Source organism: Pinus tabuliformis, chromosome 6, assembly GCF_031772625.1.
Source record: "Pinus tabuliformis cultivar Carrire ecotype Pingquan chromosome 6, CPIR1, whole genome shotgun sequence".
Lineage (NCBI taxonomy): Eukaryota > Viridiplantae > Streptophyta > Pinopsida > Pinales > Pinaceae > Pinus > Pinus tabuliformis.
In genome coordinates, this window is record NC_142292.1 from 1,961,049,216 (window position 1) to 1,961,193,394 (window position 144,179).

General features: G+C 36.4%; 1 pseudogene; it reads right to left on the reverse strand.

Moving 5' to 3' along the window:
- Window positions 1-6,755: 6,755 nt before the first annotated feature.
- On the reverse strand, window positions 6,756-60,034 carry LOC149267017 (thylakoidal processing peptidase 1, chloroplastic-like; annotated as a pseudogene).
- Window positions 60,035-144,179: the final 84,145 nt, after the last annotated feature.

Below are 144,179 nucleotides of genomic sequence, written 5' to 3' on the forward strand. Positions count from 1 at the left end.
TGCAGTGGTGTAAATGTTTGTCCCAACATTTACATGTCAGTTCAATTAAAAAGTATTAAAAGGTTAAAAGAAATATAGAGCCTTAGTATGATGGATATGTTGTGGTGTTGGGAAATGAGATTAACTATCAATTACACCACTTGTTGCAAAGGAAACACCATAAGGTAGAAGTATGGGAAAGAATAACATATAAGAAAGAAGTAAAAAGAATAAACAATTTTTTTTCTTTACTGGCATTTGTCTAAGAAAAAAATAGAAATTTCATATAAGATTTTGCATCATAAGAGAATTCTAATCATTTGAAATTCATGCTTTGATGTAGGCTTACATAGGTGTCTCATGTTATTATATCATTCACATTTCTTTGTAGATTTTTCACAACATTACAAGTTGTAGCTTTAATGTTTAATAGTAAACTTTTATTCATCAAGTTAAGAATATCAAAAGTAGCATAACATTTAAGATTGATGTTAGAAATGGAACTAAAGTAGATGATGCACTTTAAAGTGAATATAATAATTTTACAAAAGTTTCCATGAATATAAATGCCAGATTGGACTCAAGGTACACTTTCTTTGGATTGGTTGTAATTTAAAGTGAATATAATGCATTTACAAAACTTTCCATGAATATAGATATGAATATAACAGTTTTCCAATTTTCAAACCTGGTTGTAATTGTTAATAGTAAATAAAATACAACTTGTAAAATGATTATTTACCAAATAAGTAGCAATAAGGCCCATGTATTAGTGGGAAGTTACTAGGCTCAACAAAAAGTATTTCTAATTGGAACTCGTGATCGAGTTCCCTCCCTTTGTTTTCAAGTTCCATCCCTTTGTTGAGGATATTCCAGGGATTTTGCTATCAATAGATACATATATCAAAGTAGTATAAAAGAGATAAATGGAATGGGTTGTAAGCCTAATTTTCATTTTGATAAATAAAAATACTTTACCTTAAACATTGCTAGAGTTCAAACATGTAAAATTTGTATTGTGTGAATTTTTTCATTTTTCTGGTCATTTGTTATTAAAATTTTATTTTCTTTGTTGATATCAAAGTGAAGAAAGAGCATTGTTTGTATATACAACCTATAAAACATTAACCTGAATAACATTAGGTTATTTTTTAAGGATTTAATATTTTTCCTATATATAGTATTGTTGGCGATTAAAAAATATAGTAAACCATATCAACACATTCTTATTTATAGGGTTACACACATCTTTATAATTTTCATCTTAAGATAAAAGGCAACATACAATACTACTTAGCATTCACAATGATCAAGTTTCTTTATCAAAACACCCACGTACAAGGAAAACCCTTCCAAAAAGTAGACCCAATTAACTAATAGGGTTTTGTTGACAAATAATTGATCCAAAATCTCTTGTAGAGTTCCCCAATGTTATAGCCCCTAGACATGAATGAGTACCTAGAGAGACTTTATGCATATGAAGAATGCACTTCTAAATAATGATGATTTAAATAACAAGGATGTCGTTACAAGTGGCATTGCTTAGTATTCTACTAGTTTTTGTATATTTCAATAAACTTTTCATGCTAGAACCCAGATTTAACCCATAAAATTTGATAAATTTAAGCTAGAAAAATGTTAATGGAGATATAAAGAAAATAATAAGTTTAAGCTAGAGAAATTTTACTGCACTCGCAAAATTAGATCAAATTCAACCCTTTTGATCAAATTTGGATTTTTAATATTCCACATTATCGAATTCAATTTTTTTTATTAAACACAAATTCATAAAGTACACTCATACACATCAACACATCACTTGAATTGTATACACCTAAATCATGCAAAGTCACATCCAAATATCGACACCTATATCTACATGCATCAATGGAATCAACGTTGCTAATTTGGCATTCCTATCAAATTAACAATTAATCAACGACACATTCCTAACAAATTAACAATGAATAAATGACAAGTTTGATTAAGGGATAGTGTCCACTAATACATCATCAAACCATAGGAATGGAAACAAAGATATGAAAAATACAGTGATCCAATATCATTAAAAAGGGTTTTCACAAGAATATCACACCCCCGATGCCCTTTTTCCATTGAATACCAATGGGAAACTGAGCAACAAGTAGTTTCATGAAAGCTTTTGTGACATTCATACATTATAGAAAACTGCATCAAGGTGAAAAAATATTCACAAGCAGTATCAACCCATTTGTATCTACAAAACACTTTTGAAAATGAGCATCTTAGAGTTTACCACTACAGGTTCTTGTGTTTTGACTCTTCCGCATTTTGGCTTTTTTCCAGGCATATTTTCTAGTCATTTTTTCCTGAAATTTGGCAAAGATTTATTAGAATCACAAATTTGAGATGTGTTGTCTGCATTATCCAATTACCCCAGGGTTTTAGAGGGAGTTGAATCCATCTACATATTCAAAAACACATTTTAAATAATAAAAGAACAAAATCTTGCCAAATTTGTATCACCAAATTCCAGCTGAAAAAAACCAAAAAATAAAAGTTAGACAACATCCTATAAGTAAATGAAAAATATAATCCAAAATCTTCATGCTATAAAATGTTACAATCATTTGAGCCCACTAGAGCATAACAAGTTCTCATTCCATTTGATCACATAATTTCTGATTGACCCTGATTGACCAGGTTATCTTGGACTCAAATCTTACCAAGGTTCATAAATCTAACAAAAAAGATATCAACTCATTCCTATTTACAGGGCACTTCAGCAAACAAGCATCTTAATAATTAAGTCCTCATGCTATACAATGTAGCAACCATTAAGTCCTAAAGATTGGTAAGATCTCATTCCATTTGATCACATGCAATTTTAGATTGACCATGCTTGACATGGCTCATTTCATTCTTCTCATAAATCAAGGTCACAATCTCAACATAGTTTCCCATGACGATACATTGTAGTGCAGTGGACTAAAATGATTTTTCCTCACCGAAAAAATAAAAAATGTAGGTAATAGAATTTTCAATTGGTAATAGAATTTGATCATGAGTAAACAAGTAGAAGGAATCAAAGACCAAGATTTTTTAATTCCAAAAATATAGAACTAATTAGGAGTAGGCATTAAATATCCTCGAATTATTAACAACTACAGAATAATATTTGTTTCCAAATATTACATCTCTTATCAAATTGAAATTCAACACAAAAAAAGAGGGACTTTAACAATCTCAATGAAATATTCATGGCCAGAAAAGTTACAGATTCAATCCCTACACAAAATCAGAAAACTGAGTCTTTCTTTGATAGTACTGAAAATAAAGGCTCTATTAGGACAAATTTCTACATGAATTCTCTGACCTCAAAGAAAGGTATAGGTTACTATCTTTGAAAAGCTAACAAAAATAATGCAGATGGCTGAAAAGATGGAATAAATTATATCATCTCCATGGAAGGCTCATTTTAAGCCTGATTTCCATTTTGATAAATAAAATACTTTACCTTAAACATTGTTAGAGTTCAAACATGTAAATTTGTAATGTGTGAATTTTTCATTTTTATGGTCATTTGTTATTAAAATTTTATTTTCCTTGTTGATATCAGAGTGAAGAAAGAGCATTGGTTGTATATACAACCTATAAATCACTAACATGATTAACATCAAGGTATTTTTTAAGGATTTAATATTTTTCCTATATATAGTCTTGTAGGCGATTAAAAAATATAGTAAAATATATCAACACATTCTTATTTATAGGGTTACAAGAATCTTTATAATTTTCAACTTAGCATAAAATGTGGCATAAAAAACATACTTAGCATTCACAATGATCAAGTTTCTTTATCAAAATGCCCATGTATAAGGAAAACCCTTCCAAAAAATAGACACAGTTAACTAATAAGGTTTTGTTGACAAAGAATTGATCCAAAAGCTCTTGTAGAGTTCCCCAATTTTATAGGCGCCAAACATGAACCAGTGCTTAGAGAGACTTTATGCATATGAAGAATGCATTTCTAAATAATGATCATTTCAATAACAATGATGCCATTAGGAGTGGCATTGATTAGTAGTCTACTAGTTTTTGTATATTTCAATAAATTTTTCACACTAGAACCCAGATTTAACCCACATAATTTGATAATTTTAAGCTATAAAAATGTTAATGTAGCTGTAAAGAAAATGATAAATTAAAGCTTGAGAAATTTTAATGTCCTTGCAAAATTAGATCCAATTCAACCCTTATTTATCAAATTCAACTTTATAATATTCCACATTATCGAATTCAACATTTTTGTGTTAAACACAAACTCATAAAGCACACTCATACAAATAAACACATAACTCGAATTTTATACACCTAAATCATGAAAATTCGCATCCAAATACCGATACCTGTACCTACATCCATCAATGGAATCAACCCTGTGAATTTGGCATTCATAACAAATTAAAAATCGATCAATGATAAATTCCTAAAAACTTAAAAAGTAATCAATGACAAGGCTGATCAACGGATATTGTTCAATAATATGAAACCATAGGAATGGAAACAAAGATATGAAAAATGCAGTGATATAATAACGATAAAAAGGGTTTTCACGACAATATCGCATCCCCAGTGCCTTTGTTCCATTGATACCAATGGGAAACTGAGCAACAAGGAGTTTCATGAAATCTTTGGTGACATTCATACATTATAGAAATCTGCATCAAGTTGCAAAAATATTCGTAAGAAATATCAACCCATTGGTATCTATAGAGCACTTTTGCAAATGAGTATCTTAGTGTTTTCCATTGTAAATGCTTGTGGTTTAACAATTCCACATTTTGGCATTTTTCTAGGCAAATTTTCCAATCAATTTTTCCTATAATTTGGTAAAAATTTATTAGAATCACAAGTTTGAGATGTGTAGTCAGTATTATCTGAGAACCCCAGGGTTTTAGAGGGTGTTGAATCCATCTACGTATTCTTAAACACATTTTAAATAATAAAAGAACACAATCTTTCCAAATTTGTATCACCAAATTCCAGCCGAGAAAACCAAAAAATATAAGTGTTAGACAACATCCTATAAATAAATGCAAAATACAATTCAAAATCTTCATGCTATAAAATGTTACAATCATTTGAGCCCACTAGAACTTAGCAACTTCTCATTCCATTTGATCACATAATTTCTAATTGACCCTGATTGACCAGGTTTATCATGGACTCAAATCTTACCAAGGTTCACAAATCTAACAAAAAAAAATATCAAATCATTCCATCTTAATAATTTTCCACTATAGGCAGATGCATAAAATACTATCTAGAATCCTCATGCTATACAATTTAGCAACCATTAAGTCCTAAATATTGTTAGCTTATTATGTTTGATCACATGTAATTTTTGATTGGCCATGCTTAACATGGGCTCATTTCATTCTTCTCATAAATCAAGGTCGAAATCTCAGGACAGTTTCCCATGATGATACATTAGAGTGTAGTGGACCAAAATGATTTTTCCTTATTGGAAAAATGAAAAATATAGGTAATAGAATTTGATCATGAGTAAACAAGTATAAGGAATCAAAGACCAATATTTTTTAATTCCAAAAATATAGAACTAAGTAGGAGTAGGAATTAAATATCCTTGAATTATTAACAACTACAGAATAATATTTGTTTCCAAATATTACATATATTATCAAATTGAAATTCAACTCAAAAAAGGGACTTTACCAATCTTAGTGAAATATTCATGGCCAACAAAGTTACAGATTCGATCCCTACAAAAAATCAGAAAACTGAGTCTTTCTTTGACAATGCTGAAAACAAATGCTCTGTTCAGACAAATTGCAACATGAATTCTCTAACCTCAAAGAAAGGTAGATGGCTGAAAATATGGGGTTAAATTATAGGATCTCCATGGAAGACTCATTGAAAATTGTTAACAACTTAAAATGAGCAATGCCATGCTTTGGTTTGATGCCTTCATCTATGCTTTAGTGGGAAAATTGTAAAATTGTCTTTAACACTCCACACATCATTACTTTGCCCTTCCAGAGGGAAATAGATGACGGGGCTCAATATTTTTCCCAAATAAATACAATAATGAATTAACAATAGAACTTTTGAGCTCTGAAATAATAAAATAATTACATAATTACAGGATACCTGATCATAGACATTAATATAAAATTTGGGGAACCATTTCTAGAGAGCGATGAAAGCGGTTTGGGCTTGGGAAAAATCTCAGTATACATTTTTCACTTATAAAAATTATAAACAAATCACAAACACATAGTAATATGGTTTTACAACTGTCTTTGAATAGTAAAACTCACAAAATTTGTGATTTTCATTTCCAACAAGAATGTTGTCAATACGCAGGCCGTATTTTGATCTTCATTATAAGGCAAAGAGAAAAATAAACAAAATTCTCTTTAGCACTCCACGCATCATGACTAACCTACGCTCTGTAGGTTTTTTATTCAATCTAGTAGTATGATTATTATAAATGGGGCAATGATAAGAACCATATGAAGAATTTATTTTCAATTCAATCATACTGCAGAGGAGACAAAGATCATCCATTTTCAACATCATAATCGTCACATCTTCTCACTGAATGAAGTATACCAGAAATGAGAATCTATCCCTTAAATGGCATCACAATAACTCAGTTGTCAATCTCTGGGCTCGCAAAAACTTATGGCATTAACATCATTTAATTATTTCCCTTTGAATTAAGAATGTTGAAGAGAGACTTGAGAAAAATAAATTCTCCAAATAATTTCTTACTTGGTAGCATTAACTACTACTCTGTAGTATGGTAATATGGTTGTTCTTGTTTGATGAATAATACTTCCAAGTCTAGTTTCATGAACAATACTTCCAAGTCTAGTTAGAGGCCAATAACGGAGTACATATCTCCCTAAAATGTTCTTGACAGGAAGTGGTCCCCCAAAATGGGAGTCAAAACTATTGTTGGGATTATCACCCATCACAGAGACATAGTCTTTTGGATCTCGTTCCACAAAATCACCTGATTTTGCTACTACTCTTTTAATGAAGACATATCCTGCACTATATCCTTTTTCCGGTAAAGTTTGTGGAGCTTTAAATATTAGTATATTAGTCACATTTGGCTTTCTAAAATAATAGGAGAGATTTTCCACAGCGATGCGGTCTCTGACATTGAAGGTTGGATACATGGAGAGGGAAGGAATGTATCTGGGTTCTGCCGCAAACAACTTGAAAATCAGGGATATGAGAACAGACACTGTAAAGGGTCTTTTCATCATCTGAGCTTATATGCACCCACCCAAGAATCCAATTCAATATTTCACTGCCACTCTTATGCTCAACAATCCTCGGCCGTTTATATGTTTCCTTTTACAGCAGGGAATTGCCTTCCCCTCCTCAATCCCCTTGATCATTGTTTCTCAAACTACAAGAATTTATGAAGTTCTCCCTTATTTCAGACTTGGAAATGACCAAACCATGAAAGAATTCATTACAAGGAAGCCATTTCAAGACCTGGAGAAAATGTATCATGGTGGGTGAATTAAGCCTGAACATGGAAGCTCCCCCATCAAAGAAAACCCCATAGACCCAGCCAAGGTAGGCAACGTTGTTGGGGTTTTGATGAATGAATTCAGAGATAGTACTGGAGGAGGACTCTAAGACCACAACAATTCTGGAAAAATTATTTTCCCCAATGATGCACGCTCATCTCTGGTATTATGCATGCCCTTCTCTAGTATTATACTTCTTCCATGATGAACAATACTCAAGCTTGCACTTCCTCAATGTGGCCATGAGCTTCTTCACCCATAAACCATGAAAATGATTGTTCTTCTCATATGAGGGTGGCATGGTCTTAACCTTATTAACCCAAAAAAATTGACAGGGTTTGTTCTTCTCATATGAGGACGATGATGACAATATCTTTCCAGTGCCCTATGAGAGTTTGCAAGCTCCAGAATTAGAAGCAGTGAACAAGACCGGGAAAAAGGGGTATGACCTATGCTCAGTAGGTTATCAATAATTTTTCCTTCTAACTACCTTCACCTGTGATGATCAAATGGCTTAACTTCCTTTAATTGTTTAACATATAACCCAAAGGTACAAAGTGATGACAAGTGGGCAGCATGAAATTTCTTCTCAAAGGGGAATGCCTTACGACGTAAATATTTAAATGTTTAATCCATCAATAATAACAAGTTAAAAGTAATAAAAAATAATATAACTCAATTTGTTATACTATATTTTTGGTTTTGTTAATAAAATTAAGAACAACGTTTTTAGATAAAAGAAAATCATAATATACAAATCACATTAAAATATATAACATGTAAATAATAGTTATATTAAGATTGATTCTATCATATAAATTAAAATAATTATTCGATAACCATATTTAAATTGAATTAAAAGTACATAAAAACATAATACTTACAATAAAATTACAATATAACAAGAATCGTAGCCATGGATATTGACCCCTACTTTAGTATTATTAACTTGTAAATAGGATTTGTTACAATACCATGGGCCAATGCCATAGCTGATCAATACCACATGCCCAAAAAATATAACTCATTTCAAAATCAAAATATTTTGTACTATTTTATTTTAATTTAATTTCATAATATTTTTGTAATTAGGTCTAAAAGCAAAAGGTTATAATTACTTTTGAGATATATCTAAACCCTCCATCCTTACCATTACTAAAAAAAATTCATGGATATTCCATAGAGATTAAATCAAGGTTTTAAAAAAGATAAAATGAGAATAATTATATATATAAAGACGTGAAATTTATATAATATAAATAATATTATTAAAAACCAACATAGATCCATTTTAACTAAGTATATACCAAGTGAAGAGAGGAATAAAATCTATCAAGGTGCAAATATTCCCTGAAGTTTTGCACTTAAAAAGAAAATTGAATCTTGAGTTATTTGATCTCTCTTGGAGCTTGGCATATCCAAAGTTAATATGGATCTATGCTGGTATTCAAACATATAAAAGAACATGAGATTACGTAAATATCACTTATCAATAATAAGAAAGTATCACAACTTGAATAAATATATAAAAACTAAGGTATAAAAGAAAAACATTGGTTCCAGCTTGCTATGGGTGGGTCCTCCCCAAGCTTCTTAGGAAACCTAAAAGAAAATCAAATCAAAAAATTTCAAGGTGTGTTATTTCATTAATAGAAAAATGTCATTATAGGGAATGGAGATATAAAAACTAGAAAATTTTCAAAGAAACAATATCCTTTCCTCTACACATCTAACCTATCATCCTTATGTTGTAGATGTGTTTTCATGCTGTGTACAATTCTATTGTCATTACTTGTCTATTTTGACACATTGGGATCATTTGGAACAAATCTTTCTGATGTCTATTCACAGAATGAACAAGTTCATTTCTCAGATATAATGTAATATTGATAGTTATATTCCTTATATAATACTATTATGCTTTTCTTCCCTGAAAAAAAATATTTTAAAATATAATATATAAGAAAAGTTCAAACAATTAATTGATTTGGCTTTTTAAATTTGTACTAAATTGTCACATTTCAAAATATTTATAAAATCTATAATCTAATTAACTCCCACTACAACAAACAAACAAAATATTAACAAAATTTATAATCAAATTAAGTCCAACTACAACAAACAAACAACATATATGAAATAAAACCATGTTGATTGCAAATAACATTAACATGTAGGTAATAAAGTTATTTCAATGCTTGAAATATAACTATTAATTTATTTTGAGTTGCTCTCTAATTCTTGGATTCTCAAATCTGCAATAGACCTAAGTTCAGTGAGACAACTTTAAAACAAAGAAAACATCTGAAATGGTAAATAAATAAGTTGTTATGTGGTAAGCTCCAAACACATGGTCACTAGCCTAGAATGGAAATGAAGCACAAGGACGAAGGGTACATCTGAGTATGATGGGCATCCACAAGCTAGGCATTGTAGAGCCAGGTAGCATGGTTCTAATTATTTTAGGGGTGGTTAAATCTGGACATAACCAGAGCAGAACTGCGAGACGATTAGCGAGGTAGCGAAGCATATCATGCGGAGCCATGACGGGAAGAGGGAAGATAAGTCATAAGGGAAGGGAAGATAAGAAATAAAAGAAAGAGGTTTTTGGTCGCTGCATATTTTCCTTAATTTTAAAAAAGTTCTTTGATAAAAGATTGTGTTCTTAACGTTGTATGTATATTCAATTTCCTTCCTCACATACGATTAAAATTGTTTTTTTAATATGTGGATTATTCTCACATGCTGCACCTCACTTCTTCATATGCTTATAAAGAATCAATATGAATTTAGTATAATGGCTTTCAGATTATGGTGTAGGATTTGTTTTTTGGGGTTATGTTTGAGAAAATTGGTTGAACCCATAATCTAAGAGGTTGATTATTTTTTAATATAATTTTTGATTAATTATATTTTTTTTTAAGTTTAGGTAATATTTTATTCATTTATGCTTTTCCATATAAAATTTATGAAGTTATTAGTCGAATGAATTAATTATTTTATTTTTTAGATAGATTTGTTTTCCATATTATTTCTTTTTAGGTTTTGGAATGGGTTATTTTTGTTTTTATTGGTGTGGGCTTACTTATAGCTTTTTCCTTGACTATATTTAGCTTTTAATTTTGGGTCTATATTCATTCATCTTCTAGTTATCAATCTAGCATATTAGATTTTCTTAGCCTTTTTTCTCCATAATGTAATATGGGTATCTTTTTCCCTCAAATGAAGTGTAGGGAGTTTCAAAAAAATAGGAGGGCTTTAATGTGACATGAGGAGGATGTTAAGGGAAACCATAACTTGATTTTGGTTGTATCATAGAAAATCAAGGAACTAGAAAACAATGTGTCTATTCACATTATTGCTATAAAAAATTAGGAGGGCTTTAATGTAACATGCGGAGGATGTTGAGGGAAACCATAGCTTGATTTAGGTTGTATCATAGAAAATCAAGCAACTAGAAAACAATGTGTCTATTCACATTATTGGTAGAATATGCACATTAATGTAGTAAAAACGCTATCTCAACAAGGTGGAGGTAGATCAATGGGAGATTCATGTTATTGTAATTAACATATCCAAAAGTAAGGACTTCTGTAATTCAAACCAAGCATAGTCTATTAATGCTAATTTTGGAAATCCCATGGAACCTTGCATAATACACTAGCTTTTGGAGCTTGTAGAAAAAGTGAAACAAGTGTTTGATCTAGTTAAAGAAGTAGAGAATGAAACCACCATTCAATATACTTTATACTAAATAGATATGTATTACAAAATATTTTGTATTTTAGGCTCTTTTTGCATAAACTACACTACTACGTTATTTTCAAACTAAGCTATATTTGTAATGGTTTATGGGCTATGTCTATAAGTTAGCATTTTTTTTTTTTGGTTTATGAACATTCTATTGGGAAATTTTTTTAGATGTACTCATGGTACAAGATTTGTTGCAACCTTTACTTAGTAAAATTCTCTAATTATTGTTAAAAAAAATGTTTTATTATTTGTGTTTTTTTCTCAACTATTTCTTTGTAACCTAAAACATGGTATTGTAACCAAACATTTTATCGAAATTTTTTCTTATTTTATATTTATTTTTATGTTTATTTATTTGATAACTTTTATTCAATATAAAGAGTATGGTTGGTAATGGTTATTCACCCTTAATAAGAAACTTTAGAATAAATTTGCATGTTGTATAATAAAAAATGTGAAAAATTTAAGAAACTCAAACCAATAATAATTTCCCAACTAGAATATGGATGGGTGCCGCATACAAAATGGTAAGGGCTCTAATTCAGACATCTTTCCCACTTGAACTTTCCCTATAAACTATCTTATCATATGATTTCAAATTTATAGGTGCGAAAGAACCTATGAATTTACCTTTCCCACTAGAAATATGCTTCGCTTTCATTTGTATAATCTATCCACCATTCAATTATTTCTGCACATGGAAAAGTTGGTGATATTGTAACAATATAATGGATGAATGATTTCTTTCCAGTCGTGGGCTTTGATAGGTTTCTATGGTTACTATTCATTTGGTACATTTGGTTTTGAAGTGGCAGAAAACGATTCCCATCGTTAATTAATAAAATTAGTTTACCACATGTATGTTCATCTTTAATTCATATTTTGATAGGAATTGATTTTACATGATTGATGGTTGTTCTGAACATGGTTTCTCTCGTATTTAATTTTCTTCCACATGTTTCTTTATTACTAGATTCCTTTCGGTAGTTTCTTTGTTGTTGTTCTTTTGTTTTTCCTTCTTATTTCTACCTTCACCTTTTTGGAGCCGCGTATATATTTTCATGCCACTCATTTAAACAACATAGCACATGAAATATATTACTTGAAGATCAAAATGATTTCTCGCCACACCTTTTTTCAACGATTCAAAGTCAAATTATTCTTTCAAAGTGGGATAAGCTTGCTCTAGTTTGAGTTGTATTTTTCCTAATTCTTCTTAATGTTAATTACTCTTTTTACAAAAGGATTATCATTAAAAATTATGAAAGTTTTGAAGGGAGGATAGGACAATTGTCATAAGTGTTGAAGATAATGGAGAATATGTAAATATGGAGAGGTTTGGTTCAGTAGAGCTTTAGATTAAGAATTAGTTCTTACTTCTTAGGTAACTGTTCTAACTTCCCTAGATGTGTGAATACTATATATAATTTCGATTGTAAGATGATTTTATGTAGAGCGTTCTGCTAGAGGCAGTCTCCAGGGGAGCTCCTCACCTGTGCATTGTTCAACTAATTAATAAAGTTGATTCTTAAGTTTGTTTAACATGGTATGAGAGCTACAAGTTTAAGAGGGCCTGTGAATCTGTGAGTGGGGAGCTAATGTGAAGAAAAATAACGTGGTGAGAAGCCGGAGAAGGAACACATTTTTTAAAATTTAATTCAACGTAATCATCGCTCTGTCTGAAGGGAAGAGGGCGATTACCATCGCAGATTCGAAGGGGAAAACGTGATGATTGCTTCTCTCCTTACAACGATTCGGTCCATCGTTCCCTTATATCGCGGATCTGCAAGCAAAAGTCGTGATGGTATGTGAAATGCGTTTTTCTTTATAACTGTTGTTTGAGATGAGGCCGAGGCAGCTGGCGGACTGCTAGGACTATTGGTAGTGGTGACGCATATCTAGATCTGCAGCGTCGTTTCCGTTGTCAAGAAAAGAGGAGGAGATTTGTTTTGCTATCAGCGTTGGAGGAGACTGCATCCGATCACAAATCGGGCGAAAGAGAGCGCCGTGATTGCTGTCGATCGGTGGAGGTCGAGGAGTCTAGATCAGAGCTACATCCTCGTGTGGAGGCTGAGAGAAAGAGTGGTATGGCCATGCTCGCAAAACCCTCGTGAAGGCCGCTGTTGGAGGCTGCTATCACGAATCGGGTGAAAGAGAGCCCAGATCAGTGTTGCGTGCTCCAGGTACGTGTTGTGTGCACTTGCATCGGAGAGGAGTCATGTTGCAGCGTAGGGGAAGCATGGTTTGAGGTGCCGAAAACGGAAGCTGGAGTCGGATGCCGAAAACGGAAGCTGGAGTCAGAGAGTCGTGCTGCCTGCGTGCTCTTGCAAGTGCGTGTTGTGTAGTGTTGGGTGGAGAAACCTGCATGACCAACAGTGGTGCTACTCCACCTGTCTTTTGTGTGCTGCTCTGAGTGGAGCATACAAATCCACAATCGCCTGCGCTACTCACAAAAGAGGAGGCTGTAATAGTGGTGTTGAAGGCTGAAAATGGTGGTATTCGATAATTGGAGGCCGAAAACTATGTATGGTCCTCACCATTTTTTTTTCATTGGGGTTCAATGCTGTTTTTTTAAATTTTATGGGTGCGGTGAGCCATATATGAGGGCGTATTGCCCAATTGAAGAAAGAGCAACAGTGTAACATTAAAAAAAAAAATTTAATGTTTTGGGATTAAAATTGTTGCATACATTTAATGTTTTGGGAAGACATTTTTTTTTAAAGAAAAGTAAAAAAAAATAAACAAAGGGGGTTTCGATTTTAATCGAAATGGGGTATATTTTTTTTTGAATCTAAAGCTTGTGTTTTGAGATTTCTCTTCTGATGTGGGATAGATCTAGTTTGTTGGAGGTCGTTTTTATGTCAAGATGAACACTCAAATGGCAAAGGCCTATTTGAACGAGAGCAATAAGCTCCACGGTTCCAATTACTCCAATTGGAAATTTAAGTTGCAGACCCTGTTGGAAGGGCAAAACGCATGGACAATTGCAAATGGTGATGAGTTGAAGTCAACTCTAGCTACAGGTGGAACAACAACAACAATCCAAGACTCGGAAAAGAGGGAGAACAAGGCAAAGGTGTTGCTCAAATTGTTTGTGAAAGATTGCATTATTCCTCACATTTGAGATTGTAAAGCTGCAACAGACATCTGGACAACTCTCAAAGACTTGTACGAGATCAAGAACACAAATCGCCTACTGTTTCTAAAGAGAAAGATTCTCTCCATTAAAATGGAGGAAAATGAATCAGTAGCAAGATTCGTCTCTCATATCAAGGAACTGAAGACTAAGTTAGGCGACATTGGTGAAACAATATCAGATACTGATTTGGTCTTGATTACCATGAATGGTATGACTAACGACTATCAAATGTTCATCACTGGGTTGAACGCGGGAGAAAAAGTGCCCAAGTTTGAAGAATTGGCAGGGATCCTAATGCAGTAGGAGGAAAGGGGGATGACCCTAAAACCCTAGAGCTTAGATCTTGCCCTAATGGAAAGAAGAAGCCCTTAAGAGGAAAGAGAAATGCAGCACACAAAAGTGGAGGAGCCCCACAAAGAAAGCCACCTCCATCTGAAGGTATGTCTTCAAACAAAAGTGATTCAAGACCGAAATGCTTTTATTGTGGTAAATTTGTTCATATGGCTAAACATTGTCGGAAGAAGAAGTTTGATGAAGATCAACAAAGACACAAGAAACATGCAGGCCATCTTGCTGATGCAGATCAGAATTTGAATATCATATTTGTTCATATCTGATTCTGCGTTGTCAATTAAGGAGGATGAATCATAAATTTGGTTCGTGGACTCAGGAGCTTCCTCCCATATGATAGGTAAGAGGCAATGGTTTAAAATTTTTAGAGAATCCAACATTGGTACTAAGGTCTACCTTGGAGACAATACAGGGTATGAAATCAAGGGATATGGTGATGTCCATGTCGTACTACCTGATGGAAACATTAGGCATATTCATGATGTTATGTACATACTTGGGATTAAAAATAACCTGATTTATGTATCTAGAATAAAAGATGAGGATCTTAAGGTAGATTTCATTAAATCTCATTGTGTAATTAAAGACATGCTGGATCGGATGAAGTCCATTGCAACATGTGTACGTGTAGGAGGATTTTATAAACTAGATGTCAGAAGTGCGTCACATCAAGAATTAGCATCATTAGCCATGTCTGCAGAGAATCTTTGGCATCAGAAATTTGGGCATATAAACTTCAGTGACCTACTACTTCTTCAGAAAAAGGGTATGATGAATGGCCTTCCAGTTTTAAAGAGTATGCATGTTGACTGTGAAGCATGTGTCCTTGGTAAATTACATAGTGATTAATTTCTTACTATTGTTGATAGGAAGCAAAGGGATATACTTGAACTTGTACACACTAATCTATGTGGGCCAATGCAGACAAGGTTGTTAGGAGGGGCCTACTATTTTCTTATTTTTGTTGATGAATGTACAAGGTTCACCTAGGTGTACTTCCTCAAGCAGAAAATTCATGCTTTTGAATACTTCAAGCAATTTAGAAGTATGATTGAGAAGCAATCAGGAAATTTCATCAAAATTCTTCGCTCAGACGAAGGTGGAGAATTCAAGAAGGGTGATTTCATCAAATACTGTAAAGAACATGAAATATAGCAGCAATTCAAAACACCTTACACTCCTCAGCAAAACGGGGTTGCGGAAAGGAAAAATAGAACCCTCGTGGAGTGTGCCACCAGTATGTTCAAAGGTAAGAATCTGACCAATGGTTTTTGGGCAGAAGCTGTAAACAATGCAATGTATCTTAAGAATAAGAGTCCTACTAAGTGTCTGGATTATAAAACTCCTTTCGAAGCATTGTTTGGCTTCAAGCTTACAATAAGTCAACTTAGAGTATTTGGGTGTAAGGCTTTTGCTCATGTCCCAAAAGAAGATAGGAAGAAGTTAGATTCAAAAGCTATTAAGTTTACTTTTGTTGGATACTGCAGTGAGTTTAAGGCCTATAAGTTAGTTAATCCTTCGACTCACAAGGTGTTTGAAAGCAAAGATGTGGCATTTCATAAAAATGTAGATGATGGGAACCCTGTTCGTAGTGATGAAGAGTGGCATGTGCCTTTATTGTCAGAAGATGGTGATGAAACAGGGGTCAGTGAGTAGCAACAACAATAGTAGCAGGAGAAAGAAGAAGTGGTTGATCAAATTAGGTTTGAAACCAGTCCGCAGAGGGGAGATCAGAACAAGTTTGAAGCCACTCCACCACTCAGAATATCAAGTAGGCACATACAATTTCCATCCAGTTACAGGGATCATGCACTCATTACCGGTACTTTGAACATTGTTGAACCTTCTAATTTTAATGAAGATAGTCAAAGTAATGAATGTAGGGAAGCAATGTAGGAGGAATATGAATCTATCATTAAAAATAATACTTGGGATGTAGTTCAACTTCTTGAAGGAAAACAACCCATAGGGTTGAGATGGTTATGCAAATTAAAGTTTAAAGCCAATGGATCTATAGATAAATATAAAGTTAGGCTGGTCGCAAAGGGGTATTCCCAAAAATAAGGTATAGATTACGAGGAAACCTTCACCCTTGTAGCTAAATTAGACACAATTAGAATGGTTATTGCATTAGCTACTAAACACCACTGGAAAATACACCAGCTAGATGTAAAGTTTTCTTTCTTAAATGGAGATATGAAAGAGGAAGTATATCTAATTCAACCAGATGGATTTGTGATCTGGGTCCGGGTGTGACAAAGGACCCTTCCAAGACCTTTTACTTCTGTGATGTGTTAAATTACATTTTTAAAAGAACATAATTGAATACATTTTCATGTTTTAAAGAAGAGGAACATGACAATAATTAGCACATGAAAGCAAGCCATTTATAATGGAGTTCATTCAGGAGGGACTACGTCTCCGGGCCTCGTTGTCAAGATGGTTTAGGCCGCTGCATTAAGTGTTTGTAAAGAGGATGAATATGTACATGTATGTTATCACGGTCATAAAGGAAATGCCCTCACACAGGAGTGGCTGGTAACCCCTAATACATGTTCCATAACAGGAACTGCCCTCACGTAGGAGTGGCTGGAAACCAATACATGTTCCTATCTAATGACTCAGAGAATCTCTTGTACAAGCTACATAAAGATCTCATAATAACATAACAAAACCATAAATGTACATCTCTCGTCAACATCAACAAACAATATCCCGCATAAAAACATAAAGCACAAGGATCAAATCAACACAATGAAAACTTATAATGATGATTTCGCATCACATCGAGCGAGAATCGTAACACATCCCGTAAGCCATAAAAAGAAGTATAGTGCAACAACAATGTATATACCTCAGCACCATGGATGCGTGAATGATGGGCTACTCTGTTGTTGGCCTGTTGTACCATCAAATTTTGTAGCATCGATCACCATAAAAATGTCTGCTTACACATTGAGTATTAACACCTACAATAGAATATAAGAAGTGGACGAAAATTCAAGGCCTCTGTTGCATAATCTAACACCAACATCAGGTTTGTGTCACCAAGAGGTATAAAATCGACATAAAGTTTGTCTAATTTGGACACTGGGAAAATTTGGCCCCTCTCAAAGTTGCGCTCAAGTATGGTTCCACCTGCCTCTGTTCCCGCTCATGGTTCCACCTGCAAATGAAAACTCGGTCTCGAAAATCGTGCATGTACCTTTGCTGGCCACACTATGAAAATGAGGGGGTTAAATACAATTTGGCGGGCGGATAGTCCAAAGGAGGACCATTGGGCGCGTTGGTAACTTTAGCAAATAGTTGAGGAGAGGTCGGGGGATCAAATCTCGCCCCTCCCGTATTAACTCACATGATATATATTTTTTTATGTTTAAGGTTGGGGGGCAATTTTGGGTGGTCATGCCCCAATTATCGCCGGAGGTTACGTATACAAGGAGGGTGGAGAGGGCGGCGGGGTTGATAGCTTGCGCCCCCACCGTGGTTTGAGTAGGCTCCGGGCTGGTGGGGTCATGGTCGCCCACCCATAATTAAGGTTTAGTTACAATGGTTGAGGGAGGGCTAGCAGTGGTCATGGCCTGTCATCCCATAATTAATATTTTTTTATTATTGGATATGGGGGGGTGGTGGGGTTGGTGGCTTTCCACCCCAAAATTATATATATATATATATATATTTGTTTTATTAAACAACAATTAACCATTTTTGAAAATTCAAAAAATGACCGAAGGAGACAAATTAAACAGGCCACAAATTCGTCTGGAATCTGGCTCAGGTTGGCTAGAATCTAGTGGCCGAATTTTGTCCAAATTGCTGCCTCCTTAACGCTGCCGAGCCACCCAAGTCAACCCTAAACTTTGACTACTCCTAACTTTCGCATACGGACTCAGTTTGATGAACCGTTCACACAGCCACGATCAGGACGATGAGATCTATGAGTTGAACCTGAGTTGATCACAATCTAAGCACTTTCATTTTTGAGCCTTTTCCCAGTCACCAGTGTTCGATGAGCCACCTGGATCAATTTGTTAAGAAAGGGGAAGAGCATTTATTCTAAAAATTAAAGAAGGATTTATATGGACTAAAATAGGCTTCCAGATCCTGGTATGACAAAATAGATTCATTCTTTCTTAAGCATGGGTATATTAGGAGAAAAAATGATCCTAACTTGTATACTGTGTATGATGATGAGGGGCAGATTGTATTGATTTCTTTGTATGTAGATGATCTGATTATGATAGGAAATGCAAACAAACTCATTGAAGAAATCAAGCAGCAGTTATCATAGATGTTCGAAATGAAAGACCTTGGAGAACTTCATTACTATTTGGGCTTAGAAGTCTTGAGAGATTTAGGCTAGACTTTCTTGTCCCAAGGTAAGTATGATAGGAAACTACTTGTGAAACCTCAATAAAAGTTGTGTGTACAATATTGAGCCTATGTAATTGTAAACTAGAGGTAAATTGAAAGTTTTACAAGATAGTTTATTGATTGAAATGAAAATTCTTAATATAAAACAAATGAAAATAGGTAATAAAAAAAACAAATAGAAATGGGTGAAAAAGCCAATTTTTTTTTATAGTAGAAAACAATATAAAAAAAATTTCCTTGAAAAAAATTATAATTTTTTTTTTCTCCTAAGTATATTATTTTATTATTTAATTTAAATAATTTACATGTTTTAAAAGAACAATTCATTAAACTTAAAAAATAATGCATATATGTGAAGACTTTTCAATTTAACACAGTATAAACATTAAGAGGTAAGCACTTTGAATTGAATACTTAAATATACCGAACTTGAAAATGAAGAAAATAGGTGGTAGCTTAACACAAGTCCTTAAACTCATTTAAAATTATGAAGAAAGTAGGTGGTAGCGTAACACAAGTACTTAGACTCATTTGACATTATGAATAGCAAATAGGTGAGCTCAATTGAATACACATCAATTTTAACCTTGATAATTAAGAGTTGTCTGGGATAATTAGGAGTTGTCTAAAAGAGCTTTCAAGCTATGTGGAGGTAACCATTGAATTAAAAACGCAACCTTCATTTATAATAAATATTTTGAATTAAATTGCATTACTTGCATGGATATTGTTTGAAAGAATATTAACACACATGTCCAAAATTAAACCGATTTGAAAATATACTTTTCAAACAAACACATAACTGTTGTGATTATTCGAACTTAGATATCCCCTATAGTGAACTATTCCTTAAGAAATGTTTTGTTTCAGTTAGCTATTTAGAAACTGCTAAGTTTGTGGAAATATGAAAAACAAACCTTTTATTATATTTTTGGTAAGTAGTATGCATATTACCATGGTTAAAAATATTAAAATAGGTATTTTAGATTATGGTTTTAATATTTGATTTTAATGTTTGAAATTAAATATAATGAAAGAAAAATAAAAAAAAAGAAATTCTAAAAATAGACATCGATTATAAATTTTTTGGGTATATTTCGATGGCTCTGCACAAAATGGACATGCTTTGGAGGGGTAGTTTTGTACTTCAATATTATTTCAAATTACAATCTAGTCTCGGCTCAGGCTCAAATAATATTTTCGAATTAGATAACTTAAAATTAATTATGTTATTTGCATTTGAAAAAGGTTGCTGACAATTACAATTCTTTCGTGATTCTCGTGAGTCTAGTCTCTGACACAAATCATTATTCCGAATTAGACAACTTAACATTCTACTTTCCCCGTGCACACACTCAAGTCATTACTAGAGAATTCTCTCGTGATTAAAGCACAATTTAATGTCATTATTTGTCAACACATTTATAGGGAAAGAAACTTTCTTTCTGATCAGCTTTCGAAGGATTCACAGGGCACACCGCATTCAGAGGGCACGCTGCAGGCTCATGGGACATGGTTGATTACTGAGCATAATGGCCATTACCAAAGAATTCTGTCGTGATTAAAGCACAATTTAATGTTATTATTTGTCAACAAATTTACAGGGAAAGAAACTTTCTTTCTGACCAGCTTTCGAAGGATTCACAGGGCACACCGCATTCAGAGGGCACGCCGTAGGCTCATGGGACATGGTTGATTACTGAGCATAATGGCCATGATCACTATCAAGATTATCATTGCCCCCTCATTGATCTATTGCTGTCAGATCTAGGATCAAAATGATACTTTATCCCAGTCTTCTGATATGTCTATGCTGCAGTGATCATATAAACCTTCAATTATTGTTTTTAGACAATGGCTACATAGTATTTTTTTGTTTTTGATATGGACAACAACTTTCTAGCAGTATTTTGTATATATGTAGATATAAAAAAAATCACATAGCAATTTTTTTAAACACTTTTATGGATGTTATCACTCAAGTATTTGTTGAGTATTTGTTGAGTGATTAAGAACTAATATCATGATATGTTATACACATCTACTGCATGTAATTTTCACTATTCTACATAATGGAAATTACAATTTTGCTAGAGGTAAGAAAATAAATTTCTAAAATAATTTATTTAATTTTAAATTTAATATAATGATAAATAAATATATTTTCATAAAGACAAAAATATACTGGATATAAATAAATTATTCACTCATAAATATTAAATCTCAACACTTCCTTCTATTACTTGCATTATTAAAAAATAAAATTAAACACATATTGTAATATACCCAACCAACCTACATTGGATAACTAATTATTAACATAATGTAAAATATTTAACCCTAGATTTGTTAATAACATAAGGTAGTTAGGGTTCAGTATGGTGAAACAACCATGGAATAACCCTTTTCACTTAGAGGGTTGTTGTGAAGAAGGAAGGAGAAACCATATTTGAGGGAGCTACTCGTTTGGTTGAGGTTACAAGATTTTGTCGCAGTAAGCACCATTGTTTTTGAGGGGGGTTAGTATTACTTCTCTGCCAAAAAAATAAAGTTGATATCCATCGCGCAAATTTAGTGATGTCGTTAAGATCGTTTTAGAGATGGGAGAGCGAATTGCTTGGCTCCAATTTGAAGGAAAACTTCACACTGGCCATGGATGTCACGCAAACAGAGCGAATGATGTACACCAAGAAAAGATAAGTATATATATTTTAATTTCATTAAAAGAAAATTGAAATATCCTTGTAAGTCCATGTTTTCTTGAAGAAATCCAGAGAATGCTAATGCTTAAAGAGTAGTTAGTATTCTTTTGAAAAGATTCATAAATTTTTGTGTTCAGAAATTTAGGTTGAATGTTTGTTTACTGCACACAAATGACAATAATTGGGATAGATTTTCTTGGTAAAGAAAATATATTACCGCATGTGTATAAAGATAAATTTTTATATATTTTTCTTGGTAGAGAAAATATATTACTACATGTAGATAAATACTTTTATCATATATTTTTCTTGGTAGAGAGTATAATTACTGCATGTAGATAAATATTGCTATTATATATTTTTCTTGGTAGAGAAAATATATTACTACATGTAGATAAAGATTTTTATTACAATATAGAAAAATATCGTTATTATAAATATATTTACAACATTAAAAGATGAGTAATCTTTCTTGTCTTTATATAACAATGCAAATGCCTTTTATGTAAGAAAAGATAGGATGCATGCTCTTTTCTTATCCAAGTTATTTTCTTGGAAGTGAATATAGATTAAAGAGGGTAACTTGTGAAATAATTTCATGGGTGGTGAAAAATAAAAGAGAAAAGTTAATTAAATTATTTTCTTGGAAAGTGAGATTTCCTTTTGAAACATGTAGTTTTAATAACTACCTTATGTGTTTATAAGACATAATTATTTGTTGAAGAAAAGATAAGTTAATTGCATTAATTCCTTTGCAAGGGTTTGGAAAAGTTACATCTTTTGATGGGTAAAAAGATAAATGACTTGTGTGTTGTAAATTGGATAGTTTGATTTAATTGCATGGTTTATTGCATAAAAAGTTAACATTATTATTATCTTAGTTCTTATGCCCAAATCAAAGGTTGATTATGATACTTTCATGAAAACAAATGCATGAGAACTTGTACATACAAAAGATAAATATGGGTTCTTGAAAATGACTATGTGAAAAGAAAACATATGAAAAAGCATGGAAACAATATTTGATTACATGTATGGAGATATAATTGTTGTGTTAGATATTTTAAAGATAAACATGGATTTGTAGAACTATTGCGTTAGATCTTTTAAAGAGAAATATGGATTTCTGTGCCGACAAGAATGAGCATTATGGAAGTAAAACAAGTAGTTACTTGAAATAAATGTACTAGATTTCCTTTGTAAAATACATATATTTGCATGCAATAAATAATGATTAACACATTAGTTCTTGTTTATAGAAATGCATGTATTTGTGCATACAATAGATTTTGTAAATAACTTTATCTTGGAAAATATGTTTTTCGAAAAGGAATTTGCATTTTCTTACACGACGATGATGTCTATCATGTTAGCCTTGCCTTAGAATGGGGCATGTATTTTTATAATATCTATTATATTGGAAAGATTACATAGTTACATGCACAAAGAAAAGCTAAGGGGCTAGCTCTCTTTGAATAAGTTTTTATCTAGTTATATCCATGAAAAGCAAAGATAAGTTTCTAGTATACTTTAAATGAAATGAATGGTTGCAGTGGTTTCCTTGGATATGAACATGTGGTGGTGTGAGAATGATCATAGTAATGTGGTAATTATTTTGACATGCTTGATAATTATCTTTTTAAACATGTACAATGTTGTTAGAAGAAACGTGTTGTGATATTTTATTTACATCTCATGTATGCACATGAATAGATGTTAAAGGATCGATTCTAAAGGATAATTGTTGATTGATTACTACTCTATCTAATCATGTTACCAAAGCTTGTTGACGACAATAATGACAGGGAACAATGGCTTTTTGTGATAAAGAAAAATTATGTTTAACATTGTGGTAGATAAAGAACTAACGATCCATGCTCATGAGTACGAGTTGCAGGATGGTACATTGATGGAGCAATCATGCCACAAGGATGTAGAGAGTGGTGATATGTAGGTAAATGGTTTCATGACAATTGTAATAGCTTTTAGCTAGGTATGTGGTATTTTAATGATATTTCATTGTAATATTTTATAACAATGGATAAGGGATGGAATCTCTTATAAGCCATTGAGTGAGGGGTGAACACCCTCACGAGCATTTAATAATAAAATTAAACGTTTGCTAGTTTTCACCCTACGGGGTTTCCAAGGTATATCGATGTTCAATGATGTGATTGATTATTGTGTCAGTTTGATGATGTTGATTCCTTATCTGATGTGATAATCATAATGTCAAGTATGTGATTAATTAATCTAGTTAAGGGAATCATGAAATGGATGCAAGGTTCATTAGACAATTTATGTTAATATAACACAACAGTACTACAACAATGATTGTTAATGGTTATGCAACTTATTGTCTTCTATTTAAAGTTACTTTATGTACTAATGAACATTCTATCTAATGGTTAATGAGGAATGTGGAATAGTGATTTGGATAATTACTTGTGGGTAATTTGTGTAAAAAAATTCTAACTCCCTGCATTTTCATGTGAGGTTATCAGGGTATGTTACAAGTGGTATCAGAGCTAAAGGTTGCAGCACTGGCGCCTTTGGGAATTTTTAAGCAGAAAGGAAATCAAGGCATTCTACTAGTGAGAATCAACTCAGGTATGAGTCTAACAACCTACATATTGATATATGCAGTGGACTACTTTTGACATGATATGTGTGATTCATGTTTATAACTGTAAGGAGTAGTGTGTAATAACGTTTTCTACAAAACTATGATCACAACATTTGATCCTGATGAGGATAAAAGACAATAAAACCTTTGTCACACTTATGAACAATCTTGAACACTCACTAAGGAAAGTGACAATTAACTACCAACTTTTGCAAATATGGAAATATTAATGATACATTTAATGAACATGAATAAAGTTATAGTGCACTAATTTTAATGAGTGAATGCATGAGTGTAAATATGGGGAACATCCTTGAATAGGATGACAGATTGCTTTAAAATGAAATTGGAAGAACCCCTTTAGATATTGAAAATAAATAATGAGTCAAGTAGTAAGACTTGATTGTAATAACTAATTGTTGATTAATTTTTGCTATGGTTGCATTAAGATGGTTGGTAGCTGTGATTGGTTAGTGTTGCATGACTAACTAATAAAACTTATATGCATGAATTGAATTTGACTTAAGCTTATTACAGTTCGTAAACAAGTGATTATGGTAGTTACTTCATATATTGGTTTGTTGATGAAAATACACTGTGGAAATTGGAAATGATTTCAAAAGTGAATACTTATTAAATGATGCATATTTATGACTAATGTTGATGATGGGATTAAGTAGTGGTAGCTTAATGGCAAAAATAAAACCTGTCAAGGTAAATGAGAAAGTATAATGTTATATGATATACATGATTGTGTTACTTGGAAAATCAGAACGAATACAACATGTATGTTAGTTATGTTTCATGTCAATCTAGATATTGTGGACTCATGTTGAGGGTTAAGCGTAGATGCATGGTGTACATGCATGTTTATTTTGTTAATGATAATGTGCATATGGTTCTTTATGTAGATTGTTGTGGAAAAGAGTGCTAAAAGAGAAATTTAACATGCCATACAGTTGTGGATAGTTGTTAAATTCCAGAAGGCCTTGGGTTGATGGCAGTTGCTTGCCCGGAGGGGTTGATGGAACTTGCTTGCCCGAAGGGGTTGATGGAACTTGCTTGCCTGGATTTCCCCTCCCTAGAGATAAATGATCTCAGTAAGGGAAAAGAGTTGGCCAAGATGGTGAAGAGGGTAAAAATCCTAAGGAAACTCTTTTGATTTGGAGCCTGTTGGAGGAGGCCCAACATTCCTCATAGACGGGATGTTGTCAGAGGAATAGGTAGGACGTTGCCATAGGAATCCTATATTTGACCCTATATAGTCATTGGAATTCTTGAGCTAGTTGGCTAATGGAATTCCATGTTAGACCTGGTAAGGTCTCTATCAAAGAAACTGTCTAGATGCGAAAATGACTCCATCTGGTTGAGGAAACTAGTTCCCATGGGTTGGGAAGAACATTCCTTTGCCATTATGGTTCTTGTAAGAGAACACATTAATTAATTAGTTATATGTTGTGTTAAAAATGAATTTTATATATAGTTGTGTAAAATATGTTATGCACATTTAACACGAAAGGAACTTAGTGCTCAGTAAGGATTTATTGCAATTTTAGTTCCTTTATTGCATTACCAATATTGTAAGCATCTTAGTAGGGGTTAATACAATTTGCACTTGGTGCAGTTATTGACTATTTTGATGATTAGAGAGATAGGTTCTCTTTGGGTACTTTTAGGAGTACTGTGTCGATGTTACTAAAAGGAGCTAAGACAACGTGCACATAGTGCAGTGATTTATCAGTTTGATGATTAGAGTGTTGGTGCTCTCCAAGTACTGGTAGAAGCATTGTTATTGAAATATCACCTAACATTGCATAATTGATTAATAGTTAAAAGTATTTCATTTGATTGAAAATGTTGTAACTAATGTGATCGAATTTGTTAGTCATATATTACAGGGTACTTTCCATGAAGTGTGGATGGGCTGTCAAACCATTCTTAGAGAATTCTCATGAAAGAGATCATGACTTCCAAGAGTAATTGGTAAGTAATGGTAAGTTGGTATAGATATTTTGTTTTGCGTCTATAAATTGAGTAATGGCCAAGTGATGGAAAGTAGAAATTGAATATTGTTGTAGTTGTAAATGCTTATGATTATTGATAAAATGTTATTAAATGATCATTTTTGGTGTTTCTAGATAGGTGTCATATGTAAAAGTTAATGATGAACACCGAGGACGGTGTTCTCTTTAAGGGGGGGAGTATGTAATATACCCAACCAACCTACATTGGATAACTAATTATTAACATAATGTAAAATATTTAACCCTAGATTTGTTAATAACATAAGGTAGTTAGGGTTCGGTATGGTGAAACGACCATGGAATAACCCTTTTCACTCGGAGGGTTGTTGTGAAAAAGGAGGGAGAAACCATTTTTGAGGGAGCTACTCATTTGGTTGAGGTTGCAAGATTTTTCCGTAGTAAGCACCATTGTTTTTTAGGGGTGTTAGTATTACTTCTCTGCAAAAAAAAAGACGCTCATATCCATCGCACAAATTTAGTGATGTCGTTAAGATCGCTTCAGAGATGGGAGAGTGAACTACTTGGCTACAATTTGAAGGAAAACTTCACACTGGCCATGGATGTCATGCAAACAGAGCGAATGATGTATGCCAAGAAAAGATAAGTATATCTCTTTTAATTTCATTAAAAGAAAATTGAAATATCCTTGTAAGTCCATGTTTTCTTGAAGAAATCCAAAGAATGCTAATGCTTAAAGAGTAGTTAGTATTTTTTTGAAAAGATTCATAAATTTTTGTGTTCAGAAATTTAGGTTGAATATGTGTTTAATGCACACAAATGACAGTAATTGGGATAGATTTTCTTGGTAAAGAAAATATATTACTGCATGTAGATAAAAATTGACTTTTATATATTTTTCTTGGTAGAGAAAATATATTACTGCATGTAGATAAATATTGTTATTATATATTTTTCTTAGTAGAGAATATATATTACTGCATGTAGATAAATATTTTTATTATATATTTTTCTTGGTAGAGAAAATTTATTACTACATCTAGATAAATATTGTTATTACTATATAAAAAAAGATTGTTATTATAAATATATTTGCATCATTAAAAGATGAGAAATCTTTCTTGCCTTTATATAACAATGCAAATGCTTTTTATGTAAGAAAATATAGGATGCATGCTCTTTTCTTATCCAAGTTATTTTCTTGGAAGTGAATATGGATTAAAGAGGATAACTTGTGAAATAATTTCATGGGTGGTGAAAAATAAAAGAGAAAAGTTAATTAAATTATTTTCTTGGAAAGTGACATTTCCCTTTGAAAAGTGTAATTTTTGACACAAGAAAACTGCCTAAAGGCAATTTCCCTGGTTTACATAATAACCTTACATGAACCTGTTGTGCCCTACAACAACCCCCCATTTCATATCATTTATATTTACAAAATTATCATATGAAATGGGTCCCTTTAGAAGTTAATTGGTATCAATATTGCATTATTTGAAAAAGGTCCGCAAACCAAATGAAGACATTATATAAAACCTTTTGAAAAACCCATTTTTGATCAAATAAAACAATCTTTTATCATTGCGATAAAGCGATCGCAAGATCGCATATCGCAATGACATAGAAAACACAAATAAGTGACATATGGGTTCCCGCCGATGCGATATCGCTATCGGCTATCGGCGATACTCTATACGCAGTCTTAAAGCACCCCAAGCCTTTCACCCCGATGCGATGGGATATCGCAATCGGCAATCGGCAATATCCTATGCACAATAATAAGGCGCCCAGGTCATACCCCGATGCGATGCGATAGCGCAATCGGCAATCGGCGATACACTATCTATGCACATTGTTATGCCCATTCACCCCGATGCGATGCGATTTCACTATCGGCGATCGGTGGTATGCTATCCATATGTTTATATAATACCAATTCTCCCGATGCGATGCGATATCGCTATCGGTGATCGAGGTTTCAAAATTGTCAACATAAGGATTTAAGTGTTCCCGACGCCTGATTATGATATAGCGCGGATTTCAAAAAAGCCGTTAAATGGAGGGATATTATGATCAAATCATATTTGAAGCTTAATTTGCTAAGCAATGATGCACCTGCGCCCAACCGCCAAAACATCCATAGCACGCTTAAACGGGTCATTCGGCCGAATAATGGTATAATAGGCATTTAAGGGGTGGCAGGTTTTAAACGGCCATTTAATGTAATTGTAAGATCTTCCCATGGATTGTATCCGCAACCATTTTTAAGAGTTAATCTCTCAGCACGCTTTGATCAATATATCTTTCCCATATTGGATTTTCATTGGCATATCTCTGTGTTACGTTTATTTTCGCCTCTGTGCAGAATTCATCCAAAGGAGAAAGCTCAAGAAAAATGGGGAAGAAATCCAAGAAGACCACAGGCACTTCTGCTGCGCCAGTTGCAGGACAAGCCGTCTCTGACAAAAAGAAGGGATTGATATCTGATACTACATGTTCGGGTCTCGTCAGAGTTACTTGGCAAGGTACCTACAACCTGATTAAAGCCGAAGAACCAATAGTGACAACAGTAGAAGCTACTGTGGATTTAACTTGGAAATCTGAGGATACTCTCAAGGACTTAGCCGACTCTTTCCTTCACAGGATAGCAGCTAGAGAACAAATTCTCCCATACACAGACGTAGTGCGGTGGGCAATTGAAGAAATCCCAATCCTGGATAGAACCTTCAGCACCAGAGACGGGAGAATTTTCGGGTCGTTCAAACCTGATGATTTGAGGCAAATGTATCATTTTCCTGAGCCAAAGAAGATATACAATAAGGCATTCCTGGAAAAATTCTCAAAAGAGGACGAAGTTGAATCCGAACCCATCCGGGATTGGAGACAAAATCCGGCCAAGCACAAACATGAATCTTCCGGTAAGTACTCGGTTGATTCTCTGGCTTCTCCTTATTGCTATGCTGGAATAATGATGTGTAGATTATGGGGATTGCATGACTCTGCTAATTTTACCATAGAAATGGTTCCCCTAATGGAAGCAGCATGCAACAGTGTAATTATGGATTGGGCCACTATCCTCTCAGACAAATTAGCAACAGTTGTGCTTGAGTTTATAAGCAAGACCCGTATTTCTGAAAGGGTAATTCCCCCATTCTACTACAGTGCCTATATTCTAGATACCCTGTGTTTTAACTCTGAATTCCCCGTACTCGGCTGGAGGTGGACTGCACAAGACCCCACGCCTATTCATATATATCATCAGAAACTGTGGAAATCTTCTTATAAACATCATCTATACCAAGTCTGTAATGGCTTTATGTTGCCTATTCATTATTCCATTTTCGATAAACCTGCTCCCAAGATTTCTTATCAAGCCGGAATTGATTTAACCGCAATAGGTAGATGGTTTAGAGAGGAGAGATTTACCTACATAAGAGTTTTCGGTAGCCAAGCCAGACCTCATGTCCTCCCTTTATACATACCGGATAAACTACTGGCAAGGGAAATTTCTTACCAAATCATTGCTGAGAGTGTTACACAAACGCTCAAGAAAAATAAGAAGCAAGGCTGGCCCTCTTTTCCTTTGAGATGCGGTGTATATACCTTGCATGATCTCAAACATGCAGAAAAGGAAGCTACAAAGATTCAATCCTTAACTCTGGTGACTCTCCCAAATAGGCAGTTTGATCCAAACAAAGTTGCCTATACTGCACTAGAACAGGCCAAATTGACAAGATTTGACCATAAAGAAGATATGTTTGACGACCTGTTCTCTTCAGCTGAGACAATAAATCAGGTTAAAGCATTCGCTAAAGTGAAATATAATGATGAAGGGTTGACTGAATTTAATAAACTTAGAGAACAGAGGTTGCAAACTCTGCCTCTAGATTTACTAGCGACAACCCCAGCGACATCATCAAGCGAGCCTGATCGGCAACAGTCAAAGGAACCTCCGGTTATAACAAAGCATCATAAGAAGGAACAGGAGGAAAAGCAGAGGAGAGAACAAGAAGAAAGGCAGAGAAAAGAGAAAGAAGAAAAGCAGAAGAGAGCGCAGGAGGAAAAACAAAGAAGAGAGAAAGAGGAAAAGCAAAAGAAAGAGCATGAGGAAAGGCAAAAGAAAGAACAAGAGGAACAGCAGAAGAGAGAACAGGAAAAAGTGTGGAAGGAGTCCCAAGCCGAAAAGCAAAAACAAACCACCATTGATGTCAATATAGATACTCGTATTGACCCTAAATTGCTCCAGGGATGGAAGCAATTTGATTCCATCATCAGTGGGTTGGAATGTTCAAAAGATACAGACACTTCCAAGACAACGGACACATCGGAAATCACTTCATCACAGGTTCTGAGTGGAACCAGCGGCCCACCCATTTCTAAAGACGTTGAGATAATACCAAAGGACCCCTCCGACCAAATCATTCTCCAGGTAGAAGATATTCCTCCCCTGGATGTTTTCTACAGCCCGAGGCATAAAGCAGTGGTGAAACGACAAAGGAAAAGAAGAAGGACTGATCAACCTTCCCTTTTCCCAGAGCAAACTGTTACGGGCAATGTGGTTTGGAAGGAGGAATTTGACCCCTCCGACGACCTGACAAAACTGTCGCAGTATGCGGGAGCCTATTCGGCAGCGACAATTGATAAGGCATCGGAGGTAAGTCTTCTACTGAAAACCAAGGATCAAGAGATTTTCTCATTACAGGCAGAGTTAGCTGAGACAAAGCAGAAGGCAGAGCAGGCAAAGCAGCAATTGTTGACACAACAGCAAGTGAACAGTCAACTAACTCAACAATTGCATGCAGAAAAGCAAAGGATCGACCAAAGCGCGATCCAGAAACAGAAAGAATTATCAGAGGCATTGTCACAATTAAAGGCAGCGAATGAGAAAATGATGAAAACAAAAGATGAGCAAATTGCTCAATTGTCATCACAGCTCGAAAAAATAAAGGGCGTTCCACAAGTGGCTGAATTTAGAGCAGAAGCATTACAAATAAACACTGCATTAATATCCCAAATTAAGCTTCTGTGTCAACAAATCACCCAGGAAGAGCCACTGTGTGAATTAACGACATCCATAAATAAGCAGGTAGAGAAAGCCAGAACTGAATTGGATCAAGCCGAAGAAACCATAGCTGCATTTCTTGACTGGCAAGAGTCTGATCAAGGACAAGCGGCGAATTTGCCCATGATCCTAGAAACACATAAAGATATACTCTTTACGGAATGGCAGTCCCAATTAATGAGAGCAGAAAGGGTAGCTTCAAGATGTAAATCAACTTCCAGCAATCTAGTTGAACTAGTTAATAACACTCTCTATTTATCAAACATGATCTCCCAATGCACACCAGGAAAGTTGACAACAACGAACACATTGGAGCAATCATGTTATCCTGATTTAGAGGAAAAAGGGAGATTAATCGCTGGGATTAACAGTTTAACCTGGGACACATATTGGTTCTTCCTGGTAAAGCCGCATACACAGAGAGTCGCCCTTAAGTGCCTAACAGATGCGATCGGGTATATGATTCTCGATATTCAGGATGCCACCTATGCCGCCCAGCTCACCTCGCGCCTCAACAAACCTCCTGAAGTAGAGCCAATGCTTGCGATAAGTCAGCTCAGATATAAAGGCAAGCAACCTACCTGATGAATCATGCCGCCGACTGCCAGATCGCTCAAGAAAATCATATCAAGATTGATTGATACCGATTTAGTAGGATCTCAGTTTATTAGATATTTAGATTAATTTAGTATTTATAGACCCTTTCATTGTTTTGGAAAGGGTCGTAAAGTTTTGTACCAGACTTAAAGACTGAAGTTTGCACTAATGTGCTTCAGTCAATATTCTTTTATGAAACTGGACCAGTTGTTCTTAATTCAACAAGGAAGTTTTTTATGCAATTGTGCACTATTGTCTTTGTTGAGAATGTTTTTGCGTTGAAGGAAGAATTACAAGTAGCGATTGATATTGGGAGCGTCAAGCAGCTCATATGGTATTTATATCTATGTCTGAATTCATTCCTTTCATATGAATTGTTATGTGATTATTCTTGCTATTATTGATTATATGCATGCGCTGTAACAGCAGATCTATATTCATTCCACTATTGGATGTTTTATCATGTGCCTTTCTTTTTAATCATGTATATGTCAATGATATAAATGATAAGTGTGGTAATATCGCTTCAATCGCTTTGCTTAACTATTTAAGCATAGTAATCATGAATGAAATAATGTCCATGTCTGTTAAATGGAGTCATCTATATGCTTGTTTATAGACACTGATCATCCAGCGCTGCACTTTAAAGCTCAATAAGTTCCTGGGATAGATCATAGTTTATGTATTCTTGTTAATAGTTTTAGTTATTCGCTCACCGCTAGTTTAGTTTATAAATCATCCATTCATCCCGTTTATCCACTTTTGGGAAACTGGTCCCATTATCCCCAGTCGGAGCCACTATTCCAAACGGAAAAGGAGCTGTACTAAGGTCCGGACCGGGTGGTTATCCCCAATGTTGTTGCAGCGATTTTCGAGGCATCAACATTTTTGGCGCTAGAAGGAGGGCCTGACTGTGAATGGCAAACAAACCCAAATCTGCAAGCCATTCTAAGAGTAATTCTCCCTCCGAATCCCCTCGAACTTCTCATTCGCATGCTGGTTCTCCAGTATCCAAACAAGAAGAAGAGGAATCAACTACCACTGCTCAAACCCATCATACTCCAGAACAATTAAGTCTTGAATCACCTGAAGTCCAGTCTCTTATCCACAAACTTCAGAGCTTCTCGATTTCACCACAGAAATCTGAGGTATCACAAAGCAGTGCGACTTCGCAGTTCAATTTATCTCATCCTCTCACCAGACTTCAGAGCGAAAAGCTCGGTATTGAACCCACTGAGTTCCCTTTACCCAAAAGGAAAAAGGCGAAGAAATATACTGAAGAATTTGACAGTGGAGAGCTTTCATCCACATCCTCCATTTCAACTTCTCATCTGCAAAGTCAACCATCCACTCCCCCATTACATATTGTTGTTCACCAGGGATTAGAAGCTTCAACATCCCAACCTGCTCATTCCTCAACATTATTTCCTTCCCAGACATCTGGAGTTCCAGCGGTAGTATCAACCACTACTGTTATTATAATGGCAGATCCATGGACCAGACCTGGTGCAGTCAATATGCCTGCACCATTGCATCCATTACCAGATGCTCCTGAAAAATGGCTACCCAAGTTTAATCCAGATGATGGGACCCAGGCTGAGGAACACATTAATAATTTCATGTTAGCAGTCAACTTGAAAGGAGTAACAGAACAAGATGTTGTTGTTAGACTTTTCCCTTACACCTTGCAAGGATCAGCAGGATCCTGGTATTTCTCTTTACCCTCTGGTTCCATTACCAGTTGGAACACTTGCCAAGAGCAGTTTCTTACCAAATATGGAGATGATAGGTCTTTGGCTACCCTAATAAACGATCTCTCCAATCTGAGAATAGAGCATAGGGAACCAATTAAGGAATTTAATGCCCGCTTCAATAAACTCCTGAATAAAATCCCTACAGCCTCCAAACCAAGTGAACAAATTCGAATCGAATGGTATATCACAACCCTACCTGCCAATATAGCCATTTTTGTAGACAGGGCTGGGAAACCTACCTTAGCTGAAAACATGAGAGAAGCACTTGCTGTGGAAAAACGCATCAATGCTCTAGAGAAGAAAGCTGCTCTGGAAGACAGAAAAGCCAAAAAAGTCTCTTTTAAAGATGACTCAAGAAAGAAGACCCCAAAAGACCCATATGACATGGAAGGTTTGCAAAAAGTCCTAAAAACTTTATCAAATGAAATGGTTGAGATAAAGAAACAGGTAGCCGAAACCTCAACCAAAAGACCCTTTAGGACTTATAAGAGAAATGAATCAAAGCCACCAAATGTCATATCTAATGCAGATTCAGAGCAAGAAGAAGAAGAGGAAGAGGAAACAATCTTACCAACTGATGATGAAGAAGAAGTAGTGGAATGTCATGGAATGTGGGATTTTATACTCCCCAACTCTGATACCGATAATGAAGAGGAAGCGTTCCCGGTCACTACTAGGAGTAAAAGTACTTCCGAACCTGTTCAGGTAACATCAAAGAAAAGGAGTGCTGGTGCCGCTACAACCAAAGAAAAAACACCTGCAAAGAAATCACCTGCAGCAGTTCCCCAAAACCAGCCTTCAACTTCTAAAACTCCTTCAACACCTAAAACATTAGTGGTATCCGATTCAATGGAGTATAACATTGTTGATGACATGAAGAAAACTAAAGCAAACATTACTATGTTTGAACTTAGTAAATTAAAGCATCAGCAGAAATTACTTCTTAAAGAATTGAATGTTGTTCCTTCTACACCTCTTCCCAGTGCAAAAGCTACTAATGATTCAGGCCAACCTCCTCCAGGTATGGTTGAAGCTACCGATTCAGTTCTGATTGGAGATAGATCAAATTCTCATACTCCACCCTTCCTTCTAACCTATGAGATCTATAACAGAAACCTGCACAACTGTTTAATTGACTCAGGGGCATCGTCTAACATAATGCCAGCTTCAGTTTGTTCTAAACTGAACATTGAACCCCAGAAGTCTGCTATTCATATTGTACAGTTGGACAGGACCAAAGTACAGGTTGTGGGAGAGATTAATTCTGTAACTATCAGGTTGTCTGCAGATCCCAGAGTAGTGCAAAGGATTGACATCCTAATAGCCGATATACCCAAATTTTACGGTTAATTTTGAGTAGGGATTGGTCCGAAAAATTGCATGGGTATATTTCCACTGATTGGTCACATATGTGGCTTCCCTATAAGGGTAAGCCAAATCAAATAAGGATCGATCTAGAGAAACATATGACCCATACAGTTACTGAATTTGAGCAAGAAAACCAACCCGTAGCATTTAACAACAACATTTTGGGGAATTATTCATCAGAGTCATTCTTTGGCAACTTTGTTGCCCAACCATCCCCTTTCTCAGTCAATCATTTTACATCTCAGATTGAGAATTTTTCACAAACAGATAGGTCTAGATGTTTCAACGATACTGAGAAAACTGTAAATACAATTTTTAATACTTCTTTATTTTGGTCATTATATTTCGATGGGTCCAAGTCTAGCGAGGGCTCAGGAGCAGGATGTATTTTGGTTAGCCCACAAGGAGAAAAGACAATGCTGTCTTGTAGGCTAGAATTTGAATGCACTAACAATACAACCGAATATGAAGCCTTAGTCCAGGGATTATATAAAGCATTCGACCTTAAAGTGCAATATCTAAAAGTATTTGGCGATTCTGAAATTATTGTTAAACAGGTGAGGAATGCAATTCATTGTCTTTCAAATCACCTCAAGCATTATCAATCGCTAGTACAAGAACTTACCTCGCACTTTTCCACATTCAACATTTCCTCCATTCCCAGGTCTCAAAACTCGGCAGCCGATCTCCTAGCTAATGTAGCTTCCAAGCTCCTACCTTCTGAAGACTATAGCCCAGATAGATTTTCCGTAGAATTGCTTTTTAGGCCTTCAATTCCTGACAATGTCACTAATTGGAGAGTATTCAACCATGATGAGGATATTTTACAATTCTTAACTTCTGAAAAGTCCTATGATAATCAAATTATTGAGGAAAATGACCATGATCTACAAATGAAAGAAACACCTCAGGAAAATTCAATTCCTAAGCCTGTGGTAAAGCTGGAGGATCTTTATGATATTAAAGACAGGTTTAAACCTGTGACTAATGCAAAGCTCCAAAGCTCTACCCTAAGGTTTGAATTGATAAATCTAGGTACTGAGCAAGCTCCTCAAAATATTAATTTAGGATTAGGACTTTCCTTTGAAGAGAAAGAGGCATTCATTAAACTGTTAAGAAAAAATAAACAGGTTTTTGCTTGGAAATATGATGATTTGAAGACATATAATACATCTATTATCCAGCATACCATTCCAGTACTTCCCGATCAGAAACCGATTCAGCAGAAGTTAAGAAAAATACATCCAAACTTAGAGAGCCAGATAAAATCGGAACTTAACAAACTCTTGAAAGCCAAGATTATTTTTCCTGTCTGACACTCAAACTGGGTCTCTAATATGGTGCCAGTCAGAAAGAAAAATGGCGACATTCGGATCTGTATTGATTTCAGAAATTTGAACAAAGCGAGCTTGAAAGACAATTTCCCATTACCTACTATGGAGCAAATACTTCAATCAATAGCAGGCTCTGAAATGATGTCCTTTCTAGATGGTTTCTCAGGATATAACCAAGTCCTGGTTCATCCTGATGACCAGCTTAAAACTACATTCAGAACAAAATGGGGAACATATGCATATCAGAAAATGCCTTTTGGACTTATAAATGCAGGAGCGACATTCCAAAGAGCTATGGATATAGCTTTTAGAGGGTTGATTAATAGAACAGTAGTCGTCTATCTAGACGATATTACTGTATTCTCTAAGGAGAGGTATAATCATTTGCATGATCTAAATCAAATTTTTCAACGTTGCAAAAGATATGGTATTTCCCTTAACCCTAAAAAGTCTTTCTTTTCTCTTGATCAAGGGAAGCTCTTGGGTTTTATTGTGTCCAAAGATGGCATTTATATTGATCCTGATCGGATCAAAGAAATCTCTGAAATCCCTTTCCCACACAATAAAAAATCGATGCAGTCATTTTTAGGCCAGATCAATTTTGTTAAAAGATTTGTTCCAGATTTTTCTCAAATTATTTTGCCACTTCAAACAGTGATTAAGAAAAATTCGGTCTTTAAGTGGGGATCAGCAGAAAAAGAAGTTTTTGATTTAATCAAGAAATCAATAATCAATGCCCCAGCCTTAAATACTCCAAATTTTTCTAATCATTTTACATTGTATACCATCGCATCCAATTTCTCTTATGCCGCAGTACTCACGCAACTAAATGATCACAATCTGGAAGCACCCATTTCATTTTTTAGCTCAAATCTTTAGGGTGCTGAATTGAATTACTCTGATGTAGAAAAACAAGTCTTTGCTGTATTTAAAGCAGTCAAGCATTATAGACCCTTCCTTTTGAAAACCCACACAAAAGTTATAGTTCCTTTCCCTGCAGTTAGGCAACTATTACTCGAAAAAGAATTGGGTGAAAAAAGGGCAAATTGGGTCACAACGCTTCAAGAGTATGACTTAGAAATTAGGCCAGCAAAGATTGTTAGGGGCCAAGGTTTTTGCAGGATATTGGCAGGAGCATCCAACATTCCAGAATCAAGTGATACAGATCAAACTGAAGAAATCAACTAGATAAGTGTCACTGATTCTGAATCTCAATATGCAGATTTAATCTTTTATTTAAAGAATGGTTATGCACCTCCAAACCTTTCTTACAAAAACAAAAGGGCTATTAGGTTAAAAGCAAAGAATTTTACAATTATTGATGATGTGCTTTTTAGGCAGAATTATGATTCAATCTTATTAATATGCCTTGAGAAACCTGAAGCACAAAAGGTTTTGCAGGAGTTACATGATGGACCAGTAGGAGGACATTTTGGAGCTGACACAACAGCTCACAAAATTATTCATGCTGGATACTATTGGCCTACTCTGTTTAGAGATGCCCACAAATATGTAAGGAAATGCCTCAATTGTCAAACTTCTAGTGGAAGACAACGTAAATCAGCTTTCCCTCTGCAACCAGTCAACATTGAACAACCATTTGAGCAATGGGGATTGGACATCATAGGGGAAATTACTCCACCATCTTCCAAACAGCATAAGTATATCCTTACTGCTACCGATTATTTCACTAAGTGGGTGGAGGCCATTCCTTTGAAGACAGCAAATTCTGAAGCAATCATTGAGTTCATAGATCAATTCATCATTACCAGGTTTGGTGTCCCAAATGCTCTTGTTTTTTATAATGCATCTTATTTCTCAGGCAATGCTATGTTTGATTTCGCTATTAAAAGAGGATTTAAATTAAAGTATTCTGCTAATTACTATCCCCAGGGTAATGGTTTAGCAGAGTCTACTAATAAGAATCTGATCAAAATCATTAAGCGAACTATAGAACAAAATCATAAAAACTGGCACAAATCCTTAATGTTTGCATTATGGGCTGATAGGATAACACAGAAAGCTTCTATAGGATCTTCCCCATTCAATCTCGTGTATGGAAAAGAAGCAGTACTGCCCACAAATCTTGTTCTTCCTTCTTTAGCCCTAGTACAGTTCATTGAGGAAACTCCTTCTTCTTCTATTCAGCCTAGACATGATCAAATTCTAAAATTAGAAGAGGAAAGAGAAAAAGCCAAGGTTATTCATGCCAAACATCAGCAAATCATCAAGGCAGCTTTTGATTCAGTCTCATCCGGTTCAAAACAATTTCAAGTCGGTGATTTAGTTCTGAAATGGGACAAAGCCCATGAGGACAAGGGAAAACACACCAAGTTCCAGAAGATGTGGCTTGGACCATTTCAGATCTGTGAAAATATAGGCCATTCGACCTTTATATTGCAAGACTTATCAGGGTTGAGAGATTCTCTCCCTGTTAATGGCCTTATCTTGAAGAAATTCTTTAATTGAGGAGGTAACCCCTTCTCCTTTTAGTTTGATAGATTTTTGTAGTTTGTAGGATTCTGTTTGGAAAATAATGTTGTAAGGTATCTTCTATTGACCTTTGCTATGTTTTAAAATTTGATCTACAGAAGTAGTGTGATATTTGCTTTTAAAATAATAGAACTCTTAACCAAAAAGGATAATTTCTAGGAAATTAGGTATCATTGTATTCTGAAACCATATTTCAAGTTTTGTGAACTCCTCTCAAAGTTTAAAAAGTATTGTAAATCATTTTCTGTTTTCAAATTGGTCTCAAAAGGTTATCAATATCAAGATAGAAGCTAATCCACTTTCAGCATCTTCAACTCTTACCCTGTCATCCATTTACTCTTAAGGAGAAGATTGTTCATCCCATTCACTAGAGTTTATGATTACTGAGAGTGTAATTCTAAAATATCTGATATTAAAGATAGGGATCTTATTACAAGCCTGCTTACCATGTTCGTAGGGAAATAGTTTAACCGACATTACCAATACTGCATACCAAAACATGGTAATGGCTTAAAGTTATAAGACAAGGGGTCTCATCACGAGCCAGCTTGTTCGGTTAGATTACTACCAGTGAATGGCATTGTCAATAGCTGGCCACCAAACCAGGACAATGGCTTTTTATCTTATCAATAACAGAAAAAGGAAACGAAATACAAAATATGAAAACATGTTTTGAATTCAGTCTGTTAATCACACTCTTAATTGGATGGAACAATGGACAATAGCATGTTTAAAAGGTATCCCTGTCGAAACTATAAATGTTTGCTGGCAGCAGAGGCCCTACCTATGACAGAAGAGTTCACTATAAAAGCTGATTTGGAAAAGATTTCTGTTTTATCATTATAAACCAATAGAGGCCTATTTAAAACTTAGAATGTATCTATTTTCTTAAAAAAGAGAGGAAATTAGCAAAAATAGATTCATTTTACTTGGAATGCATACATACCTAGTTATATTAGAATTTTCCCCTTTGATTAGAACTCTATTTTGCAAAAGTTTAAGTATTTCTATGCTTTTTAGAGATAACTGGTTCTTCCAGCGAATCGCCAATTGTTGTGCCCTACAACAACCCCCCATTTCATATCATTTATATTTACAAAATTATCATATGAAATGGGTCCCTTTAGAAGTTAATTGGTATCAATATTGCATTATTTGAAAAAGGTCCACAAACCAAATGAAGAAATTATATAAAACCTTTTGAAAAACCCATTTTTGATCAAATAAAACAATCTTTTATCATTGCGATAAAGCGATCGCAAGATCGCATATCGCAATGACATAGAAAACACAAATAAGTGACATATTGGTTCCCGTCGATGCGATATCACTATCGGCTATCGGCGATACTCTATACGCATTCTTAAAGCACCCCAAGCCTTTCACCCCGATGCGATGGGATATCGCAATCGACAATCGGAAATATCCTATGCACAATAATAAAGCGCCCAGGTCATACCCCCGATGCGATGCGATATCGCAATCGGCAATCGGCGATACACCATCTATGCACATTGTTATGCCCATTCACCTCGATGCGATGCGATTTCTCTATCGGTGATCGGTGGTATGCTATCCATATGTTTATATAATACCAATTCTCCCGATGCGATGCGATATCGCTATCGGCGATCGGGGTTTCAAAATTGTCAACATAAGGATTTAAGTGTTCCCGACGCCCGATTATGATATAGCGCGGATTTCAAAAAAGCCGTTAAATGGAGGGATATTATGATCAAATCATATTTAAAGCTTAATCTACTAAGCAATGATGCACCTGTGCCCAACCGCCAAAACATCCATAGCACGCTTAAACGGGTCATTCGGCCGAATAATGGTATAATGGGCATTTAAGGGGTGGCAGGTTTTAAACGGCCATTTAATGTAATTGTAAGATCTTCCCATGGATTGTATCCGCAGCCATTTTTAAGAGTTAATCTCTCAGCACGCTTTGATCAATATATCTTTCCCATATTGGATTTTCATTGGCATATCTCTATGTTACGTTTATTTTCGCCTCTGTGTAGAATTCATCCAAAGGAGAAAGCTCAAGCAAAATGGGGAAGAAATCCAAGAAGACCACAGGCGCTTCCGCTGCGCCAGTTGCAGGACAAGCCGTCACTGACAAAAAGAAGGGATTGATATCTGATACTACATGTTCGGGTCTCGTTAGAGTTACTTGGCAAGGTACCTACAACCTGATTGAAGCCGAAGAACCAACAGTGACAACAGTAGAAGCTACTGTGGATTTAACTCGGAAATCTGAGGGTACTCTCAAGGACTTAGCCGACTCTTTCCTTCACAGGATAGCAGCCAGGGAACAAATTCTCCCATACACAGACGTAGTGCAGTGGGCAATTGAAGAAATCCCAATCCTGGATAGAACCTTCAGCACCAGAGACGGGAGAATTTTCGGGTCGTTCAAAGCTGATGATTTGAGGCAAATGTATCATTTGCTTGAGCCAGAGAAGATATATAATAAGGCATTCCTGGAAAAATTCTCAAAATAGAACGAAGTTGAATCCGAACCCATCCGGGATTGGAGACAAAATCCGGCCAAGCACAAACATGAATCTTTCGGTAAGTACTCGGTTTATTCTTTGGCTTCTCCTTATTGCTATGTTGGAATAATGATGTGTAGATTATGGGGATTGCATGACTCTGCTAATTCTACCATAGAAATGGTTCCCCTAATGGAAGCAGCATGCAACAGTGTAATTATGGATTGGGCCACTATCCTCTCAGACAAATTAGCAACAACTGTGCTCGAGTTTAGAAGCAAGACCCGTATTTCTGAAAGGGTAATTCCCCCATTCTACTACAGTGCCTATATTCTAGATACCCTGTGTTTTAACTCTGAATTCCCCGTACTCGGCTGGAGGTGGACTGCACAAGACCCCACGCCTATTCATATATATCATCAAAAACTGTGGAAATCTTCTTATAAACATCATCTATACCAAGTCTGTAATGGCTTTATGTTGCCTATTTATTATTCCATTTTCGATAAACCTGCTCCCAAGATTTCTTATCAAGCCGGAATTGATTTAACCGCAATAGGTAGATGGTTTGGAGAGGAGAGATTTACCTACATAAGAGTTTTCGGTAGCCAAGCCAGACCTCATGTCCTCCCTTTATACATACCGGATAAACTACTAGCAAGGGAAATTTCTTACCAAATCATTGCTGAGAGTGTTACACAAACGCTCAAGAATAATAAGAAGCAAGGCTGGCCCTATTTTCCTTTGAGATGCAGTGTATATACCTTGCATGATCTCAAACATGCAGAAAAGGAAGCTACAAAGATTCACTCCTTAACTCTGGCGACTCTCCCAAATAGGTAGTTTGATCCAAACAAAGTTGCCTATACTGCACTAGAACAGGCCAAATTGACAAGATTTGACCATAAAGAAGATATGTTTGACGACCTGTTCTCTTCAGCTGAGACAATAAATCAGGTTAAAGCATTCGCTAAAGTGAAATATAATGATGAAGGGTTGACTGAATTTAATAAACTTATAGAACAGAGGTTGCAAACTCTGCCTCTAGATTTATTAGCGACAACCCCAGCGACATCATCAAGCGAGCCTGATCGGCAACAGTCAAAGGAACCTCCGGTTATAACAAAGGATCATAAGAAGGAACAGGAGGAAAAGCAGAGGAGAGAACAAGAAGAAAGGCAGAGAAAAGAAAAAGAAGAAAAGCAGAAGAGAGCGCAGGAGGAAAAACAGAGAAGAGAGAAAGAGGAAAAGCAAAAGAAAGAGCATGAGGAAAGGCAAAAGAAAGAACAAGAGGAATAGCAGAAGAGAGAACATGAAAAAGTGCGGAAGGAGTCCCAAGCCGAAAAGCAAAAACAAACCACCATTGATGTCAATATAGATACTCGTACTGACCCTAAATTTCTCCAGGAATGGAAGCAATTTGATTCCATCATCAATGGGTTGGAATGTTCAAAACATACAGACACTTCCAAGACAACGAACACACCGGAAATCACTTCATCACAGGTTCTGAGTGGAACTAGCGGCCCACCCATTTCTAAAGACGTTGAGATAATACCAAAGGACCCCTCCGACCAAATCATTCTCCAGGTAGAAGATATTCCTCCCCTGGATGTTTTCTACAGCCCGAGGCATAAAGCAGTGGTGAAACGACAAAGGAAAAGAAGAAGGACTGATCAACCTTCCCTTTTCCCAGAGAAAACTGTTACGGGCAATGTGGTTTGGAAGGAGGAATTTGACCCCTCCGATAACCTGACAAAACTGTCGCAGTATGCGTAAGCCTATTCGGCAGCGACAATTGATAAGGCATCGGAGGTAAGTCTTCTATTGAAAACCAAGGATCAAGAGATTTTCTCATTACAGGCAGAGTTAGCTGAGACAAAGCAGAAGGCAGAGCAGGCAGAGCAGCAATTGTTGACACAACAGCAAGTGAACAGTCAACTAGCTCAACAATTGCAGGCAGAAAAGCAAAGGATCGACCAAAGCGCGATCCAGAAATAGAAAGAATTATCAGAGGCATTGGCACAATTAAAGGCAGTGAATGAGCAAATGATGAAAACAAAAGATGAGCAAATTGCTCAATTGTCATCACAGCTCGAAAAAATAAAGTGCGTTCCACAAGTGGCTGAATTTAGAGCAGAAGCATTACAAATAAACACTGCATTAATATCCCAAATTAAGCTTATGTGTCAAAAAATCGCCCAGGCAGAGCCACTGTGTGAATTAACGGCATCCATAAATAAGCAGGTAGAGAAGGCCAGAACTGAATTGGATCAAGCCGAAGAAACCATAGCTGCATTTCTTGACTGGCAAGATTCTGATCAAGGACAAGCGGCGAATTTGCCCAGGATCCTAGAAACACATAAAGATATACTCTTTACGGAATGGCAGTCCCAGTTAATGAGAGCAGAGAGGGCAGCTTCAAGATGTAAATCAACTTCCAGCAATCTAGTTGAACTGGTTAATAACACTCTCTATTTATCAAACATGATCTCCCAATGCACACCAGGAAAGTTGACAACAACGAACACATTGGAGCAATCATGTTATCTCGATTTAGAGGAAAAAGGGAGATTAATCGCTGGGATTAACAGTTTAACCTGGGACACATATTGGTTCTTCCTGGTAAAGCCGCATACACAGAGAGCCGCCCTTAAGTGCCTAACAGATGCGATCGGGTATATGATTCCCGATATTCAGGATGCCACCTATGCCGCCCAGCTCAGCTCGCACCTCAACAAACCTCCTGAAGTAGAGCCAATGCTTGCAATAAGTCAGCTCAGATATAAAGGCAAGCAACCTACCTGATGAATCATGCCGCCGACTGCCAGATCGCTCAAGAAAATCATATCAAGATTGATTGATACCGATTTAGTAGGATTTCAGTTTATTAGATATTTAGATTAATTTAGTATTTATAGACCCTTTCATTGTTTTGGAAAGGGTCGTAAAGTTTTGTACCAGACTTAAAGACTGAAGTTTGCACTATTATGCTTCAGTCAATATTCTTTTATGAAACTGGACCAGTTGTTCTTAATTCAACAAGGAAGTTTTTTATGCAATTGTGCACTATTGTCTTTGTTGAGAATGTTTCTGCGTTGAAGGAAGAATTACAAGTGGCGATTGATATTGGGAGCATCAAGTAGCTCATATGGTATTTCTATCTATGTCTGAATTCATTCCTTTCATATGAATTGTTATGTGATTATTCTTGCTATTATTGATTATATGCATGCGCTGTAACAGCAGATCTATATTCATTCCACTATTGGATGTTTTATCATGTGCCTTTCTTTTTAATCATGTATATGTCAATGATATAAATGATAAGTGTGGTAATATCGCTTCAATCGCTTTGCTTAACTATTTAAGCATAGTAATCATGAATGAAATAATGTCCATGTCTGTTAAATGGAGTCATCTATATGCCTGTTTATAGACACGGATCATCGAGCGCTGCACTTTAAAGCTCAATAAGTTCCCGGGATAGATCATAGTTTATGTATTCTTGTTAATAGTTTTAGTTATTCGCTCACCGCTAGTTTAGTTTATAAATCATCCATTCATCCCGTTTATCCACTTTTGGGAAATTGGTCCCATTATCCCCAGTCGGAGCCACTATTCCAAACGGAAAAGGAGCTGTACTAAGGTCCGGACCGGGTGGTTATCCCCAATGCTGTTGCAGCGATTTTCGAGGCATCAACAGAACCTATGGGTTATGGCCCACTTATACCGATCAGAAGCGTTTACATTAGTGGGTTTAAACAAAAACTCGACTAATCACCAAGCAGCGATATAACAAATAATCTGCCAATGAACATTGGTCCCACTCCGAATGCACAAGACGAGACCTCTATTAAAATAAACTCGCATCCATAAATTTCTCGGGTCCGCTCAGCCAAGTCTTGTCGGCTTCAATCTTTGCTGTTGATCAAGACATACTTAATCCAACAGTCAGCAGCGATATCGCACAGGCTACCTATGCAATGTTTACCCAGCCTTACAGAGCCGATAAGGATTATATATCCTTAATCTATAGATGTTCAGGTTCGACTTTGAAGTTAAAGTCCGATCACTTTATGACCCTATATACATTGGATATACGAGGTCATCAGCTCTACGACCTACGGGTCTTCAACTAACACATGGGTTGCTAATAGGCCTAACCCTCACCATTTACTAGGACATAAAATTTTGGCAGTAAGATCAACGGCTAGGATTTAGCGCAGGCCTTCAACCACGATCAAAACATCCATACACTCCTATCCCACGTGGTCTATTCCTCTGCCATTCATATCCATCGATCTAAACGATCCGCCGACTCCCTTTGCGCTTGTTGACTTATGATGGAATCTACATCAAACACCCATTAACTCTGCCATACTCTGTTCCAACTCATACAATAGTTAACTTGTTAACATTGGATCTCCATCGATCCTTACAGTGATCGATGGCGATCAATAACCAATAAAACGGGCATTAACTTAATAACACATAAAAACACAAACATATGAATTCCACATAACACACAATCTATATTATACAGAATCAATTAAATTCTAAGTTATTTCAGCCTTAGTCACAAATTCTCCTCTTGACTACATGGAATCCACACTTTGTTTACACAAATGTTTCCTGTCCTTCTATCTCACTCTTCTCACAATACATACTCTCTTTATATAAGAAATTACATAAGCATGGATCATCTCAGATCCATGATTTCCTCTCACAAATCGCCTAAATATCTCAACACACATACATGGCAGATAATTACATTAAATTAAGTCTTCTCGAGACTTATCAATTCCATCAAATTAGCTCATTTTTAACAGAAAATTTCTCCCGATTTACATGATTGTCCATTTCTCCTCCTCCATAGCTCTGACTTTAACTTTTGATTAAGGGTGGTCATATGCTCCTGCATTAGACTCTCGAGGCACAAAAATTTATGACCTCCTAGTCATATGCTTCTCCTTCATCCCATAGCAATTATACCCACTTTCTCAGTGGAACTGCTTTCATGATCTTTTTGTGAGTTGCAACAAAACCTCTGCAATAACAATCTTCTCTGCTACACGATACCTCACCAAGCTTCCCTCCTCAAGCTTAGTCTTTTGACATCTCTTTGGTTCTCTCTTTTGTGGAACCATATGAGCATTTCATGCTCTAGGCTGCTACAAGTTTTCTCACCTTTTGCTGCCACTATTTGTATGATAGTGTAAAGATCATAGACTCTCCAGTCTTCAACATAACTGTACCTCCTCCTTTTGCACACAAAATCTTCTTTCTGCTCGGAGGAAACCTTTCCCTACTCTGATACCACTTTGACGCGGGAAAAACTGCCTAAAGGCAATTTCCCTAGTTTACATAATAACCTTACATGAACCTGTGGGTTATGGCCCACCTATACTGATCGGAAGTGTTTACATTGGTGGGTTTAAACAAAAACCTGACCAATCACCAAGCAACGATATAACACATAATCCGCTAACGAACGTTGGTCCCACTCCGAAAGCACAAGATGAGAACTCTAATAAAATAAACTCGCATCCATAAATTTCTCGGGTCTGCTCAGCCAAGTCTTGTCAGCTTCAATCTCTGCTGTTGATCAAGACAAACTTAATCCAACGTTTAGCAGCGATATCGGATAGGCTACCTACGCAATGTTTACCCGGCCTTATGGAGCCGATAAGGATTATATATCCTTAATCTATAAATGTTCGGTTCCGACTTTGAAGTTAAAGTCTGATCACTTTATGACCCGATATATATTAGATATATGAGGTCATCAGCTCTATGACCTACGGGTCTTCAACTAACACATGGGTTCCTAACAGGCCTAACCCTCGCCGTTGACTGGGACCTAAAATTTTGGCATTGAGATCGATGGCTAGGATTTAGCGCAGGCCTTTAGCCATGATCAAAACATCCATACGCTCCTATGCCCCGCGGTCTATTCCTCCACCATTGATATTTTTCAATCTAAACGATCTGACGGCTCCCTTTGCGCTTGTTCACTTATGATGGAATCTACATCAAACACCCGTTAACTCTGCCATACTTTGTTCCAACTCATACGATGGTTAACTTGTTAACACTGGATCTCCATCGATCCTTACAGTGATCGATGCTTGATCAATAACCAATAACACGGGCATTAACTTAATAACACATAAACATACAGACATACAAATTCCACATAACACACAATTTATATTAGACAAAATCAATTACAGTCTAAGGCATTTCAGCCTTAGTCACAAATTCTCCTCTCGACTACATTGAATCCACACTCTCTTTACACAAATGTTTGTTGTCCTTCTATCTCACTCTTCTCACAATACAGACTCTCTTTATTTAAGAAATTAAATAAGCGTGGATCATCTCAGATCCATGATTTCCTCTCACAAATCGCCTAAATGTCTCAACACACATACATGGCAGATAATTACATTAAATTAAGTCTTCTCGAGACTTATCAATTCCATCAAATTAGCTTGTTTTTAATAGAAAATTGCTCCTGGTTTACATGATTGTCCACATCTCCTCCTCCATAGCTCTAACTTTGACTTTTGATTAACGGTGGTCAGATGCTCCTGCATCAGTTTTAATAACTACCTTATTTGTTTATAAGACATAATTATTTGTTGAAGAAAAGATAAGTTAATTGCGTTAATTCCTTTGCAAGGGTTTGGAAAAGTTACATCTTTTGATGGGTAAAAAGATAAATGACTTGTGCGTTGTAAATTGGATAGTTTGATTTAATTGCATGGTTATTGCATAAAAATTTAACATTATTATTATCTTAGTTCTAATGCCCAAAGGAAAGGTTTATTATGATACTTTCATGAAAACAAATGCATGAGAACTTGTACATACAAAAGAGAAATATGGGTTCTTGAAAATAACTAAGTGAAAAAAACACATATGTAGAAGCATATAAACAATAGTTGATTACATGTATGGAGGTATAACTATTGTGTTATATATTTTAAAGAGAAACATGGATTTGTAGAACTATTACGTTGGATCTTTTAAAAAGAAATATGGATTTGTGTGCCGAAAAGAATAATTATTATGGAAGTAAAACAAATAGGTTCTTGGAATAAATGTACTAGATTTACTTTGTAAAATACATATATCTACATGCAAGAAATAATGATTATCGCATTAGTTCTTGTTTAGAGAAATGCTTGTATTTGTGCATACAATAGATTTTGTAAATAACTTTATCTTGGAAAATATGTTTTTCGAAAAGGAACTTGCATTTTCTTACATGACGATGATGTCTATCATGTTAGCCTTGCCTTAGAATGGGGCATGTATTTTTATAATATCTATTATATTGGAAAGATTACTTAGTTACATGCACAAAGAAAAGCTAAGGGGCTAGCTCTCTTTGAATAAGTTTTTATCTAATTACATGCATGAAAAGCAAAGATAAGTTGCTAGTATCCTTTAAATGAAATGAATGGTTGCAGTGGTTTCCTTGGATATGAACATGTGGTGGTGTGAGAATGATCATAGTAACGTGGTAATTATTTTGACATGCTTGATAATTATCTTTTTAAACATGTACAATGTTGTTAGAAGAAGCATGTTGTGATATTTTATTTACATCTCATGTATGCACATGAATAGATGTTAAAGGATCGCTTTTAAAGGCTAATTGTTGATTGATTACTACTCTATCTAATCATGTTACCAAAGCTTGTTGACAACAACAATGACAGTGAATGATGGTTGTTTGTGCCAAATACAAATTATGTTCAACATTGTGGTAGATAAAGAACTAATGGTCCATGCTCATGAGTACGAGTTGCAGGATGGTACATTGATGGAGCAATCATGCCACAATGATGTAGAGAGTGGTGATATGTAGGTAAATGGTTTCATGACAATTGTAATAGGTTTTAGCTAGGTATGTGGCATTTTAATGATATTTCATTGTAATATTTTATAATAATGGATAAGGGATGGAATCCCTTATAACCCATTGAGTGAGGGGTGAACACCCTCACGAGCGTTTAATAATAAAATTAAATGTTTGCTGGTTTTTTCCCTACGGGGTTTCCAAGGTATATCGATGTTCAATGATGTGATTGATTATTGTGTCAATTTGATGATGTTGATTTTTTATCTGACGTGATAATAATAATGTTAAGTATGTGATTAATTAATCTGGTTAAGGGAATCATGAAATGGATGCAGGGTTCATTAGACAATTTATTTTAATATACCACAACAGTATTACAACAGTGATTGTTAATGGTTACGCAACTTACTATCTTCTATTGAAATTTACTTTATGTACTAATGAACATTCTATCTAATGTTTAATGAGGAATGCGAAATAGTGATTTGGATAATTACTTGTGGGTAATTTGTGTAAAAAAAAATTAAAGCATTCTATCTAATGGTAAATTAAGAATGTGGAATAGTGATTTGGATAATTACTTATGGGTAATTTGTGTAAAAAAATTCTAACTCCCTGCATTTTCATGTGAGGTTACTAGGATATGTTACACATATACAATTAAAAATAATAACCAACATTTTATTTCATCTTTAAAGCAATTAGTAAGCCAGTAAAATTGTTTGAAACAATAATTTCAACACTTTCTTTTAATACTTGTATTGTTAAGAAAAACAAAATGAATCAAAATTAAACACATACACAACTAAAAAATAATCCCAAGCATTCTTTTTCATCCTGTAGAGTATAACTCTTTCAAGATTGTCCTGGTTCGAACTAATTATATAGTCTCTTAATGATATAGTTTCTTGACGAAATGTTCTTGTACCATGAGACGCTCTTAAAAATTCAATGTTTCATAACCACTGTAAAACTATAACATTGTTATTGGGGGATTTTCTCACGGTTCTAATCCAGAAATCCCAGCAACAGTGGAAGTCTCCAAACAAATATAACTATAGTGTTGCCAAACTTCGATGTCCTCTTAATCAAACGTACCTTGATATAATCAATAAGTGGACTTCTTAAAATGCAAAGCTCCACTAGCGATATATGGTGGTTCTTGACAATGATTGCCTAGTCAATAATGGCGACGAGGAAATTGAAGAAACTTGGCATTATGTAAGGCTTCAATTCTTAAACAATGTTGTAGTTGAAATTTGTCAAGTATACAATATACAAAGTGTCCAAAAACTTATACCAAGGTCAACTATTTCCTACTGAGTTGGAAAAGTACATCTCAGCTGGACTCCGTATCCGTTGGGGGCTATTGTGTGGTATGTTTGATTTATTATTGAGATTTATATTTTTCTTTTCTAAAATATTTCAAAATCAGATCCGAGTAAAATAAATAAAATATTTTCAAAATTTATTCTAATTATGTTTAATTTTAACTATTTATTCTTAAAATTTATAGTTAAATTATGTGTAATTTCAATAGTTTATTGAGTCAAGAGGCTTATTCTACAGTCCATTGTGAAGGGATGTGTAAGTATTCATTCTACACTCCAATGTGAAAGGATGTGTAAGTATGTCCGACCATCCCCTTTAAATAAAAATAAAAATAAAAAATAAAACTTTTGTTCTAAATAGAAAAATAATGTTTGCTATAAAAAAGAAAATATTAGAGGTAAAAAAAATGTGAGTAAGATGTTTAAATCTTATACTTTTCAAAAATATTTCAACAAAAGATTTAAATAAATTATTTCAATATCTATATTAACTAATTTATGTCAATATGAACTTCCTATATATTTGTTAAAATAAGATATTTTAATGTGGTTTATAAAAAAATATTCAATGTGGATTATCAATAAATTTAATAGGAATTAATAAAAATATATTAATAATAAAAAACCATTCTAATTTGTGTGATAAAATGTTTCTAATGTAAAATATTTCTAAAAAATTATCTACATATCATGAAAAAATTAAGTTTTACACGTTTATTTGGTCTTATATAAACTTTATTTAATATTCAAAAATACAATTTAAGCAATGAAAATTAGCACATTGTATTTTTCACTCTAAAAAAGTTTGCACCTGAAGAAATTTGATCCCTATTTAACATGGATCTATACTCGTTATGAGCTAAGTTTTTTTTCTTTACATAATTGGAATAGAGCCCCGCTGGGAAATTCAAGCTTAGAGTAATCTTGACAAATCGTTCTGAGAGTGGACCACAATACTTGTGCTGACACTTATAGGGACTTAACCCAGATGCAACTATTGGACCACAACAGTAGGTCTAAAAATCAAAATTCCCAGATAGATTTAGTTCTCTTCGCCTATGTCCATGGATGCTATAGGCCCACCCTTAGACTAACGCCGACTCATATGTCTTCCTCAATGTCAAGGAAATATCTTGCAATGACCACCTATATTCCTCCACGAATCCATGATCAAAGTGTTAGAATATTAATCATGACGTCGTTCGTGACTATTCACTTGACAACGAGTCGGCAATGTCAGTCGTCAGGTCGGCCAGGAGTTAATAGTCGACGGGAGTCGACAAGGTTTAGGTAGATAATAAATATAATTGATGCAATCCTTGTAGATTCTCCAACTGAATTTATGTATAAATTTCAATTACTGAAATGCAATTGTTGAGCTCAAGCAGTGAGTCTTTATTTTCTGAAATGGTTGATAGAATATTCATCACGACGCCGTCCGTGACTGTTCATATGATGCAAGACGTCGATGTCAGTCGGTGGGGAGTCGACAAGAGTTGACAAGATTTAGGTAAACAATAATAATAGTCAGTGAATTGCTTTAGTATCTACGACTCATGAATGTATAAATAATAACGTTTTGTAAGGAAATAGATAAGATCTTTTGAGGAGTCTTCATTTCTAATATGGTATCAGAGCCTCGTGGAGATCAGATCAAGAGGAATCTTTGCAGATGTGAGGAGTGTCTGCAGTTAGAGTGTTCACTGAAGAGTCGAGTGTTGTTGCTCTACTGTGTGGGATAAGTGCATCTACGTGTGGTTAAGGGTTCAACTGTCACTGAGCTCTTGTGTGATCGAACACCATTGAAAGAGGCGTGAAAAGAGAGTAGTCTATTGTGGAATAAAGCCGATGGAGAACTGCTCGACCGTGAGAGGAGTAAAGCTTTTCGTGGACCCGTGTTGTGTTTAGTGGTGAACCTGACATGAAAGTAAGACAACCAAGTCAGTCTTCCCTAGTGTGAATGCGAAGGATAACCAGCTTCGATTGTTCTGTCGTCGTGAGGAGGCATAGTCGAAGTGTTATGTAAGCCAGCGTGGAGTTTCTTGGAGTAGTGTTGGATCCACGTGACATGAGGAGGTGTAATCGAAGTGCTTGGCAGGGCCAAAGTGTTATCCTTAAATATTCTTGTTGTGGTCATGGAGACGTGGGCTTGTGAGTCCCTATGACTCGTGGCGCAAAGTATGACTCGTGGCGCAAAGTTGTTGTGTTGAGTTTGTAAAATCCAGAATGGTGTTGCTTATTTGTAGGGCACTTGCTGCATCTGGGCTTTATATATTTGGATGCCTATGTTTTGCTGGTTTTATTAATAGTGTAAACTCAGAGAGATCCCGATCTCGAGCTTGAGAGGCCTTGACAGACAATCTGATCCGAGTTGAGTCTTCACGTCTAATATGAATTGACCCTTTTTGACTCTATCTGGCCATGTCAACTCTCAAACTCAACCTAGAGATTTTATTAAAGTTGAGAGGTAGTGATTGGGCGACAAGGTTGGTTTTTTGCAGATAACAGTCTGTCCCATCAGTTCATGTTGTTGCATGGCTAGGAGTTACGCATATTATTGGATTTGTGCCGACTATTAAAACTACACGTTGACCTATGGTGTGGTGATGTGAATTTTTTCCATATTCAAATTAGTATGCGTGCAGGTGGAAGGTATTCTCAGGCCCCACTCTTAAGGGTCGTTGTACCAAGTGTAAAGGAAGTGTAGACCTGAGTTGCCTGCTAAAGCGTGAAAAAAAGTGAAATTCGGTTGAAAAAAAACTTTGTGAAATTGAAAGGTGCACCCATTACCACGTCTCCCCCAACTCATCAGCGCAACAAAAGTAGTGGTAGTGAGGATCTGTTGGAGCTGACGAAAGGAGCATGCATAGAAGTGATGGGTCAAAAAAGGGGACTCAAATAGTCTCAAAAAGAATTGAAACAATTAAGGAGAAAGAATGAAAAGGAAATTGTTGCAGAAGAGTATGAAATGTTTAAATGTTTAAGCCTAATATAGATTTGAGTTAGTCTGAAGAATTTGAAGAACTAGTGCAAAATTGAAGCGATTAATGTCATTTTTTCCATCTTTTTCAGGTAAAATTTTTAATCTTTGAGCAATTAAAATGGAGGGACTGCATGGTTCAGTAAATTTATGGCAATTTGTTCAAGAAACTTCAATAAATCCCCATTATAAGAGTAGAGGTGCAGTAACATTGCTTCTCATTATATCAACGCTAGATGAAAACATCTTGTCTAGTATTTTGTACGAATTTTGTCTAGTATAGAGTTGAGCAGGGTCAGTTCATATCAGATGTGAAGACTCCACTCGGATTAGATTGTCTATCAAGGCTTCTCAAGCTCGAGATAGGGATCTCTCCGAGCTTCCACTGCTAAGAAAACCAACAAAAAATAGGTGTCCAAATAAGGCCCAAATGTAGCATGTGCCCTGTAAATAAGCAACATCGTTCTAGCTTTCACAAACTCAACACAACAATGCACTGAGTTGCCTATTGAAGTGTAAAAATAAGTGCAGTTGAAATTTGATTGAAAAAAAAACTTTATGAAATTGAAAGATGCACCCATTACCACGTCTCCCCCAACTCACCAGCCCAACAAAAGCATTGGAAGTGCGGATCTGTTGGAGATGACAAAAGGAGCATGCATAGAAGTGATGGGTCAAAAAAGGAGACTCATCCTCTCTCGAAAAGAATTGAAACATCAGAGGAGAAAGAATGAAAGGGAAATCGTTGCAGAAGAGTATAAAATGTTTAAGCCAAATATAAATCTAAGTCAGCCTGATGAATTTGAAGACATTAGTGCAATATTGAAGCGATTAATGTTAGTTTTGCCATCTTTTTCAGGTAAAAATTTTAAGCTTTAGGCAATTAAAATGGAGGGACTGCATGGTTCAGTAAATTTATGACAATTTGTTGAAGAAACTTCAATAAATCTCCATGATAAGAGTAGAGGTGCAGTAACATTTCTTCTCATTATATCAACACTGGATGAAAATATTTTGTCTAGTATTTTGTATGAATTTGGTGAAATATGTGGTGCAAAAGTATTTTGGCATATTCTTGAAATAAATTACAAGGTGAAATTGAGAGAGAAAGTTGAAGTTGATGAATGTGTTGTTGAAAATGATGATTGTGCTTTCATTCTCATAATTGATTGTGAAACTGAATATGGCAACGTTGAAGCTACAATGATGGAGTATGAATGTGTGCCTATAATTGACATTGCAACATGTGATGTTGAAAAAACAACAATTGATGTAAAAGCTAAATATTTTTATGAAAAAGTCACTCTGAAGCAGAGATGTATGAAGTCAAATTTGATGAGAATTATGTATCTCATGAGGAGTGGTTCAATTTGATGCATATTGATGAGGAGTTGTTTGATGAAAAGAGATCCCTACTTCCATACACAAATCAAATGGAGGACGACATGTTTGCAACAACAAGATCAGAAAAGAGGAGATTAAGTTTGCAGCAACAAGATCAACAAAGAGGAGATTAAGAGTTCAAGTGTTCCACCTTTGGTGCCAAAAAAGTAAAACAAAGGAGAAGCACCACCACTATCTTATGACAAGAAAGATGAAGATGAAACTGTAAGAAAGATGAAGATGAAACTGCACCAACAAATGAATAAACATGGACCCTTTAACAAAAAGGCAAAAATAAAAGATCTCTTATCAATTTTATTTTTTTGAATGTACCATTGTAAAATATTGATGTTACAATATTGATTAATGAGAGATGTTAGAATAATATGCACTTTTGAGGAGTCTTCATTTCTAATATGAGGCGGATCCAACATAACAGTCGCTGCAATTTGAAGCGGTATATTGTGCTCCGGCATGCAAAAAGTCTTCTAATGCAACATATGCGTATGCTTGGGCTGCGCTTGAAGCGGAGGGATTTGGTCCTCATGTTAAATGAAGCGGCTGTTTCGAGGGTGACTAACTTGAAGCGGTTGTTTCGAGGGTGACTAAGATGAATCTAGCATCAAATTAGCGCAAAGAATGTTCGAAAATATTATTAATTCGACAGTCACCGCCGAATGTGGAGCAACCGTGATCGTTGTACAAATGTTAAAACTATCCAGAATCTTGACTCTTTCTATTCATAAGTTGTAGGGATCCATATTACAAAGTAAATCAAAATTTACCATGTACTTGGCGTTGAAGGTTTTGGTCTCGTGATTCCCTATTCTTCCACGCAGCGGCTTGATTTTTCTTTGGTCTCTTAACTTACATGTAACTTCCTTTTCCTTTTTGTTGGTGATAGCCCTGCACACCAGCACGCCTTCGGGAACACATCCACACACAGGCAGACATGAAAGCCTACACAGAAAAAACACAGAAATCTCTCAAAAAAAAATAAAAATCAATAAACACTTTCATTACTCTCATGTACACCCATTCTTATTAAGTGTATTACGTCTCAAAAGCTTTTAAGTGTATTACGTCGCACAAACTTTAATTTCCCTCGGCCTCCTTAAGCCGAGTCATATCATGATCGTAAAATGACGAATAGCCACAGTTTTATTTAATAAAAATGAAATTAAATATAACTAATAAACTTAACAGTTTATTATTTTAGTAGGGGGAAGCACTTTCTATTGTATTTGGAAAAGATGTTATAATTAATAATTAAAGTTAAATAATTAATTTATTTTTGTTAGGTTTTTTTTACTGGAACATGCAAATAAATAAATAAATAAAATAAATAAATAAAGTAAATATCAACAATTATATATATATATATATATACACTTTTCACTTATTTCCCTAAACTTGAACCCATTTAGTTAGGGAAATAAAATGTTTAACATACTAGTGAAGCTAAATTCCTTCCACTAAGATTAAAATAATTAAATACCATATAATATTTATATAAAATTAATTAATTATGTTTTAAAAAATTAATTAAAAACAATTGGAATTTTATATATATATATATATATATATATCCAAATGGAGGAGATTCCAAAAGATTACTATAACCATATACTAGTATTTTCCTGATTACTATTTATGTTTAGACATTTTAAATTTTCCTTCTTGTCATACACCGTTTGAGCTGCAAAGTGAGAAATAGAGGTATGATTAAGGGAGTGAGGGTGTCAAGAGACTCTTATGTCACTCATCTCATGTTTGTTGATGACCTATTATTTGGTGGAGAGACTAATCTTGAAGAATGGGGGATGATACATGAGATCATCAAGACTTTTGGTGAGGCTTCGAGCCTATACATGAGCAAATCCAAATCGATCTTTCTCATGGGGAATCATGAGGATCCACATTGTAGAGAGATATGCAAACTATTTGCTGTTTCGTCTGTTCATCTTGACGAGGAGATCACATACTTAAGATTTCAACTCAAGCCTAATAAATATGGTAACACGGATTGGGAATGGTTGATTGATAGGTTTGAAAAGAAATTTCTGTGTGGACTCACAAGTGGTTAACTATGGGAGTCCATTTGACACTTACAATTCTGTTCTCCAAAACATCTTAGTATTCTGGATGCACTTGTCTTCTTGTCGGGGGATCAGCCATAAGATTAATTATGTCATGGCGAGATTTATATGGTCAGGACCAAACAAGTTGGGCTAGTTACATCTGATGAGGTGGAAAGTTATTGCTCGTTCGATTGAAGAGGGTGGTTTGGGTATTATGGATGCATACACTTTCAAGTGGGCTTTGATCATAAAAAATATGTGGAGGGTGATGTTTAGTAACTGTATTTGGATGCAAATCATTAGAGAAAAGTATATGTAAGGGCAATAATATTCGACATGGATCAAGGAAGGGGAAAAGAGGAAAAATGACTCCTCATTTATTTGGCGAATCATGATGAAAAAATGTTAATGGCTACTGGTATTTTTGAGATGGGACATTGGGAAAGGCTTGGAGGTGGAGATTGGCTTCGATGATCTAAAAGGTTTCTATGACAAATACTCTTTATCGGTCAATCTACTAAATTGTCTCAATGATAGGGAGATTATTTATTTTTCCCAGATCCATAACAAGCACAACAACTTCTCCTTTCAATAATCATGGTTCAAGGTGGAGGATATAGGGTTACATGGAAACCTCGCGATGGAATGGGAGGCTTACCTCATCAAGTTATATGCTGCTAGAATTTCCATTTCTAAGCGTGAAGACTTGATGATATGGGATGGTGTTACTAAGAAAGACCAACCGAGGGTTAAGGACATCTATCATAGACTTCCTAGGGCTAAGCAGGATTTTGCATACAATATGAATTTTCAAGAAGCTTGGAGATGGGAGATACCGCAAAAACTCATATCTTTTGGTTGGCTGGCCATACATAACCATGTGGTCGCTTGAGATATTTTGCAGCTCATGGGCTTCAATGGTCCAGGTTTATGTCCTATGTGAAAGACTGATCATGAAGAGGTGAATCACATGTTTGTGTGTTGTCCTTTTGCCGTGGCGGTGTTGGAAGAGGTATAGGACACTCTCCATCTTAGTCATATGAGGGAACACCATTCTCTGGCTACATGCTTGGAATATTGGTTCAAGAACCTACATGAATATCACAACCGTCCATTCTATGTCATCTGGTCTAAATGGTGCAGTATGAACTCATGGATTTTTGAAAAAAAATGCATGTGGTTCAGGAGGTAGTGAAGAAAGCAGTCACATACTTTGCTGATAGGGCCTAGGAAGATGTGGAGACATAAAAGGGAGATCAAATATAAGGACATCATGGAGAAAATCACTACATGTTTTTTTGATGGGGCCAGCCAGCCTAGAAGCTGTGGATGCGGTGCCTTCATCATTCTAGAACTGGGAAGATACTATCATTTCTAGTGGGAGGGTGGACAAGACACTAATAGTAGGCCTTTGGGTGTTCTCTTTCTTTTCCAAATGGCTAGGGATGGAGAAATTACATATCCATGGCAATGATAAGGGTATCATTGAATGGGTTAAGGAGTATACACTTTTCAACCCTCAGATATTATCAACTGGATGAGGTTCATAAGGACCTTGGTAAGTACACTTCAGAACATCTCCTTCTAGCACATATGTAAGGAACAAAACTAGATTGTAGATCTCCTATCAAAGATGAGAATCAACATAGAGCCAAGTAAATTCTTCTTTGTTGCATATGTTTAAGATGTTCAAAAACTGAAGAATCAACTTTATTGACAAATTGGACAGCTAACAGATAAGGATCTCCACCTGGAGACTGCCTCTAGCAGAATGCTCTACATCAATCATCTTACAATAAAAAATATATATAGTTTTCACACATCTAGGGAAGTTAGAACAACTGCCTAAGAAGTAGGAACTAATTCCTAATCTAAGGCTCTAGTGAACCGAATCTCTCTAGATTTACATATTCTCCATTATCTTCAACACTCCCCCTTAATGGAGAAAGGGGTTCACAAGTATTCCTAACATTTCCATAAACAATTCAAACTTGATTCTACAGAGAGGCTTAGTGAAAATACCCGCAGCACTGTCACATGTATTACAATATTCAATATAGATTTCCTTTGACTAAACTTTCTCCTTGACAAAATGAAACTATGTATCAATGTGATTTGTGTTTTTATGAAATACTGGATTATTTGAAAGTTTAATAGAGCTCTAGTTTTTGCATTTGATAACTGTTGCAACCTTCTGATCGTCTCAAACATCATGGAGAAGTCTCCTCAACCAAACTGCTTCACAATTTGTTGCACACATTGCTTGATACTCAACTGCTACTAAAGACAAGGATACTGTGTTTTGCTTTTTGCTGCTCCATGCAATGACCCCAGACCCAATGCTAAATTCATAGCCTGTTATGGATCGTCTGTCATCTACATTTCCATCCCAATCAGAGTCTGAAAAACCTATCAATTTAACATCACATGAATCAGTATAAATAATACCATAGTCTAAGGTTCCTTGTAGATACCTTAAGACACCTTTCGCTGCAACCCAATGACTCTCAAGAGGCTTTGACATGAATTGGCTCAATACACTGACTGCATAAGCCAAATCCGACCTAGTTGTAGTCAAGTAGATTAGACTCCCAACCAGTTGTCTGTACAATGTTGCATATGCCTCCTTAGAACCATCATCATTATGAAGTTTGGTATTTTGCTGTAAAGGCACTACTGCAACTTTGCATTGATCCATGTTGAACTTTTTCAGTAAGCTCCTAACATACTTACCCTGTGACAGAAAAGTCTGGCCAGATTCCCTCCAGACTTCCAAACTCAAAGAATAGCATATCTCTCCAAGGTCTTTCATCTCGAAAACTTGTGTCATCTGCTCTTTGATTTCTTTAATGAGTTCAACTGCATTTCCTGTAATGATAAGATCATCTACCTATAAAGAAATCAAAATAATTCACCTCTCTTTGTCAAACATAATGTACAGATTAGGGTAATTATTGCTTCTTTTATAACTATGTTGTAGGAAAAATGAATCAATTTTGTCATACCATGACTTGGGTGCCTGTTTTAGTCCATACAATGCTTTCTTCAATCTACAGACTAAATGTTCTTCCCCCTGTTTAACAAACCCCTCAGGTTGCACTAAATACACTTCTTCTTTTAATTCGCCATTTAAGAATGAAAATTTCACATCTAGCTGGTGTATCACCCAATGATGTTTGGTATCTAAAGCAATTAACATTCTAATTGTGTTTAATTTAGCTACAGGGGCAAAGGTTTCCTCATAGTCAATACCTTCTTTTTGCGAGTACCCCTTTGCAACTAGCTTAGCTTTAAATTTAGGCTTGTATAACCATTTACAACCCATGGGTTGTTTTCCTTCAGTTAATTCAACTAGATCACAGGTTTTGTTTTTAAGTATTGATTCATATTCCTCTTCCATGGCTACCCTCCATTCACTATATTGACTAGCTTCTTTATAACTAGAGGGTTCAACAACATTTAACATACTAATTATAAAAGAATTCTCTCTATATCTTTCTGGAAATTGAGTTTGCCTACCTGATATCCTGAGTGGTGGAGTAGCTTCAAACCTATTATGATCTCCCCTCTGTGGACTGGTTTCAAACCTGATTTGATCAACCACTTCTTCTTTCTCTTACTACTGTTGTTGCTATTGCTACTGTTGTTGTTGTTGTTGCTGCTGCTGCTCACCGACCCCTGTTTCATCACCTTCTTTTAACGGAAAAGGCACATGCCATTCTTCATCACTCTGAATAGGGTTCCCATCATTTTCCTGTTCATGGAATACCACATCTCTACTTGCAAACACCTTATGAGTAGAATGATTAAACAACTTATAAGCCTTAAAATCACTGCAATATCCAACAAAAGTACACTTAATGGCATTTGAATCTAACTTCTTCCTATCTTTTTTAGGCACATGATAAAAATCCTTACATCGAAAAACTATAAGGTGACTCACTACATGCTTGAAGCCAAACAATGTTTCGAAAGGAGTTTTATAATCCAGACACTTAGTAGGACTCCTACTCTTAAGATACACTACAGTGTTTATAGCTTCTAAGTTCTGCCAAAAAACCATTTCTCAGATTCTTACTTTTCAACATACCGCAGACACACTCCACGAGGGTTATGTTTTTCCTTTCTGAAACCTCCTTTTGTTGGAGAGTGTAAGGTGTTGTGAACTACTGTTGTACTTTGTGTTCTCTACAGTATTTGATGAAGTCACCCTTATTTAATTCTCCACCTTGGTTTGAGCAAAGAATTTGGATGAAATTTCCTGTTTACTTCTCAATCATACTTCTGAATTGCTTGAAGTATTCAAAAGCATGAATTTTCCACCTGAGGAAATACACCCAGGTGAACCTTATACATTCATCAACAAAAACAAGAAAATAGTAGGCCCCTCCTAACGACCTTGTCTGCATTGGCCCACATAGATCAGTGTGTACAAGTTCAAGAATATCCCTCTGCTTCCTATCAACAATAGCAAGAAATTCATCTCTATGTAATTTACCAAGGGCACATGGTTCACAGTCAACATGCATACTCTTCAAAACAGGAAGACCTTTCACCCTACCTTTTTTCTAAAGAATTAGTAGGTCACTGAAGTTTATATGCCCAAACCTTTGATGCTAGAGATTCTCTGCAGACATGGCTGATGGTGCCAACACCTGATGTGATGCACTTCTGACATCGGGTTTATACAATCCTCCTACACGTACACCTGTTTCAATGGACTTCATCTGATCCATCATGTCTTTAATTACACAATAAGATTTATAGAACTTTACCTTAAGATCCTGATCTGTTATTCTAGATACAGAAATCAGGTTCTTTTTTATCTTGGGTACATACATAACATCATGAGTATTCCTAATGTTTCCATCAGGTAGTACAACAGGGACATCACCATATCCCTTGATTTCATACCCTGTATCGTCTCTGTTATCACTAAGATTTTCCTTAGAAGTTATTTGAAAGAAGGAAAGGATCCAAGGTAACTACAAACCAATCTTTTAAGTATAGATCCTATCCAATCTACACTCAAAGAGGGCTCTCTCTTATGATTTAGTGTTGTTTTTATATGACATTAGGCTAGCTATTAATGCTTTAAGGGATTTGTTTTGATTTGTTTGGTGGAATTAAGGAAATAGATGGGTAGAACAGGTATTCAGGCCATTGGGCTATGGAGTCAAGTTGGAAAAGTATAACAAGATTTGATTAATCACTGAGGTAAGAGTTCACAAGGCAAGCTAGCATAGCAAGGACAAATCTAAAAGTCTTAATGGATGGAAATCTTAATCAGGGCCAAGGGAAATGAAGAATCCTTAACAGGGATTAAGATGAAGAAGGGAGGTTTGGCAAATAGCAAGGGAAATTAAGAATCCTGTACTAGGGGCCAATAGAGGGAATGAAGTACAAAATTAAGAGAGCAACTAAGAATTCCAAAACTTAAGCAATTTAGTAAAAAACATTAAATAAGCAAACAGTTAAAACAGAGAGCACTTAAGCTAGTTTTGATGATATTACTCCTTGTTTTCTTTTAAGAATTATAAGAAACACATATGATATTTCATAACATAAAGGAAAACAATATTCAATCTCAGAGAAATGATACTTATTTGTTTCCCACAGTGCACATGAATCGAGTGAAATGTCCTCAACTTTATTTAATCCAGTAAACTAGTCCAGCCTTGATTACAGTAGCTCCTTTAGCTCAAAACAAAAGTCTACAGAAATGCTTTTTAATCCACCATAATTACTTCAACTTTGGAAGTATTTATACAAAATTTCATACAAAATATCTCATAACTACATGAGAATTAATCTAGGAAACAAAATATATCTTCAACACGAAGATAAAGACAGATGGAAAACAGATTGTTTGTTGTCCCTTTATTTGTGATTGTGTTGGCTACTGGAATTCGGATTAGGCTCTTGTAGTTGCCTTAGTAGTTATGTGCTAGATTGACTCTTATCTTCATCTACTGATACTCTTTATCTGTGTTGATACTCTTTACCTGTACTGTTTCATCCTGTATTGCCAGACTTTACCCTAATAAATATTTTTTACTCCAGTAAGTCAGTCAAATTGGTCCACATTTTGTTATCTGGCAATTTCACCCTGATCATTTTCCTGTAAAATTCATCAGCTTATGTGTACTTAGCAAAATTGGTTTTGCTGGTGAATAGATGTTTTATTTCATGCTCTATGTAGAATATATTCTCCAGACTATCATAAAGTACCTTTCCTGTAGATAATGCTTTTACTGCTGAAGAACTTTCTTGACTCTTGGCTTGTTTCTCTAATTTCTCGATATAGTCATTCTGTGTCATTAATTTTTCATGTATAACCTTTCCACTAGGAAGGCTTTTCTCTCTCAAAATGCCATACTTCAATATGAAGCTATCTCTATCTGCCTGAATACTCTGACACCTTTTCTCTAAGTTAAGCATTAAGTTTCTTTTAGTAAGAACTTTCTTTATTTCAATGATAGTAGTTATTCTGTCTTCAATCTCCAACTCATCTAGTTGACCTGCTCTTGCCGTCCAAAAAATCAATTAACTGATTTTCCTCTTTGGGCTTATCTCCCAGATCATCTTTAGTCTTCTGTATAGCTTCTACAACTATTTTTAATAATTCAGTTTGTTCAAAAATTACCTGGATAGAAGGCCAAATATCATTGATGGAATCAATGATATTGGCCCATGATATATTTCTCATATCTCCCAGTGGTTTTTCTACTGTCAAGTCCTTTTCCATGACTCTGATTCTTTCCTCCATCCTTTTTTTTTCCTTTCTGCTTCTTTGTTTTGAATATGTGCTAGCTTGTAGTCTGTTTCTATACTTGACATTTGTTCCTTGAGCTTTTTCAGTTTTGTAGCCTGGATATTCATTTGTTCCATGGCTTTAATCATCTCATATATTTTTTCGGCTGAGGTCCCTACACTGGTTGATGTACCTATAGTTGGAATAGTCTCTGCTACTGGCAGTGTTGCCGCTAGTGGAAGTGTTGGTGCCAAAGGAGTTGCCAGAGTAGAGGGTACTCCTGTAGAAACTATGGTTATGATAGTTTGAGGAGCAATGGCCAGCTCACTCTTCTTAGACTGTATTGATTTTTCCAATTCTTTTTCAGTTTCTTTTAACTGATCATTTAACTTAAGGACTAGGTCCATAAGTTCTTCCTCTTTTTGTTTCTTTATGACTTCTGCAGTTTGAGGATGGTGGAGAGGAGGGATGTTGAGCTGCTTCTTTAGTGCAACTATATCATCATTCTTCTTTTTGATTAATTGTTCAGTTGCTTTGACATCTTTGGGATCATGTCCCAATTCTATCACCAAGTCTTCTAGAGTTTTTATCCTGGTGTCTTTAGCCTGAGAGGTGGCTTTTCTAGTTGCAGCTGTGTAGTGGTATTGTGCAATGATTTTTGCAATTTATGTATTGTGATGGCCTTACTAGTCAATGTAGAATAGACCATTTCACCAGTCTGCTTGTGCAGTTTTATTTGGTCAATAGGATGGATATCCTTTGCCAAAACTTCAAAATCAGTCTTTAAATACTTAGCCATGGATCTTGGCTGTTGCACAGTTGGCTTGAGGAAACTCATCTGCATTTTTCCTTCCTTTATGTCAAAAGCTACCATAAGCCTAGTCTGGTTAGTTAGAGCCATTCTGAGGTAGTGAGCATAGGTTTGAGCTTTCAATTTCTCATTCATTGCTTTAATTTCTTTGTACTTTCCTTTAATGTCCAGACTCTATTCACAGGGAGCTCTCAAAGAAGATACTTCTGTGCTTTGCTGCCTTTCTAATGCTTGTATCTATGAGACAGATGGTGTGCCTCCTGTTTCATTGGTTGGCCTGCTGTCACTCCTTTTGGCTATTGAGTTGTCTGTTGTTTCCTCATTGTACTCCTCCTTTGCATATGGGTTTAACCTTTTCCTTTTAACAAAAGTTTTGTCAATGGGCATAGTAAAAGGAGTGGCTTCATCTCGGATTCTCTTTAAATTTTTCTCCTCATATAGAAGAGTTCGCAAAACAAGAGGTTTGCTCATGATTTGTTCAGGTTGAGCAAGCTCCTCTGAGATTTCAGGCTGCTCTAACTCTTCTTATTGTTCTGAATCTTCTGCTTGTTCTGAGGGTCCTTGTTGCTTTGATGGATGTGTGTTGTGTTCCTGTGACTGCTTTCGTGATGAATTTTTTCCAAACACCTGTACAAACGAATCTTCATCAAACCTTCTTTATAAGTCCACCATTACATTGTCAACTTCAACTTGTGTGCTATCTTGATCTATCAGAGTGCCTTACACCCATTCTGGTTGATTGGCATATTGTTCAATTTCTGGGATCCTATGGTGGATATAAGGAGATAGCTTATGTTTCTGCCTTCTGTTACAAATGAATCCATGGGGGTCATAGGCCCAGATGAAATTGTGTTTTAATCTCAATCTTTGGAGGATTTCATCTACCTCCTTTCCTGCTTCTCTGTTATTGAAAATAAATGGGCCTAGATGATCCTTTATTCTTAGTTGGACCTTCTTCTTGGCTTTAACAAAGTGAATCTCATTAGAATTGATCATTTTCCTGTAGTACTCCAGAGCAAATAATTGCATGGGGAGATATCTAGGTAAATTGTAAGGAGGAAGCTCACACCCATAAATTCTGATTTCAGTAGGGTTTTGGTACGAGTACCAATCCCCTACTTTGTATTGTTTGGACAACCGTAGAACCCTCTTAATGTCTGCAATAATTCTGGGTGGGGCACTTCCTAATAACATTGTAGTCACTGGATGTACAATTAGGTAAATAAAATCTGTGTATGGATGGTGAGAATAACAAGACCTGTGGAATAGAGCAGTCCAGAAGATGACAGATCTAGGATTCCCTTTAGTATCAAGCTTTTGTATAGAGAAGGGAAACTTATCAGTTTGGTAGTAGAGAAACAAATGATACAGGACTGATGAATACTTGAACACCCTCTCATTTTCAAGTCTCATAAACTGATCATGCATTTTATCTGCAATGAATTTTGCATAATCAAACTTGACTGTAGGAGGTTGACCAGGGGTAAAAATAGACATGCCAGCAAAAATAGTCTCATCTACAAACTCATTAGTGGTAGAACCTAAAATGCATGATAGCATTGTTGTAATATCTTTGCCTAGATCAGAAAAGAAGGCTGACATGTAAGGAGGAGGGTCCTTTGGCATGTGTTTTTCTTCAGAAATGAAAGTCTGGAGGATTTGAGTACTTCTGGAACTAGACAGCTTGGAGAATCTTTCAAGCAAATCAGCAATAGATAGGGGGGTGAGGTCTTGACCAAGCTGCAACTGTAACATCTCGTTTATGGACTCAGTTGTAATGGTGAATAAGATTTTCTGGTGTGGGGACATTACAACTTTCATAATAGCTCATAGTTTGCATGGCAGTAATGAATAATTTCCGGGAAGACATGAACATTAGGGAATTGATACTTGGGAAGGTTTGATTCCTAGGGACCTATCTTATCTACATGGTTCAAGTAGATATCTCAGTATTGGCAATGCAATTTCAAAGGGGTTTCATCAAAGGTGAGGTCTTTTATCTTGAAGTCTTTGTCGACCAGGGGAAGATGGTCTAAATCTCTGTGAGGAGTGGTAACTGGCATGACATTTAAGGTGACTGGCACACCCATCTTTGGTTCTTGTGGATTCAAGGACGGGGGCAGGGAATTTTTGGGGAATTATGAAAAATGGATCGTCTCAGAGAGTGTCAAGACTGTCAAACAGCTTAATTTCACTAGATTACTTATATCCTACAGCAATTTAGTTCAGGTTTAGTATGGAAAACAGGGTTTTTTAGTTGAAATGGGGTAAATACTTGGTTATGGTTGCATGGAGAGGAAAATGGCTCCAGTGCACTGATTGCATGTAGCACACGGGTTGACAATGGCAATCTGGAGTTCAACAGCTTCTGGGGGTTGAAGGTTGAAAGCAGGGTGACTGCTCGAACATACTCTGAATGTGCATGGAGAACAGAAGGTTCTTTTTCTTGGTAAAACAAAAATAATGAATATTTTTTGGTTTATTGGCAAAGTCAATTCTTTTGGCATGTATAATGGAAATGAGATAGTTGGCAGCAATTGTTGGAAGTGATGTTTCGTCGTTTAGCGAAGGTGCTAAGCGGAGGCAGTAAGCGGAATCTATCTCACCACTTATGAGGGTGTGGCGGTATTGGGAGAGGTCCACCTGATGCCATTCATCGTGTGACACATAGCGGCAGGGTGTACAGTAAAACCGCTCACATCAGGTAGGTAAAGTTCGGCATCAGAGGTTGCTCGATATGAGCGTCAACCATCAGATCTGAAGGGGTTAGATTGTACGGTGGTCAGGGAAGGGACTTGCTCGGGATTTTATGGAGGGGCCCGATGGGATAATAACCGTGGATTTAGGGAGATTAATGACGCCGAGGGCGATGTGATTGGAGGAAGGTTCTTAATTAATCACAGGTTGATTAATTAATTCCTTTTTAATGTAGTAGAGGGTTATAGGTCTAAATTGATCACAGATAGATTAGTTAATCTATCTAATTTTTCCATTAGTAAGGTTTATATTTCAAACTGGGGCGGGATATTAATAGAAGGGATTTTAATAATATATACGAGGACGAGGTGATTTTTCAGGAGTTGACTATAATAAATTAATGTTAATATGAAATGGAAACGGGGATAAGAATGCGCTAAGCAAAATGTTTCGAAACATATTCACATTTTCAAATTTAAACATTATACTTAGGCTTAGGTGCATTTTGTGGGTTTTTGTGAGAAGGAGTTTTCTATGAGGATAATTACTTTTCCTAAGTAAATAGTGATTTTAATCTAGGAAAAAGGGTTTTTATTGGAAATGAGTGAATGATGAAGGGGGTTAATGTTGATGAGGGGGTTTTAGCACTTGGAACTTGTAAGTCATTGGGCCAAGGGTCTGGTCCCTCCAAAAGTCAGAGAAATGCTCTGAGCCCCTTTGACTTAAGGTTTTAGGTGCTTAGATTGTTATTTGTGGGGAATTAGTGAAATTAGGGGTAAAAGGAATGAGGAAATTAATAACTTGACTTTGTAAATGTCTCATTGTTATCCATAATTTTAAAGTAATATGACGATGAAAGTAAATGATATGAGTTTCAACTAATCATTCATCATACACCATTCTACAACCATTCATCTACTTACCCACCTACACATCCTACCAGTTTTTCTACTTTTTATTAGGGTGCACTTAAATTGGAAAACCCTTATCAAACTTTTATTTTCTTTTACCATGGAAATCTATCTAAGTCTAACCTTATTACATCCAAGGGCTCAGATCAGACTGTTTGGTCAAATTTTATTCTCTACCTATACATAGTTTGGTCAAATTTTAATCTCTACCTATAAACAAGAAATTCAAAGCATAAAATAGCCAAGTTTACACTATTTGACTATCCAAGGATTGTGGCAAAGGTAGCAAGTTTCACACAATCTTTTTATTCTACATCAAAGTAAATGGTAGTGGCATTTTGACTTGCACACTTTCATGGTCTTTTTCTTCCTTCTTGGGGTTCATTTTTCACCTTTTTTTGACCTTTTTGCATTCTTTTTTTAGTCCTTTGATTTTCTTTTAGGACATACCCTCTTTACATTTTTTAATTTTTTTGATTTTTTACAAATATGGAAAACATTTGCAGAAAGCAAAGGTATGTACATATTACAGAGATAAACTAAGTCAATCATAAATTATGACACCTATTGGTATAGGAACATAATAGTGGCTCCACTTGGGGATGGCTTTCCCTGGTGGAAAGTCAAGAACTGTAGATCAATGGCCTTCTGAAAGACTGTGATTTTCTTCTGCAATTTTTCCTTTATTCTGTTGTTTTATTGATATTTATGACAGTGACACTTTTGAAGCTTAGGGCCTTCTCTTCGGGCTTCAACTCCAAAACTTTACCATCCAATCCACTCTAAACATTATGAAGGATATAATATGTACAACTGAAACTGATAAAATTAGTAACTTGGATCAATATAGTGCTTCAACATTCGACCATTTACTGGTCCTCCTTCTACCTCTGCACCATTCAATTCTTTAAGAAAGTAAGCATTATTACCTCTGAAGGCATATATAATATATGGACCTTTCCACAGGAAATCAAACTTTCCATGCTTCCCTTTAGCTTCCCTTCTGGAGTCCCATTTCAAAACTTTGTCACCAAGATAGAAGTCTTTTGCCTTGGTTCTTTTATCAAAAACTTTCTTGAGTTTCTCTTGAAGTACTTGGCCTCTGATGTATACTTCCTCCCTGGTTTGTTGCAAATGAATGGTCTGATTGATTCTCCTCTGAATATCATCGGGCTTGACTTGGGATTCCTGGAGTAGTTTCATCACTGGGATTCCTACTGATGAAGGGAAAACTGCTTACATCCCATAGACTAACTGATAGGGACTAGTACCAATATATTTCTTAGTTGTAAGCCTGTCTACCCACAAAGCGTTGATCAGTTTCTTGTTCCATGTTTTCTTATTGTCTTCCAGTAATTTTTTAATAATATTCGTTAGGCTTTTGTTGGAAGATTCTGCAAATCCATTCCCTCGTGGATAGTAGGTTGTAGAGTGACCAAGGGTTATATGGTATTTATGGTATAAATAAATCATCCTCTTTGATTTAAATGATGCAGCATTGTCTATGATAATTTTATTGGGGCAACCAAATCTAGACAGAATATTGGCCTCTAGAAAACCTATGATGACAGTATCAGTGGCTTGTCTGGAGGGAATGGCTTCTATCCGCTTTGTACAGTAATTTGTGGCAGTCAAGATCCACTTATGTTGAGCAGAAGAGGGTGGGGGGGTGAATTTCACCAATGAAGTCTAGACCCCACTGTTGAAAAGGTTTTTCAGTAGAAATAGGTTTCAAGGTAAAGGCATAAGTTTTCATTTCCCTTCAAATATCTGACACTTATGGCAGGAGGTTACAAATTTTTTCACATCAGAAAACAAGGTTGGCCAGTAAAATCCAACTCTGAGGATTTTATCAGTTGTTGTCTTCTAGTAGAGGTGTCCTCCATAATCACCTGCATGAAATTCTTCGAGTGCTTTGTCAGATTCCTCCTTTAATAAACAATTCAACAGAATGCCTTCATGATTCTTCCAAAATAGAGTATTATCAATTATGCAGAATTTCAAAGATTTCATTTTCAAAAACCTATTCTTGGTTCTGGATAACCCTGGAGGAGCTTGTAAATTTTGTATAACGTATGTTATATCAACATACCAAAGTGAATCTAAAAAGACGTGGCTGATCTGTGGAGCTGCCATCTCCTCTTTGTTATCTAGTTCTGCAATAAAATTTATACCTAGGGCTTGGCAATTTGTTTCAGCCATAAGTTTACCCAATCCTTGGCCTTTGATTAGTTTTGTAGGTTTTATCTCTATTTCATACAATAATATGGTAGCTATCCACTTTCCCCTTTTGCCATCAACTCAATTTTGTGTTAGAATGTCTTTGACCACAGCATTGGGAACATAAGCTACTATGTGAGAGTACAAGATATAGACTCTGAAATCTTTGATAGCTTTTACCAAAGAAAAAGCCTATTTTTCCATTATGCTATACTTTAAGGATGCATCTCTTAAAGCTTTACTAAAGAAGGCTATTGGTTGTTCAAATACCTGATCATTCTTCTATAGTAAAACTGCAACAATACTATGTTCAAATGCAAAAGAAAAAATGATAAATTCTCTATCAAACATTGGGATTATGAGGACTAGTGTTTGAGTCAAGGCTAATTTTATATCTTCAAATGATTTCTTAGCCTCTACTATCCATTTAATAGCCGAATCATTTTTCAACATACTATTTAACAGTCTAATTAGTTCAGCTAGGTTAGAGATAAATCTTCTTAAAAAAATTATTTTTCCTAAAAAAAGCCTGAAGTTCTTTGATGTTTCTGGGGTGAGGTATTTGCAAAATAGCTTCAATTCTGGTTGGGTCAATGTCGATACCATCTTTAGAGGTAATGTGGCCTAATAATTTTCCTTCTTCCAAACCAAATAAAGACGTTTTTGGATTCAGACAAATGCCATATTTCCTGCATTTGATAAAGACCTGCCTAAGATGATCTAGGTGCTGTTGATCTGATCTAGAAAACATTGTGATATCATAAAGGTATATAACTAGGAAATCATGGATTTCCTTAGCAAAGGCAATATCCATTACCCTTTGAAAGGTGGCTGATGCATTTTTAAGTCCAAAAGGCATTTTAATATACATAAAGGTACCCCATGGGGTTGTGAAAGCAATCTTTGCTTGGTCATAAGGATGGACTAGGATTTTGTTGTAACCAGATAAACCATCCAACAATGAGATCCTTGTGGAACCTACTACCCTCTGCAATATGTGATCCATTTTCGGTAGAGGATAGTTATCTTTGAGTGAAACTTTGTTTAAATTCCTAAGGTCAAGACACAACCTAATTTCACCAGTTTTTTTTCTAGTGGGTACCAAATTGAAAACCCAATCTGAGAACCTAATAGGTGCAATAATCCGAGCTTCATACATTCTTTTAATCTCCTTTTCAATATAACGCAATAAAACATGGTTAATTCTTCTAAGCTTCTGTCTAAAGAACTTTTGATTTTCTTTTAATGGAATGGTGTGTTGTATTATGCTAGTATCATATGATTTCATGTCTTCATAACTCCAGGCAAAAACATCCTGAAATTCTTTCAGTAGTTCCACATATTTCAGTTTTTCATTGGGAGGTAATGATTTTGATAGCTTTATTAGTTTTGGATTCTCTTCAGATCTTATATTACATTCCTCAATGTTTGTCTTCAAAGGTTCCATTTTAGGCTTTTTGGGAATATCATTTGAGTCGAATAAGTCCTCCAAAGGAGTTAATCCTTTGGGCAAGAAATTGTCTTTGAGATTTATGACTTCAGTTTCATAATAAATTACTTCATCAATTTCCATTTGTTTTAAATTTTAAATATCTGTTTTTGTGGATTCTGTAGGATGAAGTCTATCTATTTGATATTCTTCTAGTTTATTAATTTCAACTTCATCAGAGCAATCAAAATCTACTGCTATGTCAGTGTCTAGGTTGGTATTTACAAATTCATTGTATAAAGTTAAAAAATTATTGATTTATTGATCATTCTTGAATACTTGCCAATTCTTTAAATTGTCAGGAATCGTAGGTCTATGTCTAACCTCAACAGTGTACTGATGGTTAGGCTCAAAAGGCAACTTACAAGTACTAACAAACATGGCTAAGTTGCGAGGCTGCATGTTGTGTTTTCTGGGGATAACAACAAGTTTGGTTTCTAAAAAGGTATTTCGTATTTCTATGAGTGTTCCTCTATAAAATCATAGCCTAGGATCCTTGGTCATGTAAATAGCTTTAATTTGTTTGATCACTAACTCAGAATCTCCCATGATAGAGACTCTGATGGCTCCTAACCTTTTAACCAGTTTCAATCCTAACATGAGTGATTCATATTCGACCATATTGTTTGTACATTTAAAGTTTAGACTGTAGTCATGGCCCTCTAGATGATCATTTTATAAGTTATAAATCCATACACCTGCTCCTGCACCTAGCTTGTTTACCAAACCATCAAATTCCAAATTCCATAAGATTTCACGTTCATAATTTTCATCTGGGGTAGTGGAATCCTTCTTAACTAGGGCATCTAGATTTTCTTTGTTATCTGATATCTCATGAATTTGGACGTTTGAATTTTCTTTTGCAATTTATTTTGGTTCTGTTGTTATATCACTTGGAGTATCTTCTTGATTAGTTTCAGCATTATAAAGAATAAAAGAATCCATGTCAGAATGTAGTGAATATATAGCAAAGTTCCGAGACTTCTCCTGACTACTCGCTACATACTTCATCAAAGTTTCTCTATACAATTTCTTGGGGTGTCCAAAGACAAAAATGGTAGCATAAGACATATCCAATTGCAGAGATCCTTGGAGTTTAGCACCCCAGGATCTAGATAACAACATGCCATGATTGAGTGGTATATCAAAAACAACAATGTCCATGAGTATAGATTTGGCAGGGTACTGAACTAGGGAGACACACAAATCTTTTATGAGACCTAAGCATTTAACCTGGCTTGAACCAAAGGAGAATAGATCTTTATAAGGTCTGGTGATATCCAAGTTAAGCTTTTCCATTACAGACTTAGGCATAAGATTGTGTGAGGCTCGAGTGTCCATCATGGCATTGTGTAGGATTTTATCGTGGGTGTTAAGGTTGATGTAGAAAGGTGGTATCCCTCCTTCAATTGGCTTTCCATTAACATCTGATCCGAAAAGTAACTCAGGTTGGTCATCAAATAGATTCACAAAATCTTCATTTTCAACATAGTTAATAGATTTACTAATTTGAGATATGTAGGTTTCGTGTTTGATCAATTCTGTCAAAGGCACTGAAATTTTGAGCTTGGCCACCTCTGCTCCCAAAGTGAAAGGTAGAGGGGATTTATCTGTTTGAATATTTGGAATTTTAGAGCCAAAACTCTGAGCAGTGTGTTTTTATTTTTCATTGTTAGGAATATTTTCAATTGGATTTTCTAATATGATTTCTGGGGGGCTGTTCCTTTAAGTGGGACTGAAGTGGAAGGTTTCTCATTAATAGGCTGGTTATCTGTTACATCTTCAATGGTGGGGCTAGGAGGATTTTGATGTGGTCTAGAAAGGATTTGTAACGATTTTTTAATTGGAGGATTCTGATTTGTAGCTTTTCATTTCTTAGGCTAGCTAGGCATTGCTTTTTTATTTTGATTGGGAACATCAAGATTCTTCTTGCTTCTTAAGTTATACTATTTATGAACCTCGAAAATAGCAGATTGATACCCTTGCTTATAGTCGAAAGATTCTCCTGTTTGAGTTTGTAATTGTTGGAGCATGTATAATTCTTGATCATCTTGAGTTAGAAAAACAATTTCTTCATCTTCTAGGCCCATCAAATTTATCTTAGTATCTTGTTCACGGTCTTATAGGGGTGATGTCTCTGCATAGTTTTCTTGGAAAGGTGTTCTAATGTTCTAATCAGGACCATTCTTGCCAGTGTTTTGGTTCTGGTTTTTCCTAAAATTTGGATTTCTCACTGGATTAGCTTGTTGGTTATCCCAGTGAGGTTTCCTTTCAATAACTTCTATTCTGTCCATCAACCTTTCCATTCCTTTGGCCAAAGAATCGATTTTTTGGTCAAAGGGTGAAGTTTCATCTTTCAAGGGTATTCTTCTCTCACTTCTAGTTCTGGCTCTTTTGGCAAGCAGATTAGCTTCAACACTTACTGCCACACTCTGCATTTCTTCTAGAGTGGGGGGATTTATTTCTCTTAATTGAAAAGCCGTATCTGTATCAAATCCATTTGGAAATTTGATTAGGGTTAAGCCAAGTGGAGGTCTAAGGTCAAGTGGAATGGCATTATATACATTATTAAACCTGGTGCAGTAGTCCTGAACAGTTTCATTTGGCCCCTTTTTAAGGTTTTCATATTCAGATAAAATTTGAAGGGGGTCTTTATTCTTTTCCCACCTATTCAAGAATTGTTGGTAAAGGAATCTTAGACTATCTATGCTCTAAGGGGCTAAAGATCTAAACCATGTTCTCACTTCCCCAGCCAGACTTTGGACGAAAATTCTCATTTGGACATCTGCTACATCAATCTCATGAAGTTCAAAGTAGTCTGTCATCTTCCTAGTGTGTTGTTGTGTTGTGTATGTTCCAGTGCCATCAAAAGTAACAATTTTACTCTGATAGTCCTGTGGCATAGCACCTTGGGGAGCAAGCATCACAAGGGGAGCATATTTATTGGCCATGATTCTAGGTTGGGTGGGAGTGTGAACTGGAGTTGGGGTAACAGGGGTGTTTGGGTTGAGGAGGAGGAACTAGAGGTAGTGGTGGGATGTTGAGTGGTGATTGGCTGAAGAGGAAGTCAAGGAATGAATGGAGGGGTGGACTGAACTTCAGAAAAGTGAGGGAATAATGATGACCCAATAGAAAGTGAAACTATTTCAGAAAGTTCAGGGGTTCTATCGGTGGTAAGGGATGACTGAGTGGAGTTCTGTAGATGTCGATCAATTGAAAAATTGGCTCGTTGGAATTCAAGTTCTCTGATGAATTCTGGATCTTGGAAAAAGTTCAATAGTTCACTATCAGATGTGGTTCTAAACAGAGAAGTTTCAAAATATTCGTCAAAAGGAAGCTCTTCTAAGAACAGCCACTCAATAGGGCATGAATGTGATCTAAATAAAGGTCTAGGGCTGACTGAACTCTCTTGTCTTCTAATGATTCTTGGAATTAAGTTGGGATTTTCAAACAAAGGGGGAGGATTTGGATTAGGGTTAGCCCTGGTGTAATGAGTTCTCCCTGAAGCCAGATTTCAAGTCTTTTAAATGCATTTCTTTAATGAATGTCCACAATAACTTCTAACAATCCTTTAAGTTGCTTTAAATTAAACTTTTAGGTCTCTCAAAGGTTTATTTCGACTGAGGATTTGTTCTTCCCTAGTATGGTCGCCACTATGTTATCATTCAGATTTTCCTTAGAAGTTATTTGATAGAAGGAAAGGATACAAGGTAACTACAAACCAATATTTTAAGTATAGACCATTGGGCTATGGAGTCAAGTTGGAAAAGTCTAACAGGATTTGATTAATCACTGAGGTAAGAGTTCACAAGGCAAGCTAGCATACCAAGGACAAATATGAAAGTCTTAATCGATGGAAATCTTAATCAGGGCTAAGGGCAATGAAGAATCCTTAACAGGGATTAAGATGAAGAAGGGAGATTTTGAAAATAGCAAGGGAAATTAAGAATCCTGTACTAGGGGCCAATGGAGGGAATGAATTACAAAAGTAAGAGAGCAACTAAGAATTCCTAAACTTAAGCAATTTAGTAGAACACATTAAATAAGCAAATAGTTAAAACAGAGAGCACTTAAGTTAGTTATGATGATATTACTCCTTGTTTGCTTTTAAGAATTATAAGAAACACATATGACATTTCATAGCATCAAGGAAAATAGTATTCAAACTCAGAGAACTGATACATATTTGTTTCCCACAGTGCACATGAATTGAGTGAAATGTCCTCAGCTTTATGTAATCCAGTAAACTAGTCTAGCCTTGATTACAGTAGCTCCTTTAGCTCAAAACAAAAGTCTACAGAAATGCTTTTTAATCCACCCTAATTACTTCAACTTTGGAAGTATTTATACAAAATTTGATACAAAATATCTCATAACTACATGAGAATTAATCTAGGAAACAAAAAATATCTTCAACATGAAGATAGAGACAGATGGAAAACAGATTGTTTGTTGTCCCTTTATTTGTGAATGTGCTGGCTGCTGGAATTCGGATTAGGCTCTTGCAGTTGCCTTAGTAGTTATGTGCTAGATTCACTCTTATCTTCACCTACTGATACTCTTTACCTATGCTGATACTCTTTACCTATACTGTTTCATCCTTTCGTCTTGTATTACTAGACTTTACCCTAATAATTTTTTTTTACTCCAGTAAGTCAGTCAAACTGGTCCACATTTCGTTATCTGGCAATTTCACCCTGATCATTTTCCTGTAAACATCATCATCTTCTTTGTACCTAACAAAATTGGGTTTGCTGGTGAATAGATGTTTTATTTCATGCTCTATGTAGAATAGATTCTCCAGACTATTGTAAAGTACATTTCCTGTAGGTAATCCTTTTACTACTGAAGAACTTGCTTGACTCTTGGCTTGTTTCTCTAATTTCTATTAATTTGTCATGTATAACCTTCGGACTAGGAAGGCCTTTCTCTCAAAATGCCATACTTCAACATGAATCTATCTATATCTACCTGAATAATCTGACACCTTTTCTCTAAGTTAAGCATTAAGTTCCTTTTAGTAAGAACTTTCCTTATTTCAATGATAGTAGCTGTTCTATCTTCAATATCCAACTCATCTAGTTGTTACTTTTTCCTACTGTTAAAAAAATCAATTAACTGATTTTCCTCTTCAGGTTTATGTCCCAGTTCTTCTTTAGTCTTTTGTATAGCTTCTACAACTATTTTTACTAATTCAGTTTGTTCAAACATTACCTGGATAGAAGGCAAAATATCATTGAGGGAATCAATGATATTGGCCCACAGTATATTTGTCATGTCTCCCAGTGGTTTTTCTAATGTCAAGTCCTTTTCCAGGACTCTGATTCTTTCCTCCATCCTTTTGTTTTTCTTTTCTTCTTCTTTATTTTGAATCTGTGCTAGCTTGTAGTCTGTTTCTATACTTGACATTTGTTCCTTGAGCTTTTTCAGTTTTGTAGCCTAGATAATCATTTGGTCCTTGGCTTTAATCATCTCATCTATTTTTTCTGCTGAGGTCCCTACATTGGTTAATGTACCTATAGTTGGAATAGTCTCTGCTACTGGCAATGTTGTCACTGGTGGAAATGTTGGTGCCAAAGAAGCTGCCAAAGTAGAGGGTACTGCTATAGAAACTGTGGGTATGACAGTCTGAGGAGCGGTAGCTAGCTCACTCTGCTTAGACTGTATTTCTTTTTCCAATTCTTTTTTAGTGTCTTTTAACTCATCATTTAACTTAAGGACTAGGTCCATAAGTTCTTCCTCTTTTTGTTTCTCTATGACTTCTACAGTTTGAGGATGGTGGAGAGGAAGGATCTTGAGTTGCTTCTTTAGTGCATCTATATCATCATTTTTCTTTTTTATCAATTGCTTAGCTACTTTGACATCTTTGGGATCATGTCCCAATTCTATCACCAAGTCTTCTAGAGTTTTTATCCCGGTGTCTTTAGCATGAGAGGAGGCTTTTTCTAGTTGCAGCTGTGAAGTGGTATTGTGCAATGAGTTTTGCAATTGATGTGTTGTGATGTCCTTACTAGTCAATGTAGAATAGACCATTTCACCAGTCTGCTTGTGCAGTTATATTTGGTCAATAGGATGGATATACTTTGCCAAAACTTCAAAACCAGTCTTTAAATAATCAACCACGGATCTTGGCTGTTGCACAGTTGGCTTGAGGAATCTCATCTGCATTTTTCCCTTCCTTTATGTCAAAAGTTGACATAAGCCTGGTCTGGTTAGTTAGAGCCATTTTGAGGTAGTTAGCATAGGTTTGAGCTTTCAGTTTATCATTCATTCCTTTAATTTATTTGAAATTTCTTTTAATGTCTAGACTCTGTTCAGAGGGAGCTCTCAAAGAAGATACTTCTGCACTCTGTTGCCTTTCAAATGCTTGTATCTGTGAGGCAGATGGTGTGCCTCTTGTTGGAATGGTTGGCCTACTGTCACTCCTTTCAGCTGTTGAGTTACCTTCTGTTTCCTCACTGTACTCCTCCTCTTCATATGGGTTTAACCGTTGCCTTTTAACAAAAGTCTAGTCAATAGGCATAGTAGAAGGAGTGGCTTCATGTCGGCTTCTCTTTAAATTTTTCTCCTCATTTAGAGGAGTCTGCAAAACAGAAGGTTTGCTCATGATTTGTTCAGGTTAAGCAAGATCCTCTGAGATTTCAGGCTGCTCTAACTCTTCTTGTTGTTTTAGATATTCTGCTTGTTCTGACGGTCCTTGTTGCTCTGATGGTTGTGTTCTATTTTCCTGTGACTTCTTTCGTGATGAAGTTTCTCCAAACACCTGTAAAAACGAATATTCATCAAACGTTCTTTCTAAGTCTACCATTATATTGTCAACTTCAACTTGTGTGCTATCTTATCTATCATAGTGCCTTCCACCCATTCTGATTGATTGGCATATTGTTCAATTTCTGGGATTCTATGGTGGATATAAGGAGATAGCATATGTTTCTTCCTTCTATTACAAATGAATCCATGGGGGTCATAGTCCCAGATGAAACTATGTTTTAATCTCAATCTTTGGAGGATTTCATTTGCCTCCTTTCCTGCTTCTCTCTTATTGCAAATAAATGGGCCTAGATGATCCTTTATTCTTAGTTGGGCCTTCTTCTTGGTTTTAACAAAGTGAATCTCATCAGAATTGATCATTTTCCTGTAGTACTCGAGAGAAAATAATCGCATGGGGAGATATCTAGGTAACTTGTAAGGAGGAAGTTCACAACCATAAATTCTGATTTCAATATGGTTTTGGTACAAGTACCAATCCCCTATTTTGTATTGTTTGGACAACCAGAGAACCCTCTTAATGTCTGCACTAATTCTGGGAGGGGGACTTCCTAATAACATTGTAGTCACTGGATGTACAATTAGGTAAATAAAATTTGTGTATGGATGGTAAGAATAACAAGAATTGTGGAATAGAGTAGTCCAGAAGATGACAAACCTAGGATTCCCTTCAGTATCAAGCTTTTGTACAGAGAAGGGAAACTTATCAGTTTGGTAGTAGAGAAACAAATGATACAAGACTGATGAATACTTGAACACCCTCTCATTTTCAAGTCTCATAAACTAATCATGCATTTTATCTGAATAATCAAACTTTACTGTAGGAGGTTGACCAAGGGTAAAAATAGACATGATAGCGAGAATAATCTCATCTACAAACTCATTAGTGGTAGAACCTAAAATGCATGATAACATTGTTGTAATATATTTTCCTAGATCAGAAAAGAAGGCTGACATGTAAGGAGGAGGGTCCTTTGGCGTGTGTTTTTATTCAGAAATGAAAGTCTGGAGGATTTGAGTACTTCTGGAACTAGACAACTTGGAGAATATTTCAAGTAAATCAGCAATATACAGGGGGGTGAGGTCTTGACCAGGCTGCAATTGTAACATCTTGTTATGGACTCAACTATAATGGTGAATAGGATTTTTTGGTCTTGGGACATTACAACTTTCATAATAGGGTCATAGTTTGCATCGCAGTAATGAATAATTTCCGGGAAGACATGAACAGTGGGGAATTGATACTTCGGCAAGTTTGATTCCCAGAGACCTATCTTATCTGCATGGTTCAAGTAGATATCTCGGTATTTGCAATGCAATTTCAAATGGGTTTCGTCAAAGGTGAGGTCTTTTATCTGGAAGTCTTTATTGGCCAGGGGAAGATGGTCTAAATCTTCGTGAGGAGTGGTAACTAGCATGACATTTAAGGAAACTATGGCATCCATCATTGGTTCTTGTGGATTCAAGGATGGGGGCAGGGAATTTTTGGGGAATTATGAAAAATGGATTGTCTCAGAGAGTGTCAAGACTGTAAAACGGCTTAATTTCACTAAATTACTTATATTTTACAGCAATTTAGTTTAGGTTCAGTATGGAAAACAGTGTTTTTTAGTTGAAACAGGGTGAATACCTGGTTATGGTTGCATGGAGAGGCCAATGGCTTTGGTGCATTGTTTGCATGGAGCGCACAGGTCAGCAATGGCAATATGGAGTTCAACGGCTTCTGGAGGTTGAAGGTTGAAAGCAGGGTGACGGCTTAAATGTACTTTGAATGTGCGTGGACAACAGAACGTTTTGTTTCTTGGTAAAACAAAAATAATGAATTTTTTTGGGTTTATTGGAAAAGTCAATGCTTTTGGCACGTATAATGGAAATGAGACAGTTGGTGGCAACTGATGGAAGTGATGTTTTGTCATTTAGTGAAGGTGGTAAGAGGAGGTGGTAAGCGAAATCTATCGAACCGCTTATGAGGGTATGGCAGTATTGGGAGAGGTCCGCTTGATGCCATTGATCGAGTGACACATAGCGGCAGGGTGTACAGTAAAACCACTCACATCGGGTGGGTAAAGTTCGACATCGGAGGCCGCCTAATATGAGCATCAACCGTCAGATCTGAAGGGGTCAGATTGTATGGTGGTTGGGGAGGGGACTTGCTCGAGATTTTATGGAGGGGCCTGACGGGATAATAACCGCGGATTTAGGGATATTAATGATGTCGGGGGAAATGTGATTGGAGGAAGGCTCTTAATTAATCACAGGTTGATTAATTAATTCATTTTTAATGTAGCGGAGGGTTATAGGTATAAATTGATCACAAATAGATTAGTTAATCTATCTAAATTTTCCATTATTAAGGTTTATATTTCAAACCGGAGCGGGATATTAATATAAGGGATTTTAATAATATATACGAGGACGGGGTGTATTTTTCAGGAGTTGACTATAATAAATTAATGGTAATATGAAATGGAAATGGGGATAAGAATGTGCTAAGTAAAATGTTTCGAAATATATTCATATTTACACATTTAAACATTATACTTAGGCTTAGGTGCATTTTGTGGGTTTTTGTGAGAAGGAGTTTTGTATGAGGATAATTACTTTTCCTAAGTAAATAGTGATTTTACTCTAAGAAAAGGGGTTTTTAATGGAAATGAGTGAATGATGAAGGGGGGTTAATGTTGATGAGGGGGTTTTAGCACTTGGAACCTATAAGTCATTGAGTCGAGGGTCCGGTCCCTTCAAAAGTCAGAGAAATCCTTTGAGCCCCTTTGAGTTAAGGTTTTAGGTGCTTAAATTGTTATTTGTGGGGAATTAGTGAAATTACAGGTAAAAGGAATGAGGAAATTAATAACTTGACCTTTGTAAAGGTCTCATTGTTATCCATAATGTTAAAGTAATATGACGATGAAAATAAATGATATGAGTTTCAACTAATCATTCATCATACACCATTCTATAAGAACTCCATAAGAGCTCCACTCACAACACAAGTGAGTAGCGGGCCAAGCAGTCACTGGTGGCTGAGCTAAAGGTTTCAGAATTAGATGAATGTTCCGACTCTGAGTCAGAACCTGACAAGGGGAATGACAAAGGGAAGCAGACCATTGATGCGGATCCCAACGCCACTGTTGCTACTGTCAAGATCCAGAAAAATGAACCCAAAGATCCAGAGGAGGTGGAGCGTCTCTTCCACTCCTAGATGTGGGTAAGGGGCTCCCCGCTACAGTTCATTGTTGATAGTGGGAGCCAAAAGAACCTCATTTTGGCAGAGGTCGTGAAACAGTTGGACTTATCGACCACAGCACATCCACAACCGTACACCATCGGGTGGCTGCACCAAGGACGGTATCTTCGCGTGAGCCAACAGTGTCGCCTTCCATACAACATCAAGACCTTCACAGATGAGGTATTGTGTGACATTGCTCTGCTTGAAGTTTGTGATGTATTATTAGGACAACCATAATTGTGGAAGCGACATGTTGTGTATGAATCAAGGCCCCGTGCTGTTATTATTACATTGGGGAATCAGTTGTATAGGATACCAGAGGTAGCACCGCCTGCTGCCATCTCTTTGATTATTGCAAAACAATGTAGTAAGCTCATTTCCAAAACTGGAAAATTTGTTTTCCTGATGATACGCCCTCAAGGAAAGAAGAAGACAGTGGCCACAACCTCCAGACAGGGCCCCTCTGCACGAAAACTACAGATGGACAAGGTTGTGGAGGAGTACGAGGACATCTTCACCTCCCCTGTAGGGGTTCCTCTGCACTGTCAGGTCAAGTACTCCATCAATCTGACCCCAGGTGCGCCGCTACCCAATGGACCAATTTATTGGTGCTCTGTTCTGGAGAACGATGAAATCAAGAGGCAGATTCACGAGCTGCTGCAGAAAGGCCACATTCGTCCGAGTTCATCACCTTGCGGGAGCCCAATTGTGTTGGTACAAAAGAAGGATGGGACTTGGAGACTCTGTATTAACTATCGGGCACTGAGGAAGATCATTGTCTGTAATAGATACCCAATCCCGTGGATTGATGACCTCCTGGACCAACTGAAGGGGGGCAAAATATTTCAGCAAGATTGATCTGAAGTCAGGATATCACTAGGTACCAATTGAACCCTCTGATGTGTGGAAGACTACCTTCAAAGCCAAGGAGGGCCTTTTCGAATGGTTGGTTATGCCTTTTGGGTTGACGAATGCTCCTGCAACCTTCATGAGGCTAATGGATGACATCTTGCGACCATTCACCAACTCATTTGTAGTGGTATACTTGGATGACATTCTGATCTTCAGCCAGAGTTGGGAAGAGCACCTCCACCACATCCGACAGGTTCTCCAAACACTGTGGCAACACAAGCTATGTGCCAATTTGGAGAAATTCACTTTTTCCATGACCTAGGTTCAGTATCTGGGATACATTATTGATGAACAGGGGGTGCATGTGGATCCATCCAAGATCAAAGTCATTCGAGATTGGCCATCTCCAACCACTCTGATAGAGCTCCACAGCTTTCTAGGTCTTGCCAACTTCTACCGCATGTTCGTGTTGAGGTTTTCTCATATCACTTGGCCTTTGAGTCAAGTCACCAAGGGAGGCGCGAAGGCAAAATTCTTTTGGTCTGAAACTCAACAGAAGGCATTCATAGAGTTGAAAGATTGCCTCTGCATAGCACCAGTGCTCGCGTTACCAGATTTACAACAACCATTTGAGGTCGAGACAGATGCCTCTGACTATGCTATTAGGATAGTCCTTACTCAACACGGGCATCCAGTGGCATATCGCAGTGAAACACTTTCAGAAACAGTCCGGAAGTATCCCACTTATGATAAAGAGATGTATTCCATTGTGCAGGCCTGTCGACAATGGGAGCATTACTTTTTGGGGAAGGAAACGGTCATCCACACAGACCACCGACCCTTGTAGTTCATACAGACCCAAGGGAAATTGCAGAATGATCGCCATCATAAGTGGTCCACATACCTGCAACAGTTCCATTTGAATATCAAGTATAAGAAGGGAAACACTAATAATGTTGCAGATTGCCTCAATCAACCACCAATCATGGTGTTAACCACCGTGCTCAACTCCTGTGGGCACGAGACTTCTGATTGGCCACTGCTCTACAAAAGTGACCCAGAATTCGGCCACACATACCAGAACCTCTTGGAGGGTCAGCATGTTCCAGATTTTCACCTCCAGGACGACCTGTTATGCCACCTGGGTCACCTTTGTGTTCATTCAAGCGAGCGTGCCAAGATGACCTGGGAAGCACACTACAGTCGGGCTGTTGGGCATTTTGGGGTCGAAAAACAGTGGCAGTACTGCAGAAGTATTTCTATTGGCCGAATCTTCGACAGGATGTCGAGAAGTACATCAGGTCATGCACTGCCTGCGCCATTTCCAAACCAACCATCAAGAAGCAAGGCCTCTATACACCGCTGCCTACCCCTAGTCGGCCTTGGGAATCCATCTCCATGGATTACATGTTAGGCCTTCCTTCCACTAAGCATGGAAATGACTGTGTTTTTGTGGTCATCGACAGCTTCTCAAAGATGGCCATTATGGCATCCTGCAAGAAGAATATCACAGCAGAAGCCACTGCTAAACTCTTCTTTGAACGAGTGTGGGTACACTTTGTGATCCCACAGTCTACCATCTCAGATTGGGACGGCAGGTTCCTCAGTACATTTTGGTCCAGTCACTGGTCGATGTTGGACACCAAACTCACTAAGTCCACAGCCTTCCATCCCCAAATTGATGGACAGACAGAGGTTGTCAACAGGATGATCGTACACATTTTGTGCATGTATAACTCAAGGCATCCACGCACATGGGACGAGAGCCTCCCCTATGTTAAACATAGATACAACCAGGCTCTCCACAACTCGACTAGCCACAGCCCTTTTCAAGTGGGCTTGGGATTCCAGCCACTATGTCCCATCGATGTGGCCATGCCATTTGCAGCTACTCATGTAGATTCTGCTCATGTCCAGTCTGAAATAGATAAGGCAAACAGCTTCATTGAACACATCCAACATATTCACTAGCAAGTCCATGACACTCTGGAGAAATCAAATGCTAAGTACAAGCAATGACATGATCAACATTGGGTGCCACACAAGTTTCAGGTGGGTGACAAAGTCTGGTTGCATTTGCAAAAGGAACGCCTTACCGGAGCCTATCAGAAACTCAAACCACTCCGATATGGCCCTTACACCATTACCAAGGCTGTAGGAGACAATGCATTTGAGCTCAACATTCCCCCATTCCTTGGCCTGCACCCGGTGTTCAATGTTGACCGCCTTCGGCCATACATTCCACCATTACTAGACACGTCTGACATTGCAGAACAACTCACACCCACAGAGTTAAATCTAGCTTGCATGGAACAAGCTGCAACTGATCAGATCATGGACACACAGATCAAGCACACTCGCCAGCAGAATATCCAACTGTATCGAGTTGTCAAAGTAGGACAATTCCTTCACCAGGGCAAGTGGCTCACTACGGACCAAGTGCAGCGGAAGTTCCCTCATCCCATGGAGGAACTCAACGCAATGGGGAGCACTGCTTCCTAATGGGGGAGGAATGATCCAAGTGGATATTGGTGGCCACCCGCTAATTCCACTTGGATCCTCTAGTTCTTCTTTCAGTTTTTTCAGTTTCCTTAATTATAGCACAGTTTACTATTTTTAGCAGTTTTTCGGGTCCTAAACTTCCGGAGCCATTTTGAGGCCCTAAACGATGTTTTTTGGGAAATCTACTGCTAGCGATTTTTCTATCAAAAAATCATCTTTTCTGTCGTAGTCCTCGGAGAGATCTTTCCAACGGGCTATCATGCGCGTCAAATAGAGATAATACGACCAATTCGCAACCCGAGAAGTTGATGTACCAACTTACCCAAAAACGGGGCCCACAATTTGGTGTTTCATCTTCTAGGGTTAGGTTTTGGAATGTGAAGGGTTTTCCATTGTTTCTCAACAATAAATAGGCCTTCAAGCCTCATTGTAACACAGTTCAAAAGCATGTAGCCACACATCTCTTCTCAGAGATAAGCTACCATCGCCCTAGCTGGTTTATTTCCATTTCTGGTTGTAAGCATATTTCAGTACTTTCCATTAATGAAATGAAGTATTACTTCCGCTGCATCTTTGTGTACATGTTTATCTCTGTAATTTGTTGCATTCCTGTTTAAGTCTAGATCATCTTGACAATAAAAAAAACGACTTCTAGCAAGAGAAAACCAGATCTATCCCAGATCCAAAGAGAAATGTCAAAATGCAAGCTTGAGATTCAATTTAAAAAATACGCCAATTGAATATAAAAAAACGAGAGCCCCTTTGTTTTTGGTTTTAGAAAACAAAAAAAACACTTAAAATACAAATAAATAATATGTTCCCTTTTTAAATGTATGCAACAATTTAATCCCAAAACATTTAAAAAAAATGTTACAATCCACGGATGCCCTCAGATTTGGCTCACCGCACCATTCGCTCTCAAATTTTTCAAGCAGGTTAGGGTCTTCTCTGTGGCTACAAAAATCATTGCCTCTCATTCAGATCTGGCAGTACACGAACTAGATCTCTACGAACTCGGCCTCAGGTTCGACCTCCACACCAACACCAAGCAGCGACCGATCCGCAACAACTGATCTCAGACCAATCACCCACCGATCCGCAACCTCTACTGTGCTACTGCAACCTCCACAATATGCAGTCTCCACAGAACACAGATGAATGAAGTAGCCTCCGCACTGCTCTTCACGACGGTCTCCTTCGCACAATTGTGTTTTAACCTTTAACCTCCACACCAACTATGTATGCATGCAGTAGATTCGACAAGCATGCACGTAGCAGTTTCGACCTCCAATTCTCTTACCTTCACGCTGCTCATGCCTTCACACATGCAACACGTACGCAATGATCCCTTCTTTAACGAATCACACATTCACCAAAGCTCTCTGCTCTTTGCATCGCCACTTTTTGGGGTTCCACCAACGCTTCGATCGTCTCCAGATCTGGCAGATCCTCTAATGCAATGGGCACTGCTAGCTTAACAAATTGAGTGACGATGCCCTTAACAATAGTTGGCGATCGTCACATACCTGATCTCTGCTCTTCCAAATCTGACTTTTCCCATGGTGGTGGTGGTGCATAAAATCAGAATCCACAGTGGAAATTGGTAGCCACAGCACTGAACGTTGACTCTTCTCCAGTGTAGTCGGCAATGGCAATCTGGAGTTCAGTAGCTTCTGGGGGTTGAAGGTTGAAAGCAGGGTGACGGCTCGAACGTACTCTGAATGTGCATGGAGAACAGAAGGTTCTTTTTCTTGGTAAAACAAAAATAATGAATATTTTTTGGTTTATTGGCAAAGTCAATGCTTTTGGCATGTATAATGGAAATGAGATAGTTGGCAGCAACTGGTGGAAGTGATGTTTTGTCGTTTAGCGAAGGTGCTAAGCGGAGGCGGTAAGCGGAATCTATCTCACCACTTATGAGGGTGTGCTGGTATTGGGAGAGGTCCACCCGATGCCATTCATCGTGTAACACATAGCGGCAGGGTGTACAGTAAAACCGCTCACATCAGGCAGGTAAAGTTTGGCATCAGAGGTTGCTCGATATGAGCGTCAACCATCAGATCTGAAGGGGTTAGATCGTACGGTGGTCCGGGAAGGGACTTTCTCGGGATTTTATGGAGGGGCCCGATGGGATAATAACTGTGGATTTAGGGAGATTAATGACGCCGGGGGCGATGTGATTGGAGGAAGGTTCTTAATTAATCACAGGTTGATTAATTAATTCCTTTTTAATGCAGTAGAGGGTTATAGGTCTAAATTGATCAGAGATAGATTAGTTAATCTATCTATTTTTTTCCATTAGTAAGGTTTATATTTCAAACTGCGGCGGGATATTAATAGAAGGGATTTTAATAATATATACGAGGACGAGGTGTATTTTTCAGGAGTTGACTATAATAAATTAATGTTAATATGAAATGGAAACGGGGATAAGAATGCGCTAAATAAAATGTTTCGAAATATATTCACATTTTCAAATTTAAACATTATACTTAGGCTTAGGTGCATTTTGTGGGTTTTTGTGAGAAGGAGTTTTCTATGAGGATAATTACTTTTCCTAAGTAAATAGTGATTTTAATCTAGGAAAAAGGGTTTTTAGTGGAAATGAGTGAATGATGAAGGGGGTTAATGTTGATGACGGGGTTTTAGCACTTGGAACTTGTCAGTCATTGGGCCAAGGGTCCGGTCCGTCCAAAAGTTAGAGAAATGCTCTGAGACCCTTTGAAATAAGGTTTTAGGTGCTTAGATTGTTATTTGTGGGGAATTAGTGAAATTAGGGGTAAAAGGAATGAGGAAATTAATAACTTGACTTTGTAAATGTCTCATTGGTATCCATAATTTTAAAGTAATATGACGATGAAAATAAATGATATGAGTTTCAACTAATCATTCATGATACACCATTCTACAACCATTCATCTACTTACCCACCTACACATCCTACCAGTTTTTCTACTTTTTATTAGGGTGCACTTAAATTGGAAAACCCTTATCAAACTTTTCTTTTCTTTTACAATGGAAATCTATCTAAGTCTAACCTTATTACATCCAAGGGCTCAGATCAGACTGTTTGGTCAAATTTTATTCTCTACCTATACACAGTTTGGTCAAATTTTATTCTCTACCTATAAACAAGAAATTCAAAGCATAAAATAGCCAAGTTTACACTATTTGACTATCCGAGGATTGTGGCAAAGGTAACAAGTTGCACACAATCTTTTTATTCTACATCAAAGTAAATGGTAGTGGCATTTTGACTTGCACACTTTCATGGTCTTTTTCTTCCTTCTTGGGGTTCATTTTTCACCTTTTTTTGACCTTTTTGCATTCTTTTTTTAGTTCTTTGATTTTCTTTTACAACATACCCTCTTTACATTTTTATTTTTTTTTTTATTTTTTACAAATATGGAAAACATTTACAGATAGAAAAGGTATGTACATATTACAGAGATAAAGTAAGTCAATCATAAATTATGACACCTATTGGTATAGGAACATAATAGTGGCTCCACTCGGGGATGGCTTTCCCTCATGGAAAGTCAAGAACTGTAAATTAATGGCCTTCTGAAAGACTGTGATTTTCTTCTGCAATTTTTCCTTTATTTTGTTGTTTTATTGACATTTATGACAATGACACTTGTGAAGCTTAGGGTCTTCTCTTCGGGCTTCAACTCCAAAACTTTACCATCCAATCCACTCTAAACATTATGAAGGATATAATATGTACAACTGAAACTGATAAAATTAGTAACTTGGATGAACATAGTGCTTCAACATTCGACCATTTACTGGTCCTCCTTCTACCTATGCACCATTCAATTCTTTAAGAAAGTAAGCATTGTTACCTCTGAAGGCATATATAATATATGGACCTTTCCACAGGAAATCAAACATTGCATGCTTCCCTTTAGCTTCCCTTCTGGAGTCCCATTTCAAAACTTTGTCACCAAGATAGAAGTCTTTTGCCTTGGTTCTTTTATCAAAAACTTTCTTGATTTTCTCTTGAAGTACTTGGCCTCTAATGTATACTTCATCCCTGGTTTGTTGCAAATGAATGGTCTAATTGATTCTCCTCTGAATATCATCGAGCTTGACTTGGGATTCCTGGAGTAGTTTCATCACTAGGATTCCTACTGATGAAGGGAAAACTGCTTACATCCCATAGACTAACTAATAGGGACTGGTACCAATATATTTCTTAGTTGTAAGCCTATCTACCCACAAAGTATTGACCAGTTTCTTGTTCCATGTTTTCTTATTGTCTTCCAGTAATTTTTTAATAATATTCATTAGGATTTTGTTGGAAGATTCTGCAAGTCCATTCCCTTGTGGATAGTAGGTTGTAGAGTGACCAAGTGTTATATGGTATTTATGGTATAAATAAATCATCCTCTTTGATTTAAATGATGCAGTATTGTCTATGATAATTTTATTGGGGCAACCAAATCTAGACAGAATATTGGCCTCTAGAAAACCTATGATGACAGTATCAGTGGCTTGTCTGGAGGGAATGGCTTCTATCCGCTTTGTAAAGTAATCTGTGGCAGTCAAGATCCACTTATGTTGAGAAGAAGAGGGGGGGGGGGGGGGGGGGTGAATTTCATCGATGAAGTCTAGACCCCACTGTTGAAAAGGTTTTTCAGTAGAAATAGGTTTCAAGGTAAAGGCATAAGTTTTCATTTCCCTTCAAATATCTCACACTTATGGCAAGAGGTTACAAATTTTTTCACATCAGAAAACAAGGTTGGCCAGTAAAATCCAACTCTGAGGATTTTATCAGCTGTTGTCTTCTAGTAGAGGTGTCATCCACAATCACCTGCATGAAATTCTTGGAGTGCTTTGTCAGATTCCTCCTTTAATAAACAATTCAACAGAATGCCTTCATGATTCTTCCAAAATAAAGTATTATCAATTATGCAGAATTTCAAAGATTTCATTTTCAAAAACCTATTCTTGGTTCTCGACAACCCTGGAGGAGCTTGTAAATTTTGTATAACGTATGTTACATCAACATACCAAAGTGAATCTAAAAAGACATGGCTGATCTGTGGAGTTGCCATCTCCTCTTCGTTATCCAGTTCTGCAATAAAATCTATACCTAGGGCTTGGCAATTTGTTTCAGCCATAAGTTTAGCCAATCCTTGGCCTTTGATTAGTTTTGTAGGTTTGATCTCTATTTCATACACTAATATGGTAGCTATCCACTTTCCCCTTTTGCCATCAACTCAATTTTGTGTTAGAATGTCTTTGACCACAACATTGGGAACATAAGCTACTATGTGAGAGTACAAGATATAGACTCTGAAATATTTGATAGCTTTTACCAAAGAAAAATCCTATTTTTCCATTATGTTATACTTTAAGGATGCATCTCTTAAAGCTTTACTAAAGAAGGCTATTGGTTGTTCAAATACCCGATCATTCTTCTATAGTAAAACTGCAGCAATACTATGATCAAATGCAAAAGAAAAAATGATAAATTCTTTATCAAACATTGGGATTATGAGGAATGGTGTTTGAGTCAAGGCTAATTTTATATCTTCAAATGATTTCTTAGCCTCTACTGTCCATTTAATAGCCGAATCTTTTTTCAACATACTATTTAGCAGTCTAATTAGTTCAGCTAGGTTAGAGATAAATCTTCTTAAAAAAATTATTTTTCCTAAAAAAAGCCTGAAGTTCTTTGATGTTTCTGGGGTGAGGTATTTTCAAAATGGCTTCAATCCTGGTTAGGTAAATCCCGATACCATCTTTAGAGATAATGTGGCCTAATAATTTTCCTTCTTCCAAACCAAAAAAAGACTTTTTTGGATTCAGAGAAATGCCATATTTCCTGCATTTAATAAAGACCCGCCTAAGATGATCCAGGTGTTGTTGATCTGATCTAGAAAACACTGTGATATCATCAAGGTATATAACTAGGAAATCATGGATTTCCTTAGCAAAGGCAATATCCATTACCCTTTGAAAGGTGGCCGATGCATTTTTAAGTCCAAAAGGCATTTTAACATACATAAAGGTACCCCATGGGGTTGTGAAAGCAATCTTTTCTTGGTCATCAGGATGGACTAGGATTTGGTTATAACTAGATAAACCATCCAACAATGAGATCCTTGTGGAACCTACTACCCTCTGCAATATGTGATCCATTTTCGGTAGGGGATAGTTATCTTTGAGTGAAACTTTGTTTAAATTCCTAAGGTCAACACACGACCTAATTTCACCCGTTTTCTTTCTAGTGGGTACCAAATTGAAAACCCAATCTGAGAACCTAATAGGTGCAATAATCCCAGCTTCATACATTCTTTTAATCTCCTTTTCAATATAAGGCAATAGAACATGGTTAATTCTTCTATGCTTCTGCCTAAGGAGCTTTTGATTTTCTTTTAATGGAATGGTGTGTTGTATTATGCTAGTATCATATGATTTCAGGTCTTCATAACTCCAGTAAAAAACATCTTGAAATTCTTTCAGTAGTTCCACATATTTCAGTTTTTCATTGGGAGGTAATGATTTTGATAGCTTTATTAGTTTTGGATTCTCTTCAGATCTTATATTACATTCCTCAATGTTTGACTTCAAAGGTTCCATTTTAGGCTTTTTGGGAATATCATTTGAGTCGAATAAGTCCTCCAAAGGAGTTAATCCTTTGGGCAAGAAATTGTCTTTGAGATTTATGACTTCAGTTTCATAATCAATTACTTCATCAAATTTCCATTTGTTTTAAATTTTAAATATCTGTTTTTGTGAATTAAGTAGGATGAAGTCTATCTATTTGATATTCTTCTAGTTTATTAATTTCAACTTCATCAGAGCAATCAAAATCTACTTCTATGTTAGTGTCTAGGTTGGTATTTACAAATTCATTGTATAAAGCTAGAAAATTATTGATTTCTTGATCATTCTTCAATACTTTCCAATTCTTTAAATTGTCAGGAATCGTAGGTCTATGCCTAACCTCAACAGTGTACTGATGGTTAGGCTCAAAAGGCAACTTACAAGTACTAACAAACATGGCTAAGCTGTGAGCCTGCATGTTGTGTTTTCTGGGGATAACAGCAAGTTTGGTTTCTAAAAAGGTATTTAGTATTTCTATGACTGTTCCTCTATAAAATCCTAGCCTAGGATCCTTGGTCATGTAAATAGCTTTAATTTGTTTGATCACTAACTCAGAATCTCCCATGATAGAGACTCTGATGGCTCCTAACCTTTTAACAAGTTTCAGTCCTAACAAGAGTGCTTCATATTCGGCCATATTGTTTGTACATTTAAAGTTTAGTCTGTAGGCATGGCCCTCTAGATGATCATTTTCTAAGTTATAAATACATACACCTGCTCCTGCACCTAACTTGTTTACCAAACCATCAAATTCCAAATGCCATAAGATTTCACATTCATAATTTTCATCTGGGGTAGTGGAATCCTTCTTAACTAGGGCATCTAGATTTTCTTTGTTATCTGATATCTCATGAATTTGGACGTTTGAATTTTCTTTTGCAATTTATTTTGGTTCTGTTGTTATATCACTTGGAGTATCTTCTTGATTAGTTTCAACATTATAAAGAATAAAAGAATCCATGTCAGAATGTACTGAATATATAGCAAAGTTCCTAGACTTCTCCTGACTAATCGCTACATAATTCATCAAAGTTTCTCTATGCAATTTCTTGGGGTGTCCAAAGATAGAAATGGTAGCATAAGACATATCCAATTGTAGAGATCCTTGGAGTTTAGCACCCTAGGATCTAGATAACAACATGCCATGATTGAGTGGTATATCAACAACAACAATGTCCATGAGTATAGATTTGGCAGGGTACTGAACTAGGGAGACACACAAATCTTTTATGAGACCTAAGCATTTAACCTGGCTTGAACCAAAGGAGAATAGATCTTTATAAGGTCTGGTGATATCCAAGTTAAGCTTTTCCATTACAGACTTAGGCATAAGATTGTGTGAGGCTCAAGTGTCTAGCATGGCATTGTGTAGGATTTTATCGTGGGTGTTAAGGTTGATGTAGAAAGGTGGTATCCCTCCTTCAATTGTCTTTCCATTAACATCTGATCTGAAAAGTAACTCAGGTTGGTCATCAAATAGATTCACAGAATCTTCATTTTCAACATAGTTCATAGATTTACTAATTTGAGATATGTAGGTTTCATGTTTGATCAATTCTGTCTAAGGCACTGAAATTTTGAGCTTGGCCACCTCTGCTCCCAAATTGAAAGGTAGAGGGGATTTATCAGTTTGAATTTTTGGAATTTTAGAGCCAAAACTCTGAGCAGTGTGTTTTTCTTTTTCATTGTTAGGAATATTTTCAATTGGATTTTCTAATATGATTTCTGGGGCCTGTTCCTTTAAGTGGGACTGAAGTGGAAGGTTGCTCATTAATAGGCTGGTTATCTGTTACATCTTCAATGGTGGGGCTAGGAGGATTTTGATGTGGTCTAGAAAGGATTTGTAAGGTTTTTGTAATTGGAGGATTCTGATTTGTAGCTTTTCATTTATTAGGCTAGCTAGGCATTGCTTTTTTATTTTGATAGGGAACATCAAGATTCTTCTTGCTTCTTAAGTTATACTCTTTATGAACCTCAAAAACAGTAGATTGATACCCTTGCTTATAGTCGAAAGATTCTCCTGTTTGAGTTTGTAATTGTTGGAGCATGTATAATTCTTGATCATCCTGAGTTAGAAAAACAATTTCTTCATCTTCTAGGCCCATCAAATTTATCTGAGTATCTTGTTCACGGTCTTATAGGGGTGAGGTCTCTGCATATTTTTTTTGGGAAGGTGTTCTAATTTTCTGATCAGGACCATTCTTGCCAGTGTTTTGGTTCTGGTTTTTCCTAAAATTTGGATTTCTCACTGGATTAGCTTGTTGGTTATCCCAGTGAGGTTTCCTTTCAATAACTTCTATTCTGTCCATCAACCTTTCCATTCCTTTGGCCAAAGAATCCATTTTTTGGTCAAAGGGTGAAGTTTCATCTTTCAAGGGTATTCTTCTCTCACTTCTAGTTCTGGCTCTTTTGGCAAGCAGATTAGCTTGAACACTTACTACCACACTCTGCATTTCTGCTAGAGTGGGGGGATTTATTTCTCTTCTTGAAAAGCCATATCTGTATCAAATCCATTTGGAAATTTGATTAGGGCTAAGCCAAGTGGAGGTCTAAGGTCAAGTGGAATGGCATTATATACATTATTAAGCCCGGTGCAGTAGTCCTGAAAAATTTCATTTGGCCCCTTTTTAAGGTTTTCATATTCAGATAAAATTTGAAGGGGGTCTTTATTCTTTTCCCACCTATTCAAGAATTGTTGGTAAAGGACTCTTAGACTATCTATGCTCTAAGGGGCTAAAGATCTAAACCATGTTCTCACTTCCCTAGCCAGACTTTGGACAAAAATTCTCATTTGGACATCTGCTATGTCAATCTCATGAAGTTCAAAGTAGTATGTCATCTTCCTAGTGTGTTGTTGTGTTGTGTATGTTCTAGTGCCATCAAAAGTAACAATTTTATTCTGATAGTCCTGTCGCATAGCACCTTGGGTAGCAAGCATCACAAGGGAAGCATATCTATTGGCCATGATTCTAGGTTGGGTGGGAGTGTGAACTGGAGTTGGGGTAACAGGGGTGTTTGGGTTGAGGAGGAAGAACTAGAGGTAGTGGTGGGATGTTGAGTGGTGATTGGCTGAAGAGCAAGTCAAGGAATGAATGGAGGGGTGGACTGAACTTGTAAAAAGTGAGGGAATAATGATGACCCAATAGAAAGTGAAACTGTTTCAGAAAGTTCAGGGGTTCTATCGGTGGTAAGGGATGACTGAGGGGAGTTCTGTAGATGTCGATCAATTGACAAATTGGCTCGTTGGAATTCAAGTTCTCTGATGAATTCTGGACCTTGGAATAAGTTCAATAGTTCACTATCAGATGTGGTTCTAAACAGAGAAGTTTCAAAATATTCATCAAAAGGAAGATCTTCTAAAAACAGCCACTCAACAGGGCATGAATGTGATCTAAATAAAGGTCTAAGGTTGACTGAACTCTCTTGTCTTCTAATGATTCTTGGAATTAAGTTGGGATTTTCAAACACAGGGGGAGGATTTGGATTAGGGTTAGCCCTGGTGTAATGAGTTCTCCCTGAAGCCAGATTTCAAGTCTTTTAAATGCTTTTCTTTTATGAATGTCCACAATAACTTCTAACAATCCTTTAAGTTGCTTTAAATTAGATTTTTAGGTCTCTCAAAGGTTTATTTCGACTGAGGATTTGTTCTTCCCCAGTATGGTCGCCACTATGTTATCATTCAGATTTTCCTTAGAAGTTAATTGAAAGAAGGAAAGGATACAAGGTAACTACAAACCAATCTTTTAAGTATAGATCATAGCCAATCTACACTCAGAGAGGGCTCTCTCTTTATGATTTAGCATTGTTTTGATATGATATTAGGCTATATGTTAATGCTTTAAGGGATTTCTTTTGATTTGTTTGGTGGAATTAAGAAAACAGATGGGCAGAATAGGTATTCAGGCCATTGGGCTATGGAGTCAAGTTGGAAAAGTCTAACAGGATTTGATTAATCACTGAGGTAAGAGTTCACAAGGCAAGCTAGCATACCAAGGACAAATCTGAAAGTCTTAATGGATGGAAATCTTAATCAGGGCCAAGGGCAATGAAGAATCCTTTACAGGGATTAAGATGAAGAAGGGAGGTTTTGCAAATAGCAAGGGAAATTAAGAATCCTGTATTAGGGGCCAACGGAGGGAATGAATTACAGAAGTAAGAGAGCAAATAAGAATTCCCAAACTTAAGAAATTTAGTAGAACACATTAAATAAGCAAATAGTTAAAACAGAGAGCACTTAAGTTAGTTCTAATGATATTACTCCTTGTTTGCTTTTAAGAATTATAAGAAACACATGTGATATTTCATAGCATAAAGGAAAACAGTATTCAAACTCAGAGAATTGATACTTATTTGTTTCCCACAGTGCACATGAGTTGAGTGAAATGTCCTCAGCTTTATTTAATCCAGTAAACTAGTCTAGCCTTGATTACAGTAGCTCCTTTAGCTCAAAACAAAAGTCTACAGAAATGCTTTTTAATCCACCCTAATTACTTCAACTTTGGAAGTATTTATACAAATTTTGATACAAAATATCTCATAACTACATGAGAATTAATCCAAAAAACAAAAAATATCTTCAACATGAAGATAGAGACAGATGGAAAATAGATTGTTCGCTGTCCCTTTATTTGTGAATGTGCTGGCTGTGGGAATTCGGATTAGGCTCTTGTAGTTGCCTTAGTAGTTATGTGCTAGATTCACTCTTATCTTCACCTACTGATACTCTTTACCTATGCTGATACTCTTTAACTATACTGTTTCATCCTTTCATCCTGTATTACTAGACTTTACCCTAATAAATTTTTTTTACTCCAGTAAGTCAGTCAAATTGGTCCACATTTCGTTATCTGGCAATTTTACCCTGATCATTTTCCTGTAAACTTCATCAGCTTCTATGTACTTAACAAAATTGGGTTTGTTGGTGAATAGATGTTTTATTTCATGCTCTATGTAGAATAGATTCTCCAGACTATTTTAAAGTACCTTTCCTATAGGTAATCCTTTTACTGCTGAAGAACTTGCTTGACTCTTGGCTTGTTTTTCTAATTTCTATTAATTTGTCATGTATAACCTTTGGACTAGGAAGGCCTTTCTCTCTCAAAATGCCATACTTCAACATGAATCTATCTATATCTACCTAAATAATCTGACACCTTTTCTCTAAGTTAAGCATTAAGTTCCTTTTAGTAAGAACTTTCCTTATTTCAATGATAGTAGTTGTTCTATCTTCAATATCCAACTCATCTAGTTGGTACCTGTTCCTACTGTTCAAAAAATCAATTAACTGATTTGCCTCTTCAGGCTTATCTCCCCGTTATTCTTAAGTCCTTTTTATAGCTTCTACAGCTATTTTTACTAATTCAGTTTGTTCAAAAATTACCTGGATAAAAGGCCAAATATCATTGATGGTTAAATGATATTGGCCCACAATATATTTGTCATGTCTCCCAGTGGTTTTTCTAATGTCAAGTCCTTTTCCAGGACTCTGATTCTTTCCTCCATCCTTTTGTTTTTCCTTTCTTCTTATTTATTTTGAATCTGTGCTAGCTTGTAGTCTATTTCTATACTTGACATTTGTTCCTTGAGCTTTTTCAGTTCTGTAACCTGGATAATCATTTGTTCCATGGCTTTAATCATCTCATCTATTTTTTCTGCTGAGGTCCCTACATTGGTTGATGTACATGTAGTTGGAATAGTCTCTGCTACTGGCAATGTTGTCACTCGTGGAAGTGTTGGTGCCAAAGAAGCTGCCAAAGTAGAGGGTACTGCTATAGAAACTGTGGGTATGATAGTCTGAGGAGCGGTAGCTAGCTCACTCTGCTTAGACTGTATTTCTTTTTCCAATTCTTTTTCAGTGTCTTTTAACTGATCATTTAACTTAAGGACTAGGTCCATAAGTTCTTCCTCTTTTTGTTTCTCTATGACTTCTGCAGTTTGAGGATGGTGGAGAGGAAGGATCTTGAGTTGCTTCTTTACTACATCTATATCATCATTCTTCTTTTTGATCAATTGCTTAGCTGCTTTGACATCTTTGGGATCATGTCCCAATTCTATCACCAAGTCTTCTAGAGTTTTTATCCTGGTGTCTTTACCCTGAGAGGAGGCTTTTTCTAGTTGCAGCTGTGAAGTGGTATTGTGCAATGAGTTTTGCAATTGATGTGTTGTGATGGCCTTACTAGTCAATGTAGAATAGACCATTTCCCCAGTCTGCTTGTGCAGTTCTATTTGGTCAATAGGATGGATATACTTTACCGAAACTTCAAAACCAGTCTTTAAATAATCAAGCACGGATCTTGGTTTTTGCACAGTTGGCTTGAGGAATCTCATATGCATTTTTTCCTTCCTTTATGTCAAAAGCTGACATAAGCCTGGTCTGGTTAGTTAGAGCCATTTTGAGGTAGTGAGCATAGGATTGAGCTTTCAGTTTCTCATTCATTGCTTTAATTTATTTTCAATTTCCCTTAATGTCTAGACTCTGTTTAGAGAGAGCTCTCAAAGAAGATACTTCTGTGCTCTGTTGCCTTTCAAATGCTTGTATCTGTGAGACAGATGGTGTGCCTCTTGTTGGAATGGTTGGCCTGCTGTCACTCCTTTCGGCTGTTGAGTTGCCTACTGTTTCCTCACTGTACTCCTCCTCTTCATATGGGTTTAACCTTTGCCTTTTAACAAAAGTCTAGTCAAAAGGCATAGTAGAAGGATTGGATTCATCTCGACTTCTCTTTAAAATTTTCTCCTCATTTAGAGGAGTCTGCAAAACAGGAGGTTTCCTCATGATTTGTTCAGGTTAAGCAAGATCCTCTGAGATTTCAGGCTACTCTAACTCTTCTTGTTTTTTTAAATCTTCTGCTTGTTCTGACGGTCCTTGTTGCTCTGATGGCTGTGTGCTGTTTTCCTGTGACTTCTTTCGTGATGAAGTTTCTCCAAACACCTGTAAAAATGAATCTTCATCAATCATTATTTCTAAGTCTACCATTATATTGTCAACTTCAACTTGTGTGCTATCTTGATCTATCAGAGTGCCTTCCACCCATTTTGATTGATTGGCATATTGTTCAATTTCTTGGATCCTATGGTGGATATAAGGAGATATCATATGTTTCTTCCTTCTCTTACAAATGAATCCATGGGGGTCATAGTCCCAAATGAAACTATGTTTTAATCTCAATCTTTGGAGGATTTCATCTGCCTCCTTTCCTGCTTCTCTCTTATTGCAAATAAATGGGCCTAGATGATCCTTTATTCTTAGTTGGGCCTTCTTCTTGGTTTTAACAAACTGAATCTCATCAGAATTGATCATTTGCCTGTAGTACTCGAGAGCAAATAATCGCATGGGGAGATATCTAGGTAACTTGTAAGGAGGAAGCTCACACCCATAAATTCTGATTTCAGTATGGTTTTGGTACAAGTACCAATCCCCCACTTTGTATTGTTTGGACAACCAGAGAACCCTCTTAATATCTACACTAATTCTAGGAGGGTGACTTCCTAATAACATTGTAGTCACTGGATGTACAATTAGGTAAATAACATATGTGTATGGATGGTGAGAATAACAAGAATTGTGGAATAGAGTAGTCCAGAAGATGACAGACCTAGGATTCCCTTTAGTATCAAGCTTTTGTACAGAGAAGGGAAACTTATCAGTTTGGTAGTAGAGAAACAAATGATACAAGACTGATGAATACTTGAACACCCTTTCATTTTCAAGTCTCATAAACTGGTCATGCATTTTATCTGCGATGAATTTTGCATAATCAAACTTTACCGCAGGAGGTTGACCAGGGGTAAAAATGGACATGATAGCGAGAATAGTATCATCTACAAACTCATTAGTGGTAGAACCTAAAATGCATGATAGCATTGTTGTAATATATTTTCCTAGATCAGAAAAGAAGGCTGAGATGTAAGGAGGAGGGTCCTTTGGCATGTTTTTTTATTCAGAAATGAAAGTCTGGAGGATTTGAGTACTTCTGGAACTAGACATCTTGTAGAATATTTCAAGTAAATCAGCAATAGAGAGGGGTGTGAGGTCTTGACTAGGCTACAACTGTAACATCTCGTTTATGGACGCAACTGTAATGGTGAATATGATTTTTTGGTCTGGGGACATTACAACTTTCATAATAGGGTCATAGTTTGCATGGTAGTAATGAATAATTTCTGGGAAGACATGAACAATGGCGAATTGATACTTCGGCAAGTTTGATTCCCAGAGACCTATCTTATCTGCATGGTTCAAGTAGATATCTTGGTATTTGCAATGCAATTTCAAAGTGGTTTTGTCAAAGGTTAGGTCTTTTATCTGGAAGTCTTTATTGGCCAGGGGAAGATGGTCTAAATCTCCGTGAGGAGTGGTAACTAGCATGACATTTAAGGAAACTAGGGCGTCGATCCTTGGTTCTTGTGGATTCAAGGATGGGGGCAGGGAATTTTTGGGGAATTATGAAAAATGGATTGTCTCAGAGAGTGTCAAGACTGTAAAATGGCTTAATTTCACTAAATTACTTATATTTTACAGCAATTTAGTTTAGGTTCAGTATGGAAAACAAGGTTTTTTAGTTGAAACAGGTTAAATACCTGGTTATGGTTGCATGGAGAGGCCAATGGCTTTGGTGCATTGTTTGCATGTAGCGCACGGGTCAGCAATGGCAATATGGAGTTCAGCGGCTTCTGGAGGTTGAAGGTTGAAAGCAGGGTGACGGATTAAACATACTTTGAATGTGCATGGACAAAAAAACGTTATTTTTCTTGGTAAAACAAAAATAATGAATATTTTTGGGTTTATTGGAAAAGTCAATGCTTTTGGCACGTATAATGGAAATGAGACAGTTGGTGGCAACTGATGGAAGTGATGTTTTGTCATTTAGTGAAGGTGGTAAGAGGAGGTGGTAAGCGAAATCTATCGAACCGCTTATGAGGGTATGGCAGTATTGGGAGAGGTCCACTTGATGCCATTGATCGAGTGACATGTAGCGGCAGGGTGTACAGTAAAACCACTCACATCGGGTGGGTAAAGTTCGACATCAGAGGCCGCTTGATATGAGCGTCAACCGTCAGATCTAAAGGGGTCAGATCGTATGGTGGTTTGGGAGGGGACTTGCTCGGGATTTTATGGAGGGACCCGACGAGATAATAACCGTGGATTTAGGGAGATTAATGATGTCGGGGGAAATGTGATTGGAGGAAGGCTCTTAATTAATCACAGGTTGATTAATTAATTCATTTTTAATGCAGCGGAGGGTTATAGGTCTAAATTGATCACAAATAGATTAGTTAATCTATCTAACTTTTCCATTATTAAGGTTTATATTTCAAACCAGAGCGGGATATTAATATAAGGGATTTTAATAATATATACGAGGACGGGGTGTATTTTTCAGGAGTTGACTATAATAAATTAATGGTAATATGAAATGGAAATGGGGATAAGAATGCGCTAAGTAAAATGTTTCAAAATATATTCACATTTTCGCATTTAAACATTATACTTAGGCTTAGGTGCATTTTGTGGGTTTTTGTGAGAAGGAGTTTTGTATGAGGATAATTACTTTTCCTAAGTAAATAGTGATTTTACTCTAAGAAAAGGGGTTTTTAGTGGAAATGAGTGAATGATGAAGGGGGGTTAATGTTGATGAGGGGGTTTTAGCACTTGGAACCTATAATTCATTGAGTCAAGGGTCTGGTCCCTTCAAAAGTCAGAGAAATCCTTTGAGCCCCTTTGACATAAGGTTTTAGGCGCTTAAATTGTTATTTGTGGGGAATTAGTGAAATTACGGGTAAAAGGAATGAGGAAATTAATAACTTGACCTTTGTAAAGGTCTCATTGTTATCCATAATGTTAAAGTAATATGACGATGAAAATAAATGATATGAGTTTCAACTAATCATTCATCATAGACCATTCTATAAGAGCTCCATAAGAGCTCCACTCACAACACAAGTGAGTGTCGGGCCAAGCAGTCACTGGTGGCTGAGCTAAAGGTTTCAGAATCAAATGCATGTTCTGACTCTGAGTCAGAACCCGACAAGGGGAATGACAAAGGGAAGCAGATCATTGATGCGGATCCCAACGCCACTGTTGCTACTGCCAAGATCTAGAAAAATGAACCCAAAGATCCAGAGGAGGAGGAGTGTCTCTTCCACTCCTAGATGTGGGTAAGGGGCTCCCCGCTACAGTTCATTGTTGATAGCGGGAGCCAAAAGAACCTCATTTCGGCAGAGGTCGTGAAGCGGTTGGACTTACCGACCACAGCACATCCACAACCATACACCATCGGGTGGCTGCACCAAGGACGAGATCTTCGCGTGAGCCAATCGTGTCACCTTCCATACAACATCAATACCTTCACAAATGAGGTATTGTGTGACATTGCTCCGCTTGAAGTTTGTGATGTATTATTACGACAACCATACTTGTGGAAGCGACATGCTATGTACGAATCAAGGCCCCGTGATGTTATTATTACATTGGGAAATCAGTTGTACAGGATACCAAAGGTAGCACCGCCCGCTGCCATCTCTTTGATTACTGCAAAACAATGCAGCAAGCTCATTTCCAAAATTGGAAAATTTGTTTTCCAGATGATACGCCCTCAAGGAAAGAAGAAGACAATGGCCACAACCTCCAGAGAGGGCCCCTCTGCATGAAAACTACAGATGAACAAGGTCGTGGAGGAGTACGAGGACATCTTCACCTCCCCTGTAGGGGTTCCTCTACAATGTCAGGTCAAGCACTCCATCGATTTGACCCCAGATGCGCCGCTACCCAATGGACCAATTTATCGGCGCTCTGTTCTGGAGAATGATGAAATCAAGAGGCAGATTCAGGAGCTGTTGCAGAAAGGCCACATCCGTCCGAGTTCATCACCTTGCGGGAGCCCAATTGTGTTGGTACAGAAGAAGGATGGGACTTGGAAACTTTGTATTGACTATCGGGCGCTGAACAAGATCATTGTCCGTAATAGGTACCCGATCCCACAGATTGATGACCTCCTGGACCAACTAAAGGGGGAAAAATATTTCAACAAGATTGATCTGAAGTCGAGATATCACCAGGTACCAATCGAACCCTCTGATGTATGGAAGACTGCCTTCAAAGCCAAGGAGGGCCTTTTCGAATGGTTGGTTATGCATTTCAGGTTGACAAATGCTCCTGCAACGTTCATGAGGCTAATGGATGACATCTTGCGACCATTCACCAACTCATTTGTAGTGGTATACTTGGATGACATTCTGATCTTCAGCCAGAGTTGGGAAGAGCACCTCCACCACATCCGACAGGTTCTCCAAACACTGCGGCAACACAAGCTATGTGCCAATTTGGAGAAATGCACTTTTGGCATGACCCAGGTTCAGTATCTGGGATACATTATTGATGAACAGGGGGTTCATGTGGATCCAGCCAAGATCAAAGTCATTTGGGATTGGCCATCTCCAACCACTTTGACAGAGCTCCATAGCTTTCTAGGTCTTGCCAACTTCTACCGCAGGTTCATGTTGAGGTTTTGTCATATCACTTGGCCTTTGAGTCAAGTCACCAAGGGAGGCGCGAAGGCAAAATTCTTTTGGTCTGAATCTCAACAGAAGGCATTCATAGAGTTGAATGATTGCCTGTGCATGGCACCAGTGCTCGCATTACCAGATTTACAACAACCATTTGAGGTCGAGACAGATGCCTCTGACTATGCTATTGGGGCAGTCCTTACTCAACACGGGCATCCAGTGGCATATCACAGTGAAACACTTTCAGACACAGTTCGGAAGTATCCCACTTATGATAAAGAGATGTATTCCATTGTGCAAGCCTGTCAACAATGGAAGGATTACATTTTGGGGAAGGAAATGATCATCCACACAGACCACCAACCCCTGCAGTTCATACAGACCCAAGGGGAATTGCAGAATGATCGCCATCATAAGTGGTCCACATACCTGCAACAGTTCCATTTGAATATCAAGTATAAGAAGGGCAACACTAATAATGTTGCAGATTGCCTCAGTCGACCACCGATCATGGCGTTAACCACCCTGCTCAACTCTTATGGGCACGAGACTTCTGATTGGCCACTGCTCTACAAAAGCGACCTGGAATTCGGCCACACATACCAGAACCTCTTGGAGGGTCAACATGTTCCAGATTTTCACCTCCAGGATGACCTGTTATGCCACCTGGGTCACCTTTGTGTTCCTTCAAGCGAGCGTGCCAAGATGATTTGGGAAGCACACTACAGTCAAGCTGTTGGGCATTTTGGGGTCGAAAAAACGGTGGCAGTACTGCAGAAATATTTCTATTGGCTGAATCTTCGACAGGATGTCGGGAAGTACATCAGGTCATGCACTGCCTGCGCCATTTCCAAACCGATCATCAAGAAGCAAGGCCTCTATACCCCGCTGCCTACCCCTAGTCGGCCTTGGGAATCCATCTCCATGGATTACATGTCAGGCCTTCCTTCCACTAAGCATGGAAATGACTGTGTTTTTGTGGTCGTCGACAGGTTCTCAAAGATGTCCATTATGGCGGCCTGCAAGAAGAATATCACAGCAGAAGCCACTGCTAAACTCTTCTTTGAATGAGTGTGGGTACACTTTGGGATCCCACAGTCTATCATCTCAGATTGGGACAGCAGGTTCCTCAGTACATTTTGGTCCAGTCTCTGGTCGATGCTGGACACCAAACTCACTAAGTCCACAGCCTTCCATCCTCAAACTGATGGCCAGACAGAGGTTGTCAACAGGATGATCGTACACATTCTGCGCATGTACAACTCAAAGCATCCACACACATGGGACGAGAGCCTCCCCTATGTTCAGCATAGCTACAACCAGGCTCTCCACATCTCGACTGGCCACAAACCTTTTCAAGTTGGCTTGGGATTCCAGACACTATGTCCCATCGATGTGGCCATGCCATTTGCAGCTACTCATGTAGATTCTACTCATGTCCAGTCCAAAACAGCTAAGGCAAACAGCTTCATTGAGCACATCCAACATATTCGCTAGCAAGTCCATGACATTCTGGAGAAATCAAATGCTAAGTACAAGCAACGACATGATCAACATTGGGTGCCACACAAGTTTCAGGTTGGTGACAAAGTCTGGTTGCATTTGCAAAAGGAACGCCTTACTGGAGCCTATCAGAAACTCAGAACACTCCAATATGGCCCTTACACCATTACCAAGGCTGTGGGAGACAATGCATTTGAGGTCAGAATTCCCCCATTCCTTTTCCTGCACCCGATGTTCAATGTCGACCGCCTTCGGGAATACTTTCCACCATTACTAGACACATCTGACATTGCAGAACAACTCACACCCACAAAGTTAAATCTAGTTTGCATGGAACAAGCTGCAACTGATCGGATCATGGACACACAGATCAAGCACACTCGCCAACAAAATATCCAACTGTATCGAGTTGTCAAAGCAGGACAACTCCTTCACTAGGGAAAGTGGCTCACTAGGGACCAAGTGCAGCATAAGTTCCCTCATCTCATGGAGGAACTCAACGCAATGGGGACCACTGCTTCCTAAGGGGGGAGGAATGATCCAAGTGGATATTGGTGGCCACCCGCTAATTCCACTTGGATCCCCTCTAGTGCTTCTTTCAGTTTTTTCAGTTTCCTTAATTATAGCACAGTTTACTTTTTTTAGCAGTTTTCCGGGTCCTAAACTTCCAGAGCCGTTTTGAGGCCCTAAATGACGTTTTTTGGGAAATCTATCGCTAACGAATTTTCTATCTAAAAATCTTCTTTTCCGTCGTAGTCCTCGGAGAGATCTTTCCAATGGGCTATCATGCGCGTCAAACGGAGATAATACGACCAATTCGCGACCCGGGAAGTTCATGTACCAACTTACCCAAAAACGGGGCCCACAATTTGGTGTTTCATCTTATAGGGTTAGGTTTTGGAATGTGAAGGGTTTTCCATTGTTTCTCAACAATAAATAGGCCTTCGTGCCTCATTGTAACACAGTTCAGAGGCATGTAGCCACACATCTCTTCTCAGAGATAAGCTACCATTGCCCTAGCTGGTTTATTTCCATTTCTGGTTGTAAGCATATTTCAGTGCTTTCCATTAATGAAATGAAGTATTATTTCCGCTGCATCTTTGTGTATATGTTTATCTCTGTAATTTGTTGCATTCCTGTTTAAGTCTGGATCATCTTGACAATAAAAAAAACGACTTCTAGCAAGAGAAAACCAGATCTATCCCAAATCCAAAGAGAAATGTCAAAATGCAAGCTTGAGATTCAATTTTAAAAAATGCGCCAATTGAATTTAAAAAAACAAGAGCCCCTTTGTTTTTTGTTTTAGAAAACAAAAAAAATACTTAAAATAAAAATAAATAATATGTTCTCTTTTTAAATGTATGCAACAATTTAATCCCAAAACATTTAAAAAAAATGTTACAATCCATGGATGCCCTCAGATTTGGCTCACCGCACCATTCGCTCTCAAATTTTTTGAGCAGTTTAGGGTCTTCTCTCTGGCTACATAAATCATTGCCTCTCATTCAGATCTGGCAGTACACGAACTAGATCTCTGCGGACTCGTCCTCAAGTTTGACCTCCACACCAACACCAATCAGCAACCGATCTGCAACAACCGATCTCAGACCATTCACTCACCGATTTGCAACCTCTATTGTGCTACTGCAACCTCCACAATATGCAGTCTCCACAGGATGCAGACGAATCAAGCAGCCTCCACATTGCTCTTCACGACGGTCTCCTTCGCACGATTTTGTTTTAACCTTTAACCTCCACACCAACTAGGTATTCATGCAGTAGATTCGACAAGCATGAACGTAGCAGTTTCGACCTCCAATTATCTTACCTTGACACTGCTCACGCCTTCACACATGCAACACATATGCAATGATCCCTTGCTTAACGAATCACACATTCACCAAAACTCTCTGCTCTTTGCAACGCCACCTTTTGGGGTTCCACCGACGCTTCGATCGTCTCCAGATCTAGCAGATCCTCGAATGCAATGGGAACTGTTAGCTTAACAAATTGAGTGACGATGCCCTTACCAACAGTGGGCGGTCGTCACATACCTGATCTCTGCTCTTCCAAATCTGACTTTTCCCATGGTGGTGGCAGTGCATAAAAAACAGAATCCACAGTGGCAATCGATAGCCACAACACTGAATGTTGACTCTTCTCCAGTGTAGCAACAACACACAGGTCGACTGAGGTTGTCTATCTAAGGTGATCAAGACACGATGTCATCTCCACTATATTTATTTTCCATAGGGAGATGCTATCTCTTCTCTCAGATCCGCGATTTCGGGGTGCGATGATCGAAATCACTCTAAGTTTATGAGGAATCATCGCGTTTGTCACTCTGGAATCCGTGATGATCATCGATCATTTTATTTCAGACAGAGCGATGATAATTGTGAGAAAAAAAAATGTGTTGTTGCTCTGCTTCTTTACCATACCATCTTTCTTCTCACTAGATCCCCACTTAGGGATCCGCAGGCCCTCTCAAACATGCAGTGCTGATACCATGTTAACAAACTAAAGAATCAACTTTATTGAAAAATTGGACAACTCACAGGTAAGGAGACTGCCTCTAACAGAATGTTCTACATCAATCATTTTACAATAAAATATATATATAGTTTTCACACATCTAAGGAAGTTAGAATAACTTCTTAAGAAGTAGGAACTAATTCCTAATATAAAACTCTAGTGAACCAAATCTCTTCAGATTTACATATTCTCCATTACCTTCAACATAAAATGCTTTCATGAATGCTAGAAGCATAAACTTTACATAAAGTGTAACAAATTTACCTTGTAATATTTTAGTTTTTGAATCAGACCCTTCAAATGGAAATATTACAGCTCAAACAAATAATAAATATAGAATAACATCTATGATGTCATAGTTTGAAGATGTATAATTCTAGGAGATAAAGACAACACAACTAAGATGTTTTTAGAATAGAATTATGACAATAGTTATAAGGAGTAGAATACACAAGAAACACATACACTGGAGTAATCATGTATAAAATTCTATGAGACAAGAAAAACTGAGATATATCTCAGTAAATATACTCTCTTTTTAATTTTCAATGAAAATAAAGTCTTTTTTCCTCTCACTAAAACAAAGATAGTTTTGGAATGGGCCATGCTGGTTGCCCTTTGATCTTCCATGACTATGAACTATATGAATACATGGATCTTGTGAACTATCAATAAAAGTGTGTTTTTTCATGAATAAAATCTATTAGAATTGAGGTGTATGAATTTAATTTATTTAAATATTTTTTTTGATTTAATAAACTTGAAATATTGTTATTAATATACATAATCTCAATCTCAAACGTGAAATTAAGAGTTGGAAAATCCAATTTTCAGTTTCAAGAACTGTTAATGTTGGCAAGGGATGAAATACTTGGGATTTCAACTAAAGGCTAAGGGCTACTCGAAAGCAGACTGGCAATGGTTATTGGAAAGATTTTATAAAAAGATATCAGGCTGGGAGTTTAAGACTCTCTCTTTGGCAGGCAGACTTATTCTTATTCAGGCAGTCTTAATGCAATTAGCGGTCTATTGGGCTCATATTTTCTTCCTTCCAGCAAGCATCATAAATAAAATGAACAGTCTTTCGGCAAACTTCCTTTGGGGCGGAAAATCAAATCAGAATAAAATTCATTTAGCAAAGCTGGACAAAATATCTAAGCCTAAGAAGCTAGGAGGATGGGGCCTGCTTGATATGCGATCCTTTGGAAAAGCGCTCTTATGTAAATCGCTATGGAGAGGCATTTTTGGCGATGGGCTTTGGAGCCTTTCTATTAGAAAGAAATATATGCAAGGAAAAGATTTAGAATTTTGGTACAGAAGGGGATCTATTGGAACCAGGCAAGGTTCAGCCATTTGGCTCAGCCTCAGAAAAGTCCAGCAATTCTTTCTGGAGAACTTAAGATGGAACCTCTTCTCTGGCTCCCGAATCTTAATCGGTATAGATCCTATATTGAATGGCCGAGAAAGATCGTTCTTTCCTCAAAATTTATTAAGTTTCTTTCACAGAATCGGTTGCTTTACTTGGGACAAACTGATCGCTTCATGGTGTGGCCCCATTCCATTATGGAAAGATGGCTGCGAACTTCACATGCCAGTTTCGCTGCTCCCGATATGGAATTCAGTAAAAGAAGATCTGTGCAGCCTAGGAATCTTCCGTTCCGGAACCTGTGATCATCTGATATGGACCGTTCCTAATGCTAAGATGCCTGTTCGTGTAAAAGACATCTATGCTGTCATGATCTCTCCAAATACTCCTGGCTCTAGCTCTCTTTATCCCTCATGCTTATGGAAGTCGGGGTGTCCTCTCAAAATGATCCTTTTTTCATGGCTGGTCTTTAACAACAGAAACCTATCATGGGAAAACCTTCGGAGGAGAAGCTGGCATGGGCCGAGCAGATGCGCTATGTGCCAAGCTGCAGAGGAATCTAACCTCCATATGTTCTTCCAATGCGACTCGACTCTTCAGATCTGGTATGAACTTTCTCTATTTTATGGTTTCCCTCACGCTGTTTTTGCTTCAGTTCAGGTAGCTTTCCAATGGTGGAGCGAGCAAAAGCACTCTTGGCGATCCTTGTTTATTATTACTTGCTGGTGCTTATGGAAGTGGAGGAATGCTAAAATCTTCCAAGATTCAAAGGAGCCCTGTAAGTCAACTCTGCAGTGCATTTCAGCCTTTCATGACATGATTCCTTTGGAAAAAGTCAAGATGAAAAAATTCTGGAAAAATATGCCGGATGACTTTTCCTTCGAGGCTCCCTGTGATTTCTTTGATGGAGCTGAGCAAAATAACATTTGTGGATGTGGGGTCCACATCGTCATGAATGACAAGCTGCAATACTTCCTATCCTGGAACGGTGGGCATGGCTCAAACAGCATGGCCGAGGCTAGGGCCCTTACAGGCCTGCTTGCTTTTTGTGTTTTTTTGGACATCCAATGCATTTCAATTTATGGTGATTCAAAATCATTGATAGATCATGTCAATAGTGCATGCCTCATTAGCTTTCCTCATCTGTTCGAATGGTTAAACAGAATCATGCACTTCTGGAGCATTATGAAACAACACTCAATTCAACATATTCCTCGTTCCAGAAATGATCAAGCTGACCTTCTCTCCAAGAAAGGTCTTGCAATGGAGCCGGGTTCTTGGTCTTTGAAGGTTTCAAATGATGAATTTTCCTATCTTATTCAGGACTTTGTCATCTCGGGAATGTGATCGTTCTCTTTCAATATCTCGTTGACATGCTTTGCACTCTGGTCCCTTTCTTTATATTTGTCTATGATAGCAACTGTCCTAGCTTTTGATCTGTACAGCTTTTGAGTTTTAGTTTTGATCCCTTTGGGGATCCTATGACTGTCAATTTTGATCTATATGCACTAATATGCTAGCAAGGTGTCTATCCCTTGCCATACCTTATGATCTTTATATTGTCTTAATATAAATCTATGAAGACTTTTCTTTCTGAAAAAAAGGCCTTGTGATTTTACCAGTGTGTTGTTGTTACAATCCACTTCCCCGTCGACTGTTTGAATTCTCAATTGATCACTACAGTATTGCTGGTGATTGATTGAATTCTCGATTGATTTTTGTATCGTTTCCCGTGCATGTGTTTGAGTTCTTCATTGATTCGTTGGCGGTAGAGAATGGGCCCTAAGCTCATATTTTCGGCGTACCAGATGTCAGAAAAATGTTGTTGTCTCGACATTTGATTTCTGTGTTTCGGCGTGCTCTCGTTAATTCTGTGCTTCTTTGTGATTTCTTTAGTTTAACTAGCCCGAGGAATTGCTTGGAAAGTTATGGAAATTCGGATCATTTTTAGAGAAAATTTGGTAAGTATTTTGTAAATCCAAGTTATAGTTGTTAAATTTTAAAATTTTATGTGTTCTAATTTTTTTGATAGCGCTGAATCCATTTCCACCATAAAAAACGATTCAAACGCCTCTACAAGATTTAAAAAAAAAAAAAAAATTACCCCTACGACTTTGAACCATGTAAGCAATTCCTCTAGAACCATGTAAGCAATTCCTCCACCTCCGTAGATGACTCCCATTTTCTATTTTTGGTTAATGTATTTAATATATCATGTACTAGTTAATCCCGCAGTTCTTTACGTGTTTTTCATTTATATATTCTTAATCACGCAGTTCTTTATGTGTTTTTCATTTATATGTTGGCAGGATGGAACATTAATGTTACTTTTGAGTGAGGAAGAAATCGGTCTTCTTACCATGATGTGATTTGGTTCATCACGTGTTAACATTTATATGAATTCTTTGTTGCGTAATAATGGTTGGTTTCCAATTTTTTTTCAAATTTAGATTAATTCGTGACGGCGTTCTGTGACCTTGGTAGCAATAAAAAAAAATAAAAATTAAGAAGATTAAGTGGCAACCGGAAATAGGTCTTAAATCAAGGGAAAATGGCAAAAAGAGGGTTGGTATTTCTGTTTAACTCGAATAAAGTAAAGCTTCAATTAAGTTATATTATTATTAAATATGATATTATTATTATTCCTTGCAGCAGTAGAGTAATAATTTATTCAAAAAATATTGATGTTGACATTAATTTTAAATTTACCAAAATTTAAATGATTTTATCTAATGTTTATCTTTGAAAAAATTTTAATTTATTGTTTTTTTTTAAATTTAATTTTTCTAATTTTAATTGATAAGAGTTTTATTATAATTATCTTATAATGATAATATGTACTTTGACATATTAATGGCAATGTACAACCACCAACTTAATTAACTTTAAATATACATAATCTTTATATATATATATATATATATATATATATATATACCACCCCATAACCTAAACTGGCAAATGTTTGAGTGAACTAAGTATTTGTAAAAGGTTTTGGCGAGTCGTTTTCCATTTATTGAGATTAATTGTAAGACTGTACAACATATTTATTATAGCCTCAACTTTAAATATGCATAAACTTTATGCATAATCTTTATTTATATATATATATATATATATATATATATATATATATACACCACCCCATAACCTAAACTGGTAAATGTTTGAGTGAACTAAGTATTTGTAAAAGGTTTTGGCAGGTCATTTTCCACTTATTGAGATTAATTGTAAGACTGTACAACATATTTATTATATCCTCGACTTTTGTTGTTGGCCAACTTCCCTCTACACAAATCTTAATGCAAAAGTAAAATAGTATAATGTTATTGTTTATTATCATAGCATATGTATGATTGAATGCCAGCCTCATCATATTTGTTATAGGCAATTATGTCAAATTAAATTAAATGATTGATGGGAGGTTATTTCTTACTGTTGGAGGGTGTGACAAGTCTGCAAATAAACAATTAATTACATTACAAATAAATCTAAATAAAATAATTAGTAAAAAATATAAAATTAATTAGTTAAAATTACAATTTAGTTTATTGAAAAATATTTCATAATTTAACTTAATGTTGTTATAACATATTCAAAATATAAAATATTTAACAAATCAAATATGTTTTTTCAGTGATAAAAATCTCTATTTTGTCTATTGTCAAGCAGAGGTTTTCAACTAAAAATAAAATTTAGAAGGTGCAATGGGCTTAAGCGTCTACCCAAATTTGTTTAATATTTTGGAAAATATATATATATATATATATATATATATATATATATTTTAACTCAAAATTTTAATATGCCCTATATTTTTAGTTTTTGTTGTATTTAATTATTTTGTATCTTTGAATTTTTATTTAATTGTTTTGCATTTTAAAATTTATATTAAATTTCAATTTCTAATGATACAATTATAAAATTGTCATATATACTATCAAATAACATATTACATCATATAAAATAACAAATTACATCATATAAAGAATAAATTATCAAATAATAAATAACATATTTTATTTTGAGAAATATAGAAATTATTAAAAAATGTAATAGTTAGCTAAATTATTATTTTACAGTGCTTAGATTACATAACTTTTAATCTATTGGTTCTTGAAATATACCTTGAAATACCCACTTTTCACCAAGAAAGATTTCAATCATATTTATTTTCAAAGTCTTTGATATAATGGTTAGTTAAATTATGATGATAATGATGATGATGGTTAACGTCCGCTGAGACCAAACATTGGTCTATCAGACCTAAAGAAACAAATTATTTATTTGGATTTAGGATTTTATTCCTTTGCTCAAAAAGCTTGGAGAGAAGCCTCCCAAGCTCACTATAATTTTGACATTGTAAAAGGCTAGGAATGTCAGTATTGTAACAAAGATTGTGAAACTGAGATCTAATGTGATTGTACGCGAGGCACTCTAAGAGGAAGTGGTTTTCATCCTTGATGTTCTTATTCTCACATATATGGCACATCCTTTCCATCCATGGTGTTTTAGGAACTGCCCAATGACTTGTTTTACTATGGAGCTCATGGGAATTCGTTCTAATTTTTGCTATATTAATTTTCTTCTTTGAGCTAGTTAAAATAGAAAGATACTTTTGGTCTTCTAGGGTGGGGTTGATGACCTTCTTATAATAACTTAATTTTCTTTTAGTCGCTAAATCTTTCTCACACCACATTTTTTCTTTGAACTTAGAAGTAACAATATCTTTAATGTTATTTATGTTTTGCAATGCATCATTCTCGTTGATCTCCCAATAGTTTAACCAGGGCCTTGTGTCTTTATGCCACCCGGGATTGAGCCTTAGGTGGTTTTGGCTGGAATTTAAAGCTAGCTTAGGAAGTCTATGATCGTCTATGTTATTTATATTATTTAAATGACATTATTAATATCAGTTCCAAATACTTTATTCATTTTTAAATGTCATAAGATAATTAATGCAAATGTAATTTTTATTTTTATTTTTACAATATATTGGAATTTAGTTATGTAAGTCATGGTCAAATTGTCACTAGTGAATTTTGCCTAAAATCAGATAAAGATTAATTGAAATATCTTTAAATTATTATGCATTCAAAAACACATAACAATGTAAACTTTGAAACGGGAACTATAAACTCAAAACGGGAACTCTGGCCAAAAAACCCCGAAAAAACATCAAAAACAGTGCTAAAAACGAAAAGTGTTGATGCTGGAATAACACTTTTTTTTTTCCAAGCTAAATTTTCAACATGTTTTAAAAATGACGGTGAAAACCAATTTTTGGTGCAAAAATTGTCCAAAAAATGCCCTCAAAACGAAGTGTTGATGTTCGAATAACATTTTTTTTTCTCAATGGTAAATTTTGTGCAAAAAACACCCTCAAAACGAAAATTGTTGATGCTGGGATAATAATTTTTTTTTCAACAGTGAAATTTCAACATTTCAAAATAATAGCATAAAATATTTTATCATGACCCCGAAAAACATTAAAATTTCAAAAAATAAAAATAAAAATAAATTAAAATTAAAGCAATGAAAAAACACAAAACAAAAAAATAAAAAATAAAAATAACAAAACATAAATAAAAATATAAACTAAAATCAAAACATAAAATAAAAAACACAAAACAAAAAAAATCAAACATCAAAAATAAAATCAATCATAAAAATGTAAAATGTAAAAAAAAAAAACAACAAAACAAAATTAACCTATAAAAAATAAGAATTAAAAAACTAGAAAAAAATTACAAATTATAAACAAATAAATAGTAAAAAAAACATATCTAAAAAAAATTGGGGAAAAAAACAAATATGTAAACCATAAAAAAATTTGGGAAAAAAAGAAAAAACACATTTAAAAAACTATAAAATTAAATAGGTAACAATAGAAAAATTAAAAAAAGACTTTAACAAAAAACTAAAAAAAATTGAAATTAAAAACAAACTAGATTTAAAAAAAAAAAGAAAATTAACCAAAAATAAAAAATAAAAATTAGTGAAATTAAGATTAAAATGATGATTACTTAAAAAATAAATGTAAAAATACATATATATGAGACAAAATATAAATAAAAAATATTAAAAAAAAATGTTTAACCATAAAAGAATTTGGAAAAATAAACTAAAAAATAAAAAAGTTATATATATATATATATATATATATATAAATTTAAGTAAGTAAAAATATAAAGATTAAAAAAATCATTCACAAAAACAAGCAAAAAAAAAAAAAAAAAACAAACTAGATTAAACAAAAATAGAAAATTAACAAAAAAATTAAAATTAAAAACTAGTAAAATTAATATTAAAAACATGTAAAAAAAATAAAAAGACAAAAATAAGCTCAAATTATTAAAAAAAAAAAAAAAAATCTAAAAAAAATCGAAATTTTAAAAATATAGGTATTTTTCAATAAAAAAAATAAAAAAAATTAAAGAACATTTTTAACTTACAAAAAAGAGTCTCTTTGATTTAAGAATAAATAAATTAGAAAAAAACAAAAAATTAATAAAAACAAAATTAATAAAAAAAATTTATTAAATTATTTTAATCAAAATTAAATTTTAGTTTTTTTTTATAACTTTTGTTTCAAAACAATATGTTATTTATTTCAAAATATAAATCATAAAAAAAAAAAAAAAATTTTAAACAAATTTTAATTTTTTAATTTAAAATTTAAAAAATTATTAATTTTATTTTTAAATTAATATATTAAAAAAAAAAAATTATAATTATGTGTTGTATAAAAAAATTTAAAAATATTATTAAAGTTTTTTTTATTTTTTATTTATTAAAACAAAAATTTTAAAATATATTAAAATTTTTTAATTAATATTAACGTTTTATTTAAAAAATAATAATAAAAAAAAAAACGACCGTGCAGCCCCTCCCGCCCCCCGCAAACGACCGTGCAACCCCTCCCTCCCCCCGCCCCCTCCGCCCACCCCTCCCTCCCTCCCCGCCCCACCCCGGCCCCTCCCGCCCACCTCGTCCCCTCCCCGGCCCCCTCTGCCCACCCCTCCCTCCCCCCGCCCCCTCCCCGGCCTCCTCCACCCACGTAGGGCCACCCGCGGGCCGCCCCGCCCAGACCGACGGGGCGGGGCTGCCCGGGGGTGGCGCTGCCGTGCGCAGCGCCACCCCCGGGCCGCCTAGCCCCGCCCGACGGCCGGCGGGTCGATTCCCGGAATCGACCCGCCGCCTAGCCCCGCCCGTCGGGCTGGGCGGGGCGGCCCGGGTGTGGCTCTGCCGCGCGCAGCGCTACCCCTGGGCCGCCCAGCCCCGCCCGACGAGCGGCGGGTCGATTCCCGGAATCGACCCGCCGCCCGTCGGGCGGGGCGGGGAGGCCCGGTGGTGGCCCTGCGCGGGTGGAGGAGGCCGGGGAGGGGGCGGGGGGAGGGAGGGGTGGGCGGAGGGGGCGGGGCGGGGGGAGGGCGGAGGGGGCGGGGGGAGGGAGGGGCTACACAGTCGTTTTTTTTTTATTATTTTTTAAATAAAACGTTAATATTAATTAAAAAATTTTAATATCTTTTAATAAATAAAAAATAAAAAAACTTTAATAATATTTTTAAATTTTTTTATACAACACATAATTATAATTAATTTTTTTAATATATTAATTTAAAAAAAAATTATTAATTTTTTTAATTTTAAATTAAAAAAATTAAAATTGGTTTTAATTTTTTTTTTTTTTTTTTTTATGATTTATATTTTGACATAAATAACATTTTGTTTAAAAAAACATTATAATTTTTTTTTAATTAAAAAAATATGGTTTAAAAAGAATGTAAATTTAATTTTTTATTTTTTTTAAACATAAAATGTAGGTTTAATTTTTTTTATTTTTTTTGAAAATATAAAATGTAGTTTTAATAATTTGAATTTTTAATTTAAAAAATAATAATAATAAAAATTGTTTAATTTTTTTTTTTTTTTTTAATAAAAGACTAGATGGTTTAAAAAAAAAATGTATTTATTTAGTTTTAAATAAAATAGGTATATTTAATAAAGGATAATTGTATTTTTGTTTTTTTTAATAAAAAATAACTATTTTTTTGGTTTATTTTTTTTATAATTTAATTTAATTTTTGTTTTTTTAATATTAATTTTACTAGTTTTTTTATTTTTTTCGTTAATTTTCTATTTCTTTTTTAAAACTAGTTTGTTTTTATTTTTATTTTTATTTTTTTCCTAGTTTTTTCTAATGTTTTTTTTAATTTCTATATATATATATATATATATATATATACATATATTTTTTAATTTTGTTTCTTTTTTCCAAATTCTTTATGGTTTATGAGATTTTTTTTTTTTTTTTTACATTTTTTGTTTTTTTCTAAATATTAATTTCACTAGTTTTTTAAATTTTTTTCTTTAATTTTCTATTAATTTCTTTAAACTAGTTTGTTTCTATTTTTTTTTTCCTAGTTTTTGTTTATATATATATATATATATATTTCTCAATATTTACTTACCTAATTTTATATATATATATATATATATTTATAATTGTTTTTTTTTTTTTTTTTTTTCCAAATTCTTTTATGGTTTACGATATAAATTTTTTTGAACATTTTTTATTTTTGTCTTTTTTATATATATTTTTATATTTGTTTTTTAGAGACAATTATTTTATGTGGATTGAAAATTTAATTAATGATGTATAAATATGTAGAATATCAAAAATGTAAAATATCGACCTTCTTCTTTAAATATGCGAATCAATAAAAACCCCACTACAAAAATAAAAATAAAAAAAATAAAAACTAGAAAATATGAAGAAGAAGATCACTTCCAAAATTATTAAATTTACGAAATAATTATTTACATTTCATACATTAGAAAATTTAAAGTCAAAAAATAGGTCTTTTAAAAAAAGGGTTACGAAATAATTATTTACATTTCACACACTAGAAAATTTAAAGTCAAAAAATAGGTCTTTTAAAAAAATGGTGTGATGCAGAATACTCACTTTTTAAAATCAACATGAAAATCACTACCATTCTAAAACTTAATGCACATGAAAAAAATTAAAATTCCAAAAACCATGTTCTAAAAAAAACATGTGTATTCTGCATCACCACTTTTGAAAATCGGGTCATTTTTTGCTATCTCTACGAAACGAGTAACAGTATCAGTTCCCGTTTCAAAGTTTACATTGTTACATTATTAAAAAAGTATATATCATAATTTTGTTAAAAATTATATCACCTAAAATTAATAAGGTAATTGTGTCTTTATTACATAAAACATTACAATGTCAATTTTTTCTTAATTTATTAGTTCATTTGTTGTGTTTGATAAAAATCACTTGAGTGTTCGTTTCACTTGTATAGAACATTATTTTTTGTTCATATTTAGTATATTCATAAATATATATTTGTGATGTTTATCTTGAGCATATTCATATGTATTCGAACAAATGTAATATTGTGTAAAAATAGAATTTGATGAGAAGTTATATATATGTATATGTTAGCAGTTTTAGTTAGCAGATTTCCAATGCAAGATAACAATATTTTTTTTTACTACTTTTGGTAGAAACATTTTTTGGTTTGGAAGTATGGTTATGGAATTTTAGTTTCAATGTTGGATATCAATATTTTTTTAACCACTTTTCGCTGAAACATTTTTTGTTTGGAAGTATGGTTCGAATGCAATAATTAATTCATACATTTCAAAATTAAATAATTAAACTATGATTTTTATCATTTTTTATTGAAACATTTTTTGTTTAGAAATATGGTTCAAATACAATAATTAATTCAGACATTTCAAAATTCAATAATTGAATTACGCTGCAAAGAAATGCTAACAGCTTTGTTTATATTTTATTTATTGGCGCGAACCTTAATCTTTTCATATGAAAAATAGTTTTTATGATTTTAATGGTTTGTTATTGAAGTGTGATTTTGGTCATTAGAATGCGAGGGCTATAGTGAAGTTTGAAATACTAGATTCGTTACAAGAATTGTACTACTACTTTCTAAATAAGCTCGTGTGAATCCAAAATATTGAACGTGTTATGCTCCTATATCAATAGGTATCATATTTCATGATTGACATTGATTAGCTCTGCAATATGTACATACCTTTTCTTGTTGCAAAGGTTTTCGATATTCTCAAAAAATAAAAATAAAAATAAAAAAATGTAAAGAGGGTATACCCTAAAAGAAAAATAAAAGGGTGAAAAGATAAATGGTCTAAAGAAAAAATGAAAAGGAATGAACCCGAAATAAAAAGGACCAGGAAAGTGTGCAAGTCCAAATGCCACTACTATTTCATTTCTCTGTAAATAAAGCATCATGTACAGCTTGTTGAATTTTTTACTACAATTAATGAATGGCCAAATAGCTTAATTTTGGCCAGCTGTTTGAATTTCCTATTTTAAAGATAGAGAATAAAAATCTGTCCAAACTGTTCAAACTTGGGAGATAAGTAGATAGGTAGAGAAGAAAAGGAGCTCAACTGTTTAATCTGAGCCCTTGGAAGAAATAAGTGCAGATTTAGATAGGCTTATCATGTAAAGAAAGGATAATTGATGAGGGTTTGCCAGTCCAAGTGCACCCAAAAAGAAAGGAGAAAAAATGCTAGTTACAGTAGGCTGGGTAGGTAGCTTTGGTGTTGCAAAAGCATACTTGTGGTTGATTTTTATCTCACAAGTTGTTCATCTTACTGCTATCACAAGTACCATGGCAGATGTTTGGATACAGATCAAGCAAAGAATGACTAATTCCCCCTCATCCCTTTCCCATATCATTTACTAATCTCCCCCCAGAGATATTAAGATCTACTTAATATCACCAAATCACTCCATCCTATTTCATAAAAGGCCTAAGTAAAACACTTTTTACTTAGGAAATTGTACAAAATCACATAGAAACTTTTTTTCCTTAAGCCTAAGTTTTTAAACTTTATAAATTAGCGCTTATTTTTATATCATTTCTCATATTAACTATTAACATTATTGTATAAACTCCCTATAGTTATTCCCCTTTCCCGTATTACATTAATATATGCGAAACCCCAAAACTTTATTATTCCCGCCCTCGGCTAAAGTATAGCCATATATCGTTGTTTTAAATGGAATTATAGGTTTATTTGAAACCTTATAATAACCATTCCCTATGCACATGAGGGATTAATTAACCCTACGTTATTTAATAACCTAACTAAAACACCCCGCCAACCAATCAACACAGCCCCGATATGATTTATTAATATTTATTACATCGGGCCCCCATGCCGTAACCATCTGTCACCTTCGATAAGTGCCAACCATCAGATCAACGACCCTAGATCCAATGGTTGTAGGTCATTTCGCGACCCCCTTTGCCGCTGCACTTTAACGACCGGGGAATTGGCGGTATCGCTGCCTGTACCAGGACGCGTGTCGATCCTCCGCGCTGCTCGCGGCCCTCCCATCCGAAACCACTTTAGCCCATAAGCGGTCCGAGGTAAAACCACTTACCGCCCTCCCACTGACCCCTTGCTGACCTCACTGCCACGTCACCGGTCCCGTACCCCCCGCTAAACGACAAGGTGTCCCGTCATGCTGATGTCATCCGCTCAATGAATGCCCAAAATTAGCCGCCAAACCGAATTTCGTTAAAAGACGACAAAAATATAATTTTCGCTGTAATTTTCTTTGTTCACACTCCCATGCAATACAATGACGGAAGCCACTGTACCAGCTTTTCAACCACCACCCGGCCGAAAACCTCCACAGTCAGGAGTTGGAACATCCTCTGCTGGAACTTCACAGCAGCTTGCACAGAAAACCAGCACCTCAGTCACAGGGACCTCAAAGGGAAAAGAGGTGGAAACAACAGAACAGCCAATCATGACTGGTCAGCCAGGGGGGTCCAAAGAATAGGAACAAATACAATTCCCTCTTGCCCAATCTAAAGCAGCAGAAATCCCAGCATTACAATCTCCTCTAAATGAGGAAAAAAACAAGAAAATGGACAGAGAAGAAGCCACACCTATCAGTGGACCTGCTGAGCAACCAGGAGCAAAGAGACAAAGACTGAATCCTCTGTCAGAAGAGGAAATTATTGAAGAAATGACAGACAGTCTAAGAGGTGAAAGGGTAGTCAACCAGTAGATTTCCCCAGTGGTAGAAACACCAACTAGCTCACATAGGCAGGAGCTAGAAAGATAGCACAGTGTACAAGTATCATTAACCTAGCCACAAGGTAAACATGCCTCTGACATTAAAAAGACTTTCACAGAAATTAAGGCTAAAAATGAGCTTGTAAGGATTCAAATGTATAATCAATACTTGAATATGGCCCCTTCAAACCAGCAAAGATTAATGTTTGCATATGACATCAAAGAGGGTAAAATGATAATGATTTATTTTAAGCCAAAGGTACAACAACCCCAGTCAGCAGTGGATTTCATCAGAACAAACTTGGAGGTCCTAGCCAAAGATATTCATCCAATGGACCAATTGAACTCCACAAGTAGACTGGAGAAATGGTTTATTTTACACTGGCTGACAAATCAATGTTGGCCCTCCAGTTACAAAGTTCATTAGACAATACAACCGCTCAGTTAGATTGGGAAAAATCTTCTTCTCTGGCCAAAGATAATAGAATCAAATCATTGGAAGATATCATCATGGAACTGGGATATGACCCCAAAGATGCTAAAGGCATAAAGGCACTAATGAAGAAGAAGGAAGAGGACATTGCTGCTCTGAGGAAACAATTGAAGCTACCTCCTACAAAGCACCCTCAGACTGTAGAAATTATAGAGCAGAAATCTGAAGAAGACATGATGGACCTACTCATGAAACTCAATGAAAGATTAACTGATATAGAGCAGGCACTTGAAAAAGCATTAAAACAAAAGTAGGGAGAGTCGACCTCCCAGCCACCCGAGGTAATCTCTAAAGTTACAAGTGCAATCCCCTCAACAACTGGATTAACATTGGCCCCAAATGTCCCACCAGCCACAATTGAGGTAATCAGAGGTACAACATCAACAGGAGCAGCACCAGGCAGCAGTACAGGTATGAGCATAGAAGAATTGATAAAAGCCATGGAAGAATTGAAACTCCAAGTGTCAGAGTTGAAGCAAGTAAAGGAAAAATTGGCAAAAGTAGAACAGAGTTATGATAAATCCAAAATAAATGTGGTAGAGAAAATAAGAGAGGTTAAAGCATTACAGAACAAAGTCAGAACATTAGAGAAGGATCTCACTATGGACAAGCCTCTAGCAGAAATCAAAGGAATCCTTTGGACCAACATCAATCAATCCCTAAGTAATGTTTGGCCATCTATCCAAGCTATTTATGAGCAGATTGACTTGGTGAATGTAGCACATGGTGAAATTCAAAAAGCAAGAGCTTTACTAGGACAAATGCCCGATCAAGCCAATTGGCTCATACACTTTTTGAATAGCAGAAACAAGGAGCAGCTGGAACAACTCGACATCCTAGATAGGATAGGAAACATTTTGGATATCAAAAGAGTTCTAACCAAGAGAACTTTAATGCAGAATTTCGAAAAAAGATGACAGGATATGCAAGTAGAAATTAATTCTTTCATGCAAAGGTTTACAGTTTTGCAGGATAAAGGGCGACCAAGTCTTTTAGGAAATAACGACCGGCTTATGAAACACATAGATTATGTACATGATTTGAAGACATATGATGTTGATCAAGTTAATTCATCAACAAGTGCTTCAGGAGTAAAAGCACTCCCCACAGGCCAAACTCTCTATGAGAACCTAGAAAATTTATTTTATATTGAGCATGAGGTAAAACATCTGTTTCAGCTCGAGTCTAATTTTTTTAGGTATACAGAAACTGATGAAACACTGAGGAAACTTCAGAGGCATAAGTTTCCAGATCAACAATGGTGGGAAGACATTTTGGGGATTTTGTAAATTTCTCTTGGTTAAAATGTAGATTTCGGGCTATTTTTCCTTGATAAAATAAACAGCGATGAGCGAGGCTCAAGCGTGTAAAAGAATATTTGATCAAGGTCAAAGAATGTCTGGCAATGAGGGAGTAGCCAACACAGAGTATCAGTGGGAGACAGCTGTAAACTGACTCGCAGAACCTACCTCCGGTACATCCGATAAAGATGGAACAGCGAGTGCAACATCAATTTATTGTTTCCCTATTTTCGAGACTGTTTGTCTCTATCTATTGTAAAAAAGGGGATTAGTCATCACTAGATATTATCTCTATTAGATATTTTGTAAGATATTTTGATATTTTGTATAAATACCCCCCCAAACGAAATATTTGGGGTTGGTGAGTATTCTGAGACTTGGTTGTAATACAGAATTTTGGAAAAAAAAAGGTTGTTGGAATCATCTGTTGTTTGGCCTACTGGATGAGGAATTGGTACTGAGGACTTGTTACAGAATTTTTGAATCAACTTATGGATCAATAAGTCCCTTCTAACTTGTGTTTTACAATTTCTATGTTTATTATATCATCTATGTTTCATGATCTCAATAATAGAGAAAAAGAATAATTCAGAATTTGCTTGATTGCACTTTTTTTTCAGTCTTTATTATTTTATGTGTTTTCTTCAGAATTATAATAAACAGTGAATTCTTAATTTCTCATGTTTCCCCTGATTCTTTCCTGTTGAGTATTTGCTAAGGAATTCTTAATTGCTCCTTAACAATAATCATCCATTTTCCCTCTGTCAATATGATGAAGGATTCTTAACTGCCCTTCACCCATTTGATTCCATTCCATCTAATTCCAGCCTTTAAATTGTTCCATGTTTGACTACCTTGCTCTGTGATACCATCCTCTGTTAAGAAACCTAATCCAGGAAGCTACCTCCTTTGACTCCATCATGCCCAATGGACTGAACTATTCAGTATGTCTCACTGTTCTATTGAATCTCACCATCCAAAACCAAAACAAAACCCTTGAACTTCATAACTAGCCTAACACAGTTTAAAAGAAAGATAAATCATAAAAAGAGAGCCCTCTCTAGATGCAGATTAGCTAGAATCTATATCTAAAATATTGGTCTGTGGTTACCTCGGCCGTATTTCCTTTCTTATAACTTTGGGGAACAACCTGAGTGATAACATCGTTGGCGACTCCACTGGAGACTTGAATAATTGTTTCTTACTATTGTTTATTTCATAAGTTAGCTAGGTAGCCTTTCAAACTGCTTTGTTTTGCAATTGCAGAAGTAAATAAATGTTGCTTCAGTCTATCTCTAGTCTAGTTTATGTATTGAATAGTTCTCTAAAATACTTGATCAATTCTTTATTTCAATATATCTTTAGGAAAGTTCATAATCCCATCATCTAAAAATTTCCTAGAAGATACTATTAAAGTTGTATTGTTAAAACTATTCCAAGAAAAAGCAAAAAAAAAATACCTAGAAACTGGCTGCAAAGAAAAAGTTCTGTTACACTAGATCAAATCCTGATCCAAATCCCTCACCTGTGTTTGAAAATCCTAATTGGATTCTGAGGATCCTTAGAACACAAGAGAGCCAAGAACATTCTGCTAGTTCACCCCTTGACAAACATTTTCCAGAACCCTATCCAATCTGAGATTACCTCTGGGAAAACACCAAACCTTTCGGTCATTGTCGTAGCTTCTTCAAGTTCTCCATCAACACCTTAAACTATCCTTCCCACTCCTCCATTTACAGCTCACGTTTCCACTGTTATCCCTGCCCTTCCAGTTGTTACTCTTATATCTGCAAATATGGCAAATCGATATGCTCCCCTGCAATTACCTGCAAATCCGGGGACCATGCCCCAAGATTATCAAAGTAAAATAACCTACTTTAATGATACTGACACTTATACAACCCAACAACATACCAAGAAAATGACAGATTATTTTGAAAACTATGAGATTGATGATAATGATGTCAGAATGAAAGTATTTGTTCACAGTTTAATTGGAGATGTCAGAACATGGTTTAGAGCCCTCCCTGCAAACAATATAAATGACCCACAAGCTCTTTATCAAACCTTAAATAGATGGGAAAAGAAGAAATATCCTCTCCACATTTTATCAGAATATGAAGGCTTAAAGAGGTGTACCCAAGAAACTGTTCAAGATTACTGTACCAGATTTAATAATGTATACAATGCTATTCCTTAGAATCTCAGACCTCCTCCAGATTTGGCCTTGATCAAAGTCCCTGACGCATTTGACTCTGATATGGCATACTAGCTTAGGGAAAGAGCTCCTCGAAACTTAGAGGAGATGCAGAGTATAGTTGTCAATGTTGAAGCCAACCTGATTTCTAAATGAGCACGAGCCAAAGCTAAAAGGAGGATACCTATCAAAAAAGGACCTTTTGCCTTTGAATAGAAATTAGATGCTATTATTAAAGGAATGGATAGACTTGGTGATAGATTAGAAACAATTGAAAGAAAATCCCTTGGGATGGTCAGCCAAGTAATACTGGGAGGAATCCAAATTTTAGAAAAAAACAAAATCCTAAGACTGGAAAGACTAGGCCTGACCAAAACATTAGTCCTCCATTCCAAGAAAATTTTGTTGAAGCTTCAACTTCCAATGAACCAAAAGAAGATAATCAAATTAACTTAATGGGCCTCAATAATGAACAACAAGCTTACTTGACTCAAGAAGACCAAGAAGCTCACACTCTTAAATAGTTCCAAACTCAACCAGGTGAGTCATTTGATTTTAGGGAAGGATATGATACAGCCATTTATGAAATTCACAAGCTCTACAATCTAAGGATAGAATAATAGATGTCCCTGAGGCCAATAAATAGAAAAATACCAAGCAACCTACGAAAGCTAAAATAAATAACACACCTGTACAAACCCTTCTTAGAACAACTCCTAACCCAAGTAATCCAATAGTTGAAGATATGTCAGAAGATCAACAACCTAACAGACAGCCCTTCACTTCCACTCCTCCCAAAGGAAAGGTGGAAAAACCTCTAGAAATTGACTTGGAAGCAACTTCAACCCATAACACCACTCCCGAAAAAGAGAAAAGCCCTGAAAATACAGCAGAAAAAGGCAACCTCACAGTCCCAAATACAAAAATTCACACTGAAAAACCTTTCAATCTTGAGACTGAAATATGCAAATCAAAGATAGCCATTCCACTGATAGAATTGGCTAGGCATGATGTCTATAGAGGACAAATTAGCAGATCACTTCAAATTTCAGAGAACAAAGATTCAGTAAATCTCTTTGATGACCAGCCTGAATTGATTTTTGGCCCTGAGGTAAACGGAAAATCAGTAGATGGAGGGGTCCCTCCTTTCTATGTGAGCCTGAACATACATAATAAAATACTTCATAATGCCATGTTTGATTCTAGTGCTTCACATAACTTAATGCCTAAATCTGTAATGGAGAAGTTGGAGCTAGATATTACCAGGCCATACAAAGATTTATTCTCTTTTGACTCAAGCCAAGTCAGATGTCTAGGATTGATCAAAGATTTATGTGTATCATTAGTTCAATACCCTGCCAAGACTGTTTTAATGGACATAGTGGTAGCTGATATTCCACCAAAATATGGCATGTTGTTGTCTTGATCTTGGGGTGCAAAGCTCCAAGAATCTTTACAGTTGGACATGTCCTATGCTACTGTTTCAGTATTTGGTCAACCAAAGAGATTGTATCAAGAAACTTTAATGAAATATGTGGTAAGTAACCAGGAGAAACCCCAGAATTTTCCCATCTACTCCATGCATTCTGACATGGATTCCTTCATTCTATACAATGCTGAAGTTAATCCTCCAACTGATGTCAAGGTGTTAGCACTTGAACAAGAAGAAATCATAAACAAAAATTCTAGTGTTAAAATTCAAGAAATTGCTGAGAACAATGATATATCAGACATTCAAGAGAAACCATATGAAACAAAAAAACCAGATCTCCTTAGTAAACAAATTTCTGAGACTCCTAATACTAACTATGAACATGAGATCCTTTGGTATTTAGAATTGTATGGTTTGGTTAACAAATTAGGGGCAGGAGCATAGATTTGGGTACACAATCTGGAAAATGATCATGCTGAAGGGCATGCTTATAGATTAAACTTTAGATGTACCAATAATATGGCTGAATATGAACCCCTGCTACTAGGACTCAAATTAATCAAAAGTTTAGGGGCGGTCAGCGTATCAGTTTTGGGAGATTTTGATTTAGTCATTCAACAGATAAAAGGGAACTTCCTCACAAATGATCTTAGATTAAGATCTTAAAGAGGAGCGGCGATTGAGATCCTTGATACATTTCTTGAAACATAGCTTGTCAAAATTACAAGAAAACATAATTTTCATGCTCACAGTTTCGCAACATTTGCCAGCACTTGTAAATTGCCAGTTGAACCCAATCATCAGTTTACAGCTGAGATTAAACACACACCAACCATTCCTGACAATGTGAAGAACTGGCAAGTGTTTGACAATGATATTCAGATTAACAATTTCTTGACTCTCAAAGAAGAGTTTTCTAGCACTAATATAGACACGGACACTGTTTGTGAGGTTGATCAAATAGATAAAATTGAAACATACATTTCAGCAGAAAGTGCAACTCAAATACTTCACCCAATGAAATTTACCAAGGAAAAGTTGCAAGATCTTAAAGTAATAGACATTGATAAGATTATTGAAGGAGAATCTGAAGTGATTAATTTAAAAGACAATTATTTTCCCACAGGATTAACTCCTTTGGAAGATTTCTTTAATTCTAATGATATCCCAAAGAAACCCAAAATTCAGCCTCTAAACGCAAACATTGAAGACTGTAACATAGGAATTGAAGAACATCCCAAAATGATAAAATTATCCAAAACTTTACCCCCTGATCAAAAGCTTAAATATGTTGAACTCCCCAAAGAATTCCAAGAGGTTTTTTCTTGGAGCTATGAAGATCTGAAATCTTATGACACCTCGGTAATTCAACATACCATACCCCTCAAGGAAATTCAAAAGCCATTCAAGCAAAATCTTAGAAGGGTTAATCTTGTACTACTCCCCTTAATTGAAAAAGAAATCAAAAGAATGTATAAAGCTGGGATAATTGTACCTATCAGGTTTTCAGAGTGGGTGTCTAATTCAGTGCCCACTAGGAAGAAAACAGGAGAAATCAGATTGTGTTTCGATTTAAGGAATGTGAATAAAGTTTCTTTAAAAACCCACTACCCCTTACATAAGATGGACCACATTTTACAAAGGGTAGTAGGTGCCTCTAGGATTTCACTTTTGGATGGGTTCTCAGGCTTTAACCAGATTCTAGTCCATCCTGATGACCAGGAAAAGACTGCTTTTACAACACCATGGGGAACTTTGAAATATGTGAAAATGCCATTTGGACTTAAGAATGCAGGGGCAACCTTCCAACAAGCAATGAACATAGCTTTGGCAAAAGAAATTCACGATTTTCTAGTCATATATCTAGATGATCTTACTGTGTTTTCTAAATCAGATCAGCAACATTTAGATCATTTGAGACAAATCTTTTTAAAATGCAGGAAATATGGTATTTTCTTAAATCCTAAGAAGTCATTGTTCGGTCTAGAGGAGGGAAAACTATTAGGCCATATCATCTCCAAAGATGGCATCAAAACTGATCATAATAGAATAGAAGCCATTTTACAAATACCCCACCCTAGAAATATCAAAGAACTTTAGGCTTTCCTAGGAAAAATTAGCTTTTTAAGAAGATTCATTCTTAATTTGGCTGAACTAATTAGATTGCTGAACAATATGTTGAAAAAAGATTCCAAGTTTAAATGGAAGTTAGAAGCTAAACAAGCATTTGAAGAAATTAAAATAGCTTTGACCAGAACACGAGTCCTTACAAGCCCAAAGTTTGACAGAGACTTCATAATATTTTCATTTGCATCAGAACACACTATTGCTGTTGTTTTACTACAGAAAGATGATCAAGGATGTGAAAAACCCATAGCCTTCATTAGTAAGGCACTTAGAGATGCACTGCTAAAATACCCAATCATGGGAAAATAGGCTTATGCACTTGTGAAAGCCATTAAAGACTTTAGAATATACATAGTATACTCCCATATAATAGCCTATATACCAAATGATATTGTCAAAGGTATCCTGACCTAAGAGGGGATTGAAGGCAAAAGAGATAAATGGTTTGCTACTATATCGGAGTATGATATTGAAATAAAACCTACAAAGCTTATAAAAGGACAGGGAATGACTAAACTCATGACTGAAACTAATTGCCAAGCCTTGGATATCAATGAACTAGATAATGAACATGAGATGGCAACTCCACAAATCAACCAGGCCTTCCTAGAATCACCTTGGTATGCTGATATAACTAATGTATTATTAAACCTGCAAGCTCCTTCAGGGTTATCCAGAACAAAGAAAAGGTTTTTAAAAATGAAAGCTTCAAAACTTTGTATATTAGATGGTGTTCTTTTTTGGAAAAATCGTGAAGGTATTCTATTGAATTGTTTAACAAAAGATGAAGTTGACTAGGCACTCAAAGAATTTCATGTAGGGGACTGTGGTGGACATCTTTATTGGAAATCAACTGCTGACAAAATCCTAAGGGCTGGATTTTACTAGCCAACCTTGTTTGCTGATGTCAAGAAGTTTGTCACTGCTTGCCATAAATGCCAAATTTTTGAAAGCAAGAGGAAACGTTTACCTCTACCCCTCAGACCAATTTCCACCGAAAGACCATTTCAGCAATGGGGTTTTGACTTCATTGGAGAAATTCATCCTCCCTCTTCTAGCCAACATAAATGGATCCTCACTGCCACATATTATTTCACCAAATGGATAAAAGTCATCCCTTGTAGACAAACCAATGATTCAGTGATCATAGGATTCCTAGAAACCAACATCTTGTCTAGATTTGACTGTCATGAAAAAGTCATAACTGACAATGCTGCTACTTTCAAATCCAAGAGAATGATAAGTTTCTGTCACAAATACCACATTACCTTAGACCATTCCACAACCTATTACCCTCAATGTAATGGTCTAGCTGAGTCCTCCAATAAAAGCTTGATCAATATTATCAAGAAAGTATTGGAAGAAAACAAGAAATATTGGCATAAGAAACTTACCAACGCACTATGGGCAGACAGATTAACTACCAAGAGATCCATTGGAACTAGTCCTTATGAATTAGTGTATGGTATGGAGGCTATATTTCCATCATCATTAGGGGTCCCTGTAATGAAATTACTGCAAGAAGCTCAGGTACAACCCAATGACATTCAAAGGAGGATAGATCAAACCATCCATTTGCAACAGACGAGAGAAGAAGTGTACCTAAGATCCCAAGTGCTACAAGAAAAACTCAAGAAAATATTTGATAAGAGGACCAAGGCAGAAGATTTTTACCTAGGGTACAAATTTTTGAAATGGGATTCTAGGAGAGAAGACAAAGGAAAACATGGGAAGTTTGACTTCCTATGGAAGGGGCCTTTTATTATTCAGGCTTCACAAGGCAACAACACTTACTTTCTCAAAAGCCTGGATGGTTCAGAAACAGAAGAAGGGCCAGTTAATGGTCGAATGCTGAAACATCCAGTTTTTTGATATATCCTGGCTCTAACATGTACATAAGGAAGTTCAGTTTCTATAGCTTGAAAATAATGATCAGCTTGCTTGTTACAACAATAAGAATGAGGAGAAATGTGCAAAATTTTTTGAAAATCAGTGAAGAAACTTTACCATTTCTTGTTTTGCCTCACTTCAGTTTATCAGACATTTCAGAAGAAGACTTGGAAGTAGAAAACATAAGAACAAAAGATCCAAGCAGACTATCCAAAACAAATCTACAGTTGTTGAATCAGCTCAAGAATAATGTATATATTTTACATGATCCTTTTATACAGTTTTCTACTTTTAGCAAAGAAGATTTCAGAGCACAGTCAAAATTATGGAGAAGGCCATCTGACCTGCTGATCTTGACTTTCCACTAGGGAAAGCCATCCCCAAGTGGAGTCAGTGTTATGCTCCTATTTCAATAGGTATCATATTTCATGATTGACATTGATTAGCTCTGCAATATATACATACATTTTCTTGTTGCAAAGGTTTTCCATATTCTCAAAAAATAAAAATAAAAATAAAAATGTGAAGAGGGTATACCTTAAAAGAAAAATCAAAGGGTGAAAAGATAAATGGTCCAAAGAAAAAATAAAAATGAATGAACCCCAAATAAAAAGGACCAGGAAAGTGTGCAAGTCCAAATGCCACTACTATTTCATTTCTCTGTAAATAAAGCAGTACAACTTGTTGAACTTTTTACCATAATTAATGAATGGTCAAATAGCTTAATCTTGGCTAATTCATGTTTTAATTTCATATTTTAAAGATAGAGAATAAAAATCTGTCCAAACTGTTCAAACTTGGCAGATAAGTAGATAGGTAGAGAAGCAAAGGAGCTCAACTGTTTAATCTGAGCCCTTGAAAGAAATAAGTGCAGATTTAGATAGGCTTATCATGTAAAGAAAGAAACATTGATGAGGGTTTACCAGTCCAAGTGCACCCAAAACGAAAGGAGAAAAAATGTTAGGTACAGTACGCTAGGTAGGCAGTTTTGGTGTTGCAAAAGCATAGTTGTGGTTGATTTTTGTCTCACAAGTTGTTCATCTTACTGCTATCACAAGTACCATGGCAGATGTTTGGATACAGATCAAGAAAAGCATGACTAATTCCCCCTCATCCCGTTCCCATATCATTTACTAATTTCCCCCCTAGAGATATTGAGATCTACTTAATATCACCAAATCACTCCATCCCATTTCATAAAAGGCCTAAGTAAAACCCTTTTTACTTCGGAAATTGTGCAAAATCACATATAAACTTTTTTTCCTTAAGCCTAAATTTTTAAACTTTATAACTTAGCGCTTATTTTTATATCATTTCTCACATTAACTATTAACATTATTGTATAAACTCCCTATAGTTATTCCCCTTTCCCGTATTACATTAATATATGCGAAACCCCAAAACTTTATTATTCTCGCCCTCGGCTAAACTATAACCATATATCGTTGTTTTAAATGGAATTATAGGTTTAATTGAAACCTTATAATAACCATTCCCTGCGCATATGATGGATTAATTAACCCCACGTTAATTAATAACCTAATTAAAACACCCCGCCAACCAATCAACACAGCCTCAATATGATTTATTAATATTTATTACATCGGGCTCTCGTGCCGTAACCATCTGTCACCTTTGATAAGTGCTAACCGTCAAATCAACAGCCCCAGATCCAACGGTTGTAGGTCATTTCACGACCCCCTTTGCTGATGCACTTTAACAACTGGGGAATTGGCGGTGTCGCCGCCCGTACCACGACGCGTGTCGACCCTCCGTGCTGCTCGTGGCCCTCCCATCCGAAACCACTTTAGCGCATAAGCGGTCCGGGGTAAAACCACTTATCGACCTTCTACTGACCTCTCGCTGACCTCACTGCCACATCACCGTCCTGTACCCCCCGCTAAATGACAAGGTGTCCCGTCATGCTGACGTCATCCGCTCAATAAATGCCAACAATTACCCGCCAAAACGAATTTCGTTAAAAGACGACAAAAATATCATTTTCGTTGTAATTTTCTTTGTTCACACTCCCATGCAATACAATGACTGGTGCCACTATACCAGCTTTTCAACCACCACCCAGCCAAAGAGACCACAGCAGCGCGCTTTGCACTCCGTCTTTCGACCTACAGTTACTCAATTTGCCTCCGTAGTCTAGGTATTTATCCATTTTACTAGTAACCCTATAAATTCCGCTTTTTCACTGAAAATTCTACTTGTGAAAACCAAATTCAAGTTGAGAAAAGTCTATTTAGCCCATAAAAAGACTCCTAGACCTATTGTTCAGTCCAATTTTCCACAAAGAAATCCCAAGGTCCAGTTTGAATAACACAAGAACCAAACATGGAGCCCCCCGCAGCTTTGAGTGTTGTGCCTGTGAATGTACCTCATAAAGACTTGAATTATCTACCTCTGGCAGACAAAGATTTTCAAATAAAGGACTTAACCACTGATTACAATCATCTTCTGGCCTTTTGCCAAATTAGGGATAGTTATCTAAGAAACTCTGATATTTTTGGACTGTGGGAATCAAACCTTCCCATGTACTTCCTGCCCTCAGTCCATGTTTTCTGAGACATCATTCACTGGTGTTGTGCCTGCTATGATCCTGTCCATAGAGCAGTTATGTCCTCTTCTCAAATTATCATCTTTTCCATAACTGCTAAATTCATCAATGGGATGATACATTTCCATTCCACTAAACCTCTTGCTCCTCTTTCCATGGGATTTTTGCTGGAAAAAGCTTTTCAATTGCCTAACACAGAGATAACCCGTGTTGCTTAGATGTTCATGTCACCAAAGCACCAACCTATAGGCCCTCCACCTTATCTGCACGCTTTTTTCTCTGAAACCGGTAAACTTATTGTTGACATGATATCCTCGGTCTTGGGATTTAGGTCCAGTGAATATGTGGATGATATCACCTTGGTTCTATTATCTATATTTACTCTAGGACAGCCCCCTGCTATCAAATATGACTATGCCACTTTCATCGCCAACAAAATCCATGCTCAATTCATGAATTTGGAGAGGGAAGGAGTGTTCAAATACACATCTCTTATATACCATCTGTTGTTGTATTATCAACCAGACAACTTTCCATTTCCCATCAGAAAATTAGATTCAAAGGGAAATTGAAGTTGTGTGATCTTTTGGAGCTCAGTCTTCCACAATACCTATGAGTGCCATTATACCTATAGTGAATTCATTGACTTATTTATACACCCTGCCTCCACTCTGTTGATAGGAGCTCCTCCTCCTAGAATTATTGGTGATATGAAGAAGATGTTGCAGCTTTCCAAACAATATAGGATAGGTGACTGGTACTTCTACCAGAATCACACAAAAATCAGATTATATGGATGTGAACTATGCCCATTCAAGTTGCCTAAATATGTTCCCATGAGGTTATTTCCATTAGAATATTTCCGGTAGCTCATCAATGCATACTTAACCCATTTTTGTAATGTAAAGAAGAAGGCTCAAGTGAGAATCAAAAACTAGTTAGGCCCTTATGTTATCCATTCTAGGGATGCTTGGAGAGATGCAGAACAGATCTTAGAAGACCACCTCAGATTGAAAAAGAGTTTTGGGTGGGTGCTTTATGACCTATGTAGTTTCATAAGTGATAGAAGGGTAAGGTACAAGCTATCAGTGTATGTATATCATAGGATCCCAGAAATTGAATAGTATGCAAATCAGGAAGAATGGGTAGAAGGGACATTAATAGAAGAGATTATTGAACAGGAAAAGATGGAAAAAGTTATGACAGATCTTAAAAAAATCCTTGACCTATACTCTTTTGGAAAGGTACCTTTTAAGCTACCTTCACAATCAGGAGTTGGAACATCCTCTGCTGGAACTTCACAGCAGGCTGCATAGAAAACCAGCACCTCAGTGACAGGGACCTCAAAGGGCAAAGAGGTGGAAACAACAAAACAGCTAATCATGACTGATCGGCTAGGGGGCTCCAAAGAACAGGAAAAAGTAAAATTCCCTCCGCCCAATCTAAAGCAGCAGAAATCCCAGCATTACAAACTCCTATAAATGAGGGAAAAAGCAAGAAAAGGGACAGAGAAGAGGCCACACCTATCAGTGGACCTGCTGAGCAACCAGGAGCAAAGAGACAAAGACTGAATCCTCTGTCAGAAGAGGAAATTATTGAAGAAACGACAGAAAGTCTAAGAGGTGAAAGGGTAGTCAACCAGCAGACTTCCCCAGTCGTAGAAACATCAACTAGCTCACATAGGTAGGATCTAGAAAGACAGCACAGTGTAGAAGTACCATGTACCCTGCCACAAAGCAAACAGGGCTCTGACTTTAAAAAGACCTTCACAAAAATTAAGGCTAAAAATGAGCTTGTAAAAATTGAAATGTACAATCAATACTTGAAGATGGCTCATTCAAACTAGAAAAGATTAATGTCTGCATATGACATCAAAGAGGGTAAAATGATAATGATTTATTTTAAGCCAAAGGTACAACAACCCCAGTCAGCAACAGATTTCATCAAAACAAACTTGGAGGTCCTAGCCAAATATATTCATCCAATGGACCAAATTGAACTTCACAAGTAGATTGGATAAATGATGTATTCTACACTGGCTGACAAAGCAATGTTGGCCCACCAGTTACAAAGTTCCTTAGACAACACAATAGCTCAGTTAGATTGGGAAAGCGCTTCTTCTCTGGCCAAAGATAATAGAATCAAATCATTGGAAGATATCATCATGGAACTGGGACATGACCCCAAAGATGCTAAAGGCATAAAGACACTAATCAAGAAGAAGGAAGAGGACATTGCTGTTCTAAGGAAATAGTTGAAGCTCCCTCCTTCAAGGAACCCTCAGACTGCAGAAATTATAGAGTAGAAATCTGAAGAAGACATGATGGACCTACTCATGAAACTCAATGAAAGATTAACTGATACAGAGCAGGCACTTGAAAAAGCATTAAAAGAGAAGCAGGGAGAGTCGACCTCCTAGCCACTTGAGGTAATCCCTACAGTTACAAGTGCAGTCCCCTCAACAACTGGATCAGCATTGGCCCCAAATGTCCCACCAGCCACAACTGAGGTAATCACAGGTACAACATCAGCAGGAGCAGCACCAGGCAGCAGTATAGGTATGAGCACAGAAGAATTGATAAAAGCCATGGAAGAATTGAAACTCCAAGTGTCAGAGCTAAAGCAAGTAAAGGAAAAATTGGCAAAAGTAGAACAGAGTTATGATAAATCCAAAATAATTGTGGCAGAGAAGATAAGAGAGGTTAAAGCATTACAGAACAAAGTCAGAACATTAGAGAAGGATCTCACTATGGACAAGCCTCTAGCCGAAATCAAAGGAATCCTTTCGACCAACATCAATCAATCCCTAAGTGATGTTTGGCCATCTATCCAAGCTATTTATGAGCAGATTGACTTGGTGAATGCAACACATGGTGAAATTCAAAAAGAAAGAGCTTTACTAGGACAAATACCTGATCAAGCCAACCGGCTCATACACTTTCTGAATAGCAGAAACAGGGAACAGCTGGAACAACTCGGCATCCCAGACAGGACGGGCACCATTTTGGATATCAAAAGAGTTCTAACCAAGAGAGATTTAATGCAGAATTTGGAAAAAAGATGCTAGGATATGCAAGCAGAAATTAATTCTTTCATGCAAAGGTTTATAGTTTTGCAGGATAAAGGGCTACCAAGTATCTTAGGAAATAACGACCGGCTTATGAAACACACAGATTATGTACATAAGTTGAACACATATGTTGTTGATCAATTTAATTCATCAACAAGTGCTTCAGGAGTAGAAGCACTCCCTACAGGCCAAACTCTCTATGAGAACCTAGAAAATTTAATTTATATTGAGCATGATGTAAAACATATTTTTCAGCTTCAGCATAATTTTTTTAGGTATATAGAAACTAATGAAACATTGAGGAAACTTCAGAGGCATAAGTTTCCAGATCAACAATGGTGGGAAGACATGTTGGGGATTTTGTAAATTTCTCTTGGCTAAAATGTAGATTTCAACCTATTTTTTCGTGATAAAATAAACAGTGATGAGCGAGGCTCAAGCGTGTAAAAGCATATCTGATCAAGGTCAAAGAATGTCCGGCAATGAGGGAGTAGCCAGCACAGAGTATCAGTGGGAGACAACGGTAAACCGACTCGCAAAACCTACCTCTGCTACATTCGATAAAGATGGAACAGCCAACGCAACATCAATTTGTTGTTTTTCTGTTTTCGAGACTATTTGTCTCTATCTATTTTAAAAAAATGGGATTAGTCATCGCTAGATATTATCTCTATCAAATATTTTGTAAGATATTTTGATATTTTGTATAAATACATCCCCCCAGAAGAAGTATTTGGGGTTGGTGAGTATTCTTAAACTTGGCTGTAATACAAAATTTTGGAATAAAAAAGGTTGTTGGAATCATTTGTTGTTTGGCCTACTGGATGAGGAATTGGTACTAAGAATTTGTTACAGAATTCTTGAATCAACTTATGGATCAATAAGTCCCTTCTAACTTGTGTTTTACAGTTTCTACGTTTATTATATCATCTATGTTTCATGATCTCAATAATAGAGAAAAAGGCTAATTCGGAATTTGCTTCACTGCACTCTGTTTTCAGTCTTTATTATTTTATGTGTTTTCTTCATAATTAGAATAAACAGTGAATTCTCAATTGCCCCTGTTTCCCCTGATTCTTTCCTGTTGAGTATTTGCTAAGGAATTCTTAAGTGCTCCTTAACAGTAATCATCCATTTTCCCTCTGTCAATATGATGAAGGATTCTTAACTGTCCTTCACCCATTTGATTCCATTCCATCTAATTCCAGCCTTTAAATTGTTCCATGTTTGACTACTTTGCTCTATAATACCATACTCTGTTAAGAAACCTAATCTGGGAAGTTACCTCCTTTGACTCCATCATGCTCAATGGATTGAACTATTGAGTATGTCTCACTGTTCTATTGAATCTCACCATCCAAAACCAAAACAAAAGCCTTGAACTTCATAACTAGCCTAACACACTTTAAAACAAAGCTAAATCATAAAGAGAGAGCCCTCTCTGGATGCAGATTGGTTAGAATCTATATCTAAAAGATTGGTCTGTGGTTACCTCGGTCGTATCCCCTTTCTTACAACTTTGAGGAACAACCTGATTGATCACAGAACAGAACATCAACCTTGTTATAATTCAATTGGGATGTCTTTTTAAAATTTGTTTGAGTAAAACAAGTGATTGAATTTGAAATTTTGATTGTGTTTCAGGGTTTATTTTTTTGTTTTTAACTATTTTATCGTTTCAGGAATTTGGTTATATATATATATATATATATATATATATATATATATATTACCCTATCAAAATAGAAATATATATTTATATTACCCTATCGAAATAGAATTTATAATCTCAACAAATTATTACTAATTTCTTTACCAATATTTAAAATATAGAATAATTAAACTATTCCCTCTTTGTCTATTTTTAACTAATAAACCGTGTCTTTTAATCACTAATAAATAGTGTCTAAGTGAAGATCAGCATACCCTACCTGTGGTAGGTTGATAGGCTCTTTGAATTGTGTTTAATGGTTATTCGTCAATAAAATAATTATCATAAATTTTCAAGTTATCTTCTATTATAATGTCTAATCAATTAATTGAATTATATTTCTATTATAATGTCTAATCACTTGCTTGAATTATACTTCTGCGATAAAATTATGGAATATCACCAATGATAGAACAAGTAAATCATAAAGTATAAAATAAATATAGTTTTATTTCCCATGTGAAAAGTTTTAATTTGTGGGGGAATGTTTTTATATAAATTAAGAATATTCCAATTAAATTATCTAATTTATATAATTTTAAAAATTATTTAGTTTTATAAAACCAGAGTTAAAAAAGAATATATTTGGTTGGCTATTTTTTTACACCGTTTATGTAGAGCATGAAGATGATGATGCTGATGTTAATGGTGACGAAATTAAAAGTAATTTAAGATTTACATAAAGAAAAAACATATCAACTAAAAACAAAATATATTTAAATTGATATATAAATGATAATATATATTAGACAGCCCAATGATATTAATATCTACATTCCTACGGACATAAGAATATTTAAGGTCATAATAATGAATGTTTTAAAAGTAGATGCATTAATAGTACATAATTATCATGGAGAACCATAATAATTAATGCTTTAAAAGTAGATGTATTGATAATATATAATTTTTATGGAAATTTAATTTAAGTTTTTTTAATAATAAATTAGCCATTTGGTTTTGGTTTTTGTTCTTGTTTGTTTTTTTTGTTTTGTTTTTTTTTTCTCAGCAAGAAAAAATTGTCTGTTTTATATTATGTTGGGCATGGAATCCCTCCACAACATGTTTTGGGGCTCAAATGTATGTTACAGTTATAGGGTTGTCTGCCCTAAGTTTGAATGTAATGTCGGCCTACCCATGGTCTGCGGACCATGGGATTGTATAAATAGAGCGAGGCTCTACGTTGTAAAAGGGAAAAATAGAGAATAGGATCTAATGGATAAAATGAGATAGCAAAGCATAGAAGAAGAATCTAAGTGTGTCTTAGATCGTAGTAGTAGGAAGAAGCTCTGTAGCTGAGTGCGCAAAGGCCTAGTAGAGTCCACAACTGAGTGTGTGGACCCCTGCAGCTGAGTGAGTAGGGTGGAATAGAGTCTGTAACCGAAGGAAGAGAATAATAAAGAGAAGTTTTATCTGAATTATGTGTATCTGTCTTGGGTTATTATCTGTTGAATATGAATTGCAATCATACTATTTATTTACTGCGCACGCTCATATGAATTGTGAATATTGTTAAGGATAATTGAAAGCATACAATAAGCTAAGTTAATCAACTAAGATAGGATTGCTAGTAAGGACTTGGGTAATAACACTATTAGGCCCCCGAGTAGGGCTGCATGAAGATAGCATCACAGGCTGCGAGGTACAGGTAGTGCACGTAGCGACGTGCGCGCAGGGTCGAACCGCAGACCACTGGAACTCCTCAGACATCCCCAGGGTGTAGAAACCTGGTTCTAGCACCCTCCCATACTACTTCGGGTGAGACCTCAGTCCGCGCTCCGTGGACTTTTGCCGAAAGAGCGAGTAGTACCAAGATTTGTTTGGCTAAATCACCTTCGAATCTGGGTCAGGCCCTAACAAGCCAACAAATGGTTCTGTTGCTGGGACCAAGATCTACATAAGGGATGTCTGATGTCGTGTCACTGGAATCCAATGAAGAAAGAAATTGAAGGGTGGTTGGACAGAAAGATTCATGAGTTCATGGCACAAGAAAACATGAATCTACAAGCGTCAAAGGAATAGTGGTTAGAGCGCTAATTATATACGAAAATCCATGAAATCTTCTTTGCATCCTGCCCCTCTGAGTTGTATGAGTGGATCGCAAAGTTAGCAGACAGTCAGGGAAGGTGTAGGCTCAACAAACCAATTGTGTGGACTCCAGAATTGTTACACAAACTAGAAGCATCTAAAGATAAGATCGCTCGCACTGTTGACCATTGGCTCAATCGAATTATAGGAGGATTTATCATCTAGTTCGCGGTAGACACGACAGTCATCTACAGAGAGTGGAACAATGCTTCCTCAAAGAACCGCGAGGTAAGTACATTAAATCTTTGAACACTTGGATTAAAATGCTATTGTGTGAAAATCGAGTTATGTGAATAAATTGATGTTTGGGGCTATGTGAAGTGGGAGGATTTATAGAAACAAAGGTAGCGCAGAGATAGAAAATAGCCCCTTGATTTCGCCTCAGTGGGAAAGTGAGGAAGAGCTTACAAAATTTTCTTCGAGAAGTGCAATCAGTCTGATAAGGTAGAGAATTCCGGGCATACCACCTCCACCTACACCACCACTGGTTTCACCAACGACACCTCCATCTCCACCCACACCACCTTCGCTACCACTACAGTTCAATATGGCGAGCGCAATAAAATTTTCGGTGTTCAAAGGAGTAGGAAACGAAGATCCAGACCAATTTTGGTTCATGGTAAAAGCCGTATGGGAAGCACAAGGAGTCGTGGATGAAAATATAAAGAAGGCAACGTTGGTAAGTGCATTGTAGGATCGCGCACTAACATGGTACATTAAGAATTCTAATGACATCCCAAACGAGGGGATCACAGATCTCCAAGTCGTGCTGAACAGGGAATTCAGTAGGCCAAAATCAGAGAGACAATCGATCATCAGGTTTAAGGAAATCAAAATGATTCCAAGTGAAACTCCATGGGATCTAGATGAGAGACTGAAGAGTATGATTTGCGAAGCCAACATGACTCTCATAGATGGGCAGCACTGTGCATGATTTGTAGCGTCACCAACGCCGCATTTAAGAATGGTGTTGTCATAGTAGAAGTTATCCACCCAGGCTGAAGCTTTGGAGATTTCAATGAGACTGCATGAGACCCTAATGCAAGATCCTGGCCTGGGAGTCCAACAAATCCACGCGCAACTGCAAAATTTTTGTTTGGAAATGCAAAGTTTGAAATAGGACAGGACAACTTGCTCAGAAGCACGCGAGGAGGTATGGTGCATAAAATGCAAAGGCCAGGGACATGACAAGGACCATTGTTCATTCTTTGCAAACTACCTAGTGGCAAGAGGGCCAATGCCATTGAGACTAAAGGCACAAGCAGAGCCGAGCGCGACGCCTACATTATGGTGCGCGATTTGTTAGATAGGAGGAAAACATGTTACGTATAATTGTCATCTATTACAAAAGTATACACAAACATCCCAACAATTGTTTTGTAATTTTTGCAGGTCGGTAGGCCATGATGAGCACACTTGTAGGAGTTATGAACTAATGATGGATCGGACTCTTGCCTACAGAGCGCAGACTGAAACACGAGCCCTCGATCCAGATGTAGGGATGGTGCACGTTAGATTTCTGGGGCACGGACGAGGTCGAGGTGGAATGGGACGAGGAAGGGGTCACAGACAGCTAATTTGTTACAATTGTGGAGGGCCAAGGCATTATGCCCGCGATTGTACAAATCTGATGAGAGCATCATGTTTATATTGTACTCAGTTTGATCATGAGATAGAGGACTACCCTACACTAATAGCGAGGTTGCGTGATAAAGGGATACTCTGGCTTCCCCCGACTCAGAATTTACAAATGAAGAGGTCTGAGCCACGTGAAGAGGACCCAAATGTAAAATCGTACTCTAAAGTGGTATCACGACAAGAGATGACAAAGGTAAGAAGCCTAAAGAAAGTGCGTGGTTTCGCAAGGCTCCTACAAAAGAACCTGAATCTGATTTGGAGTGCGTAAAGGAGACATTCATGGAAGCTAAGAAGAGCTTCACGGAGGCCTCCACTTCATATAGTAAGGATCAACTAGAGCTGGAGATGGATCCTTCAATGATCACTACCTTTCTGGAGACATGTATGAAGCTACTGCGTGACAGAAAAGTTGTGAAGGGACTGCAGGATCTTATCACTAGGTGCGCTGGGTCAGGAGAACCGCGCATAGTCCGGAAGCTCGGAAAGCACACATCGCGAACAGGAAGGGAAATGAGATTGACTGCGCAAATTGGGGAGTATGAAATGGATCAAGTAATTTTGGATCTAGGATTAGACGCAAATGTGTTGCCAAAGCAAACATGGGAGTGCATGGGTAGGCTCGTGTTGCAATGGTCCCCTATTCAATTATGAATTTCGAACTAGCAAGAGATCCTACCGATGGGAAGATTGCAGAGGATAACGGAAGACATCGAAGGTGTGAGCACGCTTGCAGATTTCGAGGTGATAGAGATTGTCGATGACAACAATCCTTATCCCATAGTACTGGGAATAGATTGGGCCACTGATATGAATGGAGTGATAAATCTAAAGAAGCGCAAAACGATTTTTTAGAAAACGTCACTACGCATAGTGGTACCTTTAGGCTCTGCGGAAGGATCACACTACATAGAGCCAGTGCGCGACGATGAGAGTGAAGACGACCTAGATTATATCTACAAGATAACCACTCGGGAACAGAATTGGGTGAATCCTATAGCAGATGGCAGGATTTCATGGAAGTGCAAAAGATCTTGCACATCAGATTTGAATGAGGAAACAGAACGATGGTAGAACTCGTTACACGAGGTAACCACACTCAATTGCAACATGATGGTAAGATCATTGCGTTGCGTGACAACAGATGTAAGGGATTTGCCTATGTATTATGGGTTAACAACAGTGGATGAATTATTGAATAAATTTGAAAGTACAGTACTAGAACAATAGTGGTTTGATGCTCTGAAATGGGCAATGCGTGCTACGCCTACAAGGTGGTGGGGTACGCATTAGAGAAGTTTTGAGGACTGATGCGGATGTAGAAGGATGATGCACCTATGATTTGGGAAACCACAGATGCGGCTAGAAGACAAGTATGATGGATGGGATGATCCACGTACACACCTTGCGAAATGGACCAAGGTCTACAGGGAAGAGCCACAACTAGAATGGGTGCATTTGTTTTGTCATACTCTGGATGTCATACCCATGAATTGGTATACTGAGACAGAGCTCCGCCATGGCATGAGCGAATGGGATATCTTGCACGAAGGATTCTTACTAACATTCACGTTCGAAGATCATTGGTGGGATACTATTGATGATGCGCTACAAGTAGTAAAAGAAGCTATCTTCAAAATACCCCAAGAGCCAATGGAAGTGCTTCAGCCAGAATGGGCGGCACAGCTGAGTTGCATGTTGGAGTGTTATAATGTAAATGTTGAGGAGAATGATGAGGACCCACGCAATATTAACATTCCAGAAATGGAAGGATATCACAAGGTTCGAGGACCATTGATTGAGGATCCCGACATCACCGTGCTGGTAAAAACAAAGTAGGTAAACATTGGAATGGAGGTGGAACCAAAGTATGCAACGCTTGGAGACTATTGGGATGATGCGATGGTGGATAAGGCCGCTAAGTTACTCTGTGAATACCAAGACTTATTCCCAACAAAAATTATGGATTTAAAAGGGATCGTTGGTGACTTAGGGATGATGAAAATCACCGTGAAACCCGACGCGAAGCTGGTTAAACAGAGGCCTTACCGCTTGAATCTGAAATATAAGGAAAAGGTCCACTAAGAATTAGACAAAATTCTCATAGCTGGAATTATTGATCCAGTGGAAGAATCCGACTAGGTGAGTCCTATGGTAGTATAGGAGAAAAAGTAGAAGGGAGAAATAAGAATATGCGTGGACCTTAAGAAGATGAATGACGCCTGTGTACACGACCCATTCTTGAAATCGTTCACAGATGAAATATTGGAAAATGTTGGCGGTCAACAAGCATACTCGTTCACAGATGGGTTCTCAAGGTACTATCAAATCAAGATTGCACTGGAAGACTGGAGAAAAACGACCTTTGAAACAAAATGGGGCTACTTTCAATACACCGTTATGCCTTTTGGATTGAAGAATGCACCAACCATCTTTTCGTGCATCGTTGTCGCTGCATTCAAAGAATACATCCACAAGTTCTTGGAGGTCTATCTGGATGATTTGACTGTCTTCAGATTAGTTAAGCAACATGTAGCAAGCTTACACTTGATGTTGGATACTTGCCGATGACACCA